The sequence below is a fragment of the Pelophylax lessonae genome (assembly GCF_965119305.1).
Source record: "Pelophylax lessonae genome assembly, chromosome: 4".
NCBI lineage: Eukaryota > Metazoa > Chordata > Amphibia > Anura > Ranidae > Pelophylax > Pelophylax lessonae.
The window spans coordinates 28,334,300-28,478,478 of NC_138771.1; the positions used below are offsets into that span (position 1 = coordinate 28,334,300).

Sequence of the window (144,179 nt, forward strand, 5' to 3'; positions counted from 1 at the left end):
ACCATTGCACATAGCAATCAAGTATAACATATTTGTTATTTTTAGAAAACAAAAAATGAGACTTTAGTGTAATTTTAGGTCCAAGGAGGCACATGACATCTCCTGGGCTTATCTCTATTATTTACATTTGACAGGTTTATTGCTCTGCTGAGAGACACTGAGGGGAACTGAGGAGAGAAACACACAGAGCAGCTATGCCCGCCCCTTCCCATTCACAGAAGTCTTTGTAATATGTGAATGTGTTCACAAATACCAAGGGTTCTGTAAAGTGGGCAGAAGGAGGGGAGGGGCAGGCATAGCAGCTGCAGTGACTCTTCTGTTCAAGAAGCAGAGCCCAGAAGGATCAGTGTTGGGCCCCTGGAACTATGAATAATAGAGCTAAGCCTGGGAGATGTCATGCACATTGCAGGACTTGAATGTTTTACAAAGCAGATGAATTCCTGGAATTCAGCAACTTTAATGGTTTAAAACAGTGGTCCTCAACCCTGGCCTACAGGGCCCACTAACGGGCCGGATTTGCAAGATAACTGAAATACATCCCAGGTGATATCATTTGCTGCTCAGTGATCGCAGTACTCTAGTCTGCATCTCCCCAAGGTAATACCTAAAATCTGGCCTGTTAGTGGGCCCTGTAGGCCAGGGTTGAGGACCACTGGTTTAAAATGTAACAATTTAATATATGAATTATATTATATAATGAACTATATAAATTCATTTTTGTAGAAGGCCAGTTGCTTGGGGTCTCTATGAAATTAATGTTAAGAGTATGTCAAGCCAAAAACTTTTTATCTAATTTGTTGTTTTTTTTTTTTCATTTATACCTTTAGAATCACTTTAAATTTGTTCAATTTTGATTGAGAGAGTGAAGTTCCGCTTTAACCACTTCTGGACTCAAAGGATTTTCCCCCTTAATGACCAGGCTATTTTTTGCGGTTTGGCACTGCGTTATTTTAATGGACAATTGCGCGGTCGTGCGATGCTGTACCCAAATACATTTGATGTCCTTTTTTTCCACAAATAGAGCTTTCTTTTGGTGGTATTTGATCACCTGTGCGATTTTTATTTTTTGTGCTATAAACAAAAAAAGAGCGACAATTTTGAAAAAAAAAAAAAAAAACAAACATATTTTTCACATTCTGCTATATGACATTCTCAAAAAAAAAAAAAAAAAGTAAAAATCGAAATTTTTTAACATTTTAGGCCAATTTGTTTTCTGCTACATATTTTTGGTAAAAAGAAAATTGCAATAAACGTATTTTGATTGGTTTGCACAAAAGTTATCGCGTCTACTAACTAGGGGAAAAATTTATCATTTTTATTGTTTTTTTTTTTTTTACTAGTAATGGCTGCAATCTGCGATTAATTTTTTTTTGCGGGACTGCAACATTGCGGCAGACAGATCGGACCCCTGACTAGTATTTTTGACACTTCTGGGGGGACCAGTGACATTACTACAGTAATCAGTGCTAAAAATATACACTCTTACTGTAAAAATGACACTGGCAGGGAAGGGGTAACATTATGGGTGATCAAGGGGTTAAATGTGAGCCTAGGGGAGTGATTCTTAACGTATATGGGTGGGGCTTGTGAAATGACTATAGAGACCGGTCATCCTATATAGAAGGATCACAGGCGCTCTGTGATCATTCTAGAGAAGAACGGTCAGCTATGTTTACAACAGCTGACCAATCTCTCTCAGCGGGGAACGATCGCGGGTGGCAGGTGGCAATCAGAGCCGCCTTCTCCGTGCATCGGAGTCCCTGCTGATAAGTGGGGGCAGAAACGCGCCACTGGCGGTGCTCGCTCGCCCCCTAGCTGCAGGCGCGTGACCGACGTAGAGGTATGTCGGATCACGCAGGAGGGGCTGCCTGCCGCAGTAAAACTGCGGCGGGCGGTCCGGAAGAGGTTAAGGATGTTGCAGGTGGCCTTATGTAAAATGGCATTTAATACCCGTCAACATATTGCACAGCAAACGTAATCGGGTCTACTATATCATTTTATGCACAGGTTCTTTCACATAAGTATTTATGAATGCTTTCCACAGCTTTTATGTACCTGACCTCGAAAAGAAATGGGAAGCCGATCTTGATCAGGCAAGCAGTACATAAAAAGGTTGCCTTGCTGACAAATCCACCACAGAAAGGCCTCTTGTGAAGCAGTGCCGTCTTTGTTGGGCTTGTATGTTACATCCACTGTTGAATCGACATATTCATATCATCATGAGTGGGAAAAGACACAATTGTGATTTTAAAACTTACATGTGATAACTGTAGTGTTTTTTTTTTGCTTCCTTAAAGTGTTACTAAACCCACAACAGTAAATTCAGTCTGTATATGCAGTAAAGCATGCTTGTTATACTCGCTGTGGAACCTAAGGGGATTAATCCTCCCCATTGTGTAATAAGGCTGTTTGATCCCGTCTTCTCTGATCTTCTCCTCCTTCCACTGTCTCCAATCTATTTCCTAAAAAAAAAAAAAAAAAAAAAAGCGAGGGGACAGGCTGCACATGCTCAGTTTGGTGTGTATGGCTAGAGTTTTTTTTTTTTTTTTTTTTATCTTGGGAGGGTGCATGTAATCAGCACAGGGCCGATCAGCACTGTCCAGGCAGAGGTTCAGGGGTCCTGCATCCTGATAGGACAGTCAGTGCATAATGAAAACTTCTAATACAAGTTTTAACCAGACACTGATAGAAGTCACAAGACTGCTATATACTGCTGATGAGAAAAGGTATTTAGCAGTTTATATTTAATAAAATAATTGCATTTCAATGTTCTGTGTACTATGGGAGGCCAGATATAGTGACTTCAGGCTCCTGGGTTTAGTAACAGTTTAAGGCTTGGTTCACACTGGCTTCGACATTGGATTCAACTTGTGAAAGCACAAGTTGGATGACATGTGAAATTCAATGTTTCCCTATGAGAGTTGTCTTAACTGATCCTGCACAAGTTTGTCCGGCTTTAGAAAAGGTTCCTGCACTACTTTGGTCCGACTTCAATGCCACAGAGTGAAAAAAGTCACATTAAGTCAGACTTAAGGTACAGGGAAAGTCAGATCGTTAGTCGCACAAGTTTTATGTCAGAGCAGTGTGAACCTGGGCTAAAGCCCTAATTCAGGGTGCAAAAAACTGGATTTTTGACTTACCATAAAATCCTTTTCTCTGAAGTTCATTGACAGACGCAGCTCTGTATTCTTCTTAACTATTGGGTTATGCTGGCCCCTACAGGAGTAGGACACTAGGCAGGAACAAACTTTACCATGCCAATGGGGCAATCCCTGAAGACATACACCCACTCACTCTGCTATGGGATTAAGTTTTGTTGCAAGCAGCATCAGAAGTAAAAAAACACAAACCCACTCAGAAATAGAGGGGTGGGTGCTGCGTCTGTCAATGAACTTCAGAGAAAAGGATTTTATGGTAAGTCAAAAATCCAGTTTTCTTTATCGTTCATTGACAGACTCAGCTCTATATTCTTCTTAACATTGGGACGTCCCAAAGCAGTATTTGCATGAGGGGTGGGAAAACAACACAGAGAAAGAACGTAATTCCCCAAAGGCTAAACTTAGCCAACCTTGTAACATTGAGCTCAACTAGGAACAACTGGAGCTCACCTAGAAACAACATACACCCTCAAAGAGAAAACATTGCTCTTTTAAAAAGCAGTCTACAAAACCTTGCGGCCAAAAGAAGCATCCGAGGATGCCAACACATCTACTTTGTAGAATGTAGTGAACATGTGCACGGACGACCAATTTTCCGCCTTGCAAACTTGTATTACTGACGCCTGATGGCGAAAGGCCCAAGAGGCACTCAGCGCCCTAGCAGAATGCCCCTTCACAGGGAACAGTGGAACCTGACCCTTAAGTGAATACGCCTGTACCACTGTCTGCCTGATCCATCTGGATATGGTCGCAGCAGACGCAGCCAATCCCTTTCGAGGTCCTTCCGGGAGGACAAAAGGAGAGTCTGATTTCCTGAAAGACTCAGTAACCACCAGGCAAACCCTATCTGCCCGAACCACAGCCAAAGAATGCAAGGCATTTTCCTTGGGATGCTTGGGCTTAGGACAGAGTGAAGGCAGCACAATGTCTTTGTTCAATGGAAATCAGAAACCACCTTAGGAGGAAACAACTGATTAGGTCAAAGTACCACTTAATTTCTGTGGATCACCAGAGAAGTAGAACGGCAGGACAGCGCCACCAATTCAGACACTCTGCGGGCAGAAGTAATAGCCACCAAAAAGGGTACCTTCTGTGACAGTGTAAGCTTTCAAAGGGAAGTTTTTGAAGAAAAGACAAAGTTAAGATCCCACGGAGGTAACAGGGACCGTATCACAGGAGCCACATGACGAACTCCCTGGATAAAAGTGTGAATCAAAGAATGCGTAGCTAAAGGGCATTAAAAAAACACTGCCAAAGCCGACACCTGGCCTTTAATAGTATGCAAGACCAACCGCTGCTCAACCCCTCTTTGGAGCCAATATCCTAGCCACTGAAAAGGAGCATGGATGCACCTGAACTGATTCACACCATGAGATATACGATTTCCACATACAATGATAAATCTTCCTGGAGGTAAAGACCAGAAAGACATCTATTCTTCAATACCTGGCTTTCAACAGCTACGCCGTTAAAGCCAGTGACTATAAAGCAGGATGGAAGATCGGCCCTTGAGAAAACAGATCTTCCCTGAGGGGAAGTCTCCAAGGAGCATCGCCGACCAACCTTACCAGATCTGCATACCAAGACCGGTGAGGCCAGTCTGGGGCCACCAGAATGACCGGAATCCCTTCCACCTCTATTTAGCGCAGAAGCCTCAGAAGAAATTTCAGTGGAGGAAACGCATAGATCAGCGGATACTGACCCCAAGGTCAGCTTGTTCAGGCATCTCATCTCGATCATCTCAGTCAGGCACCTCATCTCGGTCAGGCACTCAGTCGGCTTGGTCAGGTACCCAGACAGCTGCGAGTATTTTCTGACGACATTTTCGGGCCGACCCAGAAATGCGAGGCGCAGACCCATGGATGAAGAAACATCCGCTCCCCCCCAAGCCTATAACCACCGCAGGGAGCCCAAAGGACATCCCTGCACCAGTCACTAACACCCAGGGGGCCGGGAACTTGCTCAAAGACCCCCATGTGCGATCCGGAAAGCCCGGTCAGCAACAACCACATCCACCCCCCCTTTCTGGAGCAAGTGGCAAAGCCCACTATTACCTAACCCAAGGATGGGGGGGGGGGGGCGAAAGACCACCATGACTGTTAGAGGGGCTGGGGGAAATGGAAGGGAACCCAGGGGTCCGACCATCCCAAGGAGGGGCCCACGTCCACCCGAGACCACAAAAGCTATGGGACATTACTCAACATACCAACGATAATTGGGTGCGCGCCACTCCGGACAAACTAACTCTCCACTCGGGGGTGGGTGTGCTGATGGCCAAGGGGCACGATACGACTCAGGCTGAACCAGGTCTTATGCGTCCCGGAGAGGTGTTTCACTCGCGGGCCAGCCCCCGTCCATCGGGGCTCTGTCGTGGCGAGGCCTAGCGTGGGGTTATAACCTGCGCACGCTCGCTGGCCGGAGACCTTAAGGATCTAGGATATCTAGTTCGGAACCCAGTCCGGCTGTTGATTTCAGTTCTCTCAGAAACATAACTAGCTAAAAAATTCAAATTTTAACAAAGGTTTCCTTTAAAATAAAAAAACAAGCTAAGACCGAAGTCCCAGTCAGGAACTAGGTCCTACTCCTAAACTAGGCAGAAACAAACTGAATCCTATAGCAGAGTGAGTGGTTGTATGCCTTCAGGAACTGCACCATAGGCGTGGTAACGTTTTTTTCCTGACTAGTGTCCTACACATGTAGGGGGCAGAATAATCAATGGTTAAGAAGAATATGGAGCTGCATCCGTCAATGAACGATAGAGAAAACTGACCAGGGCTAAAACAGTTATATATTCTGCTGCCAAATTAACAACCCTCCCAGTCATGCTGGCTTTTGTTTTACATCCAACAAATTGTTTGTTTACATGGCAGGGTTAGCACAGCTTGTGCTGTACTTACAGTCCACTTTGATGTAGGCGCAGCAGGTCTCATAAACCCCAGCACTATGATCATGTCTCTGCCTCCTTCTCCTTCTAGCCATTCACAAAACGAAGCCAGGGACTGTGTGTTTTGTGAATGGCAAGGAGGAGAGCGAGGCAAAGACACAACCATAGCGATGGGGTCTATAAGACATCTGAGCGGGCCAAAAGAACAGCGGGTACTGTACTAATCTCAGCATGTAAACAGATCTGCCAAATGCAGAATAAAATCAGCATGATGGGTGAATTGTTTTTGTGAAATGTATAACTTTAAGCTCTGTCAATTTATTGTGCCCAGAGCTAGGCTTTAGGTTAGGTTCACACCTATGCATTTTTGCAGGCCACCTTTGCGCGGGCACGGCAGCCCATGCAAAAAAAAAACCTTTTTAAAAATGCAGCCACAGGGAAATTGCTTGGTCTTTTTAACCATGTGATTTCCCAGCAGTTCCCACACTGCGATTTTATGTGCATGGGGGTTCCATTCAGAATGAACAGAAGCCCCACCTGTGCATTTTCATTGTGGGTATCGCTACGATTCCCGCACCCACAAACAGAACTGTGAACCTAGCCTCAAACCTAAAAACAAAATTTAATAAATTGCAGCTTACCAGTTCCTAGCTAAAGTGGCTGCATTCATTTTCTGTTTACTTTTCTTTATTTTTTACCTAATGTAGCAAAAAACACCCTTCTGTATGTCTACCCTTGTTCATCTCCATTACATGATGGACTGATGGGTCTAGTACACGTGTCAAACACAAAGCCTGCAGGCCGAATATGGACCACCAGGCCATTTCATGTGAACATTGCACCTCTCCTGCAGCTACGGCATCCCCCTCTGCAGCTGTGAAGATGCTTATCTCTCCCTTCCTCAGCAGTTGGCAGCAGAGAGGAGGAACTAACTCCTCCTACAGATTCTTTGTAGCTGCAGCAACCCGTTTTCTCCGCTTCCCCTGGTCTCTGCATTCAGCAGACTCAGTACTCCTCCAGACCATGCACTTTCTGCTTCCCACCTCTGCCCCCAGCAGCAACACGGGGGTGCACTGTGATGTAAGGGAGGGTGGGGTCTTCTGATGGTGGGAGCCTCTTGACATCTGATGTAAGGGGGAGTTGGGTGCTCTAGACATCTAGTCTTACAGATCCAACTAGCCCTTTGAGGACAATCATAATGCTGATGTGGCCTGTGATGAAATGGAGTTTGACACTCCTGGTCTAGTAGAGATTGCTGTGCTTTTTATTAAGCTCACAGAAAGTAGCAAGCCCACCGCATTTCTGGCAAGATCAATAGGCATTTTCTGTACTTGCTTATTCTGCAAAGTGAAAAAGGAATTTTGACTTACCTTTGAGTTCCACGTTTTGGAGTACAGAATAGAACACAGGCTTCCTATTCACAGATCCTGGGTTATAGGCTGCTACATTCAGGTGACTGGACATTTGCAGAGCTCTGCTGGACATACCCCTGGGTGTCCCCCCTATAACCCCACCCCTCTCTGTGAGTCCTCAGCCTCTTACCTTGAAGGACTTCTCCTTTATGGAGAAATTATTCAAAGTCTAATTGGTTAATTTCACTTTAGGATTCTTCAATTAACACTTTTCTCTCTTCTACAATTGAAGCAGTGCATATGGGTCAGTGCAAAGCTTTGCTGGACATGCCCCTTATAACCTTACAAAGCTGAGCAACTTGTGTCAAACACAACTCAGTTCCACCACCTCCGCCTCTCGCTCTCTGCTCACCACTGTCACTTGTAAACACAAAAGCCTTCTGTGTTTAAAAGGACAGCTTTGCTCTTGGTGGCTCTCACAGATGCCTGTCTACCCTGCAATTATGGCAGGGTACAAGGGAGATGCACATGCAGGTGCAGTGTGAGGTGGGGCATCACGTGGCAAGCTGTACTGTGTTCCCCATACGTGCCCGGGTGCACAGATGCCAACTAATGATCTCTCTGTAAGTGAGTGAAATGTGAGGAAGCTCTTTTTTTTTTTTTTTTTAGAGATGAGAGCTGTGGAGGAAGATGTGTGCAGAGGTGAGAGATGTGGGAGAGTGGTGCAGAGCCGAGGTGGGATTGAAGTGTGATGCAGACAGCCTGTGAAAGAGAGTTGAACTCTGCACACTAGGCTTGCACGATATTGGAAAAAAAATATATTGCAATATTTTTTTTTCAATGATATACAGTATATTGCGATATTGAGAATGGATGGAAATCATGAAGTATTGTAGCAGGGCATGCAGGCAGCAGCACAGCCTTCTGATTGTAATTGCAGATACAGGGCACGCCAGGGTTAATAATGGTATACTGATACTCTCTCAGTGACAGTCAGTGTGGGTGGCAGGTGTAATGTGCAATGTAATCTTCTGTGGCATCCTTTGCCAGATTTGCAGACGCAAAATCTCTGCACTGCCATGGATCATCATCTGCTCACCTACTTCCTCTCTATGTGACATCCCCATAGACTTTCCTGGTGTCAGGTACCTCCGTTCTAAGAACGGAGGACCAGACGTGTTGGGGGGGGGGGGGGGGGGCAGAGGATAAACAGTGGGCAGGGTTGCAATTTAGCAGCTGTATATTTGATGTATGATGTAGCTGAGGTAAGTGGAACTCGTTACACTAGCCACTCCCAACACTGTAATTTAAAACTATATAGTAATCATCCAACCTGCAACCCCAGCCAAACTTTTTTTATTTTGTAGGATTTGGGTAGAGTATGGAAAGATTGAAATCCTCTGTTGGGCTTTGAAATGGTTTGTCCCAATTGTGGAGATTTTCTCACACTTTTTGTCCAAGTGACCAACAAGCCAATAAAGGGTTTCCAAAAATAAAATGTAAATAAGTTACCTCTAATGCTTGGTATCCTTTTGCCTACAGTGCTGTTCTGTACTGTACCAAGGAATTTCATTCATGCAGGAAATTTTTCACAATGCTTTTCTCCCAGTGGTGTGACAATAGTACAGTGCAGGGATTGTGTTGCTCATTCTTTCTTTCCTTAGCCCTTGTCCATTCATGAAAAGCCTTGCATTTGATGAGAATGGGCAGAAGAAAAGAAGGTGCAGATATGACAGGATTCCCCCCCTTGTCTATTTACAGAATGGCTTTTTTTTTTATTAGAAAAATGTGTAAACTGATAAACATGAAATGCAAGGACAAATGTTTGTATAAAGTTGTATGCAATCGAATACACTTACGGCAGCAGTAGCCGGAAAAAAAAAAAAAGAAATCAGGTAATACAGGTGTATCAAAAGACCAGTGTTCACAATATCAGTACATGTATACACAAATTTCTCAAGTAAACTACTGTAAGTTGTAATATACTGCTTCTTGTGAAGAGACGAAGGGGGAATGAATCCCTGCACTGTACTATAGCCAGAACCCGGGAAGGAGAAAGCTGCGACTCGGATTATTCAGTCTCTCACTCTCGGGAGTAGGGACTCACAGTGGTGGAAGGAGGACTAGGAGCCGGTAGAAGAACACAGCCGCATACAGTGACTCACTCGACTTCCGTGCACTGCAGCCCACGCGTTCAGTCTCCCCCCTACAGCTAGTTTTCTCAATGCCACAGCAAACCAATCACGCCATGAGTAGCGGCACAGCGAACCAATCAGGTGTGCAGGCACGCGTGATTGGTTAGCTGTGCAGCTGCTCACGGCGCGCTGCTCACCGCTGAAGTGTGGGACGGATGTAATCAGTCCTCCTCCCCCCCCCCGCTGAGTCCCGACTTCTCCCTGCCTATGCTAAACATCGTGTCTTTGGCAATATGAATATCGCCCACGGCCGCAAAACGATAGTCGATATCACATCGACTATCGTTCAGCCCTACTGCACACTGTGCATAGCACACCCCTAACCCCTGCACTCGGTACATAGCGCACCCTTAATTCTGCACTATATACAATGCATAGCCCTTAAGGCTGCACTCTTTGCATAGGGCACCCCTAAAACTGCACTCTGTACATTGTGCATCCCTGAACTTCACATATAACGTACTACTGGTATTTATTGCCCCTTTAGGATTTGATGCAGTTCGGCAGGGGTGGGGGGGTTGCTGGTTGAGTTCCTCCACCTATTCTCTGAAAAAAAAAAAGCCCTGGATAAATTTGTATAGCCTTACAGATACAACCGCCCCTTTGAGTGCAACCATACTGCTGATGGGGCCTGCAATGAAATTGATTTTGACACCCCTGCTTTAGAGTGTAAGCTCTTGAGATGAGCTGTCTTATCCACCTAACAAGGGTTTGCCTGAATAAGGGTTCCGGATCTGAAACGTTGCACTTTACCACTGTGATGTGATTACTGAAGAAATGCTTGGACATACTGGAAAATGGGATTCTCAAGACGGGATTTTTTTTTGCCCTGGTACAGTTTACTGGGATTTGACAGATAGAGATTGCAGCAATAGCTGGTTGCAGAGCAGGTCCTGTGAGAGTAAAGGGATCTTCTAGGATTGTCTCAAATTTTGTCAGAAGAGTCTTTAAATAAAAAAACATATTATATAGGTACAATCAGATGATTGGATAATTATGAGATGGCAGGGTCTCTTACCGGAACAGTCCCCTTTTTTTGTGAACTCTTTTTACCCTGAATAGAGCTCAGTAGTGATTCTAGAAAACCTTTCCAGGACTGACCTAATCCTCATGAATTGTCCTTTCTATTTGTTCATGAATGGAGAATGTCTTTTTAGACATGGCAGGTCTCTTAGTAATCAAAAGGGCATGGCGGGAGAATCAAGTTTAACAATGTGTGCACAGCAGACTTGTACGCACAGCGGGCTTGGTTCTCTGGAATGGCGGTTCGGGAACCCGAGATCTTGGCTTGCCAACTTGCCATCCAAGAGGAGGTGGTCGCGGGCCACATCAGAAGGCACACGTGGCCCGCGGGACAGCAGTTGGACACCCCTGCCCTATGGGATACTCCCAGAATAAAGTGTGGAAATAAGATAAGCATTTCTGTAAAGGAGTTCACAGCAAGATGGTGTTGAATGTCCTGTAACAAAGTCCTTATGGCAATAATCCACCTGAGACGTTTCGAAAGGTGACATTTTTAGTGCCAAGTTTGAAAGGTTTACACTGTACAAGTTTCAAACACATTTCCGGGTTCCTAATAGTATAAACAAATATTATTCAGGATACACATGATAAGTGTAAAGTTAGAAATAGAGGTATTGTGTCTAATACTTTCAATGGGTCTACAGTATTATTCCAATAAATAGGGTGACCCTGTCTTACCTTTCCATGTCTCTGTATAGAGCATAGGCTTTGCCTGTTACAGTGGGCCTAACCCTGGAGAGGTCTTCAGTATTTAGGTTCCACAGGCATGGTCCACCCATGGCTCTGGAGCTGTATAATACCATGTGGTCAACTACACAAGTTCTACCCAGTGCCAAGGTGAGCACCAAATCTGGATCTGCTGCTCGAAGCAACATTACAGGCCATACCAATGGTGTGGGGTCTTGGTATGACTCCCACCGTTTTAATGAGGTTGCACTGACCTGGATGCACTGCTTTAACTGTTGTTTAGGAAGAGAGAGAAGTGTTATTTAAAGAATTCTGAAGTGAAAAAAAATAATTAAGCTTAGAATAACTTCTCCATAAGAGGTCCTTCACCCTTAGGACACTAGTAAAAAACAAAGGACTCATGGAGTGGGGTGGGGTTATAGGGGGACACCCCAGGTCATGTCCAGCAAGGCTTTGCAAGCATCCAATCACCTGAAGGCAGCAGCCTATAACCCAGGGTCTATGAATAGCAAGCATGTGTCCTGCACTGTACAAAATTAGGATACTAATAGAGCCACCAAAACGAAGGACCGATAAACTGCAATATATTCAATGTTTATCTTTTTAAGGCCTGGTGTTAGCAACTTAAGACTTAGTCCCCCATTGTAGCATATTTCTTCTTAACCAGTCCCCCATTGTAGCATATTTCTTCTTAACCTTATCAATGCTCTCTCGTGTGTGTGTATATATATATATATATATATATATATTACACTCTTCAACAGTTAACCCATACACACACAGTACCCCTTTATAGTCCATCACATTATACCATCTCCTCATTTCACCCTCCTTGTTTCAACAACTATATACACTTATTAAAAGTTAAGGATAGATCTGTTGAATCTCTTCATTCAAAAGTATTTTGGAAGGAGCTTCCACCTCCCTGTGGTATTAATGATTCATCTGTAAACACAGAAGTAGAAAATTGTCTTTTTGGAGAAGTCTGTGGGAAGGACAGTAACGTGTAATAGCTGCTAGATGTTGTTGACAAGGTTGAGGTCTTTTTCCAAATACAGGAGGTCCTGGTCGCTCCTGATGTTTGTACAGTGAAAGGACCGCAGAAGATGGGACAGTCAGAGATTAGTGGTGAAATAAATTTGCATCAACTCAGCAGGTCAAATGTCTGCAGACACTGGGTGGAGCAGCAGTAAGCCACAAAACTGACAGCTGTTCTCCTGTAAAAACAAACCAAAATAGTATTTTATTTATGGTACTTATATAGTGCCTTCTATTTACACAGTGCAGTACATATATACACTATATTACCAAAAGTATTGGGACGCCTGGCTTTACACACAGATGAACTTTAATGGCATCTCAGTCTTGGGTCCGTAGGGTTCAATATTGAGTTGGCCCACCCTTTGCAGCTATAACAGCTTCAACTCTTCTGGGAAGGCTGTCCACAAGGTTTAGGAGTGTGTCTATGCGAATGTTTGACCATTCTTGCAGTCTCTGTTCTAAATCATCCCAAAGGTGTTCTATCGGGTTGAGGTCAGGACTCTGTGCAGGCCAGTCAAGTTCCTCCACCCCAAACTCGCTCATTCATGTATTTATGGAGCTTGCTTGACCATACGCCTAAGGCCCCTTTCACACTTATGCGACCAAAAATTTGCGTGATTTTACGCCGCAATTTTACTGCGAATATCACTGGAGTTAAAGCAATGCCTATGTCTATGGACCTCAAAACAAATTAAAAACGGCCCAAAGTAGTGCAGGGACTACTTTGAAGCCGTACAGGTATGAACGGTACTCATTGGAAATCATGGAGGACGACTTGTCATGCGACTTTGCAGTCCCAAATCACAGGACAAGTCGCACAAGTGTGAAAGAGGCCTAGGGGGACGCTCACACTGAACGCGGGTTTGAAATTGTGCGAGTCCAGCTGAACTCGCACAATTTCAAACCCGCATTTCAGTGCGAGTTCCAGGGCAATTTGAAAGACATCTGTGTGGGTTCATGCAGAGATGTCTATTGAAACTAGGGATCGACCGATTATCGGCAATGCCAATATGCACTTTCCCCGATATATCAGAATCAGCCCCGGAGGTTACCGATATTGCCGATATTTCGGGAAAGTGCTTGTACAGGGGTGATGCTTGCAGCTAGAGGCATCAACCCGGTACCGGCGTCCATAGCCGACAGTCAGCTGTCTTGTAATGACAAGCCGCTTACAAGGAGCGGACGCCCCCCCCCCCCCCCCGTGGCTCGCCTGGGTCTCTCGCCCCACCGGCAGACCCAGGCAACGAGCCTGCACAGCGCCTAAGACCTGATCAAAGCCGCATTCTGCTCTGATCGGGTCTTCATGTAAAAACCCGATCAGACATCCTTTCTGGGTACTCGGCGCCAAATAAAAAAAAAAAGACAGCATTCAAAACAGCCAAACTTGGCATTTTGAATGCTTTTAAGTGCAGAATAGGGGTTTGGGGTCTTTTAGACTCCCAGATCCCTCCACAACAGTACCTGTCATGTGCTAAAAATAGTAACTGTACAAAAATATCGGCCAATATTGGCCGATACCGATATTCAATGGCCAAAATATCGGTATCGGCAATAAAAAAACGACATCGGTCGATCACTAATTGAAATGGCCCCTGAAGTCGCCAAAAGTAGTGCGGGAACTACTTTTGGAAATCAGTGCAGTGCCGCATAGCTGGCATTGCACTGATTGGGACAGTGCCATTGCCAATATGAACTGGGGCTCAACACAAGCTGGAAATGTGAAAGCTTTGCCTTTATAACAGCCTGAGATTTAGCCATGATGGGAAATTTGGGAAGTTGCTGCGGGTATGTGCACTGCTAAGGCGCGGTTCACATCTCTGCAAGTGGGGAATGCGCCTGAAATCGCACTTGTTCCTGACCCGCAGAGTAATCTACTGCACTTTAGCAGACACGCAGGGGCTCCATTAACCACTTTACGACCGCCCGCCGCAGTTATACTGAGGCAGGCAGCCGCTCCTGGGCAAACCGACGTAGCTATACGTTGGTCACGCGCAGGAGGCTAGGGGGCGAGCGGGGTCTCCGATGCACTGGTCAGGTGGCTCCGATTGCCGCCGGACACCCGCGATCGTTTCCCGCTGAGAGAGAAGAACGGTCGGCTGTTGTAAACACAGCTGACCGTTTTTCTCCCTGAAATGATCACAGAGCCCCTGTGATCCTTCTATGTAGGATCACAGGTCTCTATGATCATTTCACAAGCCACACCCCCCACAGTTAAAAACACACCCCTAGGTACACATTTAACCCTTTGATCGCCCCAGGTGTTAAACCCTTCCCTGCCAATGTCATTATTACAGTAACAGTGCATAATTTTAGCACTGATTACTGTAGTAATGTCACTGGTCGCCCCAAAAGTTTCAAAAATGTCAGTTAGGGTGTCCGATCTTTCCGCCGCAATGTCGCAGTCCCGCTAAAAATCGCAAATTTCCGCCATTACTAGTAAAAAAAAAAAAAAAAAACAATAAAAATGACATAAATCTTTCCCGTAGTTAGTAGACGTGAAAACTTTTGCGCAAACCAATCAAAATATGTTTATTGCGATTTTTTTTTCAAAAATATGTAGCAGAAAACAAATTGGCCTAAAATGTTAAAAAATTTTGATTTTTAATTTTTTTTTTGGGGAATGTTATATAGCAGAATGTGAAAAATGTTTTTTTTTTTTTTTTCAAAATTGTCGCTCTTTTTTGTTTATAGTGCAAAAAGAAAAAAAATCGCACAGGTGATCAAATACCACCAAAAGAAAGCTCTATTTGTAGGGAAGAAAAAGGACATAAGTTATTTAGGTACAGCGTCGCACGACCGCGCAATTGTCCGTTAAAGTAACGCAGTGCAGAATCACAAAATATGGCCTGGTCAGGAAGGGGGTAAATCCTTCCGGTCTTAAAGTGGTTAATTCTTCACGTTCGCAAATATGTGAATGGCGCTTTAAAGATTGCGATTGACCAAGTGAAATTATCAGTTTTAGTAACATATAATAAACTCTTCAATTTACAGAAATGATCCAGTCCCTCAAATTACCCTTGATGAAGTCCGGCCATGGGGGTCTCCCTCAGAGGAAAGAGCTTTGGATAGACTATGGTAAACATTGACTGGCTGCAGCGATGACAATGTCCCAGGGGGCACTGCAACAACTCCAGAAGACTTCTGGGCAATGAGATGTGCGACAGACAACTTAAATCTAAAAGCAAATGAAAGATATTGGTTAGTATAAAGCAATTCAGTAAAAAAATAAAAATAAAAAAATAAATTTACTTCTCTCACATTTTTAGACAAATAAATGTAAAGGTAACAGATATGAAAGCTTCCGAAATACTACAACATGAATACAATGCTGATAAGATGTTTGAAGAGAAATTATTTTAGCAACTGCCATTATTTATTTTTTACTGTACATGATTGAAACATTTCCATTATGTTTTTTTTTCATTTCCTCATACCCTGCAATATATTTAACCCTCTTCGGACCCCATAGGGTGTGCGCACGGGCACACACCAATCATCCCATGCGCCAGGGCCACTGATAAGGCAGTAAAGCTGGCCCTCCTGTACTGGGACTGGGTCCTATCAGTTCAAAAGGGCTTCCCTTCTCTCCTCTCCACACAGGGAGAGGTTTCAGGATGGAGAGAGGAGGAAGTGGCCAGTAAATGTTATTTACAGGCCCCTTCCATTTCTGAATGAACACAGTGAGCGATTGGTGCCAATTGTTCCTGTGTCCATTTATCGCTGAAGCATAGTAAACTGTTTTTTTTTTTACTATGCTTCGGTTTGTGAATGATTAGGAAGCCTGTGAGCACCTTTTATTAATGCATCAGTGCAGCTGAGGCAGCACAGAAAGCGACTGATGAATCTATGTCCTCAGTCTCTGTCTCAAATGTGAGACATCAGGGGTCTGTTTAGACCCCTTATATTTCACCAAATATATAAAAAATTTAAAAAAAAAAGTAGATACGTTTTTTCCTGCACTGATGAGGCCGCACTGACAGGCACTGATGGGGTGGCACTGATATGTGGCACTGATAGGTAGCACTGATAGGCAGCATTGGTGGGCACTGATGGCCAATGATAGGCAGCACTGATGGGCAGCACTGGTGGGAAATAATGGGCAGTGCTGGGCAGCACTGATAGATTGCAATGATGGGCACTGGTGGGTGGCACTGATATATGGCAATCATGGGCAGCTCTGATGGTGAGGGCACTGAAAGGGTCCCTGAGCCCTGATTGCCATCCCTGGTGGCCATAGGTGGGCATCCCTGGTGGCTCCCCCCCAAGGGTCTGCACTGGTAATCAATGCTCTGATTACCAGCACAGACCCCCACCCCCCCCTTTCAGGAGAGCCGCAGATCGACTCTCCTCTACTCGTGGCTACTTGCGTCTGCCTGTGAAATGGTGGCAAAGTACGGTGCTTAAAATTCTACATAAGGGACGGTTTAAACACCTTAACAGGTTACCAGTTTAGAGTAAGGCCCCTTTCACACGGGCTTTCCGATCAGGTCCGCCTGTTTTTTCAGTTTTTCAGGCGGAACTGATCGGATGCTCCATATACCTCTATAGAGTAGCAGATGTCAGCGGTGACATGTCCGCTGACACCCGCTGCTCTCCGATCCTGTCCGTGAAATTAAGACGGATGGAAACCCTACTTTGCATATATCTGGAGGATCGGATTGGATGAAAACAGACAGGCGGTCCGTTTTAATCCGATCTCCCATAGAGGACAGCGGGGCTCTGACAGCACTGTCCCAGCAAAGACAGTTGAGACAGACCTGTCAGATGTCTGCTTAGCGGGGATCGGCGGATCGATCCCTGCTGAGCAAAACGGAGTCCGCCGCATGGAAAGCCCGTATGAAAGGACCCTTACACAGGAGGTCTGATACTAAAATTATTGCTCTCACCCCGACGTTCACTACAATACCCCAGTAAGCACGTGGGGATGCTTTACAATTTTTTTATTATTTATAAAACTTTTTTCTTATGATTAACTTTATTGCTATCACAAGGGATGCAAAAATATTTAAAGTGTAAAGTGAGAGATTATAATGCAGTTAAGGCCCAGAGGTGTACATCCCTGGGGTACACCTAAAAAGTAACTCCACTTTTGTTGGAGAATAAAAACATTCCCCTCTGGGTGATCTCTGTACATTGCAGGGATTTTAAACTTTGTTGCAGATTCCTTCCTTTTGTTATTCTGAAGAAATAGCCGTTTGTTTCTCTGTGTTCATGTGCAAAATGGATGTGAACGGGAGTGACTTTATAATTATCAATCAGCTGCGGCACTTGCAAGGTGCTAATGAGGACAGTTGTAGGGTCTGCTTTCCTTTAGACGTGATTTTCCTTTGGAAGTATCTCACCAAAAATTCAATTTTGTGTTGCAGGGGATTACCAAAATATGACTTGTATCTTAGAGCAGACTTCTAGGAAAAAATTAAATTTCTCTGATGTTCACTGACAGAAACAGCTCATGATCTTCTTAACCATTGGGTTATACTGCCGCCTACAGAAGTAGGGCACTAGGCAGAAAAAAAGTCTGACTAAGCGTATAGGCAGTCCCAGGGGGTATACTCCCTCTCTCTGCTATAGGTAGTCAGTTTTGTTACAAGCAGTGTCAGAAGAATTACAACTCCACAGAGGGGTGGGGTGCTGTGTCCTACGAACATCAGAGAAATGGATTTTCTGTTAAGTCAAAAATCCCATTTTCTCTTTCGTTCATTGGTGGACACAGCTCCTGATAGTCTTAACCATTGGGATGTCCCAAAGCAGTGTTAAACATGAGGGGTGGGAACAGCCAAAAAGAAATTCCCAAGGCTAAACATTAGCCAACCAGGTAAACAGGAGCTCAACCAAAACAACTGGAGCTCACCTGGAAAAAACAATACACCCTCAAAGAGGACCGGGTCCTCTAAACAGCAGCCTGCAAAACCTTGTGGCCAAAGGAAGCCTCTGCAGATCCCAACACATTCCTTTTATAGAACTTTGTGAAAGTGTGCACTGATGACCAGGTGGCTGCCTTGCAAACCTGCGTCACTGACGCCTGATGACGGAAGGCCAAGGAGGCACTGAGCGCCCGAGTAGAGTGTGCCTTGACAGGGAAAGAAGGAACCTGACCCTTGATGAAATAGGCCTGAATCACTGCCTGTCTGATCCATATGAAAATGGTCGCAGAGGAAGCGGACAACCCTTTCCGAGGCCCATCCATAAGCACAAATAGTGAGTCTGATTTCCTAAAAGACTCAGTAGCTGCCAGGTACACCCTAATCGCCCGAACCACATCCAAGGCATGCAAAGCAATTTCCTTTGAATGTTTTGGCCTGGGACACAGGGAGGGCTGGAACGACCCGTTTTGCCCATCTTAGAATGCCGGCTACCTCCAGAGCCCCCAGGACACTTCTTGTGCCACCCTAGTGATTGACATAAGCCACAGCCGTGGCATTGTCCGATTGATTGTGCACTGGGCATCCCTGAAGATGATCCGTCCAATGGTCTGGGCACAGTCTGATCACTCAGAGTTCCAAGACATTGATCGGTAGTCTGGACTCTTTCAGTGTGGAGAGCCCCTGAGCAGAATTTTTGCAGAGGGCGCCTCCCAAGCTGGACAGACCATCATCCGTGGTGACCACTGTCCAATAGGGGATAAAGAATTTGCCCAGCCGAAGCACCAAAGAATGAAGCCACCATATCAGGAACTCCCTCGTTCCCTGGCTCAGCCATATCTTAATGTCCAGAGACTGCGGAGTCTTGTCCCATTTGGCCAGAATCTCCCTTGCAGGGACCTCGTATGGAACTGTGCAAACTGAACTGCCTTGAAGGTAGACACCATCAGGCCCAGCACCCGCATGCAAGTCCGGAGGGATGACCATCTGTTGGGCAGCAGGAAAACAAATTGCAGCCTGCAATTTCTGGAATTTGTCCAGAGGAAGGAGCACTTTGGCTAAGAGTCCAGAGTCAGACCCAGATAGTCCAGCTTTGTGGACAGAACCAGAGCAGACTTCTGAAAACTCAGAATCCAGCCGAACTCCCTCAGAGATCATATGGTGATTTCCAGGTTTTCCACCAGAGCAGTAGGAGACTCCGCTCGCATAAGGAGGTCGTCCAAGTAGCCCAGTATCACGATCCCCCACTGGCGTAACAATGCCAGCACTGGGGCAAACACTTTTGTGAAGACCCGAGGAGAAGAGGCAAGACCAAAGGGTAACACCGCAAACTGATAATGCTCCTCTCCCACGGCAAAGGGGAGGAAGCGCTGGTCAGCCATTTGTCTAGTCGCAGGCCGCATACCCCCCGCCCTATCCCCAGCATAGTGCCCTGCCCCTACCCCAGGAAGTGGAACAGACCACCCACACAGCCCCCCATAAGTGGAGGGGGGGTAGGATGGGGGACAGATGAAGGGGGGCGCCTGATGGTATGGAGGGGAACCCTGGGCCAGGAGGAAAGCTGCAATTCGAGCCAAGACCTGGTTGTATGCGACCTTGCAAGGAGTTTAACTCGCAGGCCAGCCCCTATTTGGTGGGGCTATGTCGCGGCCGACCTAGCGTGGAGCTGAGGTCAGCGCACGTGCGCTGGCCAGACTGGGGTAACCACTGGATCTAGATTACCCAGCCCATCGTCCAGTGCAGCAGTTGATTGTAGATCTCACAGGAAAAAACCAAGAGAAAAATTTCTATCAAAAAAGAAAAGATTGCCAGGACCAGAAATCCCAGCAAGGAACTAGGTCTTTGCTCCTGACTAGGCAGAATAAAACCTATAGCAGAGAGGAGTATACCCCCTGTGACTGCCCATAGGCGCAGCCAGACTATTTTCTGCCTAGTGTCCTACTCCTGTAGGGGGCAGTATAACCCAATGGTTAAGAAGATCAGGGGCTGTGTCCGTCAATGAACGAAAGAGAAATCAGTCAACCAATCACACAAGCAGGAAATTACATTTCTCGGGGTTTTCTCTATACCAGCCTTTTTTTAAGGTTTCTTCAGGGGTGCCTTGGCAAAATGTCTAAAAATTGCCCCGAAATTGTATACAAGCTGGTGGGTGGATGAAACCTGCCTTTTAAATACACAAAGCCACAGGATTTTGTACACCATTACAACCTTCTAGCTGCCAACTTCCTAGCAACCAATAACATCATCAGTTGAAAAGGAAAGTTCATTTTCATTTACAATGTGACTAGTGTAGCAATTGTATATGCTAATATTATTTTTTTTCTTTTTTATTTGCTATTCCCCCCCCCCGAAAGTGGAGATACCTTTTAAAAATTGTTTAAAGAAAGGTATATAGAGACACTAATAGACACATAGTGGTGGGAAACTTATTAAACCTGGAGTTTGATGCAGCTGTGCATAGCAACCCATCAGCTTCTAACTTCAGTTTTTTTCCAAATAAGCTTTGACAATAAATCCTGGAAGGTGATTTGTTTCTATGCAGAGCTGCACCAGATTCTGAGTGCTCCAGTTTTAGTATATCACCCACTATTATCAGCTGTAGGTGGTTTAGTTACAAATCAGGGTTTTCTCAGTGACAGGTCCACTTTCAGCTAATTTAGGAACCAACACCCTGTACTATGTCAAATTCTCTAGGGCAGACCACATCTGAGGAACACTCCGTTTTCCTGATTATAAAAACATTTCCTGCACATCATACACACAGTTGTGTCCTTCCCCACTTAGGTAAACAGATCTTCCAAGTTACCTAAATGATATTTAGTCTAAGGGCTTTGATTACCTTGGCAATAGATATGAATTAATTCAATGAATGTATGTTCCTGGATATAGTTTACTAAATTTAGACCAAATCAAAGATGTTTTTGTGGCTTTAAAAATGGAAGCTTTGATGTATGGCATGCTATGGAGTTTAACTTAGTAACTTAACCACTTGCCTAGCAGGCACTTTTACCCCCTTCCTGCCCAGGCCAATTTTCGGCTTTCAGCGCTGTCACACTTTGAATGACAATTGTGCAGTCATGCTACACTGTACCCATATGAAATTTTTATAATTTTTTTTTTCTTTTTACACAAATAGAGATTTTTTTTTGGTGGTATTTAACCACTTTACGACCGCCAACTGCAATTATACTTGCAGTGAAAAAGGAGCAATCAATGGCCCTAGGTAAAAGCATACTCCTCCATCCACCATTTGCAATATCCAAATGTATTTACTTATTAAAAGGTATTTATATACCAACAAATTACACAGTAGGGATAGACGGATATGTTTTTTTCAGGGCAGATACCGATATTTTGGTCACAACGTATCGGCCGATATTTTGTACATTTAAAGTTATGAAAAATAAAGACAATTTTTGACACAAATCTGGTACTGAACATACAAATTTTTGTTTAATGGCTGGCTTGCTGGCACCCTGTGGTGGGTGGCTGGCTGGCTTGCACCCTGTGGTGGGTGGCTGGCTGGCTTGCACCCTGTGGTGGGTGGCTGGCTGTCTGGCCCCCTGTGGTGGGTGGCTGGCTGGCTGGCACCCTGTGGCTGGCTGGCTGGCCCCCTGTGGTGGGTGGCTGGCACCCTGTGGTGGGTGGGTGGCTGGCTGGCTGGCACCCTGTGGTGGGTGGCTGGCTTGCTGGCACCCTGTGGTGGGTGGCTGGCTGGCTGGCCCCCTGTGGTGGGTGGCTGGCTGGCTGGCCCCCTGTGGTGGGTGGCTGGCTGGCCCCCTGTGGTGGGTGGCTGGCTTGCTGGCACCCTGTGGTGGGTGGCTGGCTTGCTGGCACCCTGTGGTGGGTGGGTGGCTGGTACAGGGCCTATGGGTTGCTGGCTGGCTGGTACAGGGCCTGTGGGTGGCTGGCTCGCTGGTACAGTGCCTGTGGCTGGCTGGTACAGGGCCTGTGGGTGTGGGTGGCAACGGGCTGCTGTGGGTGGGTGTATGGCTGTGATACACTCCTGGGAGGCTAGTCCTGACTCCAGACAAGACTGTCCAAGGCAAGGGAGGCGACCTGAGAAGGCAGAATGACGTCACAAAAATATTGGTAATATCGGCCAGTTCCGGGGCCGATACCGATATATATCCGGAAAAGTTGATATCGGCCCTCCAATAATCGGCTTTGCCGATAATCGGTCAATCCCTAGTACACAGAGCTTTACATATTATAAATTTACATTGGTCCCTGACCTATAGGAGCTTACATTCTAAGATCCCTACTTCACGTACATACACTTACTATGGGCAATTTAGAGGGTAACCAATTAACCCACCATCATCTCTGGAGTGCAGGAGGAACGTGGAGGATACCCACGCAATACAGAGAGAACATGCAAACTCCATGCAGGCAATGTTCTAGATAGGATTGAAACCAAGGATCCTAATGCTGCAAGACAGGAGTGCTAACCACTAAACCATTCACGGCTTACATAATGTGGAACTAAACTCTCTCAATCAACATTATTTTTTATCCTTAGGCTGCTAGCGTTAGTAAATAGATAGGAATGTATTTTATATTTACTTGTTTTAACCTTTTTTCTACATTTCTTCAGCTACTTCCAGGTTTCTGGCCTATGACAAAATGTCATACATCATTTTTTTTTCTTCTTTTATCTGGAGGGGCTTTCTCAGCTAAGCACACCCTCCTGCCTGCATCCCCAAACGAAGGGCAGATGAATTCCAGGAAGTAAATGCTACATGAACCATCTGCCCTTACTCAAGATAGCTGCAGGTAGAAATGCCATGGGGAGTGGTGTTTTTCAAAGTAATTTTTCAACAAAATGAAGACATAGCCGGGTGGGTGAGTTTGCTGTGAACAATAAAAATTAATCAAGTAGCATTTTCAGCTTGTGGTGCTCAGATACCGTTAAAAGAGAAGTTCAGGACCAACACCAGTAGATGACATGGCTCCCCAAATCATCACGGACTGTGAAAAACTATGCATTTCATTTGGAAATCAAGGTCCCAGAGTCTGGAGGAAGAGTGGAGAGGCCCAGAATCCAAGTCGCATGAGGTCAAGGGTGAAGTTTCCACAGTCAGTGATGATTTGGGGAGTCATGTCATCTGCTGGTGTTGGCCCACTGTGTTTAATCAAGTCCAAAGTCAGCGCAGACCTCTACCAGGAAATTCTAGAGCACTTCATGCCAGCAGCGGGGAAAACAATCCGATCCCTGCTCCTCACAGGCAGGAAGTCGAGTGAGGGCAAGATGGACTCTATGGTTTTGGAGGACAGGAGCGACGTCAAACATTGTCTCCTAGCAACAGATTTAATGAGCCAATTTATTTTCCTCACGAAAAAAAAATGACTTTTTTTTTCCTTTCCTATTGTAGATCTGAGGTCTTTTTGATCCCAGATCTCACAATAAAGAGGACCTGTCATGCTTATTTATATTACAAGGGATGTTACATTCCTTGTAATAAGAATAAAAATGATCAAAAATTTAAATAAAATAAAAAACTGTGTAAAAATAATAGATAAAATAAATAGGAAAAAAAAAAAGAAATCAAAGCGCCCTGTCCCCGTTAACTCGCGCGCAGAAGCAATCGCATACGCAAGTCCCGCCCACATATGTAAACAGCGTTCAAACCACACATGTAAGGTATTGCCGCGATCATTAGAGTGAGAGAAATAATTTGAGCCCTAGACCTCCTCTGTAACTCTAAGCTGGTAACCTGTAGAAATTTAAAGTGTCGCCTATGGGGATTTTTAAGTACCAATATTTGTCGCCATTCCACGAGCGTGCGCAATTTTGAAGCATAACATGTTGGGTATCTATTTACTCGGCGTAACATTATCTTTCTCATAGAAAATAGAAAAAAATTGGGCTAACTACTTATTTATACACAAAAGTGAATTTTTAAAAAAAAGAAGACCGCTGCGCAAATACGGTATGATAAAAAATATTGGAACAATCTCCATTTTATTCTCTAGGGTCTCTCCTAAAAAAATATATAATGTTTGGGGGTTCTAAGTAATTTTCTAGCAAAGAAAACTGATTTTAACTTGTAAATAACAAGTGTCAGAAATAGGCCCAGTCCTTAAGTGGTTAAAGTAGTGCAGTGCTGAATAGTAAAAAATGCCCTGGCCTTCCGGAGCTCAAGTGGATAATAATAAAATAAATTAATATTGCAACAAAGAAATTCTGGCACCCTTTCTTCCATCACGGTTATGGCAATTAGGCGCAACCCAAAACTCAGGTGCAGATATCCCATCCCAAGGTCTCCAGGAGAAATACAAGAAGTCTGTATTAATGCAATCCGTGATCATCTACCAAGAAATGAGTTAGGAGTTTTGAGTGGAATGAAACGTTAAACAAATGCAACAATCAGGAAACATTTCCCAATCCAATGCTCAAACATAAAAAACACAGATCATTCAAATAACACCCATGATCTGCATAAATCACATGTGTCCTCGTGTGAGATGAGTCAATCCTGCACAATGTGTGTGACTGATATACATACAGAGAGAAAACACTTTTCTGCTTTGCATATGAATGTGTGAGGATGGAGCTTTCACCTGGTAAGAATGAGCACAGTGCAGCATGAAGAGAACGCAGAGCCAGCTCCTGTAGAGGCAACACTGAATCACATGGCAATCCGATGCCCTTCACCTCCGCTGGCAGATGGACGCTGAGTGGTCCAGAGGTGAAGGAGAGCAGCTTTGTTTCAGATACTGGAACGGGAGAGCCGCAGCTGTGAGGGATGGAAGGAAGGAAACTGTTAAACATAACATCATGAGGTGTCTTTTCTTTCCTGGAATTCTCTGACAGAGGCATTGAGAGTTCTACGAAACTAAGCCGGCTCTTTATTAGAAAATGAACGCCAAGCTCTTAGCAGGTAGCCATTCCCAATCACTTTGCAGTGGAAAATAGTGATCATTCTTTGGCCTCCATCCAAACAGACTCAGCAGCATTCTAAACAGGAACTCACAAGAAACACCTCGCATAGATCTACAAGACATTTCCACACTTTGCACTGCAAATAAAATAAACTCTACATCTGCTGAGGAAACAAGTATATATATATATATATATATATATATATATATATATATGGGGCCTCCAAACGTTTCAGTACAAGGGCCACTTCACATTAGACTTCCCTTTACATCACATTCCCCTTTACATAAAACCTCCCTTACATTGGGGTCCCCATTAGAGTCCCCTTTATATCACAGTCCCCATAAAAGTCCCCCTTACTTCAGGATCCCCATTAGTGTCCCCTTTATATCACAGTCCCCTTCCAAGTCCCCCTTACATCAGTTTTGTGCACTGAGATCACGACTTTCAAATAGATGATTGCACTGTACGAATTTTATAATTACACTCGAGTATAAGCCGACCCGAGTATAAGCCGAGGCCCCTACTTTTACCACAAAAAGATGGGAAAAATGATCGACTCGAGTATAAGCCTAGGGTGAGAATGCAGGGCGGCGGGCATGGTACAGGAGAATGCAGGGTGACTGGCATGGTACAGGAGAATGCAGGGTACTGGCATGGTGCAGGAGAATGCAGGGTGGCTGGCATGGTGCTGGAGAATGCAGGGCGGCGGGCATGGTACAGGAGAATGCAGGGTGATTGGCATGGTACAAGAGAATGCAGGGTGACTGGCATGGTGCAGGAGAATGCAGGGTGGCTGGCATGGTGCAGGAGAATGCAGGGTGGCTGGCATGGTGCAGGAGAATGCAGGGTGGCTGGCATGGTGCAGGAGAATGCAGGGTGACTGGCATGGTGCAGGAGAATGCAGGGTGACTGGCATGGTGCAGGAGAATGCAGGGTACTGGCATGGTGCAGGAGAATGCAGGGTACTGGCATGGTGCAGGAGAATGCAGGGTACTGGCATGGTGCAGGAGAATGCAGGGTACTGGCATGGTACAGGAGAATGCAGGGTACTGGCATGGTAGAGGAGAATGCAGGGTACTGGCATGGTGCAGGAGAATGCAGGGTACTGGCATGGTACAGGAGAATGCAGGGTACTGGCATGGTGCAGGACAATGCAGGGTACTGGCATGGTACAGGAGAATGCAGGGTACTGGCATGGTACAGGAGAATGCAGGGTGACTGGCATGGTACAGGAGAATGCAGGGTGACTGGCATGGTGCAGGAGAATGCAGGGTGACTGGCATGGTACAAGAGGATCCGGGGTTGTGGGCATACTACAGGAGATGCAGTGCTGTGGGCATGGTACAGGTGGACCATGCCCGCAGCACTGCATCCCTTGTAGTATGCCCGCAGCCCTGCATAATGGCAGGTAGTGCAGCAGTTTCCCTTACCTGTTCCAGAGGCGCCTTCATTTTAAAAATGGCGCCGCCCGGCGCCGACACGTCATTGCGCACGCGCCGCCGCCGCTCGTACACTTTCGGCTATTCCCGGCCTCTCCCGAGCGGCGGCGGCGCAATGACATGTATGCGCCATTTCTAAAGCTCAAGCACGTCGCAGCGGACGGGAACTTTTTTTTTTTTCTTGACTCGAGTATAAGCCGAGGGGGACGTTTTCAGCACAAAAAAATGTGCTGAAAAACTCGGCTTATACTCGAGTATATACGGTATCTTGTTGAAGTGAGGTGAAAACACTTTTAGAGTACTTGCAGCAATCAATCCATCACTTTATAATTATATATATTTTTTTAAATTGCGTTGATTAAGATAGATTATTCCTTTTATATCGCCGTCCCCTTTACATAAAGTCTTCCTTAATTCAAGATCCCCATTAGAGTCCCCTTTACATCACAGTCCCCTTCAAAGTCCCTCTTGCATAAAGCCTCACTTAGATCAGGATCCCGTTTACATCACAGTCCCCACCAAATTCCCCCTTACATCAGGGTCCCCATCAGAGCCCCCCTTAAATTAAAGTCCCCGTTTACATCAGGATCCCCATTAGAGTCCCCTTCATTTCACAGTCCCCATGAAAATCCCCCTTACATGGAGCCTCCCTTACATCAGGGTCCCCATTAGAGTTCCCTTTACATCACAGTCCCCATCAAAGTCCCCCTTACTTAAAAAACCTACTCTACATCAATGTTCCCATCATAAACCCCCTTACATCAGGGTACCCATCAGAGCCCTAGCCCCCCCCCTTACATTATAGTCCCCACTTATCAGTTCCCACCAAATTCCACCTTACATCAGGGTCGCCATCAGAGCCCCCCTTAAATTAAAGTCCCTGTTTACATCAGGATCCCCATTAGATTCCCCTTCATTTCACAGTCTCCATGAAAATCCCCCTTACATGGAGCCTCCCTTACATCAGGGTCCCGTTTACATCACAGTCCCCACCAAATTCCCCCTTACATCAGGGTCCCCATCAGAGCCCCCCTTAAATTAAAGTCCCCATTCCCAAAAAGGGCTGTAAATGTAAGTGGCTGCTGTAGCAACCACTGGCTGGAAACCAAAGACATCCAGAGCGAGAAAAATGTCGCCAGCACTCTGAGGTTCTCCAGAACAGGTTGAAAAAGCTTTATTCAGTGATCACGTCTAATGAAGGGATCCTGCGAGGCCCCGAAAAAACATTGCTTTTGTAATTATGATGTGATCACTGAATAAAGCTTTAGATCTGTTCTGGAGATCCTCGGTTTGCTGGTGACATACTTTTCCCCTTACTTTAGAGTCCCTCCTTACATCAGGGTCCCCATAAGTTTATGGGTGCAGGCTGGTAGGTTGAAGCAGAGACCAATCTGTGCACACTAAGAATACACCACTGACCTTAGCCGTAGGCTGGATGTGGCCAGCTGGTTGTAGTTTGGAGACACCTAATACATATTGTAAGCATTTTTGCAAACATTAGTAGATTTTTACTTGCCTCTTTTATGAAACAACGCATGTGAGCCCTGCAATGCCCTTTTCCAAACTTGTGAGCCCTGCAATGCCCTTTTCCAAACTTGTGAGCCCTGCAATGCCCATTTTCAAACTTGTGAACCCTGCAATGCCCATTTTCAAACTTGTGAACCCTGCAATGCCCATTTTCAAACTTGTAAGCCCTGCAATGCCCTTTTTCAAACTTGTGAGCCCTGCAATTCCCTTTTCAAACTTGTGAGCCCTGCAATGCTCTCTTTTTCAAACTTGTGAGCCCTGCAATGCCCTTTTCAAACTTGTGAGCCCTGCAATGCCCTCTTTCTCAAACTTGTGAGCCCTGCATTGCCCTTTCTCAAACTTGTAAGCCCTGCAATGCCCTTTTCAAACTTGTAAGCCCTGCAATTCCCTTTTCAAACTTGTGAGCCCTGCAATGCCCTTTTCAAACTTGTAAGCCCTGCAATTCCCTTTTCAAACTTGTGAGCCCTGCAATGCCCATTCTCAAACTTGTGAGCCCTGCAATGCCCTTTCTCAAACTTGTAAGCCCTGCAATGCCCCTTTCAAACTTGTGAGCCCTGCAATGCCCTTTTCAAACTTGTGAGCCCTGCAATGCCCTTTTCAAACTTGTGAGCCCTGCAATGCTCTCTTTCTCAAACTTGTGAGCCCTGCAATGCCCTTTCTCAAACTTGTGAGCCCTGCAATGCCCTTTCTCAAACTTGTGAGCCCTGCAATGCCCTTTTCAAACTTGTGAGCCCTGCAATGCCCTTTTCAAACTTGTGAGCCCTGCAATGCTCTCTTTCTCAAACTTGTGAGCCCTGCAATGCCCTTTCTCAAACTTGTGAGCCCTGCAGTGCCCTTTTTCAAACTTGTGGCTAAATGGAAGAGTCTTCCTTCATTATCACCACCTAAGCACTAAGAAAAAGTCTCAAAAAGTATCTGTCTGCAAATGAAATTCCTATTACAATGATCATCTATAATTTGATTTCAAGCCCTGTTCAGACTTTTTGGAAAAAGCAGAGCTAGTTGCACTGACAGAAAATAACATTTCTGAGAGCGACCTGTACACAAAGGGGATGATTTACTATCTACTAAAAGCAAACAGACTTAATTATTTTGCAAGGGAAGTTTCACAAAGACATTTTCCCCAGAGCTTAGCGAACATGGTGAAATTTCCCTTTGCGAAGAATACCCAATCACATACAACTTGCGCATGCTTGCACACAATTGGATGATAGACGCCAGCAGAGTTTCACCTCATTCACTAAGCTCTGGGGTAAATTCCTATGCAAAATAAACGACCCCATTAACTTTATTAAATTAAATCAACCCCAAAGTGTACAGAACACCACAGGTTGTCATATCTGTAAGAAAGCCACTTTTTTTTATTTTTTAATAGTTTTTGATGCAAATTGAGGTAGGAAGATAATTTTTTAATTTTAAATAAAGAAAAAATTGTGTCTAGCACCTATACATTTTACAATATTTTTTCTGAAAGTGTTTTTTCTTTAGATCAAATTTAGATTATGCTTTATGTCAATGCAATCAATAAAATCAAACTTCTACTATAGGAATGACTTTGTATAGTACAGGGCTGTATAGGTTCAACATTTAAAAATTAGATGGAAAAATTCAACATTATAGCCACTGATGAACCTTTTCTGATGAAGCCAATGTTTACACTGCTCAGCCTACACTGAGTACCAGTGTCAGTCCGGGGCTCACTGACTGCTGTTACCAATGATAAAGAGTAAGGTTACACTGACACTTGATCATAGCTTATTCCAAATATAATATATTGCATCTTACCCTTCTTATACACTATATTATCAAAAGTATTGGGACTCCTGCCTTTACACCCACATGAACTTTAATGGCATCCCAGTCTTAGTCCGTAGGGTTCAACAGTGAGTTGGCCCACCCATTGCAGCCATAACAGCTTCAACTCTTCTGGGAAGGCTGTCCGTGAGGTTTAGGAGTGTGTCTATGGGAATGTTTGACCATTCTTCCAGAAGTGCATTTGTGAGGTCAGGCACTGATGTTGAATGAGAAGGCCTGGTTTGCAGTCTCTGCACAAATTCATCCCAAAGGTGTTCTATCGGGTTGAGGTCAGGACTCAGTCAAGTTCCCCCACCCCAAACTCGCTCATCCATGTCTTTATGGACCTTGCTTTGTGCACTGGTGGGAAATTGTCTAAAATGTCTTGGTATGCTGACCCCTTAAAAGTTCCCAACACTGGAACTAAGGGACCAAGCCCAACCTCTGAAGAACAACCCCACACCATAAACCCCTTCTCAGCTCAAACTCATCCCAAAGGTGTTCTATCAGGTTGAGGTCAGGACTCTGTGCAGACCAGTCAAGTTCCTCTACCCCAGAGTGTCTGAAATATGTGTGTTTTTGCACTTTTATCTGGCCCTTTATTTCAACTCTATGGGGCCAAAAATGCCAAACGCTGCCTGAAAGTGCTTGTTCCATGTGCAGCAGGGACTGCTGCTCCACTGAAAAGAGATCCACGCTTGGATAGGTTTCTGCTCTACTGCCTCCTCCCTTCCTGCTTTAACCCCTTGAATCCTGAACTAGCCCACCACCACAACTTTGTGCATTGCACATGGTTGCAGGGCTGCGGCATGTGTACACCCCCAGCCACTGCATGTAAAGAAGGAGCAGTGGGGAAATGGGCGCAAAATTGCAGCTCAACCACCTGGTTTTACTGCCCGTCAACCACACGTGTGAACGAGCCCAAAAAAAGCTCATATATGTTTTCTAGTGACATGTGCTTGAGCGCTCAGGTGTGCACTCTTTAAAACAATGGTATGTTTAATGTTGAGCATTCTTTAGATTGGAGCAACAAAAGCCTCAGATGTTGTGAATGAGGCCCAACACATTCCACCTTCACTAGCAGAGAAGGGAAAGTCTATAGAAAGACAGCAAAGGCAACAAAACAGTGTGTGAGTTGGAGCAGGCAACAAAACAGTGTGTGAGTTGGAGCAGGCAACAAACACCCTGTTCATTCATATCTATGTCTCCATTTCAAATGCTAGATCATCGTATATTAATAACATTTATTGTAAACGCAAATTGCTAAGAGCAGAAGACAACATGTCAAAGTAAAAACAAAAGCTTTTAAGAAGTGCAAACTGATCTAATTACATATACACAGTACAACATTTATTGCACAAGGATGCAGAAAACGAATCCTCGGTAACACTATATGTGGAAATGGAAATGGCTTACCCGCTGCAACCGATCACTTTATTGTAGAGATAGGAAGGGAGACCCTTCAGCTGAATATTATTATCCACATACACGTATTGCAGCTCTCGAGATCTTCCCAAATCTGAATGCAAAAAAAAAAAAAAGTATATATATTTATGAATATAAAAGCAAAGCTTTGATTTGTCAGCATTCTTTGCCTTTTAATCTGGCATATTACCAAAATATGAGTTTTTGGTGCTAGTGGGCGATTCTGCCATCAGAAGTAGTTTTTCCTCCTCTTTCCTGTCTGTCTGACACCCCTTGTGCCCTCACCCCCCCCCAGCTTTTGCTGTCTATTCCCCACCACTCACATCCATGCCCACTCATGCCCACCCTTTCTCACTGACAGATATTCTCCCTACTGACAGTCATCCCTCCACAGCACCCAATGCAATTCCTAAGGCCGTTTTATCCCCCAACACACACTCCTCCCCAGCCGCCTCACCCCCACCCCCACTGACAGGGCCACTGGAGACAAGCTTAGTGTCACCAAAACTGCCTACTGCCCACTGTTATATGTCAGTACTCCTCTCCTGTACATACTGCCTGCTGTCATACTCCCGTACTCCTCTCCTGTACATACTGCCCACTGTCATACTCCCGTACTCCTCTCCTGCACATACCGCCCATTGTCATACTCCAGTACTCCTCTCCTGTACATACTGCCTGCTGTCATACTCCCGTACTCCTCTCCTGTACATACTGCCCATTGTTATACTACCGTAACTCCTCTCCTGCACATACTGCCCGCTGTCATACTCCCGTACCCCTCTCCTGTACATACTGCCCACTGTTATACTTCCGTACTCCTCTCCTGTACATACTGCCCGCTGTCATACTCCCGTACTCCTCTCCTGTACATACTGCCCACGGTTATACTTCTGTACTCCTCTACTGTACATACTGCCCGCTGTCATACTCCCGTACTCCTCTCCTGTACATACTGCCCACTGTTATACTTCCGTACTCCTCTCCTGTACATACTGCCCGCTGTCATACTCCCGTACTCCTCTCCTGTACATACTGCCCACGGTTATACTTCTGTACTCCTCTACTGCACATACTGCCCACTGTCATACTCCCGTACTCCTCTCCTGTACATACTGCCCACTGTCATACTTCCGTACGCCTCTCCTGTACATACTGCCCATTGTTATACTCCCGTACTCCTCTCCTGCACATACTGACTGCAAATGCAGGACAGAGCAGAATACTCGCCCATTTATACAGGTCGCTCTCTTGCTGACAGACTATTCCTCAGGCCAGCAACTTGTGCACAGGAGTGTTTTCACTGCATTCTGCAGTGATCCTGTAGACAGCGACTTGTCAACAGTGACACGGCCACAGGGGTGACATAAGTTCTAACTGTTACTTGAGCGGTCTGATCAGGTTCACCTGTCCATTTTTAGGTGGACCCGATCAGACCCTCCATTCTTCTCTAAAGGCAGTCTGATGAATGAACTCGTGTCCATTTACACCCATCTACCTCCAATCAGATCAGATCTGGCAAAAACAAACAGAAAGGGGTTTGGTTCCCCTGCCTGCCAGGCGGGAGTCCCCCTATCAGAATACAGCCAGGCTGGAGTCCCCCTATCAAAATACAACCAGGCAGGTGTCCCCCTCTCAGAATGCAATAGCAAAGTGGGGGAGATTACCGCACTAATGTTGCCTTTGTTGGTATTCAGTTTTCTTAGGGGTGCACCGATCCGACTTTTCTAGTCCCGATACCGATACCTGGCTTTGTGTATCTGACGATACCGTTAAAGATACACACCTAAAACTACACACATACACAAAAGGCATGCGGCTGCAGTACAGAGCAAAGCCGCTGCTTCCTGTGTATGGCTCCTCCATTCACAGGCGGAGTGCATCTGATATCACTCCGCCTGTGAGCCGGACCTATACAGGAAGTAGCGGCTCCGTGCAAGTAAGGGACAGCTGAGCCGTGACTCGGCCCGTGGATCCGTTAATTTTACCGATCCAGCTATTTTGGCAGTATCTGCGCCGATATCTGATCCGAATATCGGATCGGTGCATCCCTAAGTTTTCTTCAGAGTTGAATGAAAAAATACAGCGTGTACCACGCTTTACACACCATTTCAGTGTGCAGTGTTTTAAATTGCAGATAGTTTTTCCCCTGTTGCCTACTCCAGTGAAGCTTTCATTCGTACAGTATGCCCCTACTACAATCATTTAATGCCCATCTCCAGGGAAAGGAACAATACGGGGCTTTCTTCACATTGCAAAGGTTAAATGTTCATTTAGGTCTAGAGGGATCACAAAAGCGCATTTAGTTGCCCAATCCTTTGCTCCCCCCAGCAGCTGATGCCCTCCTCTTCTCCCCTATGCTCTGGCAGTGGACTGTCCCTCCCTAATCCTCATGTCCAATGCAGGGCTATGAGCTCCTGAGCATTGAAATTCCTGATGTCAGAGGACCTGTATTTGCTGGAGAACAGGGGAGAAAAGGCTGCGTGGATCTATCTGGAGACCAGCTTTGAGGGAGCCTGCAGGAGAGGAGGATCGGGTAAGTAAAAATGCTTTTTGCAGCTCCCTCGAGCTAAAGGAACATTAAATCTTTGAGGCATTACACTAGTGGCTAGGATGGCGGTAAAACCATGCAGTTGAGCCATTTTTTTTTTGTACCACACCTCAACCGCTTCCCCTTTAGTTGGAAAGGCAGTGGCTGGGGGTATATACATTCCGTGGCCACAATGTGTTGCTTCACTGCAGGAACTATACCCCCTGTCCCGCTGAATGCAACCATTTCAAGTCTATTTGGCCGTGCTGCACCTGCTCACAATGCACGCTGTTGCGGTGCGGTAGTCCAGCATTAACCACTTCTGGACCGGAAGATTTTCCCCCTTAATGACCAGGCCATATTTTGCGATTTGGCACTGCGTTACTTTAACTGACAATTGCGCGGTCATGCGACGCTGTACCCAAATAAAATTGATGTCCTTTTTTTCCCACAAATAGAGCTTTCTTTTGGTGGTATTTGATCACCTGTGCGATTTCTATTTTTTGCGCTATAAACAAAAAAAGAGTCACAATTCTGAAAAAAAAAAAATATATATATATTTTTTTTCACTTTCTGCTATATACCTTTCCCAAAAAATTAAAAATCTAAATTTTTTAACATTTTAGACCAATTTGTTTTCTGCTTCATATTTTTGGTGCAATAAATTGATTAGTTTGCGCAAAAGTTATCGCGTCTTCAAACTAGGGTAAAGATTTATGTAATTTTTATTGTTTTATTTTTTTTCTAACTAGTACTGGCTGCGATCTGCGATTTTTAGCGGGACTGCGACATTGCGGCGGACAGATCGGACCCCTAACTGACATTTTTTACACTTTTGGGGAAACCAGTGACATTACTACAGTAATCAGTGCTAAAAATATACACTGTTACTGTAATAATGACACTGGCAAGGAAGGGGATAACACTGTGGGTGATCAAGGGGTTAAATGTGAGCCTAGGGGAGTGATTCTAACTGTATGGGGGCGTGGCTTGTGAAATGATCACAGAGACTTGTGATCCTATATAGAAGGATCACAGGAGCTCTGTGATCATTCCAGGGAGAAGAACGTTCAGCCATGTTTACAATAGCTGACCGTTCTTCTCTCTCAGGGGGACGCGATCACGGTTGGCAGGCGGCAATCGGAGCTGTCTGCCCCGTGCATCGGAGTCCCCGCTGCCGAGCTGTATGGGGGAGGGGCTTGTGAAATGATCATAGAGACGTGTGATCCTATATAGAAGGATCACAGGAGCTCTGTGATCATTCCAGGGAGAAGAACGGTCAGCTGTGTTTACAATAGCTGACCGTTCTCTCTCAGTGGGACGCGATCGCGGCGGCAATCGGAGCTGTCTGCCCTGTTCATCGGAGTCCCTGCTGCTGAGCGCGTTTGCGCCCTAGCTGCAGGCGTGCGACCGACGTAACCCTACGTCGGTTCACGCAGGAGGGACTGCCTGCCACAGTATATCTGCGGCGTGCGGTCCGGAAGCGGTTAAGGGTGTTAAAACAGACGGCGGGGAGGCGACAACTCCGCCTCCCCACCTGTAAAATACTCCCTAAGATTGCTTTTTAGAGACCAAAGCAAGTGTAAAGCCTAGTACACACGGAACGATTATCGGCCGACCGATCGTCCGTCTTTTGTCCAGAGTGGTGTTTTGTTGGTTGGAATGTGCCTAGACTGCACACAAATTTTCTCGCCCGACAAAATTATACTTCAGAAGTGATGTCATGTGTTGGTTTGCTTTCTTTGTGTTCTTTCTTCTCTGAGCATGCCCAGTCTTGCTCATAAGATTTTTCCCTGTCGAAATCTGTACTGACTGCACGAAAATCGGCCGTGTTTTGACGGCGGACAAAAATTTTATAGCCTGCACACAAAATTTTTTTCGGCCGAAAAGTCGGAGTCGGTTGTCGGAAGCATCATACTAACAAGCCGAAAATCGGCAGATTGGTCGTCGGACGAAAATTCCCTGCCGATTTTCGACGCGTGTGTACGAGGCTTAAGGCCCCTTTCACACTTGTGCGACTTGTCCTGCGACTTAGGACTGCAAAGTCGCATGACAAGTCGTACTCCATGATCTCCAATGAGTACCGTTCATATCTGTGCCACTTCAAAGTAGTCCCTGCACCACTTTGGGCTGATTTTAATGTGTTTTGAGGTCCATAGACATGGGCGGTGCTTTAAGTCCAGTCAAAATCGTGGCAAAAATGCGGCAAACAAATTGCGCGACTTTTAAGTTGCATAGGTGTGAAAGGGGCCTAAAGGAGGCTTTTCAGTACAGGGGTAGACCCCACTGCAAGGCAGCATTTTACCTTTTCCTGGCGTTCAGGCTTTAGAATAGAGAAAATCCAGGCAAAAATGATCTAACCTGCAGCTATGTTTTTTCACACAAATACAGAAGGAATGTACAAACTCCATGCATACAGTAAAATGTTTACAGATGAAACGGAACAAAGTATTCATTTTTCCTTGAAAGCAGTAAGACATTAATAGAGGTTATCCTAATTATTATGATCAAAGGTTAAAGAAGATGGTCACAAGTGCACTGGTTCAGCAAATCTCAGCCATGCAGAAACATTCATGTCATTCTGGGTATCTACCAGCTTGAGGCTGAAGGGTAAAGTGTTCTCATCCTTTAGTACAGAATGTCTTACTATGATGTTCCAGCAAGTCGATTTAAAAGTTTCAAAAAACAGTTACATTCCTGGAATGCCAGGATTGTAACTGTCACATTTGCTTGTGTCCTCCACGAAACTGTCAAACCATCAAATGTCATAACTGATCACATGTGCAGCACCATGGTAGTTGCAGATCAAAAAAGAAGCAGTTTTCTTGGCTGTAAAGAATAAGAGGGTTTAGTTCCGCTTTAAAGCGGAGTTCCGGCCTCAAAATCGATTTTGGGCCATCCGCTTGCTAAGGGGAACCTGAAAAAGAAATGGATACTGGTGATTTTTTTTTCGGTCACTTACCTTATTATAGAAGAAAATATACTCACCTTCCTTCCACTTCCTCCCTCTGCGGCTGCGGCCCGCGCCGTCACTTCCGGTTTGCGATGATTCCTGGGAGCTGAACATCATCGCTCCCAGGAATCAATGCGCCTGCACCGGCCCCGCTCGTCACTTCCAGTGCAGGCGTGGCATTCACTGCTAAACAGCTTCTGGGCATGCCCAGAAGCTGTGCAGGGATGCCGTGCCTGCATCGGAAGTGACGAGCGGGGCCGGTGCAGTGCATTGTGGGACTTTGACTTTACGAAGTGGACACGAAGAGGGACGCTGCGGCTTCAGCTGCCCACACCTGAGATGGCAGCGCTTGAGAAGAAATTTTCAAGGTAAGTATTTCTTCTTACAGGTAAGTGCGACTCGGGACAGTTCAGAGGCTATCCATTATGGCAGTGGTCCTCAACTCCGGTGCTCAGGGCCCACTAACAGGCCAGATTTTAAGTATTACCTTGGGGAGATGCAGACTAGAGTACTGCAATCACTGAGCAGCAAATGATATCACCTGGGATGTATTTCAGTTATCTTGCAAACCTGGCCTGTTCGTGGGCCCTGTAGGCCAGGGTTGAGGACCACTGCATTATGGAATGTACTAGCCCTGACTGTCCCGGGGGTATTTTTAGCTCAAATTTACCCCCCGAGGTCGGAACTCTGCTTTAAGGCTGTCAGCAGATCGGCCTCTACAGATTCGGCAGCCCTGATGAAAAAGCATGCATTCCCGCCTGCAGCACGACGCATACTCCAAAATGTGTTCTTAAAACCCGCAGACGCATCGGGCCACACCGCGCTCCAGCACCATCTTGGAGGACCACAGCCGGATTCCTTGTGCTTCCATTTCTGCCGCAGCGCACCCTGGTGGCTCACAGCTGATATCTACCTAATCATACCAGACACCATACCTTATGATGAGCCTGCTCTTATCCGCTATAATGTGAGTGGTCATTTTTTGGTGTCCCAATAAACAAGTTTTATTAGTCTGCACTTAAAGCGGTTGTATCCTCACAAAAAACAAACACACCCTGCAGGAAAAAGGCACAATGAGTTAATATGCATCACATACTAGCTCATTATGAAATAATTACCTTAGAACGAAGCCCCGATACGGTCGCCCAGACACCGCTGAGGGAGCTGTCATGTTCCCTCTGCGTCTCTTTAGGGTTTGGCGGCTCCGGCGCTGTGAGCCTCATTGGCTCTTTACCTTGATCGGGGATGGGCTCTGTCCGAGGGATGAGCATCATCCCCGATCGCCGCGCAGTAGCGGCGAGAACGGATGGACGTCATATGACAGCCGCCTGGATCGATGAGATGTTCCTGCCGGCGTCACTTTACTATGGCCCGGTAAGGAACTGGTTAAAAATAAAACACGAAAAAAAATTCCATGTACATAAATATTCACAGCCTTTGCCATGACACTCAAAATAGAGCTCAGGTGCATCCTCAGGACTGATAATCATTAAGATGTTTCTACAAATCGATTGGAGTCCACCTGTGGTAAATTCAGTTGATTGGACATGGTATGGAAGGCACACAGCGGTCTATATAAGGTCCCAAAGTTAACAGTGCATGTCAGAGCACAAACCAAGTCATGAAGTCCAAGGAATTGTCTGTAGACCTCCAAGACAGGATTGTTTTGAGGCACAGATCTGGGGAAGGTTACAGGAAAATTTCTGCAGCAATGAGGGTCCCAATTAGTACAGTGACCTTCATCATTCGTTATTGAAATAAGTTTGGAACCACTAAAGCGGGCTGTCAGGCCAAACTGAGTGATCGGGGGAGAAGGGCCTTAGTCAGGGAGGTGACCAAGAATCCGATGGTCTCTCTGACAGAGCTCCAGCATTTCTCTGTGGAGAGAGGAGAACCTTCCAGAAGAACAACCATCTCTGTAGCACTTGTTGCCAGACAGAAGCCGCTCCTCAGTAAACGGCACATGACAGCCCACCTGGAGTTTGCCAAAAGGCACCTGAAGGACTCTCAGACCATGAGAAACAAAATTCTCTGGTCTGATGAAACAAAGATTAAACTCTTTGGCCTGAATGGCAAGTGTCCTGTCTGGAGGAAACCAGCCAACGCTCATCACCTGACCAATACCATCCCCACAGTGAAGCATGGTGGTGGCAGCATCATGCAGAGGGGATGAGTTTCAGCGACAGGAACTGGGGGACTAGTCAGGATTGAGGAAACGAAGAATGCAGCAATGTACAGAGACATCCTTGATAAAAACCTGCTCCAGAGTGCTCTGGACCTCAGACTGGGGCGAAGGTTTATCTTCCAACAGGACAACGACCCTAAGCACACAGCCAAGATAATAAAGGAGTGGCTACAAGACAACTCTGTGAATGTCCTTGAATGGCCCAGCCAGAGACCAGACTTGAACCGGATTAAACATCTCTGGAGAGATCTGAAAATGGCTGTGCACCAACACTCCCCCCCATACAACCTGATGGAGGTTGAGAAGTCCTGCAAAGAAGAATGGGAGAAACTGCCCAAAAATAGATGTGCCAAGCTTGTAGCATCATACTCAAAAAGACTTGAGGCTGTAATTGATGCCAAAGGTGCTTCACCAAAGTATTGAGCAAAGGCTGTGAATACTTATGTACATGGGATTTATTTTTTCATTTTTTAATACATTTGCAAAGATTTCAAACAAACTTCTTTCACGTTGTCATTATGGGGGATTGTTTGTAGAATTTTGAGGAAAATAATGAATTTAATCCATTTTGGAATAAGGCTGTAACATAACAAAATGTGGAAAAAGTGAAGCGCTGTGAATACTTTCCGGATGCACTGTACATCAATTGTGTTTTGTGGCTTTCAGGCACCCAGATGAGTCTACATCTTTCCTTCTTTAACCACTTTAAGACCAGAGGATTTTCCTGCTTAACGTCCAGGCCACTTTTTTCAACTTGGCACTGCGCAACTTTAACTGACAATTGCGCGGTCATGCAATGCCGTACCCAAACTAAATTTACGTCCTTTTTTTCCCACAAACAGAGCTTTCTTTTGGTGGTATTCGATCACCTCTGCGCTTTTCATTTTTTGCAATATTAATAAAAAAAGAACGAAAATTTTGCAAAAAATTTACATTTTCTACTTTGACAGTTAAAAAATATCCAATATATTAAATTTTTGTCATATATTTAGGCCAAAATGTATTTAGCTACATGTGTTTGATAAAAAAATTCTCAATGAGCGTATTTTTAACCACTTTAAGACCGGAAGATTTTACCCCATTCCTGACCAGGCCATATTTTGCGATTCGGCACTGAGTTACTATAACGGACAATTGCGTGGTCCTGCAACGCTGTACCCAAATTAAATTTATGTCCTTTTTTTCCCTACAAATAGAGCTTTCTTTTGGTGGTATTTGATCACCTGTGCGATTTTTAAATTTTTGAAAAATAGAGCGACAATTTAAAAAAAAAAAAAAAAAAAACAATATTTTTCACATTCTGATATAGAACATTCCTTCAAAAAAAATTACAAATCATAATTTTTTTAACATTTTAGGCCAATTTGTCTTCTGCTACATATTTTTGGTAAAAAAAAAAAAAAAATCACAATGAGCGTATTTTGATTGGTTTGCGCAAAAGTTATTGCGTTTACTAATTACATGAAAGATTTGTCATTTTTATTGTTTATTTATTTTTTTTACTAGTAATGGCGGCGATCTGCTATTTTTTTAGCGGGACTGCGACATTGCTGTGGACAGATCGGACCCCTAACTGACATTTTTTACACTTTTGGGGGTACCAATGACATTACTACAGTAATCAGTGCTAAAAATATGCACTGTTACTGTAAGAGTCAGTTCACACTATGGCGACACGACTCTGCACTACTTCGGGAGGCGACTTGTCAGTCACGTGCACAGCGACTTCAGCGTGACTTGCACGAACTTCATATAATGAATGTCTATGCAAGTCGCTCCAGGTCGCCCCAAAGTAGTACAGGACCCTTTTTCTAAGTCGGAGCGACTTGTGTCGCTCCTATTAGAACGGGTCCTGTAGCAGTCAATGGACCGCGACTTGTCAGGCTGACAAGTTGCCTGACAAGTCGCGGCAGTGTGAATGACACTGGAAGGGAAGGGGTTAACACTGTTGGTGATCAAGGGGTTAAATGTGTGCCTCATGCTTACTAAAGTGTGTGGGGGGGAGGGGGTTGTGCGACACAGACACAGATCGCAGGTTCAGCTATGCTGAATCCTGTGATCTGTCCCTGCCTGTCACAGAGCAGATCCGACCGCTTTGTTTACACAAGCGGGCCGATTTCCTCAGTCTTTCACCGACGATCGGGGAGGAGAGACGGTGATCACCGCATCTCCTCCCATGGCCCGACTCGCTGCCGAGAGAGGGAGGTATCTGGCAATGTAGGTCTACGTCGCCAGACCCAGCCGAGCCGCTCTGCTGCAGTAGCAGCAACGTGAGCAAGTGGTTAAAAATGGAGAGCAACTGGGCATGTGCAGAGCAGGGTATTACTGGATTTTAAACAGTATAAACATTTATTTGTAATGTTTTACATCCCTATACCTGCAAAAGGGGGCATCCTGAAGTCATCTAGCAGGACTTCATTTTCTGACTAAAGTTCCACTTTAACTGGTGTGTGTACATTTCTTACGCTCGCCCTCTACGGAGAGGCTTTTTTTTTCATCTCTTGTAATGTGCTGTCACTCCGCCGGCCTCTTGGCTGTAACTCAACACATTATTTTTTATCGCCGCAGCTCAGATGTTGGCAGCTGCAGCTCTATTGTCTGGAGAGCAATGCTTGTGATTTACATTGAGCTGCAGACTGGACAAGTGCTGATGGCCAAACTCACGCGAAGTCCAAATATGGCAACTTCTGCTAACTGTGCAGAAGGGACAAAAAACGAAATGATGTTTGCTTAGAGGCAGCACCTTGCCAAAAGCATAGTGTTGAGGTACAAAAGACATTACAGGGAGGAGGCCAAGGTAGTGATAAAAATGACTCATGCATTAACTCCTGGCCTTCAGGGGATGCAGAGTCACATGTCGGGGCTTTAATCCAGCTTTGAAGTAATAGTAATTCCCTTTTAACCCCATAGATAGGAGAAAGCTTACTTTTCTGTTTTAAGATGACTTTAACTGTTTTAACCACTTGCCCTCCAGAACATTTACCCCCCTTCATGACTAGGCCAGTTTTTGATATACAGCACTGCGTTACTTTAACCACTTAAGGACCGCCCGCCGCAGTTTTACTGCGGCAGGCAGCCCCTCCTGCGCGAACCGACATAGCCCTACGTCGCACGCGCCTGCTGCTAGGGAGTGGGCGTGCACCACCGCCGGCTCGCTCCTGCCCCCATTCGGCAGCGGGGACTCTGATGCAAGGGGCAGGTGGCTCTGATTGCCGCCGGCCACCCGCGATCACTCCCCGCTGAGAGAGAAGGACGGTCAGCTGTTGTAAACACAACTGACCGTTCTCTCTGGAATGATCAAAGAGCTCCTGTGATTCTTCTATATAATATCACAGGTCTCTATGGTCATTTCACAAGCCCATCCCCCTACAGTTAGGGGACACCAGTGACATTACTACAGTAATCCTTGCTAAAAATCTGCACTGTTACTGTAATAATGACACTGGCGGAGAAGGGGTTAACCTAGGGGTGATCAAAGGGTTAATTTTGAGCCTAGGGGAGTGTTTTCTAACTGTATGGGGGAGGGACTTGTGAAATGACCACAGAGACCTGTGATATTATATAGAAGGATCACAGGCACTCTGTGATCAATCCAGAGAGAAAAACGATCAGCTGTGTTTACAACAGCTGACCGTCCTTCTCAGCAAGGAATGATTGCGGATGGGCGGCGGCAATCGGTGCAGGTGGCGGCGCGCACCTGCCCCTCTGGAGAGCTTCCGTGGATCGCCATACAGGTACGGTGATTCGCGCAGCCAAGCCAGCCTGCCGCAGTATATATGCAGCGGGTGGTCAGCAAGTGGTTAAATACCTCACCTTTATTTATATATATTACAAATGTAATGCTTGTCCCCTTCAATATATTCCCCATTTGCGCTAATACGTTGCTGCAATCTTGTTTTCCACTTCCTTATAATAATGCTGGTTAACTGCTGTGCCTTCTGGAACCCATTCTTTCAAAATGACACCCTTGATATTGAAAAACACAATGAGCATGGCTTTGAATTTTTGACTTGCTTTGATGAGCTTTTTTCATTCTTGGTGATGACGGTGTTTTCCAACCAAACTTAGCATTTTTTCGGCACACTACACAGAAAACACAACCAAACTAAATGGCGACTCACAATCAACTGAAGAGTGTTGCTGATTATCATGCAGGTTCAAATATGTTCAAGGTCACCACGCATGCAGTTATAACCGATTCTGACTGCTTTGTTTACCAGGTGCAATCACAGTCTTGTTATTTAATAGACATATGTAGAACCCTCCTAGATAGGTGCTAGAAAATGCATAGTTTTTGCTCTGCCTGCTTATCAGGGGAGCCTAAACAATAGTAAGGCCTGTTGCATGTGTCCATTTGTGATTCACCTGGTCTGAGGGAGTGTCCCCACTGTATCCAATAGGGGAGCCTGTTGGACAGTGGAGGAAACCCAGCCAGTGACACACAGGCTTTTGTGGCTGTCCCAGTGGGTGGGCACAACAGTGGTGCATCCTGGGATAGGTCATAAAAGCCAGGGGCACATGTGACAGGGTGTCTTTTGGCAGGAAGCCAGGTCCCAGGAGGAGGGTAACGGCTGTCTCCCCTCCTGTCAGTGTGGAAAGTGGTCACAGGCAGTCGGCCTAGTGGACCAGAAGTGTGGTGCTGAGCCAGGAGGTCCAGAGGATACTGACTGTGGAGCAAGTGGCAGAGCAACCTGAGGAAAAACAGTGTCCGCGAGTACCAGGGAGCTTGCCAGGGGTCTGCCCAGGAAGAGTTAGTGGACAGGGTCTGGCATACACAGCAAGTGAGAAAGGGGGTGCCAAGTTGAGACCTTGAAGAGTAATTTGAACAGGAGCCTTTTCATCTATCTTCACTTCTGTGGTAAAGTGAAGCAGTGGCCTTGCCGCATACACTGCAGTCAGTTGTCCTCAGAATTGTGCATAGTTCATAGCTGGAGTATCCCACTCATCCCTTCTCCCATCCCAGTTCAAAATAAAACACAAAAACCAAATCCCCTGGACTGTTCATTGTCAGAGCCAAGCGTTAAAGCGATACGTTAACAGACTGTTGCTATGGGTAACCCAGGGGAAACCAATCTCAGCAGCTCCCTAGGGGGCAGTGCTACACATACATCATACACTGTGAATATTTACACATCAAGCCAACCAACACCAAGTCCATTCTATACTCACCCAAAGGCAGGGATGCCAGCCGGTTGCCAGCCATGGAAAGCTCATTAAGACTGGCTAGCTGGCACAGGTGGCGTGGAATGCTGCACAGGAAGTTCCTATCTACAGTCAGGTACTGCAGTGACTGACACAAGTGCAACTTCTCCGGTAAAGTGACAAGGTGATTGGTGGAGAGGTCCAAAGTCTGAAGTTCTTTCAGCTTTCCAATTTCTGCAAGCATGAGTAAAACAAATTAAGTGTCAAAAATCATATCAAACAAAAAACCACATCGCTCAGAACAGTGGAAACATCAGGTGAATGGAAACATCCATCAGGTGCACAGGCTACAGTGATCTCTCCAAACACCATGGGATACAATATCATGCAAAAGGACAGCCGGCAACTCTGTAAAATCTTCCAATTCTTTATTATCACGCCTCAGTGAGTAAAAAGACAAGGTGTCCTACGCGTTTCGGCGATTAGCCTTGATCACAGCGCACACAACATATGAAAAAACATTTATATATATATATATATATATATATATATATATATATATATACATACACACACACACATATAATAGGGGACTCCACCCCACACCAATCAACTAGTAATTAAATTAAGTGCTGTGCTGACCAAAAGGTTCAACAGCCGTTACAAAATTTGTAGGAGGGAAGTGGTCTCCAATGCGTGTTAATTAAAACAGATGACAGCCATAACAAGATATATAGTACATTGAAAACATTTTATGTATTATGTATTTCAATGTATTATATATTAAAGGAATGTTAAAGGAAAATTGTTTTGAGGTATGTCTGTGATTCAATTTTTTTTTTCCTACACAATTAACCACTTAAGCCCCGACGCTGTATCCAAACGAATTTGACGTCCTTTTTTTTCCCACAGACAGAGCTTTCTTTTGGTGGTATTTGATTACCTGTACGATTTTTTGATCATGCGCTATAAACAAAAAAAGAGCGACAATTTTGCAAAAATAACAATATTTTTCACATTTTTTTTATATGAAATTCCCCCAAAAAAATGTAAAAATCTAAATTTTTTAACATTTTAGGCCAATTTGTTTTATGCTACATAAATTTGGTAAAAAAAAAAAATCGCAAAAAGTGTATTTTGATTGGTTTGCGCAAAAGTTATTGCATTTACTAAGGGAAAGAATTTTGTCATTTTTGTTGTTTTTTTTTTAAACGAGTAATGGCAGCGATCTGCAATTTTTTTGCGGTACTGCGACATTGTGGCGGACAGATCAGACCCTTGACTGACATTTTTGACACTTTTGGGGTTACCAGTGACATTACTACAGTAATCAGTGCTATACATATGCACTGTTACTATAAAAATGACACTGGCAGTGAAGGAGTTAACTTTTTTTGAGAGGGAGGGGTTAAGTGTGTCCCTAGGGGCATGATTCTAACTGTGATTGGATGTGGCTTGATGTGTAAGAACAGAGATCAACGGTCCTACATAGCAGAACCGTTTGAGCTCCATTCTTACACAGGGGAGAATGACAGGCGGCTTTGTTTACATTAGCCGCCTGCCTTTCTCCCGGTGTAACCGACGATCGCAAGTGACCGGCGGACATCGGGTCCGCCGGGCACATGCGGGGGGGGGTGTCCGTGACCGAGCGGGAGCGTGCCTTCGGGGGCACGTGTTCGCTCCTTAGAGCCTCACAGGCTAGAAACGTAGTCCTACGTCGCTTTGCCTGTGCATGGTAGTTAATAGGCTTCTAAGGCAGGCCGGCACACAATGCGAATTTCGAACGGAAATCCAAATCGCCAGTGAAATCGAATGATTTTCGTATCGTTAGTGTGGTATGTGCGACAGCGACCTTCGGACGACAGCCAAAATTCACATATCCAGCATGTTGGTTTTTTCTGAGAAAATTGGCCAAATTTCGTATCATTAGTGGTTGAGTTGTGCGATTCCACAGAACAAGACACAACTGCGCATGATTCCCGAAAAGGTCGACCCGGAAGGAAAATACAACAAAAGAAATAACACGAACGGGTGTTCATCTGCAACATAGCGTAATGCAGCAAATACTATAGGTTACAGCAAACTCTGCTGAGGGGCCAATATGTCTGCATGAAAAGTGGACTAAACACAAATGTATGTGTATTGCTAATTGACATGACCCGAGTTTTTACAGTAAGGGGAGTGTCCAGTAGAGGTGTGGTTAAAAGGTCAAGACAACATTGCATCACTTCCTATACTGGCACAAGAAAATAGTGTTTGGCAGTACGATTTTCACATTGCTGGTATACTCGCATGATGTACACGAGTGCTGCTTGCGTTTATCAAACGATGGATCGATCAAAATTTGCATTGTGTATGGCCTGCCTAACTTCAGCTTTTTCAAGTAAGCTCTGACAAAAAACCTGGAAACTGATTGGCTCCCATGCACAGCTGCACTAGATTTTGCACTCTCCAGTTTTAGTAAATTAACCCCTATCATAAAAAAAAAAAACAACAAAAAAGAAGAAAACGTTTAATATCTCTATATGTTGAATTTTCACCTGTGCCTGTGTGTGTATGCAGAGGGAGGGCTTACCTGGCGGGAGGAACTTCAGCCGGTTGTTGGTCAGTCGTAAATGGCGCAGTGATTTAAGCCTCCCAATGTCAGGACAAAGGATTTCCAGAGCATTGTCACTCAAGTCCAAGGACTGCAGTTTTATCAGAGAACCAATGGCTGCGAGAAGGAGAAGACATGCTTACAACAAGGGCAGCTTTGCATTCAAAGGTTTACAAGCAAATTGGCAAATAGAAGAATCTTTAACCACTTTAGCCCCAGCCCTATTTCGGACACTTTTTGTTCACAAGTTAAAACCAGTATTTTTTCCTAGAAAACTACTTAGAACCCCCAAACATTATATATATTTTTTTAGCAAAGACTCTGGAGAATAAAATGTCGGTCATTGCAAAATTTTTTGTCACGCGGTATTTGCGCAGCGGTCTTTAAAACGCCATTTTTTTGGAAAAAATTTGAAAAATCACATTTCACTGCATTTAAAAAATACTAAACAGTAAAGTTAGCCCATTTTTTTTGTATATTGTGAAAGATGATGTCACGCCGAGTAAATAGATACCAAACATGTTACGGTTTAAAATTGCGCCCCCCCGTGGGATGGCGACAAACTACGGTCAATAGAGATCTCAATCTGCGACGCTTTAAATTTATTTAACGGTTACCAGTTTAGAGTTAGAGTGTAGCTCTTTTTTTTTAATTATTGCCCACGCTCTGGCGATCGCGGCGATACCTCACATGTGTGGTTTGAACAGCGATTTCATTTGCGGCTCGACTTGCGTATACGTTTTTTTTTGTGCGCGAGCTAACGGTGACGGGGACGGCTAAATTTTTTTTTTTTTTTTTTTTCCTATTTATTTTTTCTTTTTTTTTAAACTTTATTACAGGTTTTTAAAAAAAAAAAAATCTGATCACTTTTATTGCTGTCACAAGCAATGTAAACATCCCTGGTGACAGCAATATGTCGTGACAGGTACTCTTTATGGAGGGATCGAGGGTCTAAAAGACCCTAGACCCCTCCACTACACTTCCCTGTATGCAAAACGCCGAAAACTGCATTTTTGCATACAGCCGTTTTTCAAATCTGCCGCCTTTTGCAGCACAGTAACCCGGACGTGACGTCATGGACGCCGCCTCCGGGTTACGTCATCGGAGACCCGATCGATGCCGTTTCCGGCATTCATCGGGACTCCATCCAGCCGGCGGACGTGCCGGCTGGGTGCTCGGGGCTCCCGGTGGGACGGTAGCCCCGAGCAAAGCCGCGGAAGGCGGCGGGAGGGGGGGGGACGTCCCCTCCCGCCCCCCCGGGTAACGATCGAGCGGCTCCCGAGCCGCATCGATCGTTACCGACGGAAAGCCGACCGTCGGCTTCAAACAACGGTACCGGGATGATGCCTCTAGCTAGAGGCATCATCCCGGTATAACCCCGCAAAGTCTGATGACGTAGAGGTTACGTGACTGGTAGTAAAGTGGTTAAAGTAGAACTATAGGCAAAACTTTGTTTTTTATTTTGGATGAAGCAAGGAAGGGTTATAACCCCTATCAGGTTTTTTTTCGCCATCTGTGTCCTATTGCAGAGATTTTTATTCTCTGCCCATAGCCAAGTGAGAGGAAAGCACTGAAAATTAAGAGAATTCCTTGGGGACCCCCAGGTCACCAGAACTAGTGTCCCCATCGGAAGATTTCCTCTCTATTACTTTTCTGGGTACAACCCAAAATTTAGGATCTACTTTTACTTTCACTTCCAATGATAATGGTAAACAGGACAAAGAGAGAGGCTGAATCTCCTTAACGGGGACACAGACAGCAATAACAACTGACAGGAGTTCAAATCTCTCTTCACTCTATCCAAAATTTTAAAAAAATAGAATTTTTGTAAGAACTTACCGTAAAATTATTTCTGAGTCCTCTGACAGACGCAGCCACTTCATAGTTTCCTAACAAATGGGTAATGAGTCCTCTAAAGGAGTAAGACTAGGAAGTGAAACTATTAGAAAAACTTTTCACAAGACACACCCTTAGGGGCTGTCCCCTCAGACATTACCCCAGACACATCGTGTTTACTAATCAGCTTCGTAGCAAGCAGTGAAGTAAAAAGACAACCAACCCCAAAATAGAGGGGCGGGGGCTGCGTCTGTCAGAGGACTCAGAGAAAAGAATTTTACGGTAAGTTCTTACAAAAAATCTATTTTCTCTTACGTCCTCTGACAGACGCAGCCAATTCATAGTTTCCTCACAAATGGGATGTCCCAAAGCAGTGTAGGCATGAGGGTTGGGAAGAATGCAACCCACAAAACGGTAATGATCTATCAAGGCCAGAAAAAACGTAGCCAACAGGAGCTCAACCAACAGGAGCTAACCCCAAAACGAAAATTCACCCCATGAAGAGAAGACCATGTCTCTTCAGCAAACAGCAGCTTGCAAAACCTTGCGACCAAAGGAAGCATCCGAGGATGCCATCAAATCAATCTTGTAGAGTTTTGTAAAAGTGTGCACAGGCGACCTGAGCAACCGAAGCCTGATGGCGAAAATCCCACGAGGCACTCAGAGATCTAGTAGAATGTGCCCTCACTGGGAAAGGAGGCACCCGACCCTTCATTTGTGAGGAAACTATGAAGTTGCTGCGTCTGTCAGAGGACGCAAGAGAAAAAAAGTTTTGCCTTTAGGAATACTTTAAGGCCCGGTTCACACTAGTGCGCCATGCGCTCTGACTTTGAGAGCACATATCGCATCACAAGTTGCACCCCATTAAGTGCATCAGAACCATTCATACCTACTTAGAAAAGGGCTCCTGCACTACTTTTTCTCCGACTTCGGCACGACTTGCATTAACTTCTGTTGAGGAAGTCATGTGCAAGTAATGCCGAAGTTATGCTGGGAACGTGGCTTTGAAGTTGCGGCAGTGTGAACCGGACCTTAGGCTGGGTGCACATATGTCTGGCTGCGGTTTGCAGTCCAGAGTCCGTTGCGGTTTTGTTCACTGTTTTAGGTGCAAATTTTTACTTGAATTTGCAACAAAACCGGACCCAAAATCGCACAGGACCCTTTTCAGAAACAGACTGCGGCCGCCCCGGACATGTGTGAACCGGCCTAACTGGAAGCCAGCTGGATTTACATGTTATGCGAATTAGATGCAGTTAAAAACACATCCAATTCGCATATATGTGATCTGAACCACCGTCTGTCTGATCCATCTGGAAAAGGTCGCAGAGGAAGCGGACAACCTTTTCCGAGGCCCATCAGTGAGCACAAATAGTGAGTCTGACTTCCTGAAAGACTCAGTAGCTGCCAGGTACATCCTAATTGCCCAGACCACATCCAAGGCATGCAAAGCATTTTCCTTTGGATGTTTTGGCCTGGGACACAGGGAAGACAACACAAGGTCTTCTTTCAAATGAAAATTAGAGACAACCTGAGGAAGGAATGACGGACAGAGGTGAAGAACCACCTTATCTCTGTGGACCACCAAGTAAGGTGAACGACAGGATAACGCCGCCAATTCCGACTCCCTGCGTGTAGAGGTGATAGCCACCAAAAAGGCCACCTTCTGGGACAGCGTAAGCAGGGGAATCTCCTGAAGATTCTCAAAAGGAGGCTTCTGGAAGACAGAGTACCAAATTGAGGTCCCAAAGCGGCAACAGAGACCGCACTGGAGGGGTCAAGTGCCTAACTCCCTGAATAAAATTACGTACCAGGGGGTATATGGCCAAGGGCCATTGAAAGAAGACAGCTAAGGCCGACACCTAACCCTTGATAGTACTCAAGGCCAGTTTCTGCTCAACCCCCCTGTTGAAGGTAGGTCATGATCAGAGCCACCAAAAAGAGCGAGGATGAACCCCAAGAGACTCACACCATGTCTTCGTACGTACGATGGTAGATCTTCCCAGAAGTAGATTTCCTAGCTTTTAACAGTGGTGGAATCACAGACTCAGACAAAACCTCTATCCATCAGCACCTTACATTCAACAACCAAGCCGTCAAAGCCAGCGACTGTAAAAGGATGGAAGATTGGTCCTTGGGACAGCAGATCCTCCCTGAGAGTAAGCCCTGTACCACGATCCCCCACTGGCATAACAATGCAAGCACCGGGCCAACACTTTCAAAAAAACTTCTTATGAGCCAAGAGGAAGGGCCCACATCTACGACGAGGGTCGTTGCCCTTAGTAGCCTGCAGACGAAAGGTACTCTTCCCCCCTGTGAGACTGTTAAAGATGTCATCCAGGGTAGCACCAAACAGGCGATCTTTTGAAAGGGAAGATCAGTCAAGGCCTTTTTAGAAGTCTGGTCCGGGGACCAGCATTTGAGCCAAAAGACACGCCGAAGGACCACTGTCGAAACAGAGAGCCAAGCCACTAGAGGAGCCGCATCCAAAGAGGCATCACAGATAAACTGCGGCCCCTGGACCAGCTAGTCCGCCAGCTCAGCAAAGGCAGGGGGAGCTGTTCTCCTTCCAGGTCACGGCATAAAAGCTTAGCCCACTCAGTCAGAGTTTGCAACACCAGGGCAATGGTGAATATCGGCCTCAGTGCCGAACCAGCCAGGGTGTACATATTGCGGGCCACAGCCTCTGCCTTCCTGTCAGCCGGGTCCTTAAAGGCCGGGGACTACTCAACTGGAATCATGGTTGCCTTGTTTAATCTGGAAACCGGAGGGTCCACCACCGGTGGAACAGTGCACTTCTTAAAAAGGGATTCCTCATAGGGATATTGCCTACCAAATCGTTTAGGGACCCCAAGGGGACGCTTTTGTTTGTCCCCCCTCGTTAGTGACAATTCTGTCAAAATAGGGGAGTAAAGGGAAAACCTTTTCCGCTCTGGATGGTTTGTGAGTGCCAATGGTAACCTGTGCCTCCGTCGCAGCTGCGTCCTCCATCTTTAAGGTCTCACGCACAGCTACAATCAGTGCGTCCACCAGCGCCTTTTCGTTCACAGTTGCAGAAGTGGAGGAATCCTTCTCGCTATCTGAAGATTCAGGGCGCATGGTCGCAGACCCCGCCGGGTGACCCACGTCCACGGCAGCCGAATCAGATTCAGGATCTGATGAGACATATAAGGCAGGGGAAGGGGCGCTTTTTGCCAGCCCGTCGCCCAAAACTTACCTCCACCCGGGACACAAAGGACTCCGATGGATGGATGGGACCCGGAGGGCCCCGCAGCCTCAGAGAGGTGATCAGGTGGGGAGATGTGCTCCAAAAACTCCATGAGTCACCAGGGGGACCCCACAAAAAAGTGTAAACCACTGCTAAGGGACAGCCCCACCCAACCAGCCCACCAGGTTGCTAGTCACAGAGCACCAATCAATCATCAGCAGAGAGGGAGAGAACCCCATCAGACCCCAACACCACCCCGCACAAACCAGGCACTGCAGCCACCAGGAGAATCTGCACTGCACGAGTGGCGATCAGGAAATGAAAGGATCCTGGAGTCAGCACCAGGGGGTGAGGAGGGGCTCCCGCCATCGAAAATGCCACCCAGAAGGCTCCACAGACATGGCTGCCGCTGATTGTTTTCTATGGCAAACCAACGCAAAATGGCCGCCAGACTACACAAACATGGCCACCGTGCATTGCAGCACACAAGGCTACAACAAAATGGCGGTCCTGTGTGGCACCACGAGGCTCCCAGGGACCCAGGAGCAATCCCTAGGCCTCAAGGACAGACCCAGGCAGGATGGGAGGCCCTGACAAGAGCCCACACTTGGTACAGCTCACCCCCCCCAATACAGCTGATCGTCCGGTCGCACCCTCCTCCCCCATCGCCAGCATAGGGCCCTGCCCCCACCCCAAGAGGTGGCCCAGACCACCCACACAGCCCCAGCATAAGTGGAGGGGCGGTAGGATGGGGGGACAGATGAGGGGGATGTCTAACAGAAACTCGGGGGTCCGACCATCCCATGGAGGGGCCCGCGTTCATCCCCAAAACCTTCCAGAGGGAGAAGGGGGGCAACTACTCACCATACCAGGAACCAGGAGGGCACTGCTCCAGACAGAACCCCTCCCCTTTGAAATGGGGGGCTGTCAGCCAGGAGGAGCGCTGCGGCTCGGGCCAAGAACCGGTCGTATGCGACCTCGCGAGACGTTTAACACGCAGGTCAGTCCTGTCGGGTGGGGCTATGTCGCAGCCGACCTAGAGCAGAGCTGAGGTCTGCGCGTGCTCGCTGGCCAGACTGGGGTGACCACTGGATCTAAATTATCCAGCACATCGCCCAGTCCGGCAGTTGATTGTAGATCTCACATGAAAAAAACAGGAGAAAAAAAATCAATCGAAAAGGAAAAAATATGCCAGGACCAGAGGTCCCAGCAAGGAACTAGGTCCTTACTAGTGATCGACCGATATCGGTTTTTCATTGCCGATACCAATATTTTGGCCAATGCATATCGGTATCGGCCGATATTTTCATACATTTAAAAAATATATATTTTTTTATCACTTGATTTCTGGTAAGCCCCAGCTACTGGACTGGGAGCGCGCTCCCAGCACGGTATGTCGTTTTATCAGGGCCGCATAAATGCAGAGGCTTGGCGTTGAGGCCTAACCATCGAGCGGCTGCATAAACACTATACTACCAAAAGTATTGGGACACCTGCCTTTACATGCAAATGAACTTTAATGGCATCCCAGTCTTCACTCTTAGGGTTCAATATAGAGTTGGCCCACCCTTTGCAGCTAAAACAGCTTCAACTCTTCTAGCAAGGTTGTCCACAAGGTTTAGGAGTGTGTCTATGGGAATGTTTGATCATTCTTCCAGAAGCACATATGTGAGGTCAGGCACTGATGTTGGAGAGAAGCCCTGGCTCGCAGTCAGCGCTCCTAATTCATCGCAAAGGTGTTCTATCGGGTTGAGGTCAGGACTCTGTGCAGGCCAGTCAAGTTCCTCCACCCCAAACTCTCTCATCCATGTCTTTATGGACCTTGTCTTTGTGCACTGGTGCGCAGTCATGTTGGAACAGGAAGTGGCCATCACCAAACTGTCCCTACAAAGCTGGGAGCATAAAATTGTCCAAAATGTCTTGGTATGCTGACGCCTTAAGAGTTTCCCTCACTGGAACTAAGGGGCCAAGCCCAACCCCCTGAAAAACAACCCCACACCATAATCCCCCCTCCGCCAAATGATTTGCACCAGTGACTAGTGCAACCTGGTAGAACTCCTTTGGGATGAATTAGAACCCAGACCGGGAGCTAGGCCTTCTCGTCCATCATTAGTGCCTGACCTCACAAATGCGCTTCTAGAAGAATGGTCAAACATTCCCATAGACACACTCCTAAACCTTGTGGACAGCCTTCCCAGAAGAGTTGAAGCTGTTATAGCTGCAAAGGGTGGGCCAACTCAATATTGAACCTTACAGATTAAGACTGGGATGCCATTAAAGTGAAAGGCAGGAGTCCCAATACATTTGACAAAAGTGTGTGTGTGTGTGTGTGTGTGTGTGTGTGTGTGTGTGTGTGTGTGTGTGTGTGTATATATATATATATATATATATATATATATATATATATATATATATATATATACATACACACATACACACACATACACACACATACACACACATATATGTATATACACATACATACACACATATAAATACACATACACGCATATATATGTATATACACATACATACATACACACACATATATATGTATATACACATACATACATATACACACACACATATAAATACACATACACGCATATATATGTATATACACATACATACATATACACACACACATATATATGTATAAACACATACATATACATACACACACATATATATGTATATACACATACATACATATACACACACACATAAATTTATAATATTATCTTAGTTATATAAATATAAAAATAACGTTTTCAGGACAATCGAAGAACAAAAAGATTATTCAATCTGCCTATACTACTACAACGGAGACACTCACCTTCTGGGACAAAGACAATGTTATTTGAGTGCAGATACCTTTGGAGACAAAGACAAAAAAAAATACAACAGCTGTTACCCTGAAGGATTTCTACTAGGACATCAATTTCCAGACGAGGTAATACACTTGAAGCATCAAGGACAAAGAAGAGATACTGTTGCTCTTGCTGCAAATTAGACAGGGACAGGCAGGCTGAATTAATGTCTATGGTTTTCCTTCACCTTTTCCCTCTCTTGCAGGTTGCTTAGAGCGAAATGTAAATCGGATGACACTAATCACATACACACCGTAACAGGGGTTAAAGCAATATACAATACAATACAGTTTCATGTAACTAGTGATATGTTAAAAAAAGAAAAAAATCAAACCAGGGAGCAAATCTGTGTTGCGCACATCTATCTCCTAGTGGATTAGTGCAGGTAAAGTGCCAGGTAAAATTCAAAGTGCTTTCACACCAGTCTTCAGGCTTATGTTAGTATTTTTCCCTCTGTCTAACCCTAAGTTAGTTTTCCCTTTGTTGCTGGAGGGCATGCTGACACTCTGCTCATGTATGTCCTATTGTCCCAGTAGACACTGTGCCCGTCCTGATACCCAGGGAGCCTCACACCCTTGTGAAGGGCATGTTGAAGGACCAATGTCTGGGAACTGGCTGGCTTCCTGCTGGCGGCAGCGCCATGTTCAGACACTCAATCTTCCCTGCCCTTCACTCGCCTTGGAATCGGACAAACTTACTGTTGTCTGTCCCATCAGGCTGAAGGACAATCTGAACCGAAATCCTTGTCTAGTGCAAATGAAACTGTCACTGTATTAAATATTTAATCACTTTAAGTATTTAACAAGTCACTAAAAACATTAATTTATTTTATATATAGCTATATATATATATATATATATATATATATATATACATACATACACACACACACACAGTGGATATAAAAAGTCTACACACCCCTGGTAAAATGTGATGTAAAAAAAATAAGAAAAAGATAACTCATTTCAGAACGGTTTTCAAGTTTTAACCACTTAAGCCCCGGAAGATTTTACCCCCTTCCTGACCAGGGGTTTTTTTGCGATTTTTCACTGCGTGACTTTAACGGACAATTGTGCGGTCGTGCGACGCTGTACCTAAACTAATTTCACGTCCTTTTTTCCCCACAAACAGAGCTTTCTTTTGGTGGTATTTGATCACCTGTGCGATTTTTTGATCATGCGCTATAAACAAAAAAAGAGAGTGAATTTTGCAAAAATAACAATATTTTTCACTTTTTTTTATATGAAATTCCCCCAAAAAAAATGTAAAAATCAAAATTTTTTAACATTTTCGGCCAATTTGTTTTATGCTACATATGTTTGGTAAAAAAAAAAAAAAAATCGCAAAAAGCGTATTTTGATTGGTTTGCGCAAAAGTTATCGCGTTTACTAACAAAGGGAAAGATTTTTGTCATTTTTGTTGTTTTTTTTTTTTTAACGCGTAATGGCGGCGATCTGCGATTTTTTTTGCGGTACTGCGACATTGTGGCGGACAGATCGGACCCTTGACTGACATTTTTGACACTTTTGGGGTTACCAGTGACATTTCTACAGTAATCAGTGCTATACATATGCACTGTTACTGTAAAAATACACTGGTAGTGAAGGGGTTAACTTTATTTGAGAGGGAGGGGCTGTGTGTGTCCCTAGGGGTGTGATTCTTACTGTGATTGGCTGTGGCTTGAAGTGTAGGAACACTGATCAATGGTCCTACATAGTAGAACCGTGTGATCAGTGTTTCTACACCAGGGAGAATGACAGGCCGCTTGTTTACACTAGCCGCCTGACTTTCTCCCTCTCCCCCGACGATTGCCGAGTGACCGGCGGACATCGGGTCCGCCAGTCACACGCGCGGGGGGGGGGGGGGGTCCATGACCGCGCGGGTGCGCTCGCTCCCCAGAGCCTTACAGGCTAGCGACGTAGACCTACGTCGCTCTGCCTGTGAGGGGCTGACTGCCGCAGTAAATATACTGTGAGCAGTCGGCAAGTGGTTAAGATAAAAAAACCTTGTGCCTTTACAATTCCTTTAACTGAATTCACCCCATTGAGTTGCAACAATGGAAATATTATTTATTAGCAAGAAGAAAACAATTAAAGTAGAAGTTCACCCTAGAACTAAAATCTATAAATCTACTTGCATCCACAATCTAACACTAACCTACATGGCCCTGTAAAGAAGAAATCAGTATACATACCTTTTCTAAAGCCGATCTGATCCAATCCCACACTGAGCTGTCAGAGGTGGCTTCGCTGTGGAGGCGGGTGTAGAAGAGGCAGCCGACAACGGAAGCCCCATAGTAGATCTATGGGTGGTGCCGTCACTTCTCAGCCGCTGTCAGCTGTCTCTTCTACACAGCATCCGCCACTGGAGCCCGGAGCGGATCGACTTCAGAGAAAGGTATGAATAGCGATTTTTGCTTTACAAGGTGGGATAGGTTAGTCTTAAATTGTGGATGCATGTGGATTGTGAGAATTTAGTTTTTAGGGTGAACGTCCACTTTAAATATTTCAAACATTTATATATATCCGAGCATGAGTAGTCACAATGGATAACTGTATGCCTGGTAAAAAGCCAGTTCATGAACTTAAAAGGAGTGCACCTTTAAACAGCAAAAACCTTTTGAACAGCTGCTGGGCCTGTGCCAGTATTTACGTTTTCCAGCCGACCTGATCCTTACTGCACAGAATCCATCAGTCCGGCCATTATGCCCGTCTGATATAGACCCCGCCCTCCAGGCCCCCAGACAGAGAAAACACTCCTCCGGCCTTGTACATGTCAAACAGCAGGTAGAACATTTTCTTCTGTGAGACGCTGCACATTAATAATTGCAATTTGGCAGTTCATTAGCTACTAATTATATTTTTACTAAATGTACTGTGTTACCATTGTTACAGCAAACATTTCAATTCCCCAGCAGCTTAAAGTAGAACTAAACTTAAATCACTAAAACCTCAACTGATCATTAAAAGCGAAGTATGGGAATCAAGGTTTTTGCAGATTCATACTTACCAAGCTGCATGCCGCATCGGTCCAATACTGCATCTGTCACCCACTGGCTTCAACACCGAGGACTGAACGATCAAACGCTGCCGATCGCTTGGTTCTCAGAGCTCCCTGAGCAGAGAGCTGGTGACTGTCAGTCAGGAGCTCTCTGCTCTGCCTCCCTGTGCTCACTGGAGCGCTGGGCTGTGGAGGGGCTCTGAGAGGATGAGCTCGGTGCCGGTCCAGGCATGTGGGTGGATCCCGACTTCATTGTCGCGATCTTGCCCAAGCCTAGACCAGCCCTGTGAGGTCAGTTGACAGCGGTCCTCAGCCCACTGTCTGCTGAAAACGGGTCACAGAAGTGCAGAACGAACTGCATGCCTGTGATCCACAGGAGAAGTACAGCCAAAAGAGCTTTGGCTGTGTTCCTCCTTTAATGTGTTAATATTATTTCAAAATGTAATCTCTTTGAATATGTGGCTTACATTAACCACTTGAAGACCAGGCTTTTTCTGGCACTTTTTGTTTAAATCAGGATTTTTTTTTTACTAGAAAATTACTTATAACCCTCACACATTATATACTGTATTTTCTGGCGTATAAGACTACTTTTAAACCTCCAAAAAATCCCCCAAAAATGGGGGGTCGTCTTATACGCCGAGTATAATATCACCAAGGTAACCTAAGTAGAAGTATTACCAGTAGATGTAATCTCTCAAGACGCTGGCTGTGTGGGAATCCTGTAACGGTATACCGTATGTACCGTAGCTTTCTGCTACATACAGTGTACCGCGTTGAGCCAATCAGGGAGAGCGATGTATTCTATTATTGAATGCAAAGCCTGCTCAGATTGGCGGAATAACATCAACCCGCCTCTCTGATTCTGCCAATCCGAGCAGGCTTTGCATTCAATAATAGAATACATCGCTCACTGTGATTGGCTCAGCGTGGTATACTGTATGTAGCCGAAGCTACGGTACATACGGTATACCGGTACAGGATTCCCACACAGCCAGCATCTTGAGATTACATCTACTGGTAATACTTATACTTAGGGTACCTTGGAGATATTATGAGAGATTACATGTATTACAGTACTTGGGGTACCTTGGAGATCTATGAGAAATCTGATGTTTTTCAATGGTGTTGCCTTACTTCGGAAGGGGGGGGGTAGTCTTATACAGTGAGTATAGGCCAAAACCTATGCTTTAACTTGAAAATTTGGGGGGTCGTCCTATACGCCGGAAAATACGGTACATTTTTTTTAAACAGAGACCCTACAGAATAAAATGGAAAAAACGGTAAGCCCGAGAAACAGAAGCCCCCACCCCTTCTGAAATCGTTACAGCCGCTCGGAACGCTTTCATGAGAAAGCCAGCTACCAACTGGAAAAAAAAAAAATACAGTGGTTATGGCTGATAGCTTCAGCCATAACCCTGATAAACCACTTCAAAGCTGCAACGTATATAAAGTGGTAAAGTGTTACTAAAGGTTAATTTTTTTTTTTTTTTAATTAAAATAGCAAACATGTTATACACACTTGCTCTGTGCAGTGGTATTGCACAGAGCGGCCCCGATCCTCCTCTTCTTGGGTCCCCCGCCAGCGATCTTGGCTCCTCCTCTTCTTCATGTGTCCCCATAGCAAGCTGTTGGTTAGGGGTGCACACGGTGTCTGCGCGCTCCCGAGCTGTGTGTCTATGGAGCCATCCCCCACATCCTCCTCACTGCATTTGATTGACAACAGCGGGAGCCAATGATTCCTGCTGCTGTTCGAGCTCCTGTGTGAAGAAGAAGAGAGGGGAGAAGACATGCAGCCGTGCACAGCGCTGAATCTCTTCTCCCCTCTCTTTCCCTTCACACAGGGAAGGAGGAGGGCAGAAAATATAAAACATTTTTACCTTAGAGCGGAGTTCCAGCCGTTTCAGTGTTTATTAAAAGTCAGCAGCTAAAAAAAGTGTAGCTGCTCACTTTTAATAAACACTGTCCTATGATCCAGTGATGTGGGTGTCAGAAGCCTCGTTTCTCTTCCTCCTCTCCCTGGCATCACTAGTGTGGGCACCCGGCTGTAACAGCTTGCAGCTTCACAGTCGAGTGTGAGTCGCGATGCGCGTCCTGAATGGCCGGGGCAATCTTCTGGGACACATCACAGATTGCAGAGAGGGGAGAGGGGAACTTCCGCTTGAGCCGTCTAGGCGGCCCGAGCAGAGGTGGGAACTGAGTACCTGTCAGAACTAGGTACTCCCCCCCCCCCCCCCCCAAAAAAAAAAAGGACATGCCAAATGTGGCATGTCAGGGGGGCAAGGAGTCCCTAAAGCAGAACTTTCACTTTTGGGTGGAACTCTGCTTTAATGCAAGGAATGCTCCAGGGCAAAAAACGTTTTTTGATTTAGTATCACTTTAAAATAGTTTCTGGTGATGCTGCCATAAAGGCCCCATTTCAAGCACTTTCTGTTACGGAGGGACAACTGTCTCCCAGTTGTGCTTCTGCATTGTCAACCTGTCACATGCAGCCCTGAATGAGACTGTAAGTGGCCATGCCAACACACATCTGCATGGCCCACCACTGTCACTGGTGGGAATCTGGTTCAGAGCAATGATGTGCAACCAAACCTGGAGCAAGAGCATACAGATAGGAAGTGACTGGAAGAGGCTAAAGAAGAACAGCAGGACTGAGATAGAATAAAAATTGAGAATAATTAAGGCTCCTTTCACACTATCCGTCCGTCGGACGGATTCCGTTTTCTCAGCGGGGGATCGAGCCACTGATCCCCCGCTGAGCAGAAGGATGACAGCTGTGTCTCTGTGCTGTGTGCGGAGACACAGCTGTCAGTTCCCCATGCATCTCTATGGGGGAAATCGGATGGGAAACGGACCGTCGGTCTGTTCTCATCCGATCCCATCCGATCAGATCCGCTGGATGGATGGAAAATAGGGTTTCCATCGTCCAGATTTGACGGATTGGATGTCAGCGGACATGTCACCGCGGACATCCGATCCCCCATAGGGATGCATGCGGGGACCGTTCAGATCCGCCAAAAAAACGGACAGGCGGATCTGAACGGTCCGCCTGTGTAAAAGGGGCCTTAAGAAAAAAAAGAAATGACAAATGTTTATAATACACAATGGGGTTGATTTACTAAAACTGGAGAGCGCAAAATATGATGCCGTTGTACATGGTGGTCAATCAGCTTCTAACTTCAGCTTGTTTAATTAAGCTTTGACAAAAAAAACCTGGAAGCTTATTGTAAAATCGGATGCAGCTCTGCAAAGAGACCACTCTCCAGTTTTAGTAAATCTCCCCCTATGTGTGAATTAGCCTTAAATGAACAAGCAGAAGGTAGAAGCTGATTGATCGCCACGCACTGCTGCTGCAGATTCTGTCTTCTCCAGTTGTAGTAAATTACCACCAATGTATAGCAGTCATGTCTAAAAAGCTATCAAACATATGAGGCTTCCAGGAGGTGAAGCCATAAGGTATGAGCGTCTCTCATCCATGGGTGCTCAACTTGTGGCCCTCCAACTGCTGCAGAACTACAAGTTCCATCAAGCTTCTGCCTTTGGCAGTCATGTTTGTAACTGCCAGCCTTGCAATGCCTCGTGGGACTTGTAGTTCCACAACAGCTGGAGGGCCACAGGCTGAGCACCCATAAATTTACACCAAGGACAATTCATTCCAATCTACATTGTGGCACCATCTCCTTGTGCACACCGTGGTGTAGATTCACTAAATGCAATTATACTGCGCACTGTGCAGCTGCCCCAGATCTTAGTGAATGAGGTAAAGATTCACTTTTCAAAGAATGCCCAATCACATGCAAGGAAAATAAAAAATACAGCATTTTTGCTTGCACATGATTGGATGCTGGAAGTCAGCAGAGCGCTCCCTCATTTACTAAGCTCTGGAGCATGGGTGCTCAACCTGTGGCTCTCCGGCTTTGCAGAACTACAAGTCCCATGAGGCACTGCAAGCCGCTGACAGTTTCAAGTATGACTCCCAAAGGCAGAGGCATGATGGGACTTGTAGTTCCGTAACAGTTGGAGGGCCATTGGTTGAGCAACCATGCGTCTGGAGCAACCGCACTTGCAGAATGCACAATCAACGTCTTTTAGTCGGATAGGTTTATAGAGATTACAGGTCACCTACTTTGTAGCACCTCATTTGTTTTCTAAAATACAATTAGATGGTGAAAGAAACCATGCAAGGCCCAGGAGAGAGGATGGTGACTAAAAACGCTGGAAGAAACAAAGTGAGTACACAGATAGTGTTCTGCTGCCCTCTAGTGAAAATATGTGAATACAGCATACAAGCATAGAACTTACAATTCAACGAGGTTTGGAAGCTTCTGGGCAAGATTTTCTGGCTGCAAAATACAAAGACAATAGTTTATTCGAACATTTCTGCAGGTGTATATATGTACGACCTGACATTATGGAAGATATTATTACATATCTACAATGAAATAATAAAAATAAAAAAACTTCACAGAAACCGTCAAACATAAATAGTGCGGTATTTGTCATTTATAACTTCATCATATATTCTTATTCCTGGGCTCTTCAAGCCCCAGTTTACATTAATGGCTAAAACGGAAAGTGGCAGCCCAATGAACTCAAAGGGTTTATTTATAAAGCAGAGAATCTGATATTCACCATGCATTTACTGAATGTGAATCTTCCTGGTATGTGCTTTAAAGCTGAACTCCGGACAAAAAGTATGACATCAATGATGGGGCACTACTCCTCCCCCTGACACCAATGATGGTGTCCCTCCCCATGGGGCACTATCCCTCCCACTGACACCAACGATGGGGAACTATCCCTCCCAATGACCCCAATGATGGGGCACTATTCCTCCCACTGACACCAACGATGGGGACCTATCCCTCCCAATGACCCCAACGATGGGGCATTATTCCTCCCAATGACCCCAATGATGGGGCACTATTCCTCCCACTGACACCAATGATGGGGCACTATTCCTCCCACTGACACCAATGATGGGGCACTATTCCCCCTACTGATACCAATGAGGGGGCACTATTCCTCCCACTGACACCAACGATGGGGCACTATTCCTCCCACTGACACCAATGATGGGGCCTTATTGCTCCCACTGACACCAACGATGGGGCACTATTCCTCCCACTGACACCAACGATGGGGCACTATTCCTCCCACTGACACCAATGATGGGGCCTTATTGCTCCCACTGACACCAACGATGGGGCACTATTCCTCCCACTGACACCAACGATGGGGCACTATTCCTCCCACTGACACCAATGATGGGGCCTTATTGCTCCCACTGACACCAACGATGGGGCACTATTCCTCCCACTAACACCAATGATGGGGCATTATTGCTCCCACTGACACCAACGATGGGGCACTATCCCCCCCAATGACCCCAACGATGGGGTACTATTCCTCCCACTGACACCAATGATGGGGCACTATTCCTCCCACTGACCCCAACGAGAACTTGTCAGAAGTTATCATGCTGATAACATAGCAAATGAGTAACAGAAAGACACGGGGCTTTGGAGAGAGTTAAGTAAAAACACTACTGATATTCGTGCCCAGGTCAGATTTCATGAATGGGGTTTACATCCATCCTAAGCTTGGTTTCTGCTGTTCTCTTTGCTTCAGGGACACAGTCACTTTGGTGCGGCATAAAAACATTTTCCAATTTTGAGATTGAATCTGATCAGATATTAGTTTTCTTGACCAGTTCCCGACCGCCCGCCGCAATTTTACTGTGGTAGGCTGGCTCTCTTGCCTCCTAGCTCTACGTCAGTCACGTGCAGGGTGCTGGCGGCGCACTCCCTTCCCCTTTAGGTAGCAGGGATGAAGTAGCAGGGATGCGATCCACGGGGCCGGCGGCAGCGATTGCTGCCAGGCACGGGCACCTGCGATCGCTCCCCGCTGATAGAGAACGATGGTCAGCTATTGTACACACAACTGATCGTTCTTCTCTCTGAAATGATCACAGAGCGCCTGTGATCCTTCTATATAGGATCACAGGTCTCTATGGTCATTTCACAAGTCCCTCCCCATACAGTTAGAAAACACCCACTAGGATCACACCCTTTGATCACCTGTGTTAACCCCTTCCCTGCTGTCATTATTACAGTAACAATGCATATTTTTAGCACTGATTACTGTAGCAATGTCACTGGTCCCCCCAAATGTGTCAAAAATGTCAGTTAGGGGTCCGATCTGTCCGTCGCAATGACGCAGTCCCGGATAAAATCGCAGATCGCCGCCATTACTAGTAAAAAAATTATAAATAAATAAAATGACATAAATCTTCCCCTAGTTTGTACATGTGATAACTTTTGGTCAAACCAATCAAAATACGCTTATTGCGATTTCTATTTTTTACCAAAAATATGTCGCGGAATACAAATTGGCCTAAGAGGATAAAAAAAAAATTTAGATTTTTACTTTTTCTTTTTGGGGAATGTTATATAGCAGAATGTGAAAAATATTGTTTTTTTTTTTTTTTCAGAATTGTCGCTATTTTTTTTTTTTATAGCGCAAAACTAAAAATTGCACAGGTGATCAAATATCACCAAAAGAAAGCTCTATTTGTGGGAAAAAAAGGACATCAATTTTATTTAGGTACAGCGTCGCACAACAGCGCAATTTTCCGTTAAAATAACGAAGTGCCGAATCGCAAAAAATGGCCTGGTCATTAAGGGGGAAAATCCTTCCGCTCCAGAACTGGTTCATGAAAAGACCACCTAAACCATCTGACAAGTATGGCGACTCAAGAACAAAACAATAAATGCAAAAGTTCAGCAACCACGAGAATTTCCTCCATGTGCAGAATTCGGCTGGTGAAAAACACCTTCATTTTGGTAACCTACCGTATATACTCGAGTATAAGCGACTTTTTCAGCACATTTTTTTTGCTGAAAAAGCACCCCCTCGGCTTATACTCGAGTGAGAAAAAAATTGAAAATGGGGGAAATGTCTGGAATGATATGAATGACCGGGAATGACTAGGAATCTGCAAACCCCACCCGCCCGCCCGCATCAGCCGCCCGCATCAGCCGCCCGCATCCGCCGCCGTTTTGGAATAATATGCCCGAATTACATGCCCGCCGCTCGGCTCCTCTGTGGCAGAAGAGCGGAGGAGATTGAGCCAGTGGATAAGCCTGGCCGGTCTGCACGGTGCACGTCACATGGGGGGAGGAGCCAGTGCTGACGGCCGCGCTGCTGAAGTGAGCTGCCCGGGCTGCAGTACACACTGAAGGAACCCGAACCCCTGCATGACGAGCATGACCACCATGAGAACAAGATTTTTGTACTTTTAATATTATATGCAGTTATTTATTTTATATATTTTTATTAATTTAATATCTCTTTATGGGTGACCTGGGTTGGGGGGGGGGGTTGGAGATGAAGGGGCCTAATGTGGGTTGAGGGGGGTATGGAGGTGAAGGCCTAATGTGGGTTGAGGGGGGTTGGAGGTGAAGGCCTAATGTACTGTGTAATGTGTAATGTGCTTTGCTGTAATGTGCTGTTCTGTAATGTGTTGTGTGATGTGCTGTAAACATTTAACCTACTGATGCTTCAGTGTAATTTTATTGGTATCTATTTTTATTTTTAAAATTTACCAGTAGCTGCTGTATTTCCCACCCTAGGCTTATACTCGAGTCAATAAGTTTTCCCACTTTTTTGTGGTAAAATTAGGGGCCTCGGCTTATATTCGGGTCGACTTATACTCGAGTATATACGGGATTTACAATTTAGCTAAAAATGGCTTCCTGAAACACAGGGGATTTATAAAACTATGTACGGTAGCTTTGATACAACTTGAAAAACAACAGAAGCAGTTAAAAAAACGGTCTACCTTTTCCATGTAATACCTACCAGTGTAGTTAATGAGTTTCTCTTCATGTAAAGCCTCTCAAGATACTGAAGCCCTTCATCCTTAAGCAGCTCCAGAGGAAAATGGTTTAGGTTTCGATAATTTAAGAAGAGATTTTTGTGCCTTTCCAACTTGGCCACAATGATGGTCTGGCAGAGTTCAGAAGCCATCTTTGGCTGGGGCCCATCCACCTGGACGCACAGGTTGTTAACATCTCAGATCATCTCTAATATCAGGAGACAAAAACAGAAACAAGACAATGAGATGATAAGTTCACGGAACATTTGAACTATCTACAGTTGTTTCACTCTATTGTCTTGTAGTAAAAAAAGGGCCACTTAAGGACCAAGTCTACTCCTAGATTGTAAGCTCTAACAAGCAGGGCCCTCTGATTCCTCCTGTATTGTATTGTCTTCCCCCACATTGTAAAGTGCCGCGCAAAATGTTGGCGCTATATAAATCCTGTATAATATTAATAATAATAATATTTCTGACACTTGTTGTTTACAAGCTAAAATCAGTATTTTTTGTTAGAAAATTACTTAGAAACCCTAAACATTATATATATATATATATATATATATATATATATATATATATATATATATATATATATATATATATATATATATATATATATACACACATATATATATATATATATATATATATATATATATATATATATATTTTTTTTATTTTTTTATTTTAGGAGAGACCCTAGAGAATAAAATGGAGATGGTTGCAATATTTTATATCACACCGTATTTGCGCAGCAGTCTTACAAACCCAATTTTTTTTTTTTGGAAAAATACACCTTTTTGAATAAAAAAATAAGAAAACAGTAAAGTTAACCCGATATTTTTCTATAATGTGAAAGATGTTACGCAGAGTAAATAGATACACAACATGTAATATAAGTGGGTACTAATATTTATAGGTAAAGTTGATCCAGGGAATATCTGATTGCCTCTCGGGGGATCAGGAAGGATTTTTTTCCCCTGCTGTAGAAAATTGGATCATGCTTTGCTGCGTTTTTTTTTTGCCTTCCTCTGGATCAACTGCGGGTATAGGATTGTGTGTATGGGATTGTATGGTTGGGTTTTTCATTATTGGTTTTTTTTTTTATTGGTTGAGTCAGATGGACTTGTGTCTTTTTTCAACCTGACTAACAATGTAACTATATGTAACTATGTCATGCTTCAAAATTGCGCACGCTCATGGAATGGCGACAAACATTGGTACTTAAAAATCTCCATAGGCGACACTTTAAAAATTTCTACAGGTTACCAGTTTAGAATTACAGAGGAGGTCTAGATTATTGCTCCAACGATTATTATTAATATTATTATTATCTCACTCCAACGATCAGCGCATGTGTGGTTTGAACACCGTTTACATATGTGGACGCGACTTGCGTATGCGTTCGCTTCTGCACGCGAGCTCAGAGGGACGGTGCGCTTTACATTTTTTTTTTCTTATTTATTTTACCTATTATTATTACACTGTCCCTTTAAAAAATGTATTTTTGATCACTTTTATTCCTATTACAAGGAATGTAATATAAATAAGCAGGACAGGCCCCCTTAATGTGAGATCTGGGGTCAAAAAGACCTCAGATCTAACATCTAGACAAAAAAGCAAAAATAAAAAAGTCTATTTTTTCATCATGAAAAAAAAAATGGGCCCTTTAAGGCCATTGGGAGGAAGTGACGCTCCGGTCCTCCAAGGCCATAGAGTGGAGTGGGGGCCAGCTTGCCCTCGCTCTACTTCCTGCCTAGGAGGGGAAATGACCGGATTGTTTTCCCCGCATCCAATTCGCATCAGTGTGAACCCAGCCTAACCCCTTGATGACCTTCTGAATGAAACGCACCAGTAGGGTCATCAAAAAGCTTGAACAATGAATTGCTACACTATGAGTTTCTCCTTTGTTTCCCTTCCTCACTGAATTTATTACCGGTCATCTTGGTTGTATGGTAATCCATCTTGGAATCCCGACTCTTGACATCCATCCCATGGGAATACTGTGATAAGCTGCACCAAGAAATGGCTTTCTTCTTGCCACTCTTCCATAAAGGCCAGATTTGTGCAGTATACGACTGATTGTTGTCCTATGGACAGAGTCTCCCACCTCAGCTGTAGATCTCTGCAGTTCATCCAGAGTGATCATGGGCCTCTTGGCTGCATCTCTGATCAGTCTTCTCCTTGTATGAGCTGAAAGTTTAGAGGGACGGCCAGGTCTTCGTAGATTTGCAGTGGTCTGATACTCCTTCCATTTCAATATTATCGCTTGCACAGTGCTCCTTGGGATGTTTAAAGCTTGAGAAATCTTTTTGTATCCAAATCCGGCTTTAAACTTCTCCACAACAGTATCTCCGACCTGCCCGGTGTGTTCCTTGTTCTTCATGATGCTCTCTGCGCTTTAAACGGACCTCTGAGACTATCACAGTGCAGGTGCATTTATACAGAGACTTGATTACACACAGGTGGATTCTATTTATCATCATTAGTCATTTAGGTCAACACTGGATCATTCAGAGATCCTCACTGAACGTCTGGAGAGAGTTTGCTGCACCGAAAGTAAAGGGGCTGAATAATTTTGCACGCCCAATTTTTCAGTTTTTTATTTGTTAAAGTTTGAAATATCCAATAAATTTCGTTCCACTTCATGATTGTGTCCCACTTGTTGATTCTTCACAAAAAATTACAGTTTTATATCTTTATGTTTGAAGCCTGAAATGTGGCAAAGGGTCGAAAAGTTCAAGGGGGCCGAATACTTTCGCAAGGCACTGTAAATGTTCTTTTATTAAAAGTCAGCAGTATTTGTAGCTGCTGACTTTAATTTTTTTGGGGGGGGGGGGGGGGGGAGACAAAGTCCTCTTTAATGATTACAGGGCTGCATTATTATGTATTTTTTCAGCTTTAATGCCAACTCATGTTTTTAACCATGAGGTTTTATTGCCAGAAACATATCGGCACTTATCTCTCTGCTGGTGTTCGCAGTTAAGGATTGACTCAGCAACCTGACCAGTCACCCTTCAAAAGTATTTTTCCTCAGGCCCTCACATGCTCTACAGTGGTTAATTTTTTGACACAGACAAAATATTTATAGCATTCAGAAGCGGTTACAAGCTTGCAGAACAACAAAGAAAACCTAAAGTGATGCTAAAGTCTCATTTTTTTTTTTTTGTTAAAAACAAACATGTTATACTTACCTACTCTGTGCAGTGGTTTTGCACACAGCAGCCCAGATCCTCCTCTTCTTGGTTCCCTCTTCGGTGCTCCTGGCCCCTCCAATAGCGCCACGCTGCTGTCTCAGCCAATGAGGAGGGGAGTCCCGGGCAGCCGAGTCTCTTGTGCAACATCGCTGGATCTAGATGGACCTCAGGTAAGTACAGTGTTTCTCCGAAAATAAGACCAGGTCTTATATTAATTTTGGCACCAAAAGACACAGTAGGGCTTATTTTTGGGGTAGGTCATATCGTGTAATGTGCTGTCTTCGATCCCTCCCTGCCTGTCAGGAATCCTCTGTGTGAACCTAGTAAAAGTGTTTGTAAAATCCTAGAATCCACTCTATTACTGTTTTATATAATGTCCAGTATGTGTTTCTGTATTATAATTGTGTGAAATACCTTCGCTACTGCGCCACTCAGCTGATCTCCCCCTGCTCTTTTCTCTTCTCTCAGCTGTCAGCGGGGGATCTCAGCCCCTCCACTCTGCAGTGCTGAGAGCGGGTCACGGAAGCGCCGAGCGGCGCTGTACCGAAGATATTTCACACAATTCTAAAATAATACTCAGCGCTTCCGTGACCCGCTCTCAGCACTGCAGAGTGGAGGGGCTGAGATCCCCCGCTGACAGCTGAGAGAAGAGAAAAGAGCAGGGGAGATCAGCTGAGCGCAGAGTGGCGCTGTACCGAAGGTATTTCACACAATTCTAAAATAATACTCGGCGCTTCCGTGACCCGCTCTCAGCCCTGCAGAGTGGAGGGGCTGAGATCCCCCGCTGACAGCTGAGAGAAGAGAAAAGAGCAGGGGGAGATCAGCTGAGCGCCGAGTGGCGCTGTACCGAAGGTATTTCACACAATTCTAAAATAATACTCGGCGCTTCCGTGACCCGCTCTGAGCACTGCAGAGTGGAGGGGCTGAGATCCCCCGCTGACAGCTGGGAGAAGAGAAGGAGAGCAGCGGGAGATCAGCTGAGCGCCGCTGTTCCGAAGGTATTTCACAGAATTATATTACAGAAACACACATTGGTCATTATATAAAACAGTAAGAGTGGATTCGAGGATTTTACAAACACTTTAAACTAGGGCTTATTTTTGGGGTAGGGCGTATATTGCAGCCCTCCCTGAAAATAACAGTAGGTCTTATTTTCATGGTAGGTCTTATTTTCGGGGGAAACATGGTATTAGGGGAGCTGCTGCACACAGAAGTCTTTTTATCCTAATGCATGAAGATAAAAAAACCTTCTGCCTTTGCAACCACTTTAAGGCTCAGTTCACACTGGAGCGGCTTCAAAGTCGCCCCAACTCTGAAGCCGCCCCGTAAAGCGTGGCTTGCAAACGACATCTTTAATAGAAGTCAATGCAAGCCGCTTCGAAGTCGCCCCCAAGCAGTGCAGGAACCTTTTTTTTAAGTCAGAGCGACTCAATTAGAACGATTCTATTGAACTTACGGGAGTGTGACTGTCGCTCCAGTGTGAACCTTTAGGCCCCTTTCACACAGGCGGACCGTTCAGATCCGCCTGTCCATTTTTTTTGGCGGATCTGAACGGATGCCTTATGCATCTCTATGGGGCATCGGATGTCAGCGGAAACATGTCCGCTGACATCCGATCCGTCAAATCTGGACGGATGGAAATCCTATTTTCCATCCGTCCAGCGGATCTGATCGGATGGGATCAGATGAGAACGGACAGACGGTCTGTTCCCATACGATTCCCCCATAGAGAACAGTGGGGACCTGACAGCTCTGTCTCCGCACACAGCGCAGAGACAGAGCAACCAACCGCCTGCTCAGTGGGGGATCGGCGGATGGATCCCCCGCTGAGAAAAACGGAGTCCACCTGACGTACTCCGTGTGTGAAAGGGACCTAAGGGGTTGATTTACTAAAACGTGAGAGTGCAAAATCTGGTGCAGCTCTGCATAGAAACCAATTAACTTCCAAGTTTTTTTTTTTTTTGTCAAAGCTTAATTGAACAAGCTGAAATTAGAAGCTGATTGGCTACCATGCAAAGTTACACCAGTTTTTGCAATTTCAAGTATTAGTAAATAAACCCCAAAGTCTCAGATGATAATTCAATCTATAATCAACTTCAATCTGCACTTCACATGCAATGACTACAGCACAGCAACCAATAGAAAACTCAGCTTGCACAAAGTTCATCTGAAGGTATCCATATATAAAACACTCATGCAATGTAGAAGTCCCTGTATAAGAATAAACCCTCAAAATGGGCCGGTCAGATGTGATCCACAAAGTTCATCTAATATAAAATACAGAACACGTTTATGATGACATTCTTTTACCTGCCCCATAACCTTCTGTCAAGACCAACCAAGAAAAAGCGCGCGGCCAATGTGTTCAATGTGTGCATGTCTGATGTGCTAGCACATTTTTTTTTTCCTCCGATAACGGTTTGTCTCTTCAGAGCAAATAAACAGTCAGTCTATGGCTTGTGCCCTCCCAGACGCTTTGCACTTAGCCGCGTACAGAGTAACAGCCAACAAGTCAGGAGGAGGCGAGGATCAGATGTTGAAATCGGAGCACAGCTGCAGCAACAGGTGCTGGTTACGATATTTTGACTGTGAGTCAGCCTACATCAATGTACAGAACCAACCGGCTCTAGGGTGTCCTAATAGGAACTACACAGGATGCAAGCCTTGCTCGCTTTATGTTATACAGTTCAATGAAAATGATGATTATTCCACAAAATTCTTATCTTATATAGCAGTGGTCTCCAAACTGTGGCCCTGGGATCGGATGTGGCCCTTTGCTTGCCTTTATCTGGCCCTTGAGGCCTTAAGCTGGATACACACTATACAACTTTTGTTGTTAGATTTCCTTTAGATTTACCTTCAACTATGTAGTGCGAGGGTCTGCCTGATTGCATTCAAATTGAAAGTGTTTAGATTTGACCTCATATTGTATGGTTTTGGTAAATCTAAAGGAAAAAATCTAAAGACAATTGTATAGTGTGTATGGCCCATAATTCCTGCCACTGACACCAACTATAGGGCATAATTCCTGCCACTGACACATACTATAGGGCATAATTCCTGCCACTGACACCTACTATAGGGCATAATTCCTGCCACTGACACCTACTATAGGGCATAATTCCTGCCACTGACACATACTAAAGGTGCCGTGATGGCGAACCTTGGCACCCCAGATGTTTTGGAACTATATTTTCCAGGATGCTCATGCACTCTGCAGTGTAGTTGAGCATCATGGGAAATGTAGTTCCAAAACATCTGGGGTGCCAAGGTTCGCCATCACTGCTATAGGGCATAATTCCTGCCACTGACACCAACTATAGGGCATAATTCCTGCCACTGACACCAAAAATAGGGCATAATTCCTGCCACTGACACATACTATAGGGCATAATTCCTGCCACTGACACATTATAGGGCATAATTCCTGCCACTGACGCCAATGTAGGGCATAATTCATGCCACTGACACCAACTATAGGGCATAATTCCTGCCACTGACACCAATAGGGCATAATTCCTGCCACTGACACATACTATAGGGCATAATTCCTGCCACTGACACATACTATAGGGCATAATTCCTGCCACTGACACCAACTATAGGGCATAATTCCTGCCACTGACACATACTATAGGGCATAATTCCTGCCACTGACGCCAATGTTGGGCATAATTCCTTCGACTAACAACAAAAATGGGGCACTATTCTCCCACTGACACCAACTATTTTTCCCTCTAATACCAAAGATGGGGCATTGTTTACTCCCACTGGGCACAGTCCGGACCCCTAAAGCCTGAAAGGGATTGTAAAATCAGAAGGTTTTTTTATCTTAATGCATTCTATGTAGGGATGCACCGAAATGAAAATTCTGGGCCGAAACCGAAAATTCAGGATGCCCTTGGCCAAAAACCGAAACCGAAAATGACTGTTTTTCCCCCAAATGATTTTAAAAATGGTAGAACAGGGGCATACGCCAGAAACAGGCAGCGATGTACACCTGTAGCTGCCACCCTGTCGCAGTATATGTACTGTGACGGGTTGGCAAGTGGTTAATTTAATTGCCAATGGTATTTGTATTATGCAGCAAGAGGGGGTTAATGTATTGCCACTGGTCACTGATGCATTAGTGACCGGCCAGTGGCAGTTAGTTAACCCTTTTGTGCTGCATTAGTGGCACCAGTGTCAGTGTTAATTAACACTGATTGCACTGACACTGGTTACACTAATGCAACACAAAGGGCTTAACTAACTGCCACTGGACGGTCACTAATGCATCAGTGGAATAACAGGAAATACATAGTAACGCAAGCTAATAGCACTAAACTAAAAGGTAGTCCATGGGGTAGCCAATTAGGCTATAATAAAAGTCTTTTGTAATGAGACAGGAAACATTCCATGCGCTCAGGGCCAGTCTAATGTGAGTGTCCTTGCAAAGAAAGGTGGCTATATTGGTCACTGATTTGTTTTTGTTTTGTTTTTGAATGTCAGAAATGTACATTTGTGAATGTTGAGATGTTATATTGGTTTCACTGGTAAAAATAAATAATTGAAATGGGTATACTGTATATTTGATTTTTGTTAAGTTGCCTAATAATTATGCACAGTAATAGTCACCTGCACACACAGATATCCCCCTAAAATAGCTAAAACTAAAAACTACTTCCAGCTTTGATATTAATGAGTTTTTTGGGTTCATTGAGAACATGGTTGTTGTTCAATAATAAAATTAATCCTCAAAAATACTAATTTGCCTAATAATTCTGCACTCCCTGTAAATATGCACTGTTACTGTAAAAATGACACTGGCAGGGAAGGGGTTAATTTTATTGGAGAGGGAGGGGTTAATGTATGCCTGGTGCTTACTAACGTGTGGGGGGGGGGGAGGTGACTGAGTGAGCCAGGGACAGATCGGATCTGTCATTCCCTGTCACTTAGGAGATCCGCCCGCTCTGTTTACACAAGCGGGCGGATCTCCAAACTGGATTCCCCGACGATCGGGGCAGAGCAGCGGCGATCGCCGCCGCTCCTCCCCTGGCCCGACTCCCGCTGTGAATGAAAACAGCGGGAGCGCGACTCCGGCGGCGCGCGAGCGCCGCCTACAGGGGGAGGAGTCCAGCGACGTAGGTCTACGTTGCTGGACGATAACGAGCCACTGTGCCGCAGTAGCAGCACAGTTGCTAGTGGTAAAGTGGTTAATAAGAAAAAAAAAAAAAAAAAAAAAAAAAACTATGCACATGTATATTTAGGTGTTTCGCCACAGCAAGATCGCTTAGTAAAACAGCACATAACACACAAAGTAAAGGCACTCATTTAACCTATTGATCACCCCTGATGTTAACCCCTTCCCAGCCAGTGGCATTAGTAAAAGTGACAGTGTACAGTATTAGCAATGATCACTGTATTAGTGACACTGTTAATGTCAGTGTCAGCTAATGTACCCCCTAGCCACTGTCAGTTAGAGTTAGATTGGCCACCGCACTATCACAGTCCCACTACAAATTGCTGATCACCGCCATTACCATTATAAAAAAATTAAAAATCCCAGTACCTATAGCAGAAGTTATAACTTTCATGCAAACCAAATAATATACACTTATTGTGATTTTTTACTAAAAACATGTAGCAGAATACATTTTGGCCTAAATTAATAAAGAAAGCTGGATTTTTGACTTACCGTAAAATCCTTTTCTCTGAGGTTAATTGATGGAGACAGCACCCGCCCACTCTTATGAGTTAGGTTATATGTTCTTCTAAAACTGCTTGTTACAAAACCAGACCTATAGCAGGAAGTGGGAGTATACCCCATGGGATTGCCCTATAGGCGTAATCAAACATTTTTCCGCCTCGTGTCCTACTCCTGTAGGGGGCAGCATAAACCCAGGGTCAAGAAGATATGGAGCTGTGTCCGTCAATGAACATCAGAGAAAAAGGATTTTACGGTAAGACAAAAATCTAGTTTTTAGGTGCAGCTCAACCCCCAACCTGCCCCTCCTAAATACTTACTGGAGCCTGATGTCAGTCCAGCACTGTACCCGAGAGCAGAGGCCCTGCTCTCTCCCTCCTCACTGGACTCAGAGCAGCAGGAGCCATTGGCTCCTACTGCTGTAAATCTAATCCAATAACGAGGAAGCAGGGCAGGGCTGAGCCACACTTTGTGTCGATAGATGTGCACAGTGCGGCTTGGGATTGAGCCTGCACGAGTACCGTCTCTAGCAAGTGCCTTGCTAGGTGGGGTACTTGGGGAGACCCCAGAAGAGGCGGATCGGAGTTGCTTTGTGCTAAACCATCACACAGAGCAGGTAAGTAGAACATGTTTGATATTTAAAAAAAAAAAATTCTTTACAATCACTTTAAGGAATATTCCTACTTTTATAAAATACATCAGGACATTTCATCGACTAAGGCCCCCACCACCCCCAAAACCAGTGTCTGCAGAAAAGGATTTGGAGCAGCATCACACAGATTTTTTTTTTTTATATCACTTGCTGACCAAGGTACGTATATAAAATGTCCTGTGAGCAAGTGGTTATTACAAGACCATGACCTTGGTACTGTCTTTCATAGCGATTGGCTATTTTTTTAAAAAGTATTCTGGGTGGCAAATCACTTTTACAGCATTTTAAAGCCCCACCCTCAACAGGGTTCCAATCAGTGGCAGCTGGTGCTCCATGGGCCGAGGAGGGGGGGGGGGGGGGGTGCGTCAGACGGAACGCATCATACACTACCCCCCCTCCCGGACCACATCAGGCCGCACACCCCGGGACCACAGCATGATAGTACAGGACCCCCCCAGCATGACAGTACAGGACCCCCGGCTCACTCACCCATCTGCAGTAGCAGGCGACAGCGACGGGGGTGGCGGCGGCTTCTTCCCCGTCTTCTGCTTCTCCTCCTCCATGGCCGATGGCATGGCTTCTCCTTCTTTCAGGCAATCGGGAAACGTGTCTCAAAACCCGCTTCCTGAATGGCAAGGAGGAGGATCCGTGTGACAATAGCGAATTTTCATTCGCTATAGTCACACAACTGGGTGGGCTCGGGCGGCCCGAGCCCACCCTTTTTTTTAGCCCATTAGAGCTTCTGGCTCTAATCACATGGCTAAAAAAAAAAGCCCAATTGAAGTCCATGCGTCCGGCGCCCAGCATGTAGATTATGGGGCCGGACGCATGGATAGGGTGGGGGCGGCGCCCCTGCGCCCCCAATGCACCAGCCGCCACTGGTTCCAGTGTACGCATCTACACAAATGTATGGCCGATTTTGAAAACACATTTCTGTACACACATCCTCTGTACTTTACCCCCTACGACTTTGGCTGAGATACATAGACGATATATTATTCCTTTGGCAAAGCCCAAATGAGAGAAAAGTTGACATTTTATCCCTAAACTTGTGTATGCCAACAATCTTAATTTGTTGAAAACAAATATATTTTCTTGATTTTGGGATTAGTCAGCATGATTGATGCTTTATCACTTATTTATTGCATAGGGCTGTCATGGTCTTACCTTCTTGCTGTTCTCCTTCGTTTGAAATGTGCTGGCGGCCATCTTGGTTTCTGGGTTTCTTGTAGCCTCCCACTCTGCGGCTCCTCCTTCCCACTGGGAGGAGCTGGATGCCTAGCTCATATATATAGGAGGTCTGTGGCTTCAGTTCCTTGCTTGGTCCTCCTGTGTTCACATGCTTCTAAGACTGCTGCTGCTTCTGGTTCCTGATCCTGGCTTCGTCTGATTACCCTGCTGGTTCCTGATCCTGGCTTCGTCTGACTACCCTGCTGGTTCCTGATCCTGGCTTCGTCTGACTACCCTGCTGGTTCCTGATCCCGGCTTCGTCTGACTACCCTCCTGGCTCCTGACCTCTGGCTTCGCAAAGACTCTGCTTCGGTTTTGCCATCCGTTTGGACTTTTGCTTTACAGCTTGATTTTCAATAAAACCTTCTTATTTTTACTTATCTGTTGTTGTACGTCTGGTTCATGGTTCCGTGACATTAGGACCAAGCCATGAATTCTGACGGTACAGGGCCATCCTCGCTGGTTGCCAGACTTGATCAGCAGGATCACCTGTTGGGTCAGTTCGCCGTGGCGTTGCAAATCCTGCTTGAACGCACGGCTCATTTCGCTCCCGTTGCCGATGGGTCGGTTGTCGCTCCTGGGCCCGCTCCTACTGCCGCTCCGGTTGTTGCGCCAGAGTCTACCCCGACACCTGTTGTTGCGCCTGCGTTGTTTCGGGGTATGACCGGTTCTGCCCCCCTTCCACAGCGCTTTGGGGGAGAGCCAACTCAGTGCCGAGGTTTCCTCAACCAGGTGGGCATTTATTTCGAGTTGCTGCCACATGCCTTTCCTACTGAGAGATCAAAGGTGGGCTTCTTAATTTCGCTGCTCTCGGACAAGGCCTTGGCCTGGGCCAGCCCTTTATGGGAGAACAACAATCCGGTGGTTGCCGAGTTTTCCGGTTTTGTTGCTTCTCTTCGGAGGGTATTCGATGTGCCGGCTCGTGCTGCCTCTGCTGCGAAGCTCCTTATGTCCATCAGACACGGTTCACGATCCGTAGCTGAATACGCCATTGAGTTTCGTACCCTGGCAGCAGAGGTGGGCTGGAATAATGAGGCTCTGGTCGCTGCTTTCTCTCATGGTCTCTCGGATGCCTTGAAGGATGAGGTTGCAGCTAAGGACCTACCAGTGGAGCTCGAATCTCTTATTTCTTTCCTGATTTTGATTGACACCAGACTCAGGGAGAGACCTTCCTTTAAGGAGAGTCTGCGGAGGCCTCCTAACAGATTGGCGCCTACCTTTGCTGTCCCACCCGTGCCTCCCTCTCCTCCCACGCCTCCTGGGGATGACTTGGCTGGGGATGAACCCATGCAGCTGGGCTTTGCTCGCCTGTCCGAGGGGGAGAGGGTACTCCGGAGACGCGAGGGCCGATGCATGTACTGTGGTCTCGGTGGGCATTTTCGGTTGGCATGTCCGAACCGTCCGGGAAACGCTCGCACCTGAGATCCTGTCGGGGGCAGATCTTGGGTGGAGTCTCCTCGTCCCCGGTTTCCCGTGTTGACAAACCACTGATCACTGTTGTCCTCTCCTGGGTCGGGGGCTCAGTGACGACCCAGGCGTTGGTGGACTCTGGTGCTGGTGGTTTGTTCATTGATAGTGTGTTCGCTGCCGCCAATTCCATTCCTCTGCAGGTCCGAGGTTCTCCACTGGCCCTTGAGGCGATAGACGGCAGACCCCTTCTGCCGCCACACGTGACTCATGAGACCCTTCCAGTGGGGATAGCCATTGGTGCCGTTCACAGAGAGTCGGTCTGCTTCCAGGTTATTTCGTCTCCACACTACTCGGTGGTCTTGGGGTACCCCTGGCTCCAGAAGCATAATCCGACTTTCGATTGGAGATCGGCCGAGATCCTCTCGTGGTCACCACAGTGTGGGGCTAGTTGCATCCATGGGCCTGTCAAGTTGCTGTGTACTTCCTCGGACTCTCTGTTGCCTCCTGAATACGAGGAGTACCGGGATGTATTCGATAAGGTGCGCGCGGTTGCCCTCCCTCCGCACCGCTCATACGATTGTGCCATCGAGTTACAACCTGGTGCCGTTCCTCCTCGTGGCAAGGTCTATCCACTGTCGGTAGCGGAGAATGAGGCCATGGAGGAGTACGTGAAGGAGGCGCTTTCACGCGGACACATTCGCAAATCCTCGTCCCCGGCAGGGGCTGGATTTTTCTTTGTGAAAAAGAAGGGCGGTGAGTTGAGGCCTTGCATCGATTACAGGGGTCTCAATCGCATCACGATGAAGAACGCTTACCCGATACCCTTGATTTCCGAGCTGTTCGATCGCCTTAAAGGGGCCACGGTCTTTACCAAACTCGACCTGAGGGCGGCATATAACCTCGTAAGGATCAAGGCGGGCGATGAGTGGAAGACCGCGTTTAACACCAGGACCGGTCATTATGAATCCTTGGTTATGCCCTTTGGGTTGTGCAATGCGCCCGCAGTCTTTCAGGAATTCATCAACGATGTTTTCCGTGACCTGTTGCAGCAGTGTGTGGTGGTCTATTTGGATGACATCTTGGTATATTCTGAATCCATGGAGACCCACATTCTGGATGTCAGACGAGTGTTGCAACGGTTACGAGAGAACAAGCTGTTCGGTAAGCTTGAGAAATGCGAATTTCACCGATCCCAGGTAACCTTCTTAGGTTACATCATTTCCGCTGAGGGGTTCTCCATGGATCCTGAGAAGGTTTCGGCTGTCTTACAGTGGCCCCAGCCCAGTGGTCTTCGCTCCCTGCAGCGCTTTTTGGGCTTCGCCAATTATTATCGGAAGTTCATCAGGGACTTTTCCATGCTAGCCAAGCCCCTCACGGATCTGACCAGGAAGGGCAGTAATTCCCAGGTCTGGCCGCTCGAGGCCATCCGAGCTTTTGAGGCTCTAAAGTCCGCCTTTGTGTCGGCTCCGATTCTGTCGCATCCCAACCCTGGGTTGCCCTTTGTCCTCGAGGTGGACGCGTCTGAGACGGGAGTAGGCGCCCTTCTGTCTCAGCGTAGAACACCAGAGGGTCCTCTGCTTCCTTGTGGGTTTTACTCCCGGAAACTGTCTTACGCGGAGTGCAACTATCAGATTGGTGACAGGGAGTTATTGGCTATCATGCAGGCCCTTAAAGAATGGAGGCACTTGCTCGAGGGTTCGGTGGTTCCGGTCCTCATCCTGACGGACCACAAGAATCTGACCTACCTTTCTGAGGCCAAGAGATTGACACCACGTCAGGCCAGATGGGCTCTGTTCTTGTCACGTTTTAATTACGTGGTCTCCTACCTACCCGGTTCCAAGAACATCAGGGCGGATGCCTTCTCACGGCAGTACTCCGACCTGTCCAGGGAGGAGTCGATTCCGACTTCGGTCATACCTCCGAATCAGATCCTGGCCGCCATTCGCACCAGCCTGACCTCTCCCCTGGGTGAGCAGATTTTGGCGGCTCAATCTGGTGCTCCCTCTGGGAGACCCAACGGCAGATGTTTTGTGCCTGAGGAGTTGCGCACTCGGTTGTTGCGAACCTACCATAACTCCAAGACCGCGGGGCATCCTGGAAAGAATCAGCTGTCCTGGGCTGTTTCACGTCTGTTCTGGTGGCCTTCCCTACGTTCCGACATCGCCGCATATGTAGCGGCATGCTCCGTTTGTGCCCAGAGTAAGTCCCCTCGGCACCTTCCGTTGGGCCTTCTGCAACCCATAGCCACCGGGGAGCGCCCATGGTCACACCTGGGGATGGATTTCATTGTGGACCTCCCTGCATCCCGAGGCCATACGGTCATTCTCATGATTGTGGATCGGTTTTCCAAAATGTGCCACTGTATTCCTCTCAAGAAGTTACCCTCTGCACAGGAGTTGGCCACGATTTTTGCCAGGGAGGTTTTCCGGTTGCACGGTTTGCCCAAGGAGATTGTGTCGGATCGGGGGAGTCAGTTTGTGTCCAGGTTCTGGCGCGCCTTTTGCTCCCAGTTGGGGATTCATCTCTCCTTCTCCTCGGCCTACCACCCTCAGTCCAATGGGGCCGCGGAACGATCCAATCAGGCCTTGGAGCAATTCCTTCGTTGCTATGTCTCCGATCACCAAGACAATTGGGTTGACCTCCTGCCTTGGGCTGAGTTTGCCAGGAACACGGCGGTGAACTCTTCCTCTGGGACGTCTCCCTTCATGGCCAATTATGGGTTCCAACCTGCCGTGTTACCGGAGGTATTCTCTCCCCAGGATATTCCGGCTGTGGAGGATCACCTTTCCGTCCTACGTGCTTCTTGGGTACAGATCCAGAAGTCCCTTGAGGTCTCTGCGCAGCGCCAGAGACTCCAGGCTGATCGCAGACGAGCGCCTGCTCCTTCCTACCAGGCCGGAGACCGTGTATGGTTGTCCACCCGCAACCTCAACCTTCGAGTGCCCACTCCCAAGCTGGCGCCTCGCTTTGTTGGTCCCTTCCGAGTGCTTCGCAGGGTAAACCCGGTAGCCTATGCCCTTGTGCTTCCTCCTGGCATGCGGATCTCCAACGTGTTTCATGTCTCCCTGTTGAAGCCACTGGTGTGTAATCGTTTCACTTCCTCGGTTCCTCGGCCTCGTCCGGTCCAAGTGGGCAATCGTGAGGAGTATGAGGTGAGCAATATCCTGGATTCACGCCTGGTCCGCGGTCGGGTGCAGTTTTTGGTTCATTGGCGTGGTTATGGTCCAGAGGAGCGTTCCTGGGTTCCCTCCGCAGATGTCCATGCTCCTGCCTTGCTCCGTGCCTTCCACGCACGCTTCCCTCAGAAACCGTTCTTTACTCCGCGGAGGAGGGGCCCTTGAGGGGGAGGTACTGTCATGGTCTTACCTTCTTGCTGTTCTCCTTCATTTGACATGTGCTGGCGGCCATCTTGGTTTCTGGGTTTCTTGTAGCCTCCCACTCTGCGGCTCCTCCTTCCCACTGGGAGGAGCTGGATGCCTAGCTCATATATATATAGGAGGTCTGTGGCTTCAGTTCCTTGCTTGGTCCTCCTGTGTTCACATGCTTCTAAGACTGCTGCTGCTTCTGGTTCCTGATCCTGGCTTCGTCTGATTACCCTGCTGGTTCCTGATCCTGGCTTCGTCTGACTACCCTGCTGGTTCCTGATCCTGGCTTCGTCTGACTACCCTGCTGGTTCCTGATCCCGGCTTCGTCTGACTACCCTCCTGGCTCCTGACCTCTGGCTTCGCAAAGACTCTGCTTCGGTTTTGCCATCCGTTTGGACTTTTGCTTTACAGCTTGATTTTCAATAAAACCTTCTTATTTTTACTTATCTGTTGTTGTACGTCTGGTTCATGGTTCCGTGACAAGGGCCCAGTGATGGCAAACCTTGGCACCCCAGATGTTTTGGAACTACATTTCCCATGATGCTCAACTACACTGCAGAGTGTATGAGAATCATGGGAAATGTTGTTCCAAAACATCTGGGGTGCCAAGGTTCGCCATCACTGGCATAGGCCAAAGGAATACCTGTTTGTCTGCAGACAGCCCTCATCAAGCTCCTCCTAAAAAATAATTTACATAGAGCAATTTTATCTTTGTGAGACACATCACAAATTCAGACGAACAATTTGGTAAAAAAGAATTGAGGAAATGACATAAGAATTTTTTGAAAGGGTACTCTAGGGAAGTGCTCCATTTGTGGGAAAAAAATACATCAATTTTATTTGTGTACAGCGTCGCACGACTGAGCAATTGTCAGTTAAAGTAAAGCAGTGCCGTATCACAAAAATGGCCTGGTCATGAAGGGGAGTAAACCTTAAGGAGCTGAAGTGGTTTAAAATAAAAGTTACTAAAGTTACCAAAATTCTCATACAACAGAATAAAATTTGGAAGTGATGTAATTTTCTGTATTGTATTTTCAGACAAATACTGTACTGATTAAATGAAAATCGTACAATCTGACGTCATACGAGAAAAATTTTCATGCCTAAAATTTCTCATGAATTGTGATCAGCGCTCAAAAGCTCTGTACTAATGATCAGATTATTGTATGATCACTTCAAAAGCGGTATTTTTCGTACCATTTTCTGATCGTGTGTACAGGCTATAAGGGGGAATATTTTATCCACCTGCGCATGAAAAAATCTAGATTAATTCCAGGTTTCTACAACTGCAGGACTTTGGATATTTGCTGAGATGACCATATGGTTGAGCTATATTTGTTAAACCACACAGGAAATACAAACCAAGTGTCAGCACCTACGATTTTTCTTCCCCAGTTTAAAGACATTTTGCAGAAGCAGGGCATAATGCATCACAATTTCACTTTACATATATAGAACAGATACAGAAGGCTAAACAAGGAGGACCCATCTCTGTCAGTCTTTTGGGACGGATTCATACCAGCAGCCACTGGGAGAACACAGTGGGCTCTAAATTGTTGTCTTACATACACTATATTGTCAAAAGTATTGGGACGCCTGCCTTTACATAAACTTTAATGACATCCCAGTCTTAGCCCGTAGGGTTCAATATTAAGTTGGCCCATCCTTTGCACTCTTCTCGGAAGGCTGTCCATGAGGTTTAGGAGTGTCTATGGGAATGTTGACCATTCTTCCAGAAGCGCATTTGTTAGATCAGGCACTGATGTTAAATGAGAAGACCTGTGCTCTAATTCATCCCAAAGGTGTTCTATTGGGTTGAGGTCAGGACTCTGTGCAGGTCAGTCAAGTTGCTCCACTCCAAACTCGCTCATCCATGTCTTTATGGACCTTGCTTTGTGCAGTGGTCCAAATCGTTTGGGTGAGGGGGCATTATGGTGTGGGGTTGTTTTTCAGGGGTTGAACAATTTTGTGCTCCCAACTTTGTGGGAACAGTTTGGGGATAGCCCCTTCCTGCTCCAACATGACTGCGCACCAGTGCACAAAGCAAGGTCCATAAAGACATGGATGAGAGAGTTTGGAGTGGAGGAACTAGACTGGCATGACTTCAATCTGATAGAACACCTTTGGAATGAATTAAAGCAGAGACTGCGAGCCAGGCCATCAGTGCCTGACCTCACAAGACCTCACAAATGTGTTTCTGGAAGAATGGTCAAACATTCCCATAGACACACTCCAAAACCTTGTGGACAGCCTTCCCAGAAGAGTTGAAGCTGTTATAGCTGCAAAGGGTGGGCCAACTTAATATTGAACCCTACGGACTAAGATTGGGATGCCAATAAAGTTCATGTGTGTGTGTAAAGGCAGGCGTACCAATACTTTTGACAATACAGTATCTATACTAATTCTTTAGTAATAACTATTTGCTGTAATGTTTTGACGTTTGTGCTATATGGCTTTAAGGCCTCGTGCACACTGTAGCTGATAAACTTACACTTTTGTGAAATTGGCCATTTTTTTTTTTTTAACAGACCTTAAAGCGGAGTTCCAGCCATTTACTCACCTGTCCAACGGTCCAGCGATGCGGCCGCCCGAAGCCTCGATCCTCTCCCTCGGCGCCGGCATCACTGCTGTGGGCACCCGGCTGTTACAGTTTGCGGCTTCACAGCCGGGTACCCACTGCGCATGCGCGAGTCGCGCTGCGCGCCGTGATTGGCCGGCAATCTTCTGGGACCTCTGACGTGTCCCAGAAGATTGCAGGGAGGGAGGGGGAGAGGAGAACTTCCGCTCAGGGCGCCGCGGCGCTCCGAGCGGAAGTGGGAGCGGGTACCTGTCAAAACTAGGTACCCGCTCCCCCCCCCCAAAAAATGACATGCCAAATGTGGCATGTCGGGGGTCAGGACTCCCTAAAGCGGTAGTTCCACTTTTGGGTGGAACTCCGCTTTAACCACTTGCCGACCTCCCGACTATATACGGCAGCAGTCAGCCCCTCCCAGGCAAAGTGACGTACCGGTACGTCACTAGCCTGGGAGCCAATAGGGGGCGAGCGCGCGCCGCCAGAGGCGCGCTTCCGCCCGCGCTCGTACCCGAAGAAGCCGGCGCGTGTGACCGGCGGACCCGATGTCCGCCGGTCACTCGCGATCGTCGGGTAGAGAGGGAGAAAGGCAGGCGTCTAATGTAAACAAGCAAATGACAAAAATCTTTCCCTTAGTTAGTAAACGCAATAACTTTTGCGCAAACCAATCAAAATACGCTTAGTCTCGGTTCACACTAATTCGCAGCCTTCCCGCACCCCTGGCAGTTCACACTCCCATATGCGATACGCAGGGGGTGTCAATTAAATGTTAACGACACCCCCAGTTTGATCGCATATCGCAGTGCGATCTGTCAGTTCGCACAGGATCGGATCGCACAAGCGTGAACCACTGTGCGATCCGATCCTGATGCTGCTGGAAAAAAGGGTCCTGTGCGTCTTTTGTGCGATCGCATGTAATGAAGTAGCAGTGCGCTCCGAATTACATGCGATCGCCGCACTCGCAAGAGTGTGAACCGGCCCTTATTGTGATTTTTTTTACCAAACATAGGTAGCAGAAAACAAATTGGCCAAAAAATGTAAAAAAATTTTGATTTTTAAATTTTTTTGGGGGGGAATTTCATATAAAAAATGTGAAAAATATTGTTATTTTTGCAAAATTGTCGCTCTTTTTTTGTTTATAGCGCATGATCAAAAAATCGCACAGGTGATCAAATACCACCAAAAGAAAGCGCTGTGGGAAAAAAAGGACGTCAAATTCATTTGGGTACCGCGTCGCACGACAGCGCAATTGTCCATTAAAGTCACGCAGTGCCGAATCGCAAAATACCCCCTGGTCAGGAAGGGGGTAAAATCTTCCGGGGGGATTAAGTGGTTAAACTCCCTTCTATGTTATCCTACGTTTATCAGCAGGGGAGTTTATGGGCTGTTGTCCTTACCTAAAATTGCGGTCAAGGAGAGTTCTGACCACAAAAAAGGCTGAAGAACATGCATAAATGCTCATTAACGTGCTTTTATTAGCGTTCAGCTGGTGTAGTTTTACAAAAACGCTAAAATACGCACAAATGCGAGATTAAAAGCCGCTGTTAAAAGCACATTTTTAAAGTGGCAGTTTCCTGCAAGCAATCCGAACACTGTGGAACACACATGTCCTTATTTAAATAGGAACTACAGTCTGTTCAAATAATTTGTAAAAAAAAAAAAAAAAAAAACATTTACCATTCTGAAGCTTCCCTCCAACCACTTTGCTTATATATATATATATATATATATATATATATATATATATATATATATATATATATATATATATATATATACACACACACACACACACTGTGATTCTGTACTTGCCAAATATGCTGCAGAAATCTCCCTCCACTAAGTCTGGCTGCAGCCATTTTAACTGTGGGCAGCTGAAGCTGCTGCCTGTTCACTTCCTGGATCTACACACACAAACACAAAGACACATACATAGACATACATATATACAGTGCTCAAAAAAATAAAGGAACACTTTTTAATCAGAGTATACCATTGAGTCGATTAAACTCCTGGGATATTGATCTGGTCAGTTAAAGCGGAGCTCCGGCCACAACATTTTTTTTCAATAAAAATACCCCCGGGACAGTCAGGGCTAGTGCATTCCATAATGGATAGCCTCTGTACTGTCCCGGGTCGCACTTACCTGCAAGAAGAAATACTTACCTTGAAAATTTCTTTGTGGCCGGGACTCCGCTTTAAGTAGCAGAGGGGTTTGTTAATCAGTTTCAGCTGCTTTGGTGGTATTGAAATTAACAACAGGTGCACTAGATGTGCAACAATGAGACCTCAAAAACCGGAATGGTTTTAAAGGTGGAGGCTTTGACATTTTTTCCCTACTCATCTTTTCTGACTGTTTTTCACTAGTTTTGCATTTGGTTAGGGTCAGTGTCACTACTGGTAGCATGAGGCCATACATGTACCCTATAGAGGTAGAGGAACTCCTCCAGGATGGCACATCAATACGTGCCATTGCCAGGTTTGCTTCGTCTCCCAGCACAGTCTGAAGAACATGGAGGAGATTCCAGGAGACAGGCAGTTACTCTAGGACAGTGTTTTTCAACTCCGGTCGTCAAGGCACACTAACAGGCCAGGTTTGCAAGAAAACTGAAATACATCACAGGTGATATAATTTGCTGCTCAGTGTTTCCAGTATGCTAGTCTGCATCTCTCCAAGGTAATACTTAAAATCTGGCCTGTTAGTTTGCCCTGAGGACCGGAGTTGGGAAACACTGCTCTAGGAGATCTGGACACGGCCGTAGAAGGTCCTTAATTTATCAGCAGGGCCGGTCTCTGCTCCTTTGTGCAAGGAGGAACAGGATGAGCACTGCCAGAGCCCTACAAAATGACCTCTAGCACTGGTTGTCTCTCTAGGAGCATGCCCCCGAGGTTGTCAGGCATGCATGCAAACACGTGGGAGCCATACAGTACACACTACTGAGCAGTGGCGTACCAACCCGCCCAGGTGCCGCACACTGGGGGGGTGTTAAGCCAGTACTGGCGCCGCTCATCTCCTTCTGTGAAGGCAGCTGCTCCCTCCGTCCTCGGTGCTGTGCTGCTGGGGGGGGGGGGGGGGGGGGCTGGAAGAAGGTGAGTGCCAACGATTGAGCAGCCTCATGTGTGTGCCTGGATAGGAGTGGTGGGACAGCAGCATAAAGAGGAATTGATCTTTCCATATTCCTCCTGCAGCCGCCAAATGCCTGCAGGAGGGAGAGGAGGAGAATCAGGCATTCGGCGGCTGCAGGAGGAATATGGAAAGATCAATTCCTCCATATGCAGCCGCCCCACCGCTCCTATTCAACTTAATTTTTCTTTTGCTGGCCCCCCAGTGCTGTTCAGCACCCCCCAGTGCTGTTCAGCTCCCTCTCTCTAGCCACCCAGTGCTCTTCAGCTCCCCCCCAGTGCTCTTAACCCCCCCCCCCCCTTCAATGCTTTCCAGACCCCCTCCCCCCCCCACCCTTTAGCTCCTCCAGTGCTCTCTGCTTCCCCTGTGCTCTCCGGCCCCCATAGTCTGCAGTCTCTGGCCATCTCTTGTATCATGTCTGTAGTCTCTGACCATCTCTTGTATCATGTCTGCAGTCTCTGACCATCTATTGTATCATGTCCTAAGTCTCTGACCATCTCTTGTATCATGACTGCAGTCTCTGACCATCTCTTGTATCATGACTGCAGTCTCTGACCATCTCTTGTATCATGTCTGCAGTCTCTGACCATCTCTTGCATCATGTCAGCAGTCTCTGACCATCTCTTGTATCATGTCTGCAGTCTCTGACCATCTCTTGCATCTATTCCGCAGTCTCTAACCATCTCTTGTATCATGTCAGCAGTCTCTGACCATCTCTTGTATCATGTCTGCAGTCTCTGACCATCTATTGTATCATGTCCTATGTTTCTGACCATCTCTTGTATCATGAATGCAGTCTCTGGCCATCTCTTGTATCATGACTGCAGTCTCTGACCATCTCTTGTATCATGACTGCAGTCTCTGACCATCTCTTGTATCATGACTGCAGTCTATGACCATCTCTTGTATCATGACTGCAGTCTCTGGCCATCTCTTGTATCATGACTGCAGTCTCTGGCCATCTCTTGTATCATGACTGCAGTCTCTGACCATCTCTTGTATTATGTCTGCAGTCTCTGACCATCTCTTGCATCTATTCCGCAGTCTCTAACCATCTCTTGTATCATGTCAGCAGTCTCTGACCATCTCTTGTATCATGTCCGCAGTCTCTGACCATCTCTTGTATCATGTCTGCAGTCTTTGACCATCTCTTAAATCACGTCCGCAGTCTCTGACCATCTCCTGTAGCCTGTCTCCAATCTCTTACTCAAACTTAATCACATTGCTAATAATGTTAGCTATCTGTTTATGCTGAAGGTAGGACTGTGCAGCGGAGGCAGAGAGTGTAAAAGATGGCACTGTGATTCGATGGATGGGAGAGGGGGGGGGGCAGACTGCAAGGGGCACTATGATGGGGGGCTGTGAAATTTGTATAATAAATATTCTTGAAAACATTACAAATTTTGGTGGGTGTTTTCACATTTTAAAGTTTGGGGGGAGGGGGGGTGCCAGATATAGGATCTGCCCCGGGTGCCAAATGCTCTAGGTACGCCACTGCTACTGAGTACCATTTTGAGTTGCTGCAATGAAGTGTCAGCAAAACAGACTAACCCTACTGCATTATTTTTTCACTTTGATTTTCGGGGCGTCTTTGAATTCAGCCCTCTGTAGGGTGATCATTTTCATTTCCATCAAACGATGTGGCATCCTTTCCTTCCTAACACATTACCCAGTCCATACCAGTATAGATCCTAACACATTACCCAGTCCATACCAGTATAGATATCCAGCATTATATTTTTCCCCATTGAGATCTGATGTGTTTTCAAAGTATTCCTTTAATTTTTTTGAGCTGTGTATATATTAGATACATATATACATACATACAGTATCTCACAAAAGTGAGTACACCCCTCACAATTATGTAAATATTTTATTATATCTTTTCATGTGACAACACTGAAGAAATGACACTTTGCTACAATGTAAAGTAGTGAGTGTACAGCTTGTATAACAGTGTAAATTTGCTGTCCCCTCAAAATAACTCAACACAGAGTCATTAATGTCTAAACCACTGGTAACAAAAGTGAGTACACCCCTAAGTAAAAAATGTCCAAATTGGGCCCAAAGTGTCAATATTTTGTGTGACCACCATTATTTTCCAGCACTGCCTTAACCCTCTTGGGCATCGAGTTTACCAGAGCTTCACAGGTTGCCACTGGAGTCCTCTTCCACTCATCCAAGACAACATCACAGAGCTGGTGGATGTTAGAGACCTTGCACTCCTCCACCTTCCATTTGAGGATGCCCCACAGATGCTCAATAGGGTTTAGGTCTGGAGACATGCTTGGCCAGTCCATCACCTTTACTCTCAGCATCTTTAGCAAGGCAGTGGTCATCTTGGAGGTGTGTTTGGGGTCGTTATCATGTTGGAATACTGCCATGCAGTCCAGTCTCCAAAGAAAGGGGATCATGTTCTGCTTCAGTATGTCACAGTACATGTTGGCATTTATGGTTCCATCAATGAACTGTAGCTCCCCAGTGCTGCCAGCACTCATGCAGCCCCAGACCATGACACTCCCACCACCATGCTTGACTGTAGGCAAGACACACTTGTCTTTGTACTCCTCACCTGGTTGCCGCCACACACGCTTGATACCATCTGAACCAAATATGTTTATCTTGGTCTCATCAGACCACAGGACATGGTTCCAGTAATCCATGTCCTTAGTCTGCTTGTCTTCAGCAAACTGTTTGCAGACTTTCTTGTTCATTATCTTTAGAAGAGGCTTCCTTCTGGGACCACAGCCATGCAGACCAGTTTGATGCAGTGTGCGGCGTATGGTCTGAGCACTGAGAGGCTGACCCTCCCACCCCTTCAACCTCTGCAGCAATGCTGACAGCACTCATATGTCTATTTCCCAAAGACAACCTCTGGATATGACGCTGAGCATGTGCACTTAACCCCTTTGGTCAACCATGGCGAGGCCTGTTCTGAGTGGAACCTGTCCTGTTAAACCACTGTATGGTCTTGGCCACCATGCTGCAGCTCAGTTTCAGGGTCTTGGCAATCTTCTTATACCCTAGGCCATCTTTATGTAGAGCAACAATTCTTTTTTTCAGATCTTCAGAGAGTTCTTTGCCATGAGGTGCCATGTTGAACTTCCAGTGACCAGTATGAGAGAGTGAGAGCGATAACACCAAATTTAACACACCTGCTCCCCATTCACACCTGAGACCTTGTAACACTAACGAGTCACATGACACCGGAGAGGGAAAATGGCTAATTTGGCCCAATTTGGACATTTTCACTTAGGGGTGTACTCACTTTTGTTGACAGCGATTTAGACATTAATGGCTGTGTGTTGAGTTATTTTGAGGGAACAGCAAATTTACACTGTTATACAAGCTGTACACTCACTACTTTACATTGTAGCAAAGTGTCATTTCTTCAGTGTTGTGTGTATATATTATATATATATACACACACACACACACTATCTCACAAAAGTGAGCACACCCCCCACATTTTTGTAAATATTTTATTCTATCTTTTCATGTGACAACACTGAAGAAATGACACTTTGCTACAATGTAAAGTAGTGAGTGCACAGCTTGTATAATGTATATGTGTCATTTCTTCAGTGTTGTCACATGAAAAGATAGAATAAAATATTTACAAAAATGTGGGGGGTGTGCTCACTTTTGTGAGATAGTGTGTGTGTGTGTATATATATATATATATATATATATATATACACACACACACACCACTGCTTGTCTGCACATTTCTCATCTCTTGATGAATACTCATGGATCTCTGCAGGAGATTTATCTCATCCAGCCACTTCCAGCTCTGCAGCTCTCCTTGGCTTTCTTATGACTCACCCCTCCTCTCTTGCTGACAAACTCTCACGAGAAGGAGAGAGAGAGTTGTGCATGATGTCATTAGCCTAGGCCAGTGATGGTGAACCTTGGCACCCCAGATGTTTTGGAACTACATTTCCCATGATACTCAAATACACTGCAGAGTGCATGAGCATCATGGGAAATGTAGTTCCAAAATATCTGGGGTGCCAAGGTTCACCATCACTGGCCTAGGCTAACGACCAGACAAGACAGAGGAAGTGAGCTGTATAAGGAATTTTCTTGCAGAAAAAAAATGCTTCACTATCTAAAGTTAAAAAAACAAGGGCAGAGGATTTAATAGATATAAAGATGAAAAAATGACCGAAGAGACACTTTAAAGTGCAACACCACTTTAGTTGAGAAAAAAACAAAAAAAACATTCCCCTCTGGGTGATACTTTGCGGGGATTTTGACTGTGTTGCAGGTTCCTACCTTTTGTTCTGAAGAAATCATTGTGTGTTTGTCTGTGCCCAGTCTGTCTAATGGGAGTGGTTTCTTAACCACCTCAATACCGGGCACTTAAACCCCCTTCCTTCCCAGACCAATTTTTAGCTTTTAGCGCTGTTGCATTTTGAATGACAATTGCGCGGTCATGCAACACTGTACCTACACCAAATTTGTGTCATTTTTTCCCCACAAATAGAGCTTTCTTTTGGTGGTATTTGATCACCGTCAGGTTTTTTCTTTTTTGGTGCACAAATAAAAAAAGACCGAAAAGTTTGAAAAAAAAAAAAAGCTTTTTTGTTTAGGTTATAAAATTTTGTAAATAGATAATTTTTTTCCTGCACTGATGAACACTGATGACGCCGCACTGACAGGCACTGATGAGGAGACACTGATGGGGTGGCACTGATGGGGTGGTACTGATATGCAGCACTGATGGGCACTGATAGGCAGCGCTGATGGGCACTGATAGGCACTGATATGTGGTACTGATAGATAGCACTGATATGCAGCATTGGTGGGCACTGATAGGCAGCGCTGATGGGCACTGATAGGCAGCACTGATGGGCACTGATAGGCGGCACTGATGGGGGGCACTGATGGGCACTGATAGGCAGCACTGGTGGGCAATAATGGGCACTGGTGGATGGCAATAACGGGCACTGGTGGGCAGCACTGATAGATGGCATTGGTGGGCAGCACTGATAGGGGGGCACCACTGGCAGGCTCTCTGAGCCCTGTTTGCCATCCCTGGTGGCCATGGTGGGCATCCCTGGTGGTCATGGGTGGGCATCCCTGGTGGCTCTAGTGGCATCCCCTCCCCCCAGGGCTGCACTGGTAATCAATCATCTGATTACCAGCACAGACCCCCCCCTGTGATCAGTGAGTAATTAGAAATACTCACTGATCACCCCGGCTGCAGAATCGATCCTCTGATCTTCTCCTCACTGACAGGATCTGTCAGGAGGAGAAGAGATCGAAGTCGTTACAACGGCTGTATTGACATTACATGACGGCTGTGATTGGTCACAGACGTCATGTGATCGTGAGGGCCAATCACAGGGCCCTCCTGCCGAGTCTCGTTGCTCTGTGTCCTAGGGACACAGGCACATCGAGATCGCGCCGCTGCGCGTGCCCGCGGCGGCGCGATCTCTCTCCTTCTGAAGGACGTTCCGGAACGTCCGATCAGAAGGACGAGACTCCCACCCGGCCGTATATGTACTATGGCCCGGGTGGGAGGTGGTTAATTATCAACCAGCAGCTGCAGCTGTAAAGCACTAATGAGGAAATCTGCTGGGCCTGCATCCCTTTAGATGTGATTTCCTATTGGGAATATCTCACCAAAAATGAAATTTTTGTTGCAGGGGATGCCAGAAATCTGACTTGTATCTCAGTGCAGACTTCTGGGAAAATTGGTGAGCCAATCACACAAGCAGGAAATGATGTTTCTGGGGGGCATTCTGTGTACACAACACCTCAAGGTTACCATATTGCATTTTATAGAAAACTACAGAGCTGCAGATTGAAAAGGAAAGGTATTTTTTTAATAACATTCAGCTACAATAGGATTTGTGTCGCAATTGTATACACTATATTATTTTTTCTTTGTTTGCTATTTTTTCCCCCATTAAAGTGGAGTTACCCTTCAAGAAAAAAGTCGGGGAAAAATGCAATGGACTGCATCAAAAACGCACCGGAACGCATAAAAACCACGCATGCAGAAAAGCATCCAGACTGCATTTCTATGGTGTGAACTTGGCCTCATTGTAAATTTTAGGACTCAAACCCCATACCTCCGCTGCAGACCACCCCCATATTGGGGTTTGCAGCCCTGGCGCACATGTTGCAAAGGCAGCCATACAGGATAATACAAATGCTTCACAAAAATGACCCCTCTGTGGTGTTTGGCGGGCGCTGTGCTACCTGCAGAACCCGACCCATTCAAGTGAATGGGGCCTCGCTGCAAATGCCCTGTAATGCATGTAGTTATGGCGCAGCAAGATTTTAGGTGCTATAACGCCTCCTCCTCACTGCCTGTCCAATGGGGGTGTAAAGGAGCCATTACAGACAACACTTCACCCAAAGCAATAGAGCTGACATTACATTATTCTCAGGAGTAAAAATTCACCTCATTCCTGGGGTGAGCAACAAAAATTCTGCTCCCAAGTCTATTCATTGCCTGAACTTAGGAAGACAGCAGAGAGCTGATAGACAATGGATTTCACTTTACCCATAAACTTTATATGAGTGTGAGGAAGGGGAGATGGAAGGAGGGACAGGTGGGGGGGGGGGGGATGGAATGAGGGACAGGTGTGGGGGGGGGAATGGAACGAGGGACAGGTGTGGGGGGGGGGGAATGGAACGAGGGACAGGTGGAGGGGAGGGGGGAATGGAACGAGGGACAGGTGGGGGGGGGGGAATGGAATGAGGGAAAGGTGGGGGGGGGGAGGGGGAATGGAACAAGGGAAAGGTGGGGGGAAGGGGGGAGGGGGAATGGAACGAGGGACAGGTGGGGGGGGGAATGGAAGAAGGGAAAGGTGGGGGGAAGGGGGGAGGGGGAATGGAACGAGGGACAGGTGGGGGGGGAATGGAACGAGGGACAGGTGGGGGGGAGGCAATGGAACGAGGGACAGGTGGGGGGGAGGGGGATGGAACAAGGGACAGGTGGGGGGGGGGGGGAAATGGAACGAGGGACAGGTGGGGGGGAGGGGGGAATGGAACGAGGGACAGGTGGGGGGGAGGGGGGAATGGAACGAGGGACAGGTGGGGGGAGGGGGGAATGGAACGAGGGACAGGTGGGGAGGAGGGGGGAATGGAAGAAGGGAAAGGTGGGGGGAAGGGGGGAGGGGGAATGGAACGAGGGACAGGTGGGGGGGCAATGGAACGAGGGACAGGTGGGGGGGAGGGAATGGAACGAGGGACAGGTGGGGGGGAGGGGGATGGAACGAGGGACAGGTGGGGGGGAGGGGGGGAATGGAACGAGGGACAGGTGGGGGGGAGGGGGGAATGGAACGAGGGACAGGTGGGAGGGGGGAATGGAACGAGGGACAGGTGGGGGGGAGGGGGGAATGGAACAAGGGACAGGTGGGGGGGGGAATGGAAGGAGGGAAAGGTGGGGGGGGGAGGGGGAATGGAACGAGGGACAGGTGGGGGGGAATGGAACGAGGGACAGGTGGGGGGGAGGGGGAACGAGGGACAGGTGGGGGGGAGGGGGAATGGAACGAGGGACAGGTGGGGGGGAGGGGGGAATGGAACGAGGGACAGGTGGGGGGGAGGGAATGGAACGAGGGACAGGTGGGGGGGGAGGGGGGAATGGAACGAGGGACAGGTGGGGGGGAGGGGGGAATGGAACGAGGGAAAGGTGGGAGGGGGAATGGAATGAGGGACAGGTGGGGGGGAGGGGGGAATGGAACGAGGGACAGGTGGGGGGGGGAGGGAATGGAACGAGGGACAGGTGGGGGGGGGAATGGAACGAGGGACAGGTGGGGGGGAGGGGGGAATGGAACGAGGGACAGGTGGGGGGAATGGAACGAGGGACAGGTGGGGGGGAGGGGGGAATGGAAGGAGGGACAGGTGGGGGGGAGGGGGGAATGGAACGAGGGACAGGTGGGGGGGAATGGAACGAGGGACAGGTGGGGGGGGAGGGGAACGAGGGACAGGTGGAGGGGGAATGGAACGAGGGACAGGTGGGGGGGAGGGGGGGAATGGAACGAGGGACAGGTGGGGGGGAGGGGAACGAGGGACAGGTGGGGGGGAGGGGGAATGGAACGAGGGACAGGTGGGGGGGAGGGAATGGAACGAGGGACAGGTGGGGGGGGAGGGGGTAATGGAACGAGGGACAGGTGGGGGGGGGGGGGGAATGGAACGAGGGACAGGTGGGGGGGGAGGGGGGAATGGAACGAGGGAAAGGTGGGAGGGGGAATGGAATGAGGGACAGGTGGGGGGGGGAATGGAACGAGGGACAGGTGGGGGGGGGAATGGAACGAGGGACAGGGGGGGGGAGGGGGGAATGGAACGAGGGACAGGGGGGGGGGAGGGGGGGAATGGAACGAGGGACAGGTGGGGGGGAGGGGGGAATGGAAGGAGGGACAGGTGGGGGGGGGGAGGGAATGGAACGAGGGACAGGTGGGGGGGAGGGGGAATGGAACGAGGGACAGGTGGGGGGGAGGGGGGAATGGAACGAGGGACAGGTGGGGGGGAGGGGGGAATGGAAGGAGGGACAGGTGGGGGGGGGGGGGAGGGAATGGAACGAGGGACAGGTGGGGGGGAGGGGGGAATGGAAGGAGGGACAAGTGGGGGGGAGGGGGGAATGGAAGGAAGGTGGGGGGGGAAGAAGAGGATGAATGAGGGAGAGGAAGGAATTATGGACAGGAGGGAGGGGGGTGAAGATGAATGGGGGACAGGGAGGAATTAGCGACAGGTGGTGGGGGGGGGGGGGATTAAAAAGGGAGAGGAAGGAATTGGAGACATGGGGGGTGAAGATGAATGAGAGAGGGGGAGGAATTAGGGACAGGTGGTGGGAGGGGGGGGTGAGAATGAATGAAGGAGGGGGAGGATGGGGGAGGAATTAGGGACAGGTGTGTGTGGGGGGGTGAGAATGAATGGGGGATGAATTAGGGACAGGAGGGGGAGGTTGCAGCACATGGAATATCCCTGTAAATCCGGGGACACTCGCAGGATAACACGGATCCAGGAGTAAGGCTGACAATCCTGTAGCCCGGACAGTCCCGGGTGAGACACCGTGGAATGAGGGGGAGCGGTGGGTATCCCGGTGGGTATCCCCCTCCCCCAGTCTCCGCACTGCACTCCCCTCACACATTACTGCCCGCTTCACTCACCTCCTCACCGCTTCTCAACTCCACACTGATAAACCAGCTGCAGCCATGAAACCCTCACCCTGATTGGCCCTGGGGGGACGAACCCTCCTCCAGATTGGCCATGGAGGACGTCCTCTCATTCTGATTGGCCCTAAGGGATGAAGCGTATGCCGATTGCTTAGAGTGTAAAGTGGGCGTGATTTCTCGCGGCCATTCGTATTAAAGATCATTCGACTTCGCTTGCCAGAATACCTGTTCGTAGCTCTGCCTGCTCTCTATTGGCTGGGCGTCATAACGTGGTTACTTTAGGCGCCTCTCATTGGATAGAATCGGAGAAATATCCTAAAATCAGTGGGGGAACAGAGCAGTGTGTGACACACCTCCCGGGTGTGAGCGTTGTGTGTAGTCAGTCACTGGTTGGGGGTGGCTGCCTCAGACCACAGCTCTCAGCCCCTCAGTCACTACCAGTTCTGTGTAAGCTACAACTCCCACAATGCACCGGGTCCCCCCACCCCCCCTCAGCCTAAAAATCACTCCTCAGATTGGGGTCACATTTGGGGGTCGTTGTCCTTCAGGCTCATTGGAAATAAACCCATCAATTGAGAGATCTAAACCCTCCCATTAGGCTACGTTCACATCTAGGCAATGCTATTTTTACAGGCGTTTTTTTCTGGGGTTTTTTTGGGCGTTTTTGCAGCAATTTTAGGTTGAGAAGTGAGCAATGCAAAAAAAAAAAACGTTTGTAATCTACCAAAAAAGAAGCTCATGTACTTTTCTGAGCTCCAGATGTTTTTCTTCAGGAGACAAAACGCTCCGATGTGAACAGGGGCCATTGAAATGAATGGGATTTGTCTTGTTGGGCGTTTTGAGACTTCAGAGATGAGAGTTTTATGATCTGAAATACTCTCAGGTGTGATCCGGGGCCTCACAGAGAGGAATGAGGAGACGGTGGAGGGAGGAATAAAAAGACGGTGGAAGGAGGAATGAGGAGACAGTGAAGGGAGTATAAGGAGACAGGTGGAGGGAGGAATGAGGAGATGGTGGGGAGAGGAATGAGGAGACAGTGGAGAGAGGAACGAGGAGACGGTGAAGGGAGGAAAAAGGAGATAGGTGGAGGGAGGAATGAGGAGACAGGTGGAGGGAGGAATGAGAAGACGATGGAGGGGGATAGGAAGAGACAGATGGAGGGAGGAATGAGAAGGACAGACAGAGGGAGGAATGAGGAAACAGTGGAGAGAGGAACGAGGAGTCGGTGAATGGAGGAATAAGGAGACAGGTGGAGGGAGGAACGAGGAGCCGGTTGAGGGAGGAACGAGGAGACAGATGGAGAGAGGATGGAGGAAACAGGTGGAGGGAGGAACGAGGAGACTGGTAGAGAGGGGAATGAGGAGACTGGTGGAGAGAGGAACGAGGAGATTGGTGGAGAGAGGAACGAGGATAGTGGTGGAGAGAATAAAAAGGAGACGGTGGAGAGAGGAACGAGGAGACAGATAGAGGGTAGTTACGAAGAGATGGTGGAGGGAGAAACAAGGAGACGGTGGATAGAGGAATGAGGAGATGGTGGAAAGAGCAATGGAGAGATGCTAGAGAGTGGGACGCAGTGACAGTTGGAGGGAACAATGAGGACACTGGTGGAGAGAGGAACGAGGAGACGGTGGAGAGAGAAACAAAGAGACAGGTGGAGGGAGGAATGAGGAGACGGTGGAGAGAGGAACGAGAAAATGGTGGAGAGCAGAACAAGGAGATAGTGTAGGGAGGAATAAGGAGATGAGGGAGAGAGGAATGAGGAGACAGTGAAGGAGGAATAAGGAGACAGGTGGAGGGAGGAATGAGGAGAAGGTGGGGAGAGGAATGAGTAGACCGGGGAGAGAGGAACAAGGAGACAGTGGAGAGAGGAAGGAGGAGACCCTGGAGGGAGGAATAAGGAGATAGGTGGAGGGAGGAATGAGGAGATAGTGGAGAGAGGAACGAGGAGACGGTGTAGGGAGGAATAAGGAGACAGGTGGAGGGAGGAATGAGGAGAAGGTGGGGAGAGGAATGAGGAGACTGTGGAGAGAGGAATGAGGAAATGGTGAAGGGAGAAATAAGGAGACAGGTGGAGGGAGGAATGAGGAGACGATGGAGGGGGATACGAAGAGACAGATGGAGGGAGGAATGAGAAGATGGTGGGGAGAGGAATGAGTAGACAGGGGAGAGAGGAACAAGGAGACAGTGGAGAGAGGAACGAGAAGACACTGGAGGGAGGAATAAGGAGATAGGTGGAGGGAGGAATGAGGAGATAGTGGAGAGAGGAACGAGGAGACGGTGGAGAGAGGAATGAGAAGATGGTAAAACAAGGAGACAGTGGAGGGAGGAATGAGAAGACAGTGGAGGGAGGAAGAAGGAGAGGGTGGAGAGAGGAATGAGGAGACGGTGGAGAGAGGAATGAGGAGACAGTGGAGAGAGGAACAAGGAGACGGTGTAGGGAGGAATAAGGAGACAGGTGGAGGGAGGAATGAGAAGACGATGGAGGGGGATACGAAAAGAGACAGATGGAGGGAGGAATGAGGAGACAGACAGAGGGAGGAATGAGGAGACAGATGGATGGAGGAATGAGGAAACAGTGGAGAGAGGAACGAGGAGTCGGTGAATAGAGGAATAAGGAGACAGGTGGAGGGAGGAACGAGGAGCCGGTTGAGGGAGGAACGAGGAGACAGATGGAGAGAGGATGGAGTAAACAGGTGGAGGGAGGAACGAGGAGACTGGTAGAGAGGGGGATGAGGAGACTGGTGGAGAGAGGAACAAGGAGATTGGTGGAGAGAGGAACGAGGATAGTGGTGGAGAGAATAAAAAGGAGACGGTGGAGAGAGGAACGAGGAGACAGATAGAGGGTAGTTACGAAGAGATGGTAGAGGGAGAAACAAGGAGACGGTGGATAGAGGAATGAGGAGATGCTAGAGAGTGGGATGCAGTGACAGTTGGAGGGAACAATGAGGACACTGGTGGAGAGAGGAACGAGGAGACAGTGGAGAGAGAAACAAAGAAACAGGTGGAGGGAGGAATATGGAGACGGTGGAGAGAGGAACGAGGAAATGGTGGAGAGCAGAACGAGGAGACATTGTAGGGAGGAATAAGGAGACGAGGGAGAGAGGAATGAGGAGACAGTGAAGGAGGAATAAGGAGACAGGTGGAGGGAGGAATGAGGAGAAGGTGGGGAGAGGAATGAGTAGACAGGGGAGAGAGGAACAAGGAGACAGTGGAGAGAGGAACGAGAAGACACTGGAGGGAGGAGATAGGTGGAGGGAGGAATGAGGAGATAGTGGAGAGAGGAACGAGGAGACAGTGTAGGGAGGAATAAGGAGACAGGTGGAGGGAGGAATGAGGAGACGGTGCGGAGAGGAATGAGGAGACTGTGGGGGAAGGAATGAGGAGATGGTGAAGGGAGAAATGAGGAGACAGGTGGAGGGAGGAACGAGGAGACAATGGAGGGGGATACGAAGAGACATATTGAGGGAGGATTGAGGAGACAGATGGAGGGAGGAATTAGGAGGCGGTCAGAGATGTATAGTAACGAAGTAGAACTACTTAAGTACTGTACTTAAGTACCGAAATGCGGTATCTGTACTTTCCTAGAGTAGAATTTTTTTCTCCTACTTCTACTTTTACTTCACTACATTTTTTCGATGATTTCGATACTTCTACTCAAGTATTTTTTTTTTTGTGCTGCATAGTTACTCGTTACTTTTAAAAAAATTACCACTGCCAGAACAGTAGATGGCAGGTTGCATAAAGCTCAAAAAAATGTGTATAATGTCATTTGTAAATCAGCGCATACGAAAATAAAGGCTGTGTATAATAAAAGCTGCTATACCAAATCTTTCCAATAAAAAGAAAATATGAAACAAACAAATAAATGGTGCTACAGCGCTTAAAGTGCATCAAGAAACTACTAACAAACACAGGTTAATCATTTGAATAAATCATTTGAAATAATAAAAACAATATGATGTTCATACTTTTGACTTCTTTCTTTAATAACTACATAACACAGTACTTGTACTTCTACTTTCAGTACTTGAGTAGAAATTTTTTTTCAAAACTACTGGTACTTTTTACTTTTAGTACTTAAGTAGCAAATTTTTTGAAAAAACTACTTGCAATACTTAAGTAAAAAAAATGTTGAATACTTTAGTACTTCTACTTAAGTAACTTTTTCTGCGAGCACTTCCACTTCTACTCAAGTAATTTTTTGATCGAGCACTTGTACTTTTACTCAAGTAGAAATTTCGAGTACTTTATACAAGTCTGGAGGCGGTGGAGAGAGGAACGAGGAGACAGTGGAGAGAGGAACGAGGAGACAGTGGAAAGAGGAACAAGGAAACGGTGTAGGGAGGAATAAGGAGATGGTTGAGAGAGGAACGAGGAGACGCTGGAGAGAGAAACGAGGACACAAATGGAGGGAGGAATGAGGAGACAGATATAGGGTAGTTACAAGGAGATGGTGGAGGGAGGAACGAGGAGACGATGGAAAGAGGAACGAGGAGATGCTGGAGAGTGGAACGTGGAGACAGTTGGAGGGAGGAATGATGAGACTGGTGGAGAGAGGAACGAGGAGACAGGTGGAGGGAGGAATAAGGAGACGGTGGAGAGAGGAACGAGGAGACGGTGGAGAGAGGAAAGAGGGTACGGTAAAGGGAGGAATAAGGAAATAGGTGGAGGGAGGAATGAGGAGACGGTGGGGAGAAGAATGAGGAGACGGTGGAGAGAGGAATGAGGAGACGATGAAGAGAGAAATATGGAGACAGGTGGAGGGAGGAATGAGGAGACTGTTGTGAGAGGAATGAGGAGATGGTGAAGGGAGAAATGAGGAGACAGGTGGAGGGAGGAATGAGGAGACTGTTGCGAGAGGAATAAGGAGATGGTGAAGGGAGAAATGAGGAGATAGGTGGAGGGAGGAACGAGGAGACGATGGAGGGGGATAAGAAGAGACAGATGGAGGGAGGAATGAGGAGACAGTGGAGAGAGGAACGAGGAGACGGTGAAGACAGGAATAAGGAGACAGGTGGAGGGAGGAATGAGGAGACGGTTGAGAGAGGAACAAGGAGACAGAGGGAGAGAGGAATGAGGAGACAAATGGAGAGAGGAATGAGGAGACGGTGGAGAAAGGAACGAGGAAACGCTGGAGAGAGGAACGAGGACACAGATGAAGGGAGGAATAAGGAGACAGGTGGAGGCGAGAGAGAGCAGCGAGGAGACAGGTGGAGTGAGGAACGAGGAGACAGTGTAGGGAGGAATAAGGAGACAGGTGGAGGGAGGAATGAGGAGACGGTGGGGAGAGGAATGATGAGACTGTGCAGAGAGGAATGAGGAGATGGTGAAGGGAGTAATGAGGAGACGGTGGAGGGAGGAACGAGGGGACGATGGAGGGGGATACGAAGAGACAGATGGAGGGAGGATTGAGGAGACAGATGGAGGGAGGAATTAGGAGGTGGTGGAGAGAGGAACGAGAAGACAGTGGAGAGAGGAACGAGGAGACAATGGAGAGAGGAACGAGGAGACAGTGGAGAGAGCAATAAGGAGATGGTTGAAAGAGGAACGAGGAGACGCTGGAGAGAGAAACAAGGACACAAATGGAGGGAGGAATGAGGAGACAGATTATAAGGGTAGTTACGAGGAGATGGTGGAGGGAGGAATGAGGAGACAATGGAAAGAGGAACAAGGGGATGCTGGAGAGTGGAACGTGGAGACAGTTGGAGGGAGAAATGAGGAGACTGGTGGAGAGAGGAATGAGGAGACGGTAGAGAGAGGAATGAGGAGACAGTGAAGGGAGGAATGAGGAGACAGGTGGAGGGAGGAATGAGGAGACAGGTGGAGGGAGGAATAAGGAGATGGTGAAGGGAGAAATGAGGAGACAGGTGGAGGGAGGAATGAGGAGACGATGGAGGGGGATACGAAGAGACAGATGGAGGGAGGAATGAGGAGACAGATGGAGGGAGGAATGAGGAGACGGTGGAGAGAGGAACGAGGAGACGGTGAAGGGAGGAATAAGGAGACAGGTGGAGGGAGGAATGAGGAGACGGTGGGGAGAGGAATGATGAGACTGTGCAGAGAGGAATGAGGAGATGGTGAAGGGAGTAATGAGGAGACGGTGGAGGGAGGAACGAGGGGACGATGGAGGGGGATACGAAGAGACAGATGGAGGGAGGATTGAGGAGACAGATGGAGGGAGGAATTAGGAGGTGGTGGAGAGAGGAACGAGAAGACAGTGGAGAGAGGAACGAGGAGACAATGGAGAGAGGAACGAGGAGACAGTGGAGAGAGCAATAAGGAGATGGTTGAAAGAGGAACGAGGAGACGCTGGAGAGAGAAACAAGGACACAAATGGAGGGAGGAATGAGGAGACAGATTATAAGGGTAGTTACGAGGAGATGGTGGAGGGAGGAATGAGGAGACAATGGAAAGAGGAACAAGGGGATGCTGGAGAGTGGAACGTGGAGACAGTTGGAGGGAGAAATGAGGAGACTGGTGGAGAGAGGAATGAGGAGACGGTAGAGAGAGGAATGAGGAGACAGTGAAGGGAGGAATGAGGAGACAGGTGGAGGGAGGAATGAGGAGACAGGTGGAGGGAGGAATAAGGAGATGGTGAAGGGAGAAATGAGGAGACAGGTGGAGGGAGGAATGAGGAGACGATGGAGGGGGATACGAAGAGACAGATGGAGGGAGGAATGAGGAGACAGATGGAGGGAGGAATGAGGAGACGGTGGAGAGAGGAACGAGGAGACGGTGAAGGGAGGAATAAGGAGACAGGTGGAGGGAGGAATGAGGAGACAGTTGAGAGAGGAACGAGGAGTCAGATGGAGAGAGGAATGAGGAGACAAATGGAGAGAGGAATGAGGAGACAGGTGGAGGGAGGAATAAGGAGATGGTGAAGGGAGAAATGAGGAGACAGGTGGCGGGAGGAACGAGGAGAGATGGAGGGGGATACGAAGAGACAGATGGAGTGTCTTTAGAACAAAAAACCCTCTAAAAACACACCAATCTGTCCGATTCGAGAGCCAAAAAAAAAGCTCCAGAACTTTTTTGAGCTTCAGGCGACTTAGAGTGGAGATGTGAACCATCTCCTTAGGGAATCATTTATATTTTCCCTCCAGCATTTTGGAGCTTTGAGCTTTAGGCTCGGTTCACACTGCCGCGACCTAAAAGTTGAGTGAGTCGGTGCAGCTTTGCAAGGCGACATCCTGGTGATTTGCTAGTGACTTGAGTATGACTTGATGCCACTTTGAAGTGACTTTTAGAGAATGCCTGAGAAATCTTCGTGTGTCCGATCCAAATCAAATCAATATAGATGAGGATCTGACTTGGAGGCGATTTCCATTAAAGCCTATGGGCACAAGTCGGATAGAATTTGCCTTGAGGTGGTACAGAAACCTTTTCTATAGTCGGAGCGACTTGAATAGTGTTAATAAAGACAGCGCTCGTTGATTAACATAGGATCTCACATTTTGCATGACCTGGAGGTCTCACAAGTCAGATCCCAAGTCACTGTGTCTTAGAATATCAACCAACTTTGTGTATTAGGGGTCCACCGGAACCTGAAGTGCCCTGGCCCCCTCAAGGTCTAAATCTGGCCCTAGGTGCAGTAATCCTGATGGGGACTGGGGTGCTCCTTGTCAACTCAACTAAAGTCAGATGGACCCCTTTCTTGGGGAGACCTGCCGGAGAAAGATCCACCCAAGTGCTAGGTGGGGCTCCCCCAAAGGAAGACTCCATAGAAGAGGGAGAACCTGATCATAAGGCCACGTACCTTCTCTGTAAGACTTTCAGGGCAAGTTCCAGGACCAACACCCTACTATTTAGGAGTAAGTTAAAGTGCATAGTTCTGTGCAAAAAACAATAAAAGGAATAGGGGTAAAGGATAAGTGCTATACAATGGCTCGCCTTTGAGCTGGTATAAAAATTCCTCTGGTCCCGACCAAAAGGCCCAGCCCAGGAGGCAGGTGTGAAAAAAAGCGCGTGACCATTGTGGCATACACTATATTACCAAAAGTATTGGGACACCTGCCTTTACACTCACATGAACTTTAATGGCATCCCAGTCTTAGTCCGTAGGGTTCAATATTGAGTTGACCCACCCTTTGCAGCTATAACAGCTTCAACTCTTCTGGGAAGGCTGTCCACAAGGTTTAGGAGTGTGTCTATGGGAATGTTTGACCATTCTTCCAGAAGGCCTGGCTCGCAGTCATCACTCTAATTCATCCCAAAGGTGTTCTATCTGGTTGAGATCAAAACCCGACCCCAAACTGTTCCCACAAAGTTGGGAGCATGAAATTGTCTAAAATGCCTTGGTATGCTGACACCTTAAGAGTTCCCTTCACTGGAACTAAGGGGTCAAGCCCAACCCCTGAAAAACAACCCCACCCCACCAAACAATTTAGACCAGTGCACAAAGCAAGGTCCATAAAAACATGAATGAGGGAGTTTGGGGTGGAGGAACTTGACTGGCCTGCACAGAATACTGACCTCAACCCGATAGAACACCTTTCAAGATGAATTAGAGCGCAGACTACGAGCCAGGCCTTGCCGTCCAACATCAGTGCCTGACCTCACAATTGCTCTTCTGGAAGAATGGTCAAAGATTCCTATAGACACACTCCTAAACCTTGTGGACAGCCTTCCCAGAGGAGTTGAAGCTGTTATAGCTGCAAAGGGTGGGCCAACTCAATATTGAACCCTACGGACTAAGACTGGGATGCCATCAAAGTTCATGTGTGTGTGAAGGCAGGCGTCCCAATACTTTTGGTAATATAGTGCAGTAAGCTCAAAGTGAACTCCCCCACTGTGAGATTTACTGGCACCCCTGGACTGCCACTCCACGGACACGAGCACCACAGGCTTTTCTGTGTTCATTTACATGCAAATCAAAGGACTCATTTATGTGCCTGTGTGTGGCGGAGGGAGCAGTACAGTACCTCCATAGGGGCAAAGCTGGGTCCTGGTCTGGCGCTGGAGAGGAAGCAGTAAAATAGGTAGGGGGAGGTTGCAAGTGATCTGTGTTTAGGTGAGCTGTGGATAAGTGGTTCAGGGGTGCAAGTAAGCTGTAGAGGGGCTGCAGGTAAGCTGGATGCAGGTGTGTAGGCAGATGTAGTTTAGCCTCCCTGCAAGGGTGGCACTGTTCGGCAGCTGCCATGCAGGGAGGGTGTAGGACAAGGGGGAGACCAGGTTCCTCCAAGGCCTCCGTGGAAGTCATCAGGGGAGCATCTGTCTGATTGGACGCTGCTGCCCTGACTGATCTGGCGGCCATCTTTAATATAGGCAGTGCTTAAAAAAAAAAGCACTGTCCCTGTTGGGTTGGGGGCGGGCATTCTACATAGTGGGTAGGTCAGGGTTAGATCGCCCGCTGGCTAGGGACAGTCAGATTAGCATAAGGTCAGTCACAGTGTCTGGAGCAGTAGCCCTCCTGATTTAGGGCCCCCCAGTGCCAGTCTGCCCTCCAGGCACCTCCTCTGTTGGATGCTGTCAGGTGTCTACAGTGTGCACCAATACTCCTTTCCTGGTTCTTTGTAGGTGTTCTGGTCTGGGGTGGCCGTATCTGATGGAGTTCATTGTTCTCCCTCAACATTACTGCATCAATTAACTTTGCTGCATCAACCAGTCTGTCTGAGTTAGCATCCCCTGTGGGCAGTGAACTGTGAATAAGGGGTTCAGGAGTACAGATGAGCTGTGGACAAGGGGTTCAGGGATGCAGGTCAGCTGTCAATAAGGGGTTCCGGGGTGCAAGCGAGCTGTGGACAAGGGGTTCAGCAATGCAGGTGTGCTGTGGATAAGGGGTTCTGGGGTGCAGGCGAGCTGTGGATAAGGGGTTCAGCAATGCAGGTGTGCTGTGGATAAGGGGTTTAGGGATGCAGGAGAGCTGTGGATAAGGGGTTCCCGGGGTGCAGGTGTGCTGTGGACAAGGGGTTCAGCAATGCAGGTGTGCTGTGGATAATGGGCTTAGGGATGCAGGAGAGCTGTGGATAAGGGGTTCCGGGGTGTAGGCGAGCTGTGGACAAGGGGTTCAGCAATGCAGGTGTGCTGTGGATAAGGGGTTTAGGGATGCAGGTCAGCTGTGGATAAGGAGTTTAGGGATGCAGGAGAGCTGCAGATAAGGGGTTCTGGGGTGCAGGCGAGCTGTGAACAAGGGGTTCAGCAATGCAGGTGTGCTGTGGATAAGGGTTTTAGGGATGCAGGAGAGCTGTGGATAAGGGTTTCCGGGGTGCAGACGAGCTGTGGACAAGGAGTTCAGCATTGCAGGTGTGCTGTGGATAAGGGGTTTAGGGATGCAGGAGAGCTGTGGACAAGGGGTTCAGCAATGCAGGTGTGCTGTGGATAAGGGTTTTAGGGATGCAGGAGAGCTGTGGATAAGGGTTTCCGGGGTGCAGACCAGCTGTGGACAAGGGGTTCAGCAATGCAGGTGTGCTGTGACTAAGGGTTCAGGAGTGCACCTGAGCTGTGTACAAGGGTTTCAGGGGTTTAGGTGAGCTGTAGATGAGGGTGCAGGTAAGCTGGGTAAAGGTGAGCTGGTTGCAGCTGAGCTCTGGACAAGGGGTTCATGAGTTTAGGTGAGCTGTGGAGGAAGGGTGCAAGTTAACTGTGGATGAGGGGTGCGGAGGAGCTGTGCAGAAGAGGTGCAGGTGGTGCAAGTAAGCTATGGATGAAGGGTACAGGGAGCGATCATGGGTGCCCAGCGGACATCGTGTTTGCCAGACCCGCTGATTGGCTCCCCCTCTGGCCAATCAGCTTGTGTGTGCACCTCCCGCGGCCCCACTATCTGCTACACGAAGCGACGTACAGGTACGCCGTTTCGCGTAACAGAGCCAACCTGTAAAACTACAGTGGCTGGTTAATTAATGCTGGTTGTAGACATATGGAAACATGTGGTGGAGCAGCAGAAACATACGGTGGCGTGATGCATCAGATGAAATACATCTATTAGCCTGTGTACAAGGTCCCTTATGTTCTCTGATTTCTGGAAATGCAGAACACATTGGGGTTGATTTACTAAAACTGGAGAGTGTGAAATGTGCTGCAGCTGTGCATGGGAGCCAACCAGCTTCTATCTTTAACTTGTTCAATTAAGCTTTGACAATAAAAAAAAACCTGGAAGCTGATTGGTTTCTATGCAGAGCTGCACCAGATTTTGCACTCTCCAGTTTTGGTAAATGAACCCCATTGAAAGGTAACTGTCACGTTTTATTGGTAAATATATGTGGATATAATATCTCAGTTTTAAATTTATACCATAAGCTGCAGAACACAGTGCTGTTACTACAATAGACAGGAGAGGGCAGCATAGTACTAAAATAGAATTGTATTCTTCATTTTTCTTTACCAGGACAGCGATGGCTGTTGACCATGATCTCTGCTGTAAGGAGGGGGTGAATGGAAACATTGCTGTACAGCAGGGGTGTCAAACTTAATTTCATTGTGGGCCGCATCTGCGTTATGGTTGCCCTCAAAGGGCTGATTGTGTCTGTAAGACTAGATGTCGAGAGCAGCCCCCCCCCCCCTTACATCAGATATCAACAGCCCCCCACCATCAGAAGTCAAGAATCCTGACCCTCCCGTACATCCCAGTGCATCCCCCTTACCTTGTTCTTCTGCTGGGAAGAAGCTGGGGGGGGGGGGGAGATCTGGGAAAGCAGAAAATGCAAGGTCTGGAGGAGGACCAAAGGAGGGCTGAAGTTTGCTGAATGCTGAGACCAGGGGAGGCAGAGACAAAGGGATGCTGTGGCTGCACTGAGAGGCACAGGATCTGTAGAAAAAGTTCTGTCCTCCTCTCCTCTCTGCTGCTGACTGCTAAGACAGAAGGGCAGAGATGAGCCTCACAAAGGCTGCCTGCATAAAGAGGGTACCGCAGCTGCAGGAGAGGTGCGAGGGCCACATGAAATGGCCTGGAGGGCCGGATTCAGCCTGCGGGCCTTGTGTTTGAAACATGTGCTGTACATTTATGTCTTGGAGGACCTGGGAAGACCATAATTATCAGATATTTTGTAAAAAAATATATATTTTTTTTACTTTCTAATATGAAACATATCCCATAAAATAATTTAAAAAATCAAATCTCTTAATACATTTTGGCCAAAATGTATTTTGCTGCATGTATTTGATAAAAAAAAAAAAAAAATTCCTAAAACGTGTATATTGATTGCTGGTTTGCATGAATGTTATAGTGTCTACAAAATATGGGATACATACTGAATTTTTTATTTATTTATTTTTATACTAGTAATGGCAACGATCAGCAACTTGTAATGGGACGGCACGCAATCTGACACTCAGGCCGTGTTCACATATGGCCAGCCGCTTTTTGCAGTCCGGAGTCCGGTGCGCTTCTGTTCCCCCGGTGCGTCAATGAGCGTGCACGCATATTCCCCCCCTCCCCCGCTAGCAGTACCGCAAAGCGATGTACAGGTACGTTGTTTTGTGGGACGGAGCAGACCTTCCACCGTAAAACTACTCGCATATATGTGAACCAAGTCTCACTGACACTTTGTAGGAACTAACTGCCACTGACATCACCAGTGACATTATTACAGTGATCAGTGCTATTAATATGCACTGTCACTATACTAATGGCACTGGGCAGAAAAGGGTTAACATCTGGGGCGATCAAGGGGTTAAATGTGTGCCTAGCGGGTGCTTATGTGTGTACTGTGTGCAGCTTTTACTGGGGATCCAGTTGTTTTCATTCCCTACTTAGCAGGGAATGAAAAACCAACTTGATCCCCTGTCACTGTATACAGCTTTCTGCTGTTTACACAAACAGAGCTGTGTACTGTGAGACTCAGAGCCGATGGCCAGTTGTCAGTGAAGGTGCCCCAGATGACGTCAGGTATAATGAAACGCGTAGGGCGGAGCCAGCTGTGATGATATCGGAAGCATTTGGGAAGTGATCTTTTACGGTATCTGTGGAATTTTACTGCGATTAGAGCTTTTATCCGGAGATCTTATGAGCCTGATATTTTTACTTTGAATAAATGAAGTTACACAGAGATACACTATGAGGGGTCTCTCTTTTTATCTTTACACACCGTTTATGGAGGAACCGTCACCAGGGTACACTGTGATACTGCCCAGGATGGTCCATTACCATTGAGAATCAGACGATACCGTTATATCATATGCGCACATTGTCCTATCTGTAGTGGATGGTCAATCTTGTCTGGTAAGCCTTGTATTTGATCACTGGGTGGAGGTCTGGACACAGCACAGCTTTGTTGATGAACCTACAGTATGCTGCACTTGTAATCTTTCACAGCACATGTGTCTAAATTGGATCAGTGTGGACTTCTTTTCTTGTTTTTTTTTATGTTTCATTTTGTGTATCTGATTTTATATTAGGTGGACATTCTTTTTTGATGATAAAGTATAGTGCAACATTTTTTATTTATCAGTGCTAATAATATAAGGGGTCTAACATCTAGGGCAATCAAGGGGTTGAATGTGTGCCTAGCAGGTGTTTATGCGTGTACTGTGTGCAGCTTTTACTCAGGATCTAGTTCTTTTTATTCCCTATTTAGCAGAGAATGAAAAACCATCTTGATCCCCTGTCACTGTACACAGCTCTGTGCTATTTACACAAACAGAATGTGTTCCGGTGAGACTCAGAGCCGAACGGCAGGTGCCGGTGATCAATCACTGGCCTGGATCCTGTAATAGGCATGTGCTGTTATATACAGTATATATATACATATACAGTATATATGCACAGGGCTTTTTTTTCTCAGAGAATAGGTGCAGTAACTCCCCCCTTCTGAGCTCCTCCCCTTTTCTCCACGCCCCTCCTCTGAGCACCCTCCGTTGTTTCCACCCCCTACCCACCTCCTAGGTGCCCCAAGTATCATTTTGTGGCGCTAAATCATTTGTATGGGATTTGTTATTTGTCTAATAACAAGAAAAGCAGTAAAATAGATTACCTGGAGCCATCAACAATAGATCCCCCCAGCAACAATGGAGCCCCAGCAACAATAGACCCAACCCAGCAACAATAGACCCCACCCCAGCAACAATAGGTCCCTCTAGCAGCAATAGACCCCACCCCAGCAACAATGGACCCCCATCTCAGCAACAATAGTTCCCCCTCACAATGGACCCCCCACACAAAAAAATTAGACCACCCACAACAAAATACCATCCCTAGCAAAAAAAAAAAAAGATCCACCCCAGTAACATTAGAGCCCCTAGCAGCAACAACAGATTTCCCAGCACTCAGTATCAATAGACCCTCCAGCAAACAGAAAGAATAGACCTCTCCCTCAATAGTAGATTCCTGCCAGCAACATAAGACTCCCCCCCTAGTAACAATAGACCCTCACACAAAAACAGATCCCCACCAGTGATAATAGACCCTCACACAAAAACAGATCCCCACCAGTGGCAATGGACCCTCCAGCAGTGGTGTATTTAGGTTTTGTGCTGCCCTAGGCCTGACTAAACTTGTGCACCCCCTAATTTAAATATGATCCACCACTTCCTGTAAAGGCCACACCCCTTCCTGTTTATGACCCACCCTGTCATCTGTAAACCACAGACCATAACCACAGTCTATCAGTGCCCATCAGCTTAGCTTCATCAGTTCCCATAAGTTTAGCCTCATCAGTGCAGCCTTATCAGTGCCGCCTCTTTACTCATATCAGTGTGGCCTCATCAGTGGTCACCAGTGTAGCCCCATCAGTAGCCACCAGTGCAGCCTTATCAGTGCCCATTAGTACAGCCTTATGTCACGGGATTAGTAAGATTACTCTTTTAAGATATTTGGACTTGTGTTTGCTGCCACTTATTGTAATTATAAGATTATTTCACTAGTCCATAGTCCAAGTCCAAAGTCATTATACAAATAATTAAATATTTTTTTGCTGCCCCCCTGCAAAGTCCCGCCCTAGGCCTGGGCCTTGTTGGCCTAGGCCAGGATACAGCACTGCCCTCCAGCACACCCCTTGCTATTACATACATTCAGTGCTGGAGGTGCCAGAACCACGTTCCCGCTGTAGAAAGCTAAATAAATAAATATATATATATATATATATATATATATGTGTGTGTGATTCTGCACAGCTGGCTCGCATTGTCGCAGTATACAGTATGTACAGGGTGCGGTCGGCAAGTGTATAGAAAAGATGCTTTTGCTTTATCGTTGTATTAAACCCTTAAATGTAATATATTGCAGTTTACCAATTCTCAAATATGGTGGCTGCATTCATTTTCTTGTGCAGGCAGCCCATTCATGGCTATTAGGATGCAGCAGATGCACAAACACAGCCACTCACCCCAGACAACCATGCAGTGTGGACCATGCAACAGTGACAGGCGTGGCTACTCCGTCCGATGAGTTTCCTCCTCCTTCAGTTCCCAGTTGACGCCTGTAAGAGGGGGAACTGCAGGCGGCCGTGCACACTTTTTTTCTTGAATGTCCCAAAGCCTTGTGATGGATGCAAGTGCAATATTTTATCAATAAACTTATTTGTTTACCACTTACCATAAATTGATGTAGACCTACGTCGGCTACAATAAGTGGTTGTAGCGGGGTGTTGCCCGCAGCTAGAGGCATCATCCCGGTACTATTTTTTAGAGCCGGCGGTCGGCTTTCAGGTGGTAATGACCGATGTGGCTCGGGAGCCGATCGATCATTACCCGAGCGAGCGGGAGGGGATGCCCCCCCCCCTCCCGCGGCTCTGCCCGGGTCTCCCGTCCCACCGGGAGACCTGAGCAACCAGCTGGCGCATCCGCCGGATTTGGCTTTGATCGGGTCTCCAATGATGTAACCTGGAGGCGGTGTCCATGGCGTCATGTCCGGGGTTACTCGGCTGCTAAAGGCGCCAAATTTAACTAAAAGATGCAGTTTTCAGCATTTTGAATATATTGAAGTGCAGTGGAGGGGTTTGGGATCTTTTAGACCCCCGATCCCTCCATACAGAGTACCTGTCACTGCCTATTGCTGTCACAAGGGATGTTTACATTGCTTGTGACAGCAATAAAAGTGATCAGATTTTTTAAAACCTGTGCTAAAATTTAAAAAATAAATAAAATAAATAGGGGGGGAATGTAATTGCCTCCGTCGCCGTGAGCTCGCGCATGAAAGAAAACGTATACGGAAGTCGCGCCGGCAAATTAAATCGCTGTTCAAACCACACATGTGAGGTATCGCCACGATCACGAGAGCAAGAGCAATAATTTAAAAAAAAAGAGCTACTCTGTAACTCTAAACTGGTAATCGGTAAACAATTTTAAAGCGTCCCCTATGGAGATTTTTTTTAGCTAACTTTACTGTTTCTTTTTTTTTTAAATGCAGTGAAATGTAATTTTTCCAAAAAATGGCGTTTGAAAGACCGCTGCGCAAATACCGCGTGACAAAAAATATTGGAATGACCGCCAATTTATTCTTCAGAGTCTTTGCTAAAAAAAAAAAAAAAATATATATATATATATATATATATATATATATATATAATGTTTGGGGGTTCTAAGTAATTTTCTAGCACAAAATACTTTCAATTAATTTGTAAACAACATGTGTCAGAAATGGGCTCGAGTTAAGTGGTTAAATCATAATGCATCAGCTCCTTCTTTCTCTTCACATGATTATATCTCTTGTCGAGTGAATCTGTCGCCTCGCATACATGCTCACACTGTTGGATCTTTGATGCCCATTGGAGTTGGATACCGAGCCGTTTCATATGTGGAGGAACCTTGTATCATGCTGCATGACCGCTGCCTTTTGGTAAGTGGTCATTATATAGCAATCAACACGAAGGTGGATCACTGAGCGCCTGAAGGAATATTCATTTCAGCACGGTTAACATTTTGTCACTGGCTGTGGATTTTCTGTCACTTATTCTCCCTGGAGAAGAGACGCCTGAGAGGGGACATGATAGCAATTTACAAATACCTCAACAGTGATCAGAGCATAGAAAATAAACGATTTAGTCGCAAGGAATGCATGAGGACAGGAGGCCATACAATGCGATTAGAGGAGAAGCGTTTTAACCTCAGGCTACGCAGGGGGTTCTTTACAGTAAGGGCTACAAGACTGTGGAATTCTCTACCACAAATGGTGATAACTGCAGGAAGTATGGCTACATTTAAAAGACTTTTGGACATACATCTCAGGGATAAAAACATTCAGGGGTATGGGAAATGATCACACCTACACGGGTTGAACTGGATGGACTGTTGTCTTTATTCAACCTCAACTACTATGTAACTATGTAACTTTTTCACCTATGGGACTGGATCTGTTCTAATTGCTCAACTTTTTGTTTGTTCTTTTATTCTCACAAAGGTTATTTTGTCTCACATTGTATTTTTATACATTTATACTAAGTGATACACTTTGTGATACAGTGATTCACAGATTGGATCTGTTTCAATTGCTCAATGTTTTGGGTTTTATTTTCACAAATGTCATTGTATTTTTATACATTTATACACAGTGATACATTGTGTTTTTTTTGTTCCAGAGATATGGTTATATAGCTTTGGATTTTATCCTTTATACCACTCATCACATGCAAGTTTTTGTATGATTTTAAGATAGCGCATTTTTATTTATTTTTTCATACTTTTCCGATTTTCAAGAACATTAAGTGCAACAATCTGTTTGTTTTCAGTCAGTGCATCCTCATCCCCTATTTTCCCCAGTTCACGCCATAGAAACGCAGTCTGAATGCGTGCTGGATGATTTTCTGCATCCGAGTTTTTTATGCATTCCAGTGCATTTTTTTTATGTGTTTTGGTGCATTTTGTATGCAGTCCAGTGCATTTCTCCCCCTCTTTTTTCTTAACCTTAAATAAGGACATGTGTGTTCCAGTGCGTTTTTGGTGCATTTAGGTGTGTTATGGTGCATTTTTTATGCATTTTGCCGCATTCCAGTACAGTCCAGTGCAGAAAAAATGCAGCATGTTCTATTTTTTTTTTCTGGAACTTGAACACACTGGAACTAACTGCACTGGTGTGAACCTTGACATTGAAAGCCATATAACCTACTTTCCATCCGGGGGAAAAATAATGCACTGTACTGCATCAAAAACGCATTAAAATAGCACTACAAAATGCATCAAAACGTGTATGCAGAAAAGCATCTGGAACACATCCGGACTGCATTTCTATAGTGTCAACCTGACCTAAGAGCAGTTTGAACACCAAGTTTTGTTGAAGCTTTTAAAGTACCATTCCACTCCAGTTTGTAAATGTTGAACACCGATCCTAATGGGAGTGCTGAGTGCTGATTGCTGATTAACACTTGACCTCCCGAAGGTTTTACCCCCTTCATAACTAGGACATTTTTTCCGATACAGCACTGCGTTACTTTAACTGACAATTGCGCGCTTGTGTGACTCTGTACCCAAATACAATTTATTTCCTTTTTTTTCCCACAAATAAAGCTTTCTTATGGTGGTATTTGATCACCTGTGCGGGTTTTTAATTTTTGCGCTATAAACAAAAACGGATCAACAATTTAAAAAAAAAAAAAATATATATATATATAATCTATCTATATATATATATATTTTTTTTTTTTTAATTCCTGTTTAAAAACACATCCAAGAAAAAAATGTAAGAATCAAACTTCTTCATCAATTTAGGCCAAAATGTATTCTGTTACATATTTTTTGGTTAGAAAAAAAAAAAAAAAAAAATTCAATAAGCGTCTTTTGATTGGTTTGCACAAAAGTTATAGCGTCCAAAAACTGGGATATATTTATTGGAATTTTTATGTATTTATTTATTTTACAATAATGGTAGTGATCAGCGACTTATAGCAGTACTGCAATATTGCAGCGGACAAATCAGACACTAAAGCCCCGTACACACGTACCGATTGTCGGCCGTAAATATTCGGCCGCCGACCAATCGGCCGATTGTAGGCTTGTTAGTATGATGCTTCCGACAGCCGACAGCGCATTTTCGGACGAACAGAATCTGTCGTGCAGACTTTAAAATATTTGTTGGCCATCACCAGAACGGCCGATTGTTTGCCAGTCAGTACAGATTTCGGCCGACAGACAGCAGATTAGCAAGACTGGGCATACTCAGAAAAGAAAAAGACAAGGAAAGTTAACCATTACATGACATCACTTCTGCAGTCGGCTGTTGTTGGCCGACAAAATTTGTGTGCAGTCTTTTGCAGTTTTCAACAGACACAACAGGCCTGGACAAAAGACGGCCGATCGTTCGGCCGACGATCAGTACGTGTGTACGGGGCTTAACTGACACTTCTTACACTTTTTTGGAACCAGTGACACTATTACTAAAATATGCAAAAAAAATATGCTGAACTAATGACACTGGCTGCGAACTCTCTTCGGTAATGTCCAGAGCCAATCCTCGGGTGCCGATGACCAATCAGTGGCTCTCACCCGCTGATTTGTTCATGCTGCAGCCAATCGCAGCACAGCCGGGGCATCCGGGGAAGTCGGGGCGTGCTCCCTAGCAATATGAGAGATCATGTTCTTGGTAAGTAATACTGGGCAGGAGAGCCACCTTGCCGCCGTATATGTACTGTATACGGTCGGTAAGCGGTTAAAGGGTAACTCCACTTTCGTGGGGAAAAAAAATCAGCAAATAAAGAAAAAACAAAATAGCGTATACAATTGTGACACAAATCATATTGTAATTAAATGTTAATAAAAATTACCTTTCCTTTTCAATCTGCAGCTGTTGTAATTTTCTGAAAATGCAATACAATATGGCCACCTGGAGCTGTTCTGTACACAGAATGTATACTGACCACTTCCCCAGAAACATAATTTCCTGCTTGTGTGATTGGCTCATCAATTTTCCCAGAAGTCTGCACTAAGATACAAGTCAGATTTCTGGCATCCCCTGCAACAAAAATGTCATTTTTGGTGAGATACTCCCAATAGGAACACGTCTAAAGGGATGCAGGACCAGCAGCTTTACTCATTAGAGCCCTGCAGCTGCCACAGCTGATTTATAATTATGAAACCGCTCCCACTTGACCCACTCAGCACAGAGGCACAGAGGAAAAAACAATGATTTCTTCAGAATAACAAAAGGTAGGAATCTGCAAAAAAGTTTATTAAAATCCCTGCAATGTACAGAGATCACCCAGAGGGGAATGTTTTTTTTCTCAACCAAAGTGGAGTTACGCTTTAAGCAAGCAGGCTTTCACCAAGCTTCAAGAAGTTCGGAAGGGCCCCCAAAATATTCAATATATGTAACATCATGTAACAGATGGCTGTCAGAAATTGCAGACATACTAGAGGACATGATGGTCAGAGACTGTGGGGATTGCCATAGGTTTGGTTGGAGACTAGAGTAGTGCCGCAGAAGAGACCGGGGGCAGGTTACATAAATGTCACCATCAGGGGTGAGGCTTGGAGACTAGTAGTCATAGCAGTAGACAGCCTCCCACCAACCAGCTGGATAAGTATAGAGACAGGTCATCCTGGCGGATGATACGGGCTCACCCAAGGTGTGGGGTCTAAGCACTAACCAGTATTCACCAGAGCTCCTGATGGTGGAGATGGGCTTTTGCTGCGTGTTAGTACCAGGTCACGGTCCTCAGGATCACCCGACTAGGAGGTGAGCAAGCTGGGGTCCAACAGCAGATATAGCAGGTAGTGAGCAAGCAGAAGTGTAGTCAGTAAAGAAGCCAATGGCCAGTAACAAGTGGTTGCAGGTTGGGATCAAGCAGAAGCATAGTAGAGGAACAAGCGAAAGGTCAGTAACGAGTGGTTGCAGGTTGGGATCAAGCAGAAGCATAGTCGAGGAACAAGCCAAAGGTCGGTAACAAATGGTAGCAGGTTGGGATCAAGCAGAAGCATAGTTAAGAAACAAGCCAAAGATCGGTAACGAGTGGTAGCAGGTTTTGGATCAAGCAGAAGCATAGTTAAGGAACAAGCCAAAGGTCGGTAAGGAGTGGTAGCAGGTTGGGATCAAGGAGAAGCATAGTTAAGGAACAAGCCAAAGGTCGGTAACGAGTGGTAGCAGGTTGGGATCAAGGAGAAGCATAGTTAAGGAACAAGCCAAAGGTCGGTAAGGAGTGGTAGCAGGTTGGGATCAAGCAGAAGCATAGTTAAGGAACAAGCCAAAGGTCGGTAACGAGTGGTAGCAGGTTGGGATCAAGGAGAAGCATAGTTAAGGAACAAGCCAAAGGTCGGTAAGGAGTGGTAGCAGGTTGGGATCAAGCAGAAGCATAGTTAATGAACAAGCCAAAGATCGGTAACGAGTGGTAGCAGGTTGGGATCAAGCAGAAGCATAGTTAAGGAACAAGCCAAAGGTCGGTAACGAGTGGTAGCAGGTTGGGATCAAGCAGAAGCATAATTGAGGAACAAGCCAAAGGTCGGTAACGAATGGTAGCAGGTTGGGATCAAGCAGAAGCATAGTTGAGGAACAAGCCAAAGATCGGTAACGAGTGGTAGTGAAGATAAGGACAGCTGCAGGTATGCAAAGGAGCAAGATATCAGCTGGAAAGAGCACAACAATCTGGCAAATAGGACATGCAAATGCATAAATAAGAATTTCATGGGAGAATCAAGGAGATCAAGGTTCACCAGAAACAAGGTACAAGGCAAGATTATCCAAGGCATCAGACGGGATTTTGTCCAGCATCTCAGGCGGCTCAGCATGAAAAGCTACAGCCGGTCGTAGGTTCAGATCCTGGTCCTGACAAAGTTCCTGCTAATATTTCTTTATAAATTAATGTTCCCAATAAAGACTGCTAAGGCCAAAGGGATGCACAACAAGTACCAAAGGTCTGCAGGTTGGGCACCAGGGATCTATAAAAAAATAAGGGGATTTTTTTTATTCCTCATGATGTTTGATATCATTTTCTACAATACAGTATATTGGAGAAATAACAGTTGGGATCTGATTGGATGCTATGAACAACAGATCCACTCTTCTGTGCTCTGCTCTCTATGAATTGCTTTTACCGAGAGGTGGTTGGGCTGTAGTAATATGCTAGCAGGTTGCCCTCCAATACGTTGTTTCCACTGTTCTCTGCTGAGACCCTTTGACAGATGCAAAGCGCTGTTTTCATGGAACCGATGATTAACTTTCATGCTTTCAGAGTCTAACTTTCCATCTGGTGTAACTAAGCACGCAGTCTGTGGAACTGAGAAGATTTATGTTTAACTCTTCTGCTACTTTGATCACATAGACTAGGAGTATTTGGATCACTGACTTATTTTTCTCTGCATTTTTGAAGGAGTCGTCTCTGCAAAATATGGGTGTAGAAAACACAAACTGACTGCTGTGTGCACACACAGTATACATATACTGTATATCTCCATGTACAAGTATAAAAAATACTGCCTATCTGTCAACAGTGCCTCGGGAAAGGTATTCGCAGAACTTCACCTAGCAGCAAGAGGGTCGCTGGTTCGAATCCCAACCATGACACTACCTGCCTGGAGTTTGCATGTTCTCCCTGTGCCTGCGTGGGTTTCCTCCGGGTACTCCGGTTTCCTCCCACACTCCAAAGACATGCTGGTAGGTTAATTGGATCCTGTATAAAAAAAATTGGCCCTACTGTGTATGTATGTGAGCTAGGGACCTTAGATTGTAAGCTCCTTGAGGGCAGGGACTGATGTGAATGTACAATGTATATGTAAAGCGCTGCGTAAATTGACAGCGCTATATAAGTACCTGAAATAAATAAAATATTCTACAAACAATCCCCCATTATGACAATGTGAAAGAAGTTTGTTTGAAATCTTTGCAAATTTCTTAAAAATAAAAAACGAAAAAATCACATGTACATAAGCATTCACAGTAGGGATCGACCGATTATCGGCAAAGCCAATATATCGAGGGCCGATATGCACTTTCCCCGATGTATCGGAATCGGCCCCGGAGGTTACTGATATTGCTGATATTTCAGGAAAGTGCTGTACTGGAGTGATGCCTGCAGCTAGAGGCATCACCCCCGTACCGGCGTCCATAGCCGACGGTCGGCTGTCTTGTAATGACAACCGATGCGGCTGAGAAGCCGCTCGGCTGTCATTACAAGGAGCAGGAGGGGACCCCCCCCCCTCCTCCTCCCGCCGCCTTCCGCGGCTCGCCCGGGTCTCCCGTCCCACCGGGAGACCCGAGCAACCAGCCTGCACGGCCGCGAAGACCCAATCTAAGCCGCATTCGGCTCTGATCGGGTCTCCATGCAAAAACCCGGAAGTGATGTCACTTCCAGGTACTCGGCGCCAAATTCAAAAAAATGACAGCATTCAAAACAGCCAAACTTGGCGTTTTGAATGCTTTTAAGTGTAGAGGAGGGGTTTGGGGACTTTTAGACCCCCAGATCCCTCCACAACAGTACCTGTCAAGAAAAAAAAAAAAAAAAAAAATTTTTAAAATGTACGAAAGTATCGGCGCATATCGGACGATACCCATATGCATTGGCCAAAATATCAGTATCGGCAACGAAAAACCAATATCGGTCGATCACTAATTCACAGCCTTTGCCATGATACTCAAAATTGAGCTCAGGTGCATCCGGTTTCCACTGATCATCCTTAAGATGTTTCTACAACTCGGTTGGAGTCAACCTGTGGTAAATTCAGATGATTGGACATGATTTGGAAAGGCACACAGCTGTCTATATAAGGTCTCACAGTTAACAGTGCATGTCAGAGCACAAACCAAGCCATGAAGTCCAAGCAATTGTCTGTAGACCACTGAGGATTGTATGGAGGCACAAATCTGGGAAAAAGTGCAGAAAAGTTTCTGCAGCATTGAAGTTCCCAATGAGCACAGCAATAAAAAAAAAAGCAAAGGGCGCACCGGCCTAGCACATTATCCTCAAATATTGGCTTTATTAATTTAAAAATGTGTCTACTCACAAACAATCGTTGTAAAACAGCATATCCAATCGAAACATCAGGAACAATATGTGTCTGTGCCCACGGTCCTTAATAGATGATGCGTTTCTGGCTCTGAAGAAGGGGCTAAGCCTCTAAACGCGTCAGCCATCATCTGTTAAGGACAGTGGGCACAGACACATATTGTTCCTGATGTTTGGATTGGATATACTGTTTTACAACGATTGTTTGTGAGTAGACACATTTTTTAATTAATAAAGCCGATATTTGAGGATAATGTGCTAGGCCCGTGCGGCCTTTGTTTGTTTTTCTTTGATTGCAGTGCCTTCAGACAACCCCAGTCTTATAGGGCAACAAGGCCTTAGCCGTTTGGGATGCCAAGTATGAGTTCCGTGGAATGAAATGGACAGAGAGGTCTGATTCTGAGCGCAGGAGTAAGGTGCTACAGCATCGCTATTTCATTTTGTCCCAATGAGCACAGTGGCCTCTATTATCCATAAATGGAAGAAGTTTGGAACCACAAGGACTCTTCCTAGAGTGGAATGCCCGGGCAAACTGAGCGATTTGGGGAGAAGGGCCTTAGTCAGGGAGGTGACCTAGAACCCCATGGTCACTCTGAGAGAGCTCCAGCGTTTCCCTGTGGAAAGAGGAGAACCCTCCGAAGCACAACCATCTCTGCAGCACTCAATCAATCAGACCTGGAGTTTGCCAAAAGGCACCTGAAGGACTCTCAGACCATGAGAAGCAAAATTCTCTGATCTGGTCTTATGAAATAAAGATTGAACTCTTTGGCCTGAATAGCAAGTGCCATGTCTGGAGGAGGCCAGGCACCGCTCATCACCTGGCCAATACCATCCCTACAGTGAAGCAGGGTGGTAGCAGCATGACGCTGTGGGAATGTTTTTAAGCGGCAGGAACTGGGAGACTAGTCAGGATCGAGGGAAAGATGAATGCAGCAATGTACAGAGACATCCTTGATGAAAACCTGCTCCAGAGCGCTCTGGACCTCAGACTGGGGTGAAGGTTCATCTTCCAACAGGATAACAATCCTAGGTACACAGCCAAGATAACAAAGAAGTGGCAAAGGACAATTCTGTGAATGTCCTTGAGTAGCCCAGCCAGTGCCCATATGTTTTACGGGATTACACTATGGTCCTTGGTCTTCATTTCCCTCCATATATCATTTTGACTACAATGGAGTGATCAAGAAAGATTAAGAGAGGTCATCCACTTGTCTTGGATTCATCGAACGTATTGATACATATCTTCTCGCTGGGAGAGGCTTTCTCATTTATTTGAGTAGCCATGGCGTTCTGGTAAGCTGCTCTTCATACCTATGCACTGAGGTGTCCCCATCCTACACTTTCCCTGGGTGTCACGGATAGGAGCTCTTTCAGCATCTCTTGCACCTGGATTTGTTTGGATTTGCACTATATTTTTGGGACTTTACTCATCATAATTTCCCTTGGATTTCTTTCTATAATTAGTGCTATTTATGGACTATTAACAATTTTTTGTTAATATTTGCAATACTTTTTAGTATTCTGTTCAAATTTCACTATTTTTTAGCGCTACACTTTATTGGTATTGTATTATGAATCACAGTTGGTTGATTTTGTGTTAGCTGCTTTTTTTACTTTTTAGTCACATCATCATTTCACTCATCATTTTTTTGGCGCAGAAACACCCCCATAGAATTTTATTGGGTCTCAAAGCAGCGCTCCATTCATCAGCACCTCCCTAGGCCTCAGCCCAGGGAAAGAGAGCAAGCAAGGGGTGAGCAGGAGGGGCAGCTGCCCCGGGTGTAGTGATGGCACCTCCTCACTGCATGCAAGCTCAATATAAGTGACTGGCAATCAGTGGGCCGCAACTTCATGTCTGCTTCAGGTCGTGCTACAGCATGCCCAGTCCCCACCCCATCCGCCCACAGCTGCCTTAAAGAACACACCATGCATGCACAAACACCTTCTACCTGCTATAAAGCAAGCGATTGGCCACGCATGTGCAGCATACACTCCATGCCAATCATGGGCAGCTGAAACAAGGAGGCAGAGAATGGGCCCATGGTGATACACCCATTGTGCATCATGCATTAGCAGTGGGGGAGGGGGTACTGTTTCAAATGTTTGCCCTGGGTGCTGGACAAACCTGTCCTCGTACTACATGGGATTATGAAATCGACATGGAAGCAGAATGCATATGATTAGTATTACCAGCACAATGCATACACATTATGTTAATAGATCTGACGTCAATCAATAAATCAACTAATAGACATGTGCTGAATGAAAAAAATTGTTTTGTTTAATTTCGATATTTACATAAATATGTTTCGGTAAATTCCTTTTTTTTATTCCAATTCGAATAAATTTGAATTTCTTGAATTCAGAAAATTTAAATTGATTGAATTCCATTCAAATTGCATTCAAATCGAATTCCATTCAAAGTTGAATTTATTCTATTTGAATTTTGGAAGATGGTTATATTCTTTCTATTCCATTCTATTCTATTGTTTTTTTTCTATTCAATTCTATTCTTTTATTTTCTGTTCTATTCTAATATTTTATTCTTTTCTATCTTATTTAAATTTATTCTATTCCAATTTCAGAAGAAGGATCTATTATTTCTATTTTATTCTATTCAATTTTTTTTTTTTTTACTATTCTATTATTTTCTATTCTTTTTTTTTTCTATGATATATATACTTTTCTATTCTTTTTTTTCAAATTCTTTATTTAGACAAAGATATATAAATGAAATCAGGGGGGGAATCCTGCGCTTGATGACAGATAAAAAATCAAATGGCAAACTGATCATATGAAATGACACAAACAGGCTTGCAGCTAGAACACTGGACTTATAGAAATCCCACTCAAATGTATATCAAATAGTGCAGCGCTAGGAACATCAAAATAAATCATACATTCAAAAACTGATGGTGCAGTGTGGTTAACTACTAAACCAAACAGAGGTGTATATAAAAACATAAGTCCACTGCATTTAGAATAAACAAATCCAGCATGCAAGGATGGTAGAAAGTCCAAATCAGAATAGAGATCCCAAGATACGGTGAGCAGAGATGGAAAGACACCCGTGTGTATTAATAAGGTGGCTGCTTACCGCAACTAATGGGCCTCCAAATTAATGGACAGGCCACTTAGGCATGAAATATTAACCCTTGTGGGATGGACTTTCTCCTCCGCTTCAATAGACCGGGATCGATTCCATGTATTCCTATACCTCACCAGATCTCTCGCTCAGTCACAAGTACAGAGATGACTCCAATGTGTATGGCAATAGGCAGGAAATAGAGGAAATCATAGCGTAATCCCGTAATGGTGAACTCATCAAGTTTTATTTAAGTTCTACTTACATTCTAGTAGACATAGACATGCAGGTAATATAAAATAGCGGCGTCCCGCTGTAATAAAAAAATGAGCCGGCGTCCTGGGGGCGTGACAAGCGCGATGTCCGGAACCTCCCGACCGGTTTCGTCAGACGACGTCACTCCATTAATTTGGAGGCCCATTAGTTGCGGTAAGCAGCCACCTTATTCATACACACGGGTGTCTTTCCATCCCTGCTCACCGTATCTTGGGATCTCTATTCTGATTTGGACTTTCTACCATCCTTGCATGCTGGATTTGTTTAAAGGTATATAAATGACATACAAAGGAGCCGTAAAGGTGTCTTGAGGTACAATGTAATAAAATAGACAGTGTAGTTATAACAAACACAGCTATGCAGAATGCTATATGTTAGGATAACGAGTTGTCTGTCACGTTCCAACCATCTCATACAAATATGAAAACAATGGGTTTTTGCTTAACAGGTAGAGGGAGTGGGAGGGAAAAGCAGGTATGTGTCCACCTGTTCAGGAGGAGGGAGAAAAAAAAAAAGAGGGAGGAGGCGGTATAGAGGAAGAAGGACAAGGAAAGTAGGAAGAGGAGAAACAGGAGGAGGAAGTTTGGGTGAAGAGAGGCCAAAGAGGAGTTATACTTTTCTATTCTATTTGAAATTCGAATTGCAGAAGATGGCTATATTCTTTAAATCTTATTTCATTTTTTATTCTATTCTATTATTGTATATTCCTTTATTTTCTATTCTATTTTATTCTGTTATTTTATTCTCTATTCAATTTTGTTCTGTTTTACTCTATTATTTTATTTTATTTTCTATCCCTTTATTTTCGATTCTATATTTTTTGCATGTTTTTTATTTTATATTCTGTTTAATTCTATTATATTCTATTCTTTTATTTTCTATTCTTTTTTTTTTTCAATTTTTTTTTATTTTGTATTCTGTTTTACTCTATTATATCCTATTCATTTTTTTCTATTATTTTCTATTCTGTTCCTTTTATTTTCTATTCTTTTTTATTCTCTTCGGAAAATCAAATTCGATTTGAAAACTATTCGAATTTGAAAACCATTTGAATTTGATTAGAAAACTATTTGAATTTCGTTCGAAATTTGGTTTTGTTATTTCAAAATCATTTTCAATTCGTAACTATTATAATTCAGAAATTCTGATACACGCAAATTTCTGAATAACGAAAAATTTGTCAGAATTTAAATTCGGAAAGAAGCAAATCGTACATGTCTTACAGCTAATAAAGACCGATAATAAGCTGTATATATTGCAGTTACAGTAGTGTCACATATATCACATGTAGACTTGCACAGACTGGGAACATACACACACACACATAGGAGTCTTCTGCATTTTTGCTGCCAGCACAAGCATAAAATACCTGACATCTAGGCGACAGGTGGAAACCAGATTTACCAATCCTACTTTTATAAATAGTTTGTCCTGTTCTTCTTTATCAGTTTCAAAGCAGACGGCACTTTGTCACCGCTCCCTTTAGTCCGGTGTCACATAGGCAGACCAGAGCTGTTTTTACCATAATTGCTACCCTACAACCTTTTTTTCCTTATCTTGATGATCTCTGGTGCCAAATACCTGACATAAATGATACGAGATAGGCATGTAAAAGCAATATGTTTTCTGCCACTCAGAGGTGTAACTAGAACCTTCAGGGCCCCAGTGCAAGAAACCATGAAGGGCCCCCTGGACCCCAAGCTGGGGCCCTTCCCTTCAGGGGAGCACACAGAGGAGTGTGGAGCATGGGGCCCGGTTGCAATTGCGACCCCTGCAACCCCTGTAGTTACGTTCCTGCTGCCACTACAATAAAACACATAAAATATTTTATTATATTTATTATATTGCAAATATTTTTATATATTGCAGCTCATCAATTCTTACATGTGATGGCTGCATTAGTTTTCTTTTCTTTAGGCTCCATTCACACCCGAGCGTATCGTTTTCGGCCATTTTTTGGGTGTTTTTCCAGGCATTTTTTTCAAGCATTTTTTTCAGGCGTTTTTTACAGGCGTTTGGAGGCAGGCATTGACATCTAAAAAACACACTTGTAATCTGCCAAAAAAGAAGATCATTTACTTTTTTGAGCTTCGGGCTTTTTGCTTTAGGTGACAAAACGCTCAGATGTGAAAAGGGGCCATTGAAATGAATGAGATTTTGCTTGTTGGGAAATTTTGAGACTTCAGAGATGAGCGTTTTATGAGCTTAATTATTATTTTCACCTGGTGATCTGGCCAGTAAATCTGTTTTTCAACAGAACAAGCTCTGCTACAAATGTATCAGTTTAGATTGTTTAGACAAACCATTTACCACTTGCAGGGGTGCTTAAAATAATAAGCTTTTATTTATTCATGTAAAAGCCCTTTTGGGTGGAGCTCCGCTTTAAGCAGTGGATGTGTGTAGATGTTTATGGAGAATAAGAAAATAGTTTAGTGTAATTTTAAATTCTGCTTTAAAGGGGAACTAAACCCTCCTATCGTTATCTTCCTAGGCTCCTATCCTTTATCCTCCTAGGCTCATATCCTTTATTTTCCTAGGCTCCTATCTTTATCCTCCCAGGCTCATACAGTGGGGATCGAAAGTTTGGGCACCCCAGGTAAAAATTTGTATTAATGTGCATGTAAGCTCTAACGAGCAGGGTCCTCTGATTTGAAGTGTATTGTATTTGTACTGTCTACCCTCAAGTTGTAAAGCGCTGCGTAAACTGTCGGCGCTATATAAATACTATATAATAATAATAATAATAATAAAGAAGCCAAGGAAAGATGGAAAAATCTCCAAAAGGCATCAAATTACAGATTAGACATTCTTATAATATGTCAACAAAAGTTAGATTTTATTTCCATCATTTACACTTTCAAAATTACAGAAAACAAAAAAAATGGCGTCTGCAAAAGTTTGGGCACCCTGCAGAATTTATAGCATGCACTGCCCCCTTTGCAAGGCTGAGACCTGACAGTGTCATGGATTGTTCTCAATCATCGTCTGGGAAGACCAGGTGATGTCAATCTCAAAGGTTTTAAATGCCCAGACTCATCTGACCTTGCCCCAACAATCAGCACCATGGGATCTTCTAAGCAGTTGTCTGGAAAACTGAAACTGAAAATAGTTGACGCTCACAAAGCTGGAGAAGGCTATAAGAAGATAGCAAAGCATTTTCAGATGTCAATATCCTCTGTTCGGAATGTAATTAAGAAATGGCAGTCATCAGGAACAGTGGAAGTTAAAGCAAGATCTGGAAGACCAAGAAAAATATCAGACAGAACAGCTCGCAGGATTGTAAGAAAAACAATTCAAAACCCACGTTTGACTGCACGATCCCTCCAGAAAGATCTGGCAGACACTGGAGTTGTGGTACACTATTCCACTATAAAGTGATACTTGTACAAATATGGTCTTCATGGAAGAGTCATCTGAAGAAAACCTCTTCTACGTCCTCACCACAAAAATCAGCGTTTGAACTTTGCAAATGAACATATAGACAAGCCTGATGCATTTTGGAAACAAGTTCTGTGGACCGATGAGGTTAAAATTTAACTTTTTGGCCGGAATGAGCAAAGGTACGTTTGGAGAAGAAGCAGCACAGAATTTAATAAAAAGAACCTCTGTCCAACTGTTAAGCATGGGGGTGGATCAATCATGCTTTGGGGTTGTATTGCAGACAGTGGCACAGGGAACATCTCACGAGTAGAAGGAAAAATGGATTCAATAAAATTTCAGCAAATTTTGGATGGTAACTTGATGCCATGTGTGAAAAAGCTGAAGTTAAAGAGAGGATGGCTTCTACAAATGGATAATGATCCTAAACACACCTCGAAATCCACGGGGGATTACATCAAGAGGCATAAACTGAAGGTTTTGCCATGGCCTTCACAATCTCCTGACCTCAACATAATTGGAAATCTATGGATAGACCTTAAAAAAGCAGTGCATGACAGACAGCCCAGAAATATCAGAGAACTGGAAGACTTTTGTAAGGAAGAATGGGCAAAGATACCTCAAACAAGAGTTGAAAGACTCATGGCTGGCTACAAAAAGCGTTTACAAGCTGTGATACTTGCCAAAGGGGGCAGTACAAGATAGTAACTCTGCAGGCTGCCCAAACTTTTGCAGACACCATTTTTTGCTTTCTGTTATTTTGAAAGTCTAAATGATGGAAATAAAATCTAACTTTTGTTGACATATTATAAGAATGTCTAATCTGTAATTTGATGCCTTTTGGAGATTTTTTCATCTTTCCTAGGCTTCTTTATGCACACTAATACAAATTTTTACCTGGGGTGCCCAAACTTTCGTTTCCCACTGTATCTCCCATCCTTTTTCTTCCTAGGCTTCTATCCTTTATCCTCCTAGGCTCCTGTCCTTTATCCTCCTAGGCTCATATCTCCCATCCTTTATCTTCTTAGGCTCCTATCCTTTATCCTCCTAGGCTCCTAACCTTTATCCTCCTAGGCTCCTATCCTTTATCCTCCTAGGCTCCTATCCTATATCTTGCTAGGCTCCTATCCTTTATCCTCTTAGGCTCCTATCCTTTATCTTCCTAGGCTCCTATCCTTTATCCTCCTAGGCTCCAATCCTTTATCCTCCTAGGCTCCTATCCTTTATCCTCTTAGTCTCCTATCCTTTGTCCTCATTGGCTATTATCCTTTATCCTCCTAGGCCCCTATCCTTTTTCCTCCTAGGCTCATATCCTTTGTCCTCATTGGCTATTATCCTTTATCCTCCTAGGCCCCTATCCTTTTTCCTCCTAGGCTCATATCTCCTATTCTTTATCTTCCTAGACTCCTATCCTTTATCCTCCTAGGCTCCTATCCTTTATCCTCCTAGGCTCCTATCCTTTATCCTCCTAGGCTCCTATCCTATATCTTGCTAGGCTCCTATCCTTTATCCTCTTAGGCTCCTATCCTTTATCTTCCTAGGCTCCTATCCTTTATCCTCCTAGGCTCCTATCCTTTATCTTCCTAGGCTCCTATCCTTTATCCTCTTAGTCTCCTATCCGTTGTCCTCATTGGCTTCTATCCTTTATCATCCTAGGCTCCTATCCTTTATCCTCCTAGGCTCCTATCCTTTATCTTCCTAGGCTCCTATCCTTTATCTTCCTAGGCTCCTATCCTTTATCCTCCTAGGCTCCTAACCTTTATCTCCTAGGCTCCTATCCTATATCCTCCTAGGCTCCTATCCTTTGTCTTTCTAGGCTCCAAGATCACAGCAGACGCTTTCTTCTTGTGAGGAAAGCAATGGCAAACCTAGACAACATTATAAAAAGCAGAGACTTCACCCTACCGACAAAGTGCCGTATAAGCAAAGTTATGGTATTCCCAGTAGTAACCTATGGCTGTGAAAGTTGGACCATAAGGAAGGCTGAACGCCGAAGAATTGATGCTTTTGAACTATGGAGTTGGAGAAAACTCTTGAAAGTCCCTTGAATGGAAAGAAGATCAAACCAGTCAATCCTGAAGGAAATCAACCCTGAATATTCATATTCACTGGAAGGACAGAGGCTGAAGCTGAATCTCGAATGAGTCTTCTCTTCGCCACCTAATGCGAAGAGAAGACTCATTAGAAAAGACCCTGATGCTGGGAAACATGGAAGGAAAAAGGAGAAGAAAAACAGGATGGATAGATCGCATCATCAAAACAATGAACATAAAGTTAAGCAAGCTCCGGGAGGCAGTGGAGGACAGAAAAGCCTGGCGTGCTATAGTCCATGAGGTCACAAAGAGTCGGACACGACTAAACGACTAAACAACAACAACAAACCCTCCCATCCTTTACAGCCAAGGAAGCCGCCATCTTAGCCTCTGTTTGATCTGCAACTGCCATGATGCTGCAGATCTGATCAGTTATGACCTCAGCCATTGGATGGTTTGACAGTTTGGTTAAGGACGCAAGCAATGTGACAGTTAGCATTCCTCACATGCTGGGAATGTAACTGTTTTTTGAAACTTCGAAGGGTTTAGTTCCACTTTCAAGTAATTGTAAAACCTTCTGTGTTCTGCTCCTCCCAAAGCCCCCCCTAAGGCTCCGCTTACACTGCCACAACCTGAAAGTCGCTGCTTGAATTGTAATTGTGTTTGCGATTCTGAGATCTTGACTTTTCCTCTGTGGACGTGGAGCAGCAGCAATTTCTTTATATTGAGTGTATTTATTGTTCCTGGCGCGAGTGTTTACACTTAATTTAATGTTGTGGGGATGCTTTTCTTCAGCAGGGACAGGGAAGCTGGTCAGAGTTGATAGGAAGATGGATGGAGCCAAATACAGGGCAATCTTAGAAGAAAACCTGTTAGAGTCTACAAAAGACTTGAGACTGGGGTGGAGGTTCACCTTCCAGCAGGACAACGACCCTAAACATACAGCCAGAGCTACAATGGAATGGTTTATGTCAAAGCACATTCATGAGTTAAGGCCCGAACACACTTGACGGAAATCGGACTAAATATCCTCCGATTTTTCTCTCTCTTGCTCAGCGTTCATTACCGTTTTTAGTTGACAGTGCATAAATGTTCACGAAATTTCTCGTCCGATTTTTTTTTTTTTTTTTTTGGGACTTTTGTTCCTAGACTTCCAGGTACTTAGCAGCTTCAGATAATGCGCGGTCTTTCCTATCCGATTTTTTGCGGACGTACTGCATACAGATTAAACGAAAATTGGTCGTCTGGGGACAGACGATAAAAATTTTGGTGTTTGTCCCTCCGTTCTTTTTAGTTAAAAATGTCGGCATCGGCTGCTGAAACTAGTACACACTAGCCGAAAATCATACGATTTTACCTCGGACGGGAATTTTCGGCAGATTTTCTACTTGTGTGTAACCCACTTTAGAATGGCCCAGTCAAAGTCCAGACCTAAATCCAATTGAGAATCTGTGGCAAGACTTGAAAATTGCTTTTCACAGACACTCTCCATCCAATCTGACAGAGCTTGAGATATTTTGCAAAGAAGAATGGGCAAAATGTCCCTCTCTAGATGTGCAAAGCTGGTAGAGACATCCCCAAAAAGACTTGCAGCTGTAATTGTGTAATTGCAGCAAAAGATAGTTCTACAAAGTATTGACTCAGGGGCTATATATATATATATATATATATATATATATATATATATATATATACAGTATATATATATATATTATACATATTTATTTGTAAAAAATGTTGAAAACTATTTATCATGTTCCTTCCACTTCACATTTATGTGCCACTTTGTGTTGGTCTATCACATAAAATCCCAATTAAATTAATTTACGTTTTTGGTTGTAACATGACAAAATGTGGAAGATTTCAAGGCACTGCCTCCATTACCATTTACCACCAAATGAAAGCCCAATTTGTCCTGAAAAAATAGGGTATAATCCACCTGGATAGTCAAAGTAGTTGTGATGATACTCTATGTACAGTTTTACTAACATATGTCAAAGTTGCAAAACTGGGTTTAGGCATTAAAGCGGAGTTCAAGCTGTGAAAAAAAATGTATAAGTCAGCAGCTACAAATACTATACAAATACTGTAGCTGCTGACTTTTAATATATAGACATTTACCTGTCCAGAAATGTCAGCACCCCAGCCATATTTCTGGATCGGCTGCCGGGTGCTGCCGCCATCCACTCTAAGGGAATCCGGCAATGAAGGCTTTCAGCTTCACAGCCGATTCCCTACTGAGCATGCGCTGCGCATTCTTATTGGCTCATGGGGGGAAGAAAGGGGACGGAACTTCCAAGGGACAGGTACCCGTTCCCCCCTCCCCCAAATGTGCCAAATGTGGGAGGAAGCAGATGAGCGGAAGTTCCACTTTTGGATGGAACTCTGCTTTAAGATTTGTTTTACCCTTAGGGCTCTTTCACACAGTCCGCCTCCGTAGGCGGATCTGTGCTGCTCAGCGGGGATCGATCCGCCGATCCCCGCTGAGCCGGTAGATGACAGCTCCGTCTCCGCTTGCAGTGCGGAGAGGGAGGTGTCATAGCACCTGCTGCTCTCTATGGGGGATTGGATGAGAGCGGTCCGCCTGTCCGCTCTCATCCGATCCGATCCAATCCCTGAACGGATGGAAAAATAGGGTTTCCATCCGTCCAGATTTCACGGACAGGATCGGATACGGATGGCAGCGGGTGTCAGCGGAGGTGTCTCCGCTGACATCCGCTGCCCCATGGAGCTGCATGGAGGATCCGATCAGATCCGCCTAAAAAACTGAAAGGCGGATCTGATCGGATCGCCCGTGTGAAAGAGCCCTTAGGCGTGAAAGGGGTTAAAAAAAGCCTGAACCTTTAACCACTTGCCGACCGCCTACTATATATATACGGCGGCAAGGTGGCTTGTATAGGCAAAACAACATATGGATAGTTGCTCCCTTGGTGGCAGCTAGGGGGCGAGCATGCTCCGGCGGCGGCGCGCTCCTGCCCCCAATCGTCAGTGGGGAAGCTGATGCGTGTGTCAGGCAGCTCCGATTGCCGCCTTACACCTGCGATCGTTCCCCACTGAGATAGAACAACGGTCAGCTGTTGTAAACACAGCTGACCGTTCTTCTCCCTGGAATGGTCATAGAGCCCCTGTGACCCATCTATATAGGATCACTGGTCTCTATGGTCATTTCAGAAGCCATGCCCCCCCCCCCCCCCACAGTTAGAATCACTCCCCTAAGCTCACATTTAACCCCTTAAACCCATAGGGTTAACCCCTTCCCTGTCAACGTCATTATTTCAGTAACAGTGCATATTATTATCACTGATTACTGTAGTAATGTCACTGGCCCCCCCAAAAGTGTCAAAAATGTCAGTTAGGGGTCCGATCTGTCCGCCGTAATGTCGCAGTCCCGCTAAAAATCGCACATCACCGCCATTACTAGTAAAAAAAAAAAATGACCTAAATCTTTCCCGTAGTTAGTAGACGCGATAACTTTTGCGCAAACCAATCAAAATATGCTTATTGCGATTTTTTTTTTACCAAAAATATGTAGCAGAAAACAAATTGGCCTAAAATGTTAAAAAATTTTGATTTTTTTATTTTTTTTTTGAAAATGTCATATAGCTGAATGTGAAAAATATATATATATATTTTTTTCAAAATTGTCACATTTTTTTGTTTATAGTGCAAAAAATAAAAATCGCACAGGTGATCAAATACCACCAAAAGAAAGCTCTATTTGTGGGGAAAAAAGGATGTCAATTTTATTTGGGTACAGCTGCGCAATTGTCCGTTAAAGTAACGCAGTGCTGAATCGCAAAATTGGGCCCGGTCATTAACCGGTTGCCGACCGCCGCACGACTATATACTGCGGCGGTCAGCTCCGGCCAGGCAGAGTGACGTATCGATACGTCACTCGCCTGTCACTGACTTGCGAGCCTATTGCAGGCGGGCGCGCGCCCGCCGCGGCTCGTTCACAGACAAGTCAGTGCGTGTGACCGGCGGACTCGATGTCCGCCAGTCACTCACGATCGCTCCTGTGAAGGGAGAAAGACAGAGCGGCTTGTGTAAACAAGCTGCCTGTCAGTTCTCCCTGTGTAAAAGTGAAGATCTGACCGTTCTACTGTGTAGAACTGTTGATCTTTGCTTTTACACCAATAGCAATGTCCCTGCACAGTTAGAATCACGCCTCTAGGACACACTTAACCCCTCCCTTTCCAATAAAGTTAACCCCTTCCCTGCCAGTGTCATTTTTGCAGTAACAGTGCATATGTATAGCACTGATTACTGCAGTAATGTCACTGGTACCCCCAAAAGTGTCAAAAATGTCAGTCAAGGGTCCGATCTGTCCGCCGCAATGTCGCAGTACTGAAAAAAAAATCGCAGATCCCCGCCATTACGCGTTAAAAAAAAAAACACCAAAAATGACAAAAATCTTTCCCTTTGTTAGTAAACGTGATAACTTTTGCGCAAACCAATCAAAATACGCTTTTTGCGATTTTTTTTTTACCAAACATAGGTAGCATAAAACAAATTGGCCGAAAAATGTTAAAAAATTTTGATTTTTACATTTTTTTTTTGGGGAATTTCATATAAAAAATGTGAAAAATATTGTTATTTTTGCAAAATTTACGCTCTTTTTTTGTTTATAGCGCGTGATCAAAAAATCGCACAGGTGATCAAATACCACCAAAAGAAAGCTCTGTTTATGGGAAAAAAAGGACGTCAAATTCGTTTAGGTACAGCGTCGCACGACCGCGCAATTGTCCGTTAAAGTCACGCAGTAAAAAATCGCAAAAAAAACCCTGGTCCTTTAGCAGCCAAATCCTCCGGGGCTTAAGTGGATAAGGGGGCAAATCCTTCCGGTTTTAAGGGGCCAATTCACACTACCGCAACTTGTTAGGCGACTGATCAGCCTGACAAGTCGCATTCCATGCAGTGCTACGGGAACCGTTCTAATAGGAGCGACTCAAGTCGCTCTGACTTAGAAAATAGTTCCTGTACTACTTCGGGGGGACATCGAAGCGACTTGCATTGACATTCATTATATGAAGTCCGTGCAAGTCGCGGCGAAGCCCCGGTGCACGCGACTTCACAGGTCACCCCCAAAGTAGTGCCGTGGTAGTGTGAACCGGCACTTAAGTGGTTAAAATACCACTTTAAAAAAAAATGTCTGTTGCTACTATAGAGACAATAAAAATCAAACACAACTGCAAAAAAGAAAAAAAAAAGTATCTCTAGGATAGGAAAAGACAAACAAGCTTTGAGGAGAAGAAGCCTGTGTGGGTTGCTTTACTCTCTCGATGACTTTGCAAGGATTCACTTGCTGGAAGTTTCCAGTATCCGGCATTACCTATTATTTTCCAGGCCTGTGTGTGTCTGGATGGGGCGTATGTAGCGTTCTGCGAGACAAACAAAGGATCGCATTGATTCGGCCTGGTGTACTGTTGGCAGGGTTACCAAGCCCTTGGTGGAAATGAGAGCTGTGGCCATTTTTCCCACCTAGATCAAATAGACTGGAAGGAGGCCAGAGCCAAAGAGGAAAATATGAACCCTGGAAACCCAGAGTCCACAAGGCATTCCGTTATTATTTTTTTTATTTTATATAATGAGCCTGAAAACTAAAACTATTGAGGTTACGGCTTTGGTTTTATTAAAATAGGATTAGTTCAGCCGTTCCCCCAGCGAAACAAGCCCACACCAATGTTTAACTTTACAAATTGTGGGATTAGGAATTTGTTTTTATAGTCATTTACTTTACTACTGATAATTAGCTGTTAAAACATATTTCATGGTCACGGATTATTTGATATTACTGCACAATATCGGAAGATTCACACTTCACTGTTTGGAATTCTTCATGGAATTTTTTTCATTCGATTTATCTTTTATCCAAAGACTTTATTGCACTATTGTCTGGATTCATATTATTTATTCAAATTTCCAGTTTTGATATATTGGTAACCAGGGCTTTTTTTTCAGCAGGAACGCGGGGGAACGCAGTTCCGGCACCTCCAGCACTGACTGTATGTAATGGCAAGGGGTGCTGGAGTGTGCTGCAGGGTCTATTAATGCTGGCTGCTGGGGGATTTATTCCAGCTGGAGGCAGTCTATTTTTGCAGGGGGTTCTGTTGTTGCGGAGGAGGTCTATGGTTGCTGGTGGGGCCCCTACTGTTGCTGGGGGTGGGTCTTATATTTCTGGGGAGGTCAGTTCTTGCTGGGAGAGATCTACTGTTAAGTGAGGGATCTATTGTTGCTGGCTGCAGGGAGATCTGTTGTCGCTGCTGGGAGTCCATTGTTGCTAGGGGGGAAAGTTTGTTGTGGGTGGTCCATTGTTGTTAGAGGAATCTATTGTTGCTGGCGAGGGGCTATATTGTTGTTGCCTACAGGGAATCTATTTTACTGCTTTTCTTGTTATCATTACCATATTCCCAAATAATTACTTAACACCACTAAATGATACTTGGTTCTGTATTCTCTAAAAGGGCAGTTCTGGGAGGTGGGTAGGGGTAGAACCATGGAATGGTGGGTAGGGTCCAAGTAAATGGGTGACTTGGAAAGGGGTTCCTGCACCTATTTTGTGAGAAAAAAAGCCCTGTTGGTAACAATGTATCCATCATCACTTAGCACTGCACTTTGTACTATATTTGTATTGTGACAACTTGATGTCAGTTTGTGTGCTGGCAGCTTTTTTTTGTTTAACCACTTGCCGACCTCCGCACGACTATTTACTGTGGCAGTCTGGCTCTCCTGGGCAAACCGACGTATGGCTATGTCACTCACCCAGGAGCCTCTAGGGGGCGAGCACGCGCCGCCGGAGGCGCGCTTCCGCCCCGGTCGTTCCCTGACATCCCCGCGAAAGTGACCGGCGGCTCCGATGTACGCCGGTCACTCGCGATCTCCCGCCGGAGAGGGAGAAAGGCAGATGGCTGATGTAAACAAAGCCGCCTGTCATTCTCCCTGATGTAACTGCAGAGACTACACGATCCTGCTATGTAGGATCATATGTCTCTGTGGTTACATCACAAGCCACGCCCCTTTACAGTTAGAATCACTCCCCTAGGGATACATTTAACCCACTGATCAGTAATAAAGTTAACCCCTTCCCTGTCAGTGTCATTTTTACAGTAACAGTGCATATGTATAGCACTGATCACTGTAGTAACGTCACTGGTACTCCCAAAAGTGTCAAAAATATCAGTCAAGGGTCTGATCTGTCCTCCGCAATGTCGCAGTCCCGCAAAAAAAATCGCAGATCGCCGCCATTACTAGTTAAAAAAAAAAACAATAAAAATGACAAATCTTTCCCATAGTTAGTAAACGCAATAACTTTTGTGCAAACCAATCAAAATACACTTATTGCGATTTTTTTTTTACCAAAAATATGAAGCAGAAAACAAATTGGCCTAAAATGTTAAAAAATTTTGATTTTTACATTTTTTTGGGGGGAATTTCATATAAAAAATGTGAAAAATATTGTTATTTTTTTCAAAATTGTCACTCTTTTTTTGTTTATAGCGCAAAAAGTAAAATTTGCACAGGTGATCAAATACCACCAAAAGAAAGCTCTGTTTGTGGGAAAAAAAGAGCGTCAATTTCATTTGGGTACAGCGTTGCATGACCGTGCAATTGTCCGTTAAAATCACGCTGTGCCGAATCGCAAAATAGGCCCTGGTCTTTGAGCAGCCAAATCCTCCAGGGCTTAAGTGGTTAAATTATGTTTGTTAGTGCAGTAGTAACCTCAGTATTCTAGTTCACATTCGATATTACTGACTTCCAAGGTCAGAATTTATTTATTGAATTTATTTTCCCTGTTTATAGAGTGCCATCATATTACTTAGCACTTTACAAAGTTATAGCCATAAAAGAAGGACCGCTATGATGTATATTTTTACTACTTTAGGCTTCATGCCCACTGAGTATTACCACTTGACCTCCAGAAGATTTACCCCATCCCCCTTCATGACCAGATTTTACCCCCCTTTATGACCACTGCGTTACTTTAACGACTTCAGCCCCGGAAGGTTTTGTCCCCTTAATGACCAGGCCATTTTTTGCAATTCGGCACTGCAATATTTTTACTCACAATTGCGCGGTTGTGCAACGCTGTACCCAAATAAAATTGATGTTCTTGTTTTCCCATAAATAGAGTTTTCTTTTGGGGGTATTTGATCACCTGTGCGATTTTTATTTATTGCGCTATAAACAAAAAAAAAAGTGCGACAATTCTGAAAAAAAAAAAACAATATTTTTCACTCTCTGCTGTATAACCTTCCCAAGAAAAAAAAAATTGAAAATCTAATTTTTTCATCCTTTTAGGCCAATTTGTATTCTGCTACATATTTTTGGTAAAAAAAAAATCCCAATAAGCGTATTTTGATTGGTTTCCGCAAAAGTTATCACGTCTAAAAACTAGGGGAAAGATTTATGTCATTTTTATTTATTTATTTTTTACTAGTAATGGTGGCGATCAGCGATTTTTAGCAGGACTGCGACATTGCGGCGGACAGATCAGACCCCCTAACTGACATTTTTGACACTTTTGGGGGACCAGTGACATTACTACAGTAATCAGTGCTAAAAATATGCACTGTCACTGTAATAATGACACTGGCAGGGAAGGGGTTAACACCAGGGGCAATCAAAGGGTTAAGTGTGTTTTCTAACTGTATGGGGGATGGGCTTGTGGAATCAACACAGTGACCTGTGATCCTAAATAGGAGGAACACAGGCTCTCTGTGTTCACTCCAGAGACAACAATGGTTTGCTGTGTTTACAACAGCAGACCGTTGTTCTCTCTCCACGGGGAGCGATCACGGGTGCCCAGTGGCAGTTGCGGTCACTGCCCCCTTGGATCAGGCTGGGAAGGGGTTGAACATCTAGGGCAATCAGAGGATTAACTGTGTGCCTAGCCAGTGTTTATGTGTACTGTGTTTTGTGCTTTTACTAAGCGGAGTCATGGATTTTACTCTCTGCTTTGCAGGGAAAGAAAATCCATTACTTCCCCGCTGACAGGACAGGGCTCTGCCTTGTTTATATAGGGCTCTGTCCGGTATGTGTGTTTACCGAAAGATCGGCGGGTGCCGGCGGTAATCTATTGGCCGGCACCCGCTGATCGACATCTGCTGTGTAAAATTACAGCAGAGACAGGGTCATGGGTGGCGTGTGTGCGCCGCCCCTACCTGGAAATGCGAGATCACTTACTAGGTACACGATCTGGTGCAGCAGAGCCGCCTTGTCGCCGAATAGCTATGTTATATGGTCAGCAAGTGGTAAAAGTGGTTGTAAACCTTTAAAAGATGCTTTTAAACTTAAAGCGGAGTTCCAGCCTTTTCTGTGTTTATTAAAAGTCAGCAGCTACAAAAAGTGTAGCTGCTGACTTTCACACACTCACCTGTCCCTTGGTCCAGCGATGCGGCCGCCCCAAACCTCGATCCTCTCCCTCTGGTCTCGGCGGCGCCGGCATCACTGGTGTGGGCACCCAGCTGTGAAAGCTTGCGGCTTCACAGCTGGGTACGCACTGAACATGCGCGAGTTGATTGGCTGGCAATCTTCTGGGACCTCTGACATGTCCCAGAAGATTGCAGGGAGGAAGGGGGAGAGGAGAACTTCCGTCCAGGGTGCCGCGGCGCTCCGAGCGGAAGTGGGAGCGGGTACCTGTCAAAACTAGATACCCACTCCCCCCCAAAAAAATGACATGCCAAATGTGGCATGTCAGGGGGTTAGGACTTTTGGGTGGAACTCCGCTTTAAATGTGCTGAATACTTTTAAAGAAACGCTTTATTTAACTTACTACACTATGAGGATACCTTTTGTCGTATGAATTTGCACACAGTGGCAGGACCACAAATTTAAAGGGCCATACACCTAATTGTAGGAAATGACCCAGGACATCAGAAAGTGCATTGTAGGAGGAGGAGTGCAGATGAGCCTATTCTTTGTACCCCAGAGTAGGGGAAGGCGCAACTTGACCTGCTATGACAGGTCAAATGTGTAGGTAAGCGAACTATTTGAATGTTAGTGGGAGTCACTGAAGCATTGGCACATCAGTGTGGATAACCTTGGTCCACTATGAACTGTACCACATATTTGGATTGTTGAAGGACACCTCAAGAGTTGCATCCTGTTTATATTAATTTTTGTTTCACTTTAATTTCTGAAATTTTTTTTATTTTGGATGTGTAAACGGATCATTATATGTATAATATACATTTATCCATTGGGACACTAAGAGAAGTTTTTTGATCCTGAAGAAGTCACGTGACCAGTGACGTAACGCGTAGGAGGGGGTCGAGTGACGTCAGTTGTGCTTGCTGTACTGCGATCCGTGTCGGACGACTATCAGCTGCTCAGTAAACACAGGAGTGTCGTTCCTTTTATGCCTGCTTCTCACTACCATAATGTGAGTGTTTTCTGATTGTTTTACCTTTTTAATAAATGTTTTATTATTGGAATCACATTATGAGACCTTTTCTGTTCATCCATAATATGAGGAACACCCTCTAGTTAAAGAGGACGTAAACCCTCCCCAAAACAATTAAAAAAAAAAAAACCCTGTAAGAAATAGGCATAATGAGGTAGTGTGCATCGCTCATTATGAAATACTTACCTTAGAACGAAGCCCCCCCCGCAGTACCGCCCGCTCAGCGACAGGACGGCCAACATTTTTGGGCGTCCTGCTTTCTGTTTCATGTGATTGGTTCATGGCACAGGAATCTGAAGGAACGGCACGGGTGGCCGTTCCTTCAGGGCGCATACGCCGATGACGTAATTGGTTGCATTAAAAGTAAATATCTCCTAAACGGTGCAAGCTCTTTAATAAGAAGAGCTTGCACCGTTTAGGAGATATTTACTTTGCAACCTCTTTAATAAGAAGAAAACTACAGGAATCTGTTTCCTCATCCAACCTTCTACCTTTGAGTGTGACCCCTGTCCCCTTGCAAGGATTGGGAGATCACTTGTTGGTGACTACAGGACACCTTCCTCCCCTTACCTGTTGTGTGGAATACATCATGCACATTATTTTGTGCTTCAGGTGAGCGCACATTGCGCTCACAGGTGGACTTATGGTGAAGGTGTTTTTGCTTTTCAGCACATTGAAGGACAGATGAACTATTATAACCACTATATTTTCACCACTTTTTTTATGGACTTTCACCACTTTTTTTTTTTATTATCACGGTCTCAGTCAATATTATCATTTACACTGTTGATTCGTTTTTATGGCTTTTTTATTTGGTTTGTTTCTTTTTGAACACACAATTTATCAATACTATTTCTGTTCGCAATTATTTCACATCAGATTTTGATTAGCGTGATCTCCTTTACGTTTCTTTGATTGTATATTCTCATCACTAGTACACCTATTATGAAAGATTATATATAGCACCTGCCTAGGTATGTGCTAGAAGAGAGAAGAGTTTTTTGGTCCTTCTGCTTACCAGGAATATTGACAGGTAAATTTATATTGCTCTTTGCCTACCAAGGAGCAGGATCTATTGATAGGGTCTACTCACGGTGCTCAGGTGCAGCTCAGCTTGTCTGAATGTTTCACACTGGTCCAATAGGAAGGCATATTGGACAATGGGAGTAAGCCTGACAAGTGAGGGCACAGGCATTGTTACAGCCTTTGCTATTGGCAGAGGAAAGTGCCTTGTTGCATGCTGGGTGACTGTATAAATGTCAGGGGCACATGTGCTGGGGGTTTTCGGCTGGAAAGCGGGGTCCCGGAGGGAGGCAGTGGCTGTCCCTCCTCTGTAGAAGTTGCCATGTGGCCTTGGGTAGTCGACCTGAGGGCCAGAAAGTCAGTGAGAAGCCAAACCCAGAGGTCCTGCAGAGCTGACTGAAAGAGAGACACCAGGAAGGATCTGATTCTGCCTACAGTGACAACAGATCTGTGTCATGGGGCCTGTCCTGTGAGGGCCATCCCTTCAGCTAGAAGAGTCAGTGGATGGGTGTCAGTCCAGGGGATGCTAGGGAGTGTCCTGAAGATAATATAGTTGCATCACGTCTGCTGCTGGAGAGAGCAAGAGGACCTAATTCTTCCATACAAGTGGTAGTATGGTTAAAGCAGTGCTTTAACAAGTAATCTGGTGAGGCCAAGTGAGAGTTGTCCTCATCTACTGTGAATAGTTCAGTTGGAGTATCCTACTATTCCCTTCTCCCATCCAAGTTCCAACAATACATACAAAACCAAATACCCTGGACTGTTTATTGAGTAACGAGCAAACGGGAGTAAGGATGGATGTGTGGAAAATCCCCAGCAACTGTCTGCAGGTAATCAGAGGGAGACTCAAGAAGTGATCAAAGCAAGCCCTGCAGGGACAGTGCTACATATATATAGAATGATTTGGTATAATTTATGTATTAATTACTATGCACAAACAAGGGAATCGGTGCAGCAACATTTATTTGTTTTTTTAGTGATTACCATTGTGGGAACACACATTGGTTGCTTGCAGCAATCCACTAGATCTTGATCTATACCACACATGCCAGAACGGGTAGCACTGGATAATATAATTATTTTAGCTCTATAGTTCTACTTTAAGCAAAAGATGTACATACTCAATTGTTTTAGGTCGCTTTGGTCCGGTCACGTGATCCGGCATCCTTGTGTTAACCAGCTGCTGCTGCAGGGTAGAGGAGGGAGCACTGACATTGAAGCCTATGGGTGACTGCACTGTTCAAGCTTTAACAGCCATTGTTGGAGCGCTCTATCCTCTCACCTGCAGCACTTTTCAGAGGGGCAGCAAAAAAGTCACCCCCCCTCCACCTGAGACTCTATTGGCCACTGGTTGCTAGAGCCGTCCCTCTCACCCCTCTCTCTCACACCCTCTCTCACCCTCTCACCCCCTCTCTCTCTCACGCTCCTCTCTCTCTCACCCCCCTCTTTCTCTCTCTCTCCCCTCTCTGTCACCCCCTCTCTCTCTCACCCCCCTCTTTCTCTCTCTCTCCCCTTTCTGTCACCCCCTCTCTCTCTCACCCCTCTCTCTCTCATCCCCCTCTCTCTCTCTCTCTCTCTCTCACCTCCCCTCTCTCTCTAACCTCCCCTCTCTCTCTCTCATCCCCCATCTCTCTCTCACTCACCCCTTTTTTCTTTCTCTCCCTCCCTCCTCTCTCTCTCTCTTCTCTCTCTCACCCCCCTCTCTCTCTCTCTCTCTTACACCCCCCTCTCTCTCTCTCTCTCTCTCTCTCAACCCCTCCTCTTTCACCCCCCTCTATCTCTCTCTCTCACCCCTCTCTCTCTCTCACCCCCCTCTCTCTCTCTCTATCTCTCTCTCTCTCTCTCTTTCACCCCCTCTCTCTCTCACCCCCTCTCTCTCCCTCACATCCCCCTCTCTCTCTCTTACCCCCTCTCTCTCATGTCCCACCTCTCTCTCTCCCTCCCTCCCTCTCTCTCTCACCCACCCCCTCTCTTTCTCTCTTTCTCATCCCCTCTCTCTCTACCTCACCCCCCTCTCCGTCTCCATCTCCCTCTCCCATCCCCTCTCACCCCCCTCTTGTGAGATCTCAGGGGTTCATGCTGGGACTTGTGGAGGGAGTCACATCCATTAAAAAGGAAGGAGTGGGGCAAATTTACATAGGAGGGGGAGGGGGCGCCCAATTTTAGTCTTGCCTAGGGCAGCACAAAACCAAAATACACCACTGCCTGCAGTCGGACACAGGGGATCATGTGAGCGGAGCGGGCTGAAATCGGTTAGTCATCGTTCTTAGAAAGGTCAGTCAGTATAGGTGTTAGGAGGGGGGAGGGAGCATTTTCAAAAGAGAAGTATGGGGTTTGGGTTTTTTCAGATTCATACTTACCTAGGTGGATGCTGCATCTGCCCCCCACCGTCTCATCTCACGTGAGCGGACCGCAGCAGGCTGACAATAGCTAAGTCATCTTTCTTAGAAAGGTTAGTCAGCATAGGTGTTAGGAGGGGGGGGGGGGTGAACCATTTTTAAAAGAGAAGTATGGGGTTTGGGTTTTTTTCAGATTCATACTTACCTAGGTGGATGCTGCATCTGTCCCCCACCGTCTCTAACACTGAGAGCCAAGCAATCAAACACCTCAGATTGTTCGGTTCTCAGGGCTCCCTGAGCAGAGAGCTGGTGACTGTCAGTCAGCAGCTCTCTGCTCTGCCCCACACTCCCCTCCCTCTCCCTGTGTGCTCACTGGTGGGGGCAGGAACGGCTGGCTCAGGCTCTCAGCTCACTAAGAGGCTGAGCCAGGTTCCGGTCCAGGCATGTGGGCGCAATCCTTTCTGTGCCTGGACAAGCTCGATGATGTAAGCTTCAGCCTGCTGTTTGCTGAAAACAAGACATAGGAGTGCAGAACAAACTGCACTCCTGTGCTCCAAAGGAGAAGTACAGCCAAACAAGCTTTGGCTGTACTTCTCTTTTAAGATTTAAGCTGAAATTTAATTTTATTATAATCGCAGACAATTATACAATTGTATATTCAACACACTTAACCACGCGCTTAATTTAGCAATGATAATGAGAAAGAGCAGCTGACACATTTGGCTATGACAAATGACAATATTAAAATACAAGTGCAGCGCTGCAGAAAGAGTCCATATATATTAAACCAATAAAGACCTGGATAAAAAGTCCAGAGGTGGTGCAAGATTCAAATCAGAGTGCCAAAATAGATCCTCCACGACAATACTCCATAGTGTAGTAAGTAAGGTCCACGTTTTTTAACAGCAATAAAATGACACTCACCGGACAAATGGCACGAAATTCTCGTGGGTCAGTTTTTTCGTATCAAACGTCAATTGTAAAAAAAAACAAGACTATAAACAGGAAGAAAAGGAACTGTATATTAGATTCCACGAATGTGGTTATTTCTATAGACAACTACGTAGGGCCAAACAAAAGTTGCAGGTCATAAACATAATGAACTACTTCAGAACAAAGGAATTGTAAAGCAGAGAGATAGGACACAAGATCATGTCAAACTTATCATTCAGTTTGGGGCCCAATGGGAAAAAGTGCGAGGCGTTTTGCAAAAACATTGGGGAATTTTGCTAAATAATCCAACTATAGCTAAATATGTGGGAAATACCCACACGATGACAGCCGGTTGGGCACCAATCAGAGTTTGTGAAAACATCGGCTGACCACTGGCTAACAATATATCCCAGGTCCGAAGGGATGGTAGATGTCAAATATGTCTGTATGTTGACCGTACAGCAACTTTCATGGACACTGAAAACATAAAGGAATATACAATAAAGGAACGAATCAACTGCTCTACAGCTAGGGTCATCTATATGCTCACCTGCCCTTCCAACAAATTCTATATTGGTAAAATCAAGAGACAGTTGCGGATAAGGATAGGTGAGCATATGAGGGAAATGAAAGAACAGGACCCGGAAAAACCTCTAGCGAAACATTTTCGAAAAGTTCACGGAGAAAGCCCAGAGGGGATGAAGATAAAAGGGATTTATGCCCTTAGACTGCCCCCTAGAAGGGGAGACTTTAATAAAGTCCTCATTAAAAAAAAAAAAAAAAAAATGGTGGGTTTAAAAAAATTGGGGCTTTGGTGCCCCAAGGTTTAAATACTGAACCAAGTTGCCAGATATTTTTACAAGACTAATATAGCACAAAGGTTGGTCCATAATGGGATATAAGATTAGTTCAATCTTATTTTATTGAAAGAGAAGGGTTTTACAAAGTTAGGGGAGAAGCATGGGGGTATGAAACATACAGAAAAATAAATTGTTCAGGAATGACATATAGTAAACTGTGAGTAAGTGCTTACAACAATCAATATCAATAAGTGCAAATAAGGAACCT

At 45.7% G+C, this 144,179-nt stretch overlaps 1 protein-coding gene across 2 annotated transcripts; it reads right to left on the reverse strand.

Moving 5' to 3' along the window:
- Window positions 1-12,170: 12,170 nt before the first annotated feature.
- Window positions 12,171-95,941, reverse strand: LRRC28 (leucine rich repeat containing 28). 2 transcript variants are annotated; one of them, XM_082253177.1, is made up of 10 exons: window positions 95,842-95,941; window positions 65,456-65,679; window positions 61,895-61,935; window positions 54,559-54,596; window positions 46,661-46,798; window positions 44,113-44,319; window positions 31,267-31,369; window positions 24,766-24,941; window positions 15,356-15,515; window positions 12,171-12,516 (listed from the first exon to the last, which is right to left on the reverse strand). In XM_082253177.1, the coding sequence occupies exons 2-10, from the start codon at window positions 65,621-65,623 to the stop codon at window positions 12,444-12,446; spliced, it is 1,104 nt and encodes a 367-aa protein (XP_082109303.1). In that variant the 5' UTR covers window positions 65,624-65,679; window positions 95,842-95,941; the 3' UTR covers window positions 12,171-12,443. The 2 variants fall into 2 exon arrangements, with proteins under 2 accessions (XP_082109303.1, XP_082109304.1); XM_082253178.1 differs by lacking the exon at window positions 95,842-95,941 and adding an exon at window positions 70,982-71,128.
- Between the last annotated feature and the right edge of the window lie 48,238 nt (window positions 95,942-144,179).

Excerpts from the sequence above, each read along its gene's own strand:
- LRRC28 (XM_082253177.1), bottom strand. The coding sequence starts at position 65,623 with ATGGCTTCTGAACTCTGCCAGACCATCATTGTGGCCAAGTTGGAAAGG. Across the intron at positions 61,936-65,455 it reads GAAACTCATTAACTACACTG|CCAGAAAATCTTGCCCAGAA; the intron begins GTAGGTATTACA and ends TGTATTTTGCAG. Across the intron at positions 54,597-61,894 it reads CTTCCAAACCTCGTTGAATT|GTATCTGCACTCAAATAACA; the intron begins GTAAGTTCTATG and ends TTGTCTCCAAAG.